General features: G+C 40.0%; 1 protein-coding gene across 1 annotated transcript; it reads right to left on the bottom strand.

The window, feature by feature from the left end:
• Positions 1 to 32,580: 32,580 nt before the first annotated feature.
• Positions 32,581 to 90,651, bottom strand: pth2ra (parathyroid hormone 2 receptor a). Its single transcript, XM_063499934.1, has 12 exons — positions 90,546 to 90,651; positions 86,525 to 86,635; positions 85,708 to 85,832; positions 82,066 to 82,163; positions 76,804 to 76,987; positions 70,848 to 71,001; positions 64,155 to 64,215; positions 62,416 to 62,482; positions 52,156 to 52,250; positions 43,904 to 44,042; positions 35,419 to 35,460; positions 32,581 to 33,127 (listed from the first exon to the last, which is right to left on the bottom strand). The coding sequence occupies exons 1-12, from the start codon at positions 90,649 to 90,651 to the stop codon at positions 32,741 to 32,743; spliced, it is 1,569 nt and encodes a 522-aa protein (XP_063356004.1). The 3' UTR covers positions 32,581 to 32,740.
• Positions 90,652 to 101,260: the final 10,609 nt, after the last annotated feature.

The raw sequence follows: 101,260 nt of genomic DNA, 5'->3' as shown, positions 1-101,260 counted from the left end.
AGGTCAGGTGACGCCCAGCGAAGTCCGCCTTTAGGGCTAACTTCGCTTAGCCAAGTTAGCACGCCGCTAACTAGGGATATTTCGAGGCAACAGTGCAAACCAGTCCGGGCCGCACCACCTCACAGTCACGCTCTGTTACTCAGCCATTGGCGTGGGATGATTTATCCTTGCCGTCCATTGGGAAAAGTCTCTGCAGACGCTGACCGCATCTCGCGCACGCTTTTCTCTCTCCTCTGCTCTCTCGTGGCTGTACTCCGCTCCTCCGTCTCTCCTTCCGCTCTCTTCCTTTCAAAGTAAAAGCACCTAAACACACTTCCTTACCACTACTACCAACACAGTAAAATAAACAACAGAACTATTCAGATATATCCAACTGGAAATAAAACTTAGCCCCATAAAATATACCCGGGCTACATCCTCCCCCTTCTAATCGTCTGGATGTCCTCATCAGACATCACCCAAGGCGGCTGAAAACAAATAAAACTCCACACATCTTGAATGTATAACAGACACTCTTGGAACTTCACCTTTATTTTTTCTTCGTTTACACATTCCCCAACTTTATCACAACCCCTCTGTGAACAATAGTAATAGGTTGGTCACTAGCCTTCCCTGGTTCATCGTAGGACAGTCTCAAAACTGTCTTTATTCTTCTCTTCCCAGTCGTCCCTGACCTAAGGCATTTGCTGACCTCTTCCCCAATACTCCGTCTTCTCCAAGACCTCCTTGAGAGAGGTCTTTCCTTCTCCACCTCTGACTCTGTATCGGTGTTCTCTACATCACCAATGTCATCTGCTTCCTCCTGAGACTCGTCGACATTTCCCTCAGATAGAAACATAGCTTGAGCATCATCCTCTGACGCCAATGGAGAATCATCACTAAATGACTCCTCCCTCAACACTTTCTCCACACAGTCTCTGTACCAGGCATGTGACCTCTCGTATTCTACATCTGACGATCCAGTCGATTCCCCAGTGTCTTGACTCGCGTCTCTCCTTTCTACCCTCTCTTTTCCTTTTCCCATCCTGCGAGTCTGTGGTCTCACTGGCACTTCATCTCTGGCCATGCCTTCTGCCAGTCTCACTTCTGTCCCAATCGGTAACAAATGATCTCTGTGTAGGGTTCTTACACTACCTTGACCCGTTTGTGGCTTCACCCTATACACCGGTAGGTTGGGCAGTTTTCCCACAATCACATGTGGTACAGTGTTCCATTTGCTTTCCAACTTATGTTTCCCCTTCAACCCCAGATTCTTAAGGAGTACCCTGTCTCCCACAAGTCTCGTCCTTGGTCAGAATGTATTCTGGCTGGCAACCCATAGTGCACAAAATATTTGTCCACCAACACTTTGGCAACCGTGGTGGCTTTTTGGTTTTTGGTGGGGAAAGCTTGTGCGTACCGGGTAAAATGGTCAGTTACCACCAAAACATTACCTATTTCCTTGGAGTCTGGCTCCATAGACAGAAAATCCATGCAAACCAAGTCCATGGGACCCTTGCTGCTGATCTGGTGCAAAAAGGCTGCTCTCTTGTAGGGTGTTTTATGAGTGACACATACCCCACAGTTTTTGACATACTGCTCCACGTCATTCGCCATTTCCGGCCAATAAAACCTATCTCTCAGAAGGTCAGTGGCTCTTTCTATTCCTAAATGTCCCATATCATCATGAGCAGACCGCAATACCTGCTCTCTGTATTGAGAAGGCAACACAAGCTGGTACAGCTCATCCCCGGACTGCTTCCGGGTTGTCCTGTAAAGTAACCCATCTGTCATGACAAGTTTGCTGGCCTCCCACCTCATTAACACAAGCTCTGGGTCAGAATGGGTACCTTTTGGCCAAGCACCAGTGTTCAGCGCATCAATCACTCTGCCTAGGGCATGGTCTGTTCTTTGACCTTGTCGCAACTCTGGCCTTGACACCTGCCTGACTGCTGGCAGACTTAACTGAGTAGCATACACAGCTGGAACACACTCGGGAGGTGCCCCCAACTGATCGATGTATCTCGCATTGGTCTCAGTTGCATCATCAAGGCATATTCTCTTACAAATAGACTTTATGCCACTTTGAGAGACCTGATCCCATTCAGTCTCCTTCAAGTCATCAACCATGTTTCTCGATAGCAAATCAGCATCTATATTAGTCTTGCCAGACCGATACTGAAGATCAAAGTCATAACTAGCTAGAGCTGCGAGCCATCGGTGCCCTGTTACATTTAGCTTTGCGGTGGTAAGGACATACGTCAGCGGGTTGTTATCAGTGCGCACTGTAAACTTTGCGCCATACAAATAGTCGTGGAATTTGTCCACGACGGCCCACTTCAAAGCCAGGAACTCTAACTGGTGCACTGGGTACCGCTGTTCGGAGCAGCTCAATTTCCGGCTGGCAAAAGCCACGGGCCGCAGCCCCTGGGGGTGCTCTTGGTACAACACGGCCCCAAGACCTTTCAAACTGGCATCCACATGCAGGGTGTATGGCTTGTTTACATCGGCAAAGGCTAGCACAGGGGCAGTGGTGAAAAGCATCAACACACGACTGATCCCATCTACTCCCAAAGGGCTCTGATTCCTTCAAGTAGGTCTTTCCCTGTCCTGCCTGGCCTTTCTTACTGCGCTGTGTAGGGGCATAGCCTTTGGTGAGTTCTGTGAGTGGCCTTACGATGGAAGCATAGTTAGCTATGAAGCGGCGATAGTAGCCGCAGAACCCCAGGAAAGATCGCAAGGATTTCAAATCTGTGGGCACCGGCCATTTAGTAACCGCTTCTACCTTACTTGGATCGGGGGCAACACCCTCCGCAGACACAATGTGTCCAACGTACTTCACCTTCGGCTGACAGAACTGGCACTTATCCAATGAGAGTTTTAAACCCACTTCTTCCAGTCTGTCTAGAACCTTCAAAAGTCGCTCCTCATGTTCCTCCAGTGACCTGCCAAAGACTATTAGGTCATCGAGGTACACTAGTACCTGCAGGAGGTTCATGTCCCCCACTGCCTTCTCCATCAATCTCTGGAAAGTGGCGGGTGCCCCTGTGATACCTTGGGGCATTCTCTCGAACTGATAGAAACCCAACGGACAAATGAATGCGGTCTTTTCTTTGTCCTCCTCTGCCATGAGTATCTGGTAATTGCCACTGCGAAGGTCCAGTTTAGTGGCGGTTTAGTGTCCGATAGTCAATGCACATCCTGATACTGCCATTTTTCTTTCTGGCAATGACAATGGGAGAGGCATAAGGACTGCGAGATTCCTTGATAATGCCAGCTTGTAATAGGTCTTGTATGTGTCTACGCACATCGTCAATGTCAGCTGGTGCAAGACGCCGTGACTGTTCGCGGAAAGGTCTGGAGTCTGACATCCGAATGTGATGCTCTACCCCCTTTGCCAGACCGACATCCCACTCACTGAGGGAAAACACATTAGCCCTCTTGGACAACTTCTGTCAGAGCCGCTCTTTCCAGTCATTTGGCAAAGGTGAGTCACCAAAATTTATGAGAAGGGGATCTAGCTCTCTCTGATCTTTCCCCTTTTGTGGACAAACTTCGACTGTTGCAGTTACAGTATCAACCGTACACAACTGACCCATAACGGTCCCTTCCGGGAGAACGATATCCCGGGAGGACTGGTTCTGCACTGCCACAACAAAATGGTCTACCTCCAAAGCAGAGCTAGGCAACACCATGGGCTGCAGCAGCACGCCAGCTGGCAACGGAATGGTTGGGGATGCTTCCACCATTAATATGCCTTTGCTGAGTGGTTCTTCTAGCTCCACTCGGCATATAGCATGGCAGCTTTGGCCGGCCGGGAGTGATAGGGAGCTGGGCCCAACCCACTTCACCCAGCCCACTCCACCCTCATCCTCTACAGGGATCTCCACAGGGGCTGGTGGGGTTAAAACTCCAGCTGTTTGGCTTACAGTCTGCATGCTACTCATGCCTACGGTGTCCTGGCACAAGGTGGCCAATCTCTGGAAAAGGGAGGCATTGGTGCCTATGATCATGGGGGTCTGATCAGGACCTCTGGAGTTGGGGCAGATCAAAGCTAAGACCGAAATGGTCTCGTGACCTCCTTTGACTTGCTCAGGAAATTCCACATCCACACCGACATAGCCGTCCATTGGGAAAAGTCTCTGCAGACGCTAACCGCATCTCGCGCACGCTTTTCTCTCTCCTCTGCTCTCTCGTGGCTGCACTCCGCTCCTCCGTCTCTCTTTCCGCTCTCTTCCTTTCAAAGTAAAAGCACCTAAACACACTTCCTTACCACTACTACCAACACAGTAAAATAAACAACAGAACTATTCAGATATATCCAACTGGAAATAAAACTTAGCCCCATAAAATATACCCAGGCTAGATAGATAGATAGATAGACAGATAGATAGATAGATAGCTTTGTCTGTCATTGTTTCACAGATTAGCATTATCAAGACCAGACAATATCAAAAGTGGCCTTTAGGTGTCACTGTGGAGAAGGGTGTCGCATTGATACAATTGTCACAAATGCTACAATATAATTCTAGCACAAATGCACTGGCCAGCCTGCACCTGGCTGCACTCAGCAATCAGCCACCAAATAGTATAAAGGCTGTAAGAGCTACTTGGTCAGTAAGAGTGAAAACTGGCCATGAGGGCAGAGACTTGTGGCAGTGTGCTTTGTTAGTTTGAGTCTAGTTTTGTTTTGGCACTACTAGTGAATAGCTTACCAGCAGCAGGATATAGCATGATCTATGATATAGCAGCATATGTCTCTTTTTTTTGTTGGGACCTTTGCAATAAAAGGATATTACTTATGTAAACTACTCTGTTTGGCTTCTTTCTTTTCCTGACTCTTACTATTGTTGTTCTCCTCATCCCCAGTCAGCTTGTTGTGGTTACATTTTCATCCTTGTGTGTTCTTTATTATTTTGAGTTTCAGTTTTTAGGATAGAATACGATAAGTATTCTTATCTTCACTTTTACTGTGATTTGCTTGCCTCCACTTAATGAAAACTGTTCTGAATTTCTTCTTCTTCTTTTTTTAACTCACCAGTGCAAAACCTGTTTTTTTGTTAAATAACACTTATACAGCTAAATTAGAATGTGTAGTGAAATCTACTAGACTGTAAAAGTTGGTCTAATGAACTAGTAGCTCAATCATAGTCTAGGGATGATTATTGAGTAGTGAGGGGGGGTCGGTGGTGGATAGTGGTCTTCTTTAGCCATCTGATGGCTTGAGGATAAAAGCTCTTGATCCTGTTTTTTGAATCTGCTGTTATTTTCCTCTCTGAAGTTTCTGAATCCTCCCGTAGATTTTTATTCAGAACTTCTGAAGTGCCATGTATCAACCTTAAATGTAGTTTATTCTCTGCTGCCAAAGTCATCTTCTTCTTCATAATCCTCATTTTTGGGTAGGATGTTAGAGCAGTGTAAAACAGGAATATCACATACATCATGAGCATGCGAGTACATATTTAGGCTCGGTTTTCACAGGAATCATGGGTGTGAACCAACCTAAGGCTGAATCCAGGGGGAGCTTCGTTCCTCTTAATAAGACACGGACTCCCTTGGACACATGATTTGTGAAAGTTTGAGGGAGGTGAGGACTCTAAAGTACTGACAAATGCTATTTTTACAATGTATTTCTTTTCTTTTCTCGGTATCTTCATCATTATCATGGATATATAAATTAGGCTGTTATTGGTATATTATCCATGCATAAGTGTGATTCATCACTAATTCATTTAATAAGGATACCAACATGCATGTTGTTTTTTTCAAAGAGGCTGATTTTCCTTCTTGCCTTTGTAAAAAAAAAAATAGAGATGTATGAAATGAACCTCCACATTAATATTTTAAAAGTGGTTTGAGGGTGCAGGGTTATTTATTTTACACAGGAGGATGTTTCATGTCTTCTCTTAATTATATTATTCACAATCCTAATACAAAAAAAGAATGGAAACATTAAAAGACAGTTTTTCAGAAAACAGATATTAAAGTATATTAAAAGTATATTAAAAGTAGTGACTCAGTTTTCATTTCAGCATCCACAAACAAAAAGACCCTTTTCTTATCATGGTCAGGATTTCATTTTCTTTCCTCTCTTTGTAAAATGATTTTTTTTTTTTTTTTACCAAAAATACTTATGGCCAGCATAAACAGTCTCTCCCGCCTCACTGCTCTCCATGCCTTCCTGATCCTGAAAGTAACAGTGTCTACTTTTCATCTGTTTTCTAATTTTTGTTATTCATATTCATTCCAGGCATGATGTCATTGTTATGAATTCAAACCTCAGAATGGGAAAAGGTACTTTAAGATAGAATAAAGTTGGTTTTCACTTAGGACAAGAGCCGCGGTTCAGAGTCAGCTGATCCGGCATTAACTATAAGCTTTTCGGAAAGGAAAGTCTGAAGCCTAATCTGAAAAGCAAAGAGGATTTCTGTCTCCTGATGCTCCCAATTCTTACTACCGTTTCTGAAGTCTGTTTAAATTTAATATTTACTGCACTGTGCATATGTTTCCTTGCATTTGTCACACATAACACATTCCCTTTCTTTCTCTCATTCTTTGTGTGCTCATGTACAATCTGGGAACGGGGCTTTAGTCCATATAAAGTGCACAAAAACATTCAGTCTAAGAAAAGAAGTTTGAAATGGCCATCTGAGAGAGAAAGGCCTCTCTCATCTTCACTGTGCCTTGCTTGCTGCTATCAGTGTTGCTCTGGATATAACCTTCTGTATTTGATGGTCTGTGTCAACTGCCAAGTTGCACAACCAGGCTGACCTACCACAGCCTCTGCTCCCATTTGTTATAGATTTATGACTATGAATGTACACTGTACAGTGCTTTTAGAGAATCTTTGTGAAAGACCTCAAGACACTTGAGTTCAAACATCTAGTTCAGTTTGATAAGTGCCTTGAACAATGCCTCTCAAACTGAAGATAATTCTCGGGGGCTAAAATCGCAGCTTTGTGCTTTCATATTTTTGTTAATGGGTTACATTTTGCTCTGGAAGGAGTGCTTTCCAGTTTCTGAAAGAGCAAACTATCTGCCTCCTAAACACAAACAGATTAGATCTCATCACACAGATATTAGAATGACTTTGATCTTTTCATCTAACTCTCTGGGAAATAAAAAAAAAAAAAAAAGTCTAGACCGCTTCCTTTGGGTTTATTCTGACACTTTGAATTGATGGGTTTTAAATTCAGTCCACTGTGACCCATGAGTGCATATCTTCTGTGCCCAAACTGATTTTCAGGCAGTTTCACATGTTCCTGTCCATCCAATAGAGATTTATGCAGCTCTTTCCCCGGCAATTCTCTCACAAATGTGTTTTTTCACCTGCTAAATGGCACTTTGGCTTATACAAGCAGTCGCTGACAAAAGGCGTGTTTCATTTTAAAGATGCAATCAGAAGCAATTTCTGTTCTCTTACCCTGCAGAGAAAATAGCATCTATGAGATCTTCCACAATTGCACAGCCATAAACGTCTTTAGTGTTTGGTACATTATAGCTGGTTGTTAAATGTAAAATCTGTTGTTGCCAAGTTTTACTTTGTTTTGTAATGGAGGGAGAAAAAGCAGGTTGGCTTTTTCACATTGCTCCTGCTGATATGTTTTTCAGTGGCTTTACATATGCTCATTATGCAAATCTGAGAGGATGTTTTAAAATGCAGTCGTATGGATAAATCCAACTTGCCTTGAAACCGTAAAGCAGTTCCACATGATTGGATTTTTCTTTTCAGTAATTTTTAGCTTGTAATTTCAAGAAATTGTCAGAGGATTGAGCCGGTGGGCTGAAATATTGACTAATCCAGATGACTACATTTCATCGAATGTAATTTTTATGAAAAAAGTAAAGCAAAGGGTGCGGAGAACGGTGAGACAACATATTTTTTATGTTTTCATATTTTGAGTTTTAATATATTTTGATATTCATTGTTTATGTTTAAGTCTCATTTAGTTATCTAAAGCTCATTCTGTTTTGACGTGTTTGTTCTTTGTTTATTAGATTTGCCTTGTGTCTTCACCCCTGTGTTTCATGTCTGCGAGTCTGCACTTGGGTCCACTTCACTCCACACAGTCAGCTTCAGCCAGACTGTGACAGAATGCCTGATATCTGAACTGAAATAAAAAATATTAGATTAGAAGTGCTAAACAACATATTTCTTGCAGGATACACAGTATAGATCTATTAAGGGCAGTGCGATGCTTCATCGAGCCCATAAAACAACCTGACACCTCCTGCATTAATTTCAAGGTAGAAGTGACACCAAAGCATGATCTAATTATTCAAAGAGAACAGAAATATATGTACTAGAACGTTGCTTCTTATGTCAGCATTCTGTGCCACTCGTGCTATTTCTCTTTCAGCTGTGGGAAGCATAATCAGCATACTCCTACAAAGTCAACAAATGGGATCTACTCTTGAGATATGTTCTAGGTAATTGTTGTTTATATTGTTGGGGCGTGAGCAGACAAAATGCCTGTCATGGGGCTCCCATGTTGCTGTTCTATAAATAGTTCCATTTAATCATGTTGTGGTAGAAAGGCAGAACATATTTCATTAGGAAAACCTGCTACTAGTCTTGGTCAAGATGGGAATTATTTATTCAGGATTGTTGGAATAAGAGCAGTGAAGCAAAAAACAAAAGGGCGGAAAGAACTAAATGCTCACATTTAATGATATTGAAAAAACAATTTACATACACTCACCACAGGCACAAATTTCATGGTAATGTGAGGATTTTAATGATTTCATTTTCAGGATCAAATGATTGTACATCGTCTTTAATGCTTTTTAAAGATTAAGAATTGCTATTAATTACATTTTTATTTTCTCTAAACTACACAGATAGATAAACTCACTTAAATCTTTTACTAAGTGGTGCTGAAGGTTCTCGGTGTGCTTTAACATGACATTGACTGCAACTAGTAGTTTCTCTTTGCCAGCATAAAAAAAATGTATTTGTCATGTATGTGTGACCACTTTGCCAAGAGGTGGAAGACGGCCCAAACTGTGACCATCAGATATGAGATAACTGGATAGGATTATCAGGAAGAACCCAGGAACCACTAAGGCTTAAGTCTGCCATGAACTGGAAACTGCTGGAACAGCAGGGTCACTGTCCACTGTAAGTCAGTTCATCTCCATGGACTGATATGGTGTGTAGTATGCTCCAAAACTGGAACATTCAAGGTCAACTGAAAGCTTGAAGCTTCCCACACACACAAACTTCTCCTTCCTGGAGAAAGGTTTTATGGTCAGATGATTGAAATATTTGGTCCTCCAAAGTGTGGAGGCCTATCTCCCCTCACCACACTCCCTGCCGGTAACTGATGCCCTCAGGGGTCGGTGCATTGGTGGTTCTTGGTGTCCGGGGCTGGGCGCTCAGGTATGCACCAGCTCACTTCCGGTGGCTACTTGGCGGGGCCTGGTGCCTGTCGCTCGGTCAGGCCTCTTCCGGGGCAAAGGGGGCCCCCGGGCCTCCGGCCTCGGGGCCTGCGGCTCGGTTCACTCTGGCACAGCTGGCTGCCGGCAGAGCCGGCGGGCACGCCAGTGCAGCCCCCTCTGGCTTCTGCTCCGTGGCTACTGGGTGACCCCTCGTCTGGGGATCTCCTCAGCCCTTCCCAGGAGGGTGGCACGGATGCCCCTCCGGCGGTACTCCTTGGGCTCTCGCACTCTGGGGCCTCTGGATGTCTGGAGCCTGGATCTCCTCCATGCCTGCTTCATGCCCTGGGGGACGGGGCTATGGCCCTCCACACCCTCTAGCAGACCGTTACATGGAGAAACCTTTTGTATACAAGCGCGCTGATCCACACAGGTGTGCACATGGGTGTTTACTGTTCGTAGACATAAACTACACCTTTCTTAGCTGCTACTTCAAAGCACATTGTGCGCTGTCGGTCCTGCGTGCTGCACAACAACATTCAATATTTAGTATTTACTGCTGTTTACACTTAGCTAGATTAACGTGATGGTGTTGTGTTTAGTATGTTGCTTTGGTTTTTTTTTTGCTTGTTTTCTCTTCTTTTTCTCTCAACAGGTGATCCAGGAGATTTTTTTTTTTCTTTCTCTCTTTGTCTTTGTAAGTGCCCTTTCTCACTGTCCCTCTTCCCTTCTGTTTTTCTTTTCCTTCCTCTCTTTCTTTCTCCCTTTTCTATCCCCCAGTCATGTCTGTCCCATCTGTAACAACTGAAAATAAAATAAATAACAACAACAAAGTTTGATCAAATGGACCAATACGGCAATGCCATGATGATCCATTTGGCAAAATAAATTCATTTGGTATCCTTGTTGGTCTTCAGACAACAATTCTGACGGCTAAAGAACCAAATGGGACAGACAAAAAAAAAAGAAGAAATATTTGGTCACAATGATAAGATGTATGTTTTTAGGAGTAAAGGTGAGGCTTTCAAATCTTTACTGTCACTACTGAAGCTGTCAAGCATGGTGGTGGTAGCATCACGCTATAGGCGGTTTAGCCACCAGTGGTACTGGTATATTGCAGAAAGTGATATAATACATAATGTAAGTATTGTATATTGAAGGACGAGGGCTGCCTCTAAATTCTTCAACTAGATGGTTGGAACTTGGACAGAACTTGGTTTCTAACAATGATCCCAAACACACATCAGAACTGGTTTTGGAGTGAATAATGCAGGGAACCATTAAGGAATGGCCATCTTAAAATCCAGAGCATAACACTTCTGAAAATGTGTTGAAAATCTGTGGACTACATTGGTACTGGTACAACCAATTTAAATAAAGTCTACTGATTCTACCAAGAAGACTGATCAAATATCCAACCAGAATTATACCAGAAACTAGTTGATGGCTACCAGTCTGGTCATCTTGTAAATAGAATATCTTGAATAATTCAGACATCAAAGGGATCCTGACTCAATGGATGAATCAGTGCTTGGTGTACAGATATCAGAAAACTTAGCAAAGTACTAATTTAAATTATATCTTTTATCACTTCGTTACTAGCAGCATCTCACAAAAATTATACTTTGTTGAATCTATGAACACTAAAGTCATGTCCTTAAGATATCAGGAAAAAAACCAGCAAAGACGTGGAAGATGCATCTGGTCCTTCAGTTGATCCATGCACTGTTCACTGAAGCCTCATTAGAAACAGTGTTAAGGCTGTGAAAAAGGAAGGAAATAAGGGAGAAAAGGCTGAGGTATGCCAAATTACTCAAGAACAGCACATGCAGTCTCTTTACCTGAAGGTCAGTACCTAGGGCAGCACGGTGGCACGGTGGTTAGCACTATTGCCGCACAGCAAGAAGGTCCTGAGTTCAATTCCAACATCAGGCCGGGGTCTTTCTGTGTGGAGTTTGCATGTTCTCCCCGTGTTTGCGTGGGTTCTCTCCGAGTACTCCGGCTTCCTCCCACTGTCCAAAGACATGCAGCTTGTGGGGATAGGTTAACTGGATAACCCAAATTGCCACTAGGTGTAAATGTGCGAGTGAATGTGAGTGCGAATGGTTGTCTGTCCCTGTATGTTAGCCCTGCGACAGACTGGCGACCTGTCCAGGGCGTACCCTGCCTCTCGCCCTATGATAGCTGGGATAGGCTCCAGTGCCCCCCGCGACCCTGAAAAGGATAAGCGGAAGCGAATGGATGGATGGATGGAAACTGCCAGTGCAGTGAAAGCATACCGAGCCGTGGATTGGTCTCCCCAGAGCTCAGACCTCAACATTATTGAAGCGATATGAGATTATCTGGACAGAAAAAAGGACCAAAACACAGCCAACATCCAAAGAACACCTCTGAATGTCCTTCAAAGAGCCTGGAGAACTGTTCTTCACTGTTCCTCAAGACTACTTTAAGAAATGAAAGAGAGCTGCCAAAGAGACCTCAGGCTGTGCTGAAAAACACCAAATATTGTCTTCAAAGCTCAATCCAAATGTGCAAACTCTGTGTTTGCCTTATATGCTATATTTCCCTATTTTTCACGCAAAATATATAGAAATGTATAATTAGTGAGAAATGTCCTCAGTCTATATAAATATGAGCAGTGGCACATTTCTCCCCAACAGTCTTATTAACTTTCACATTCTACATCACTTTCTTTTTTCTGTTTCTGACAACAGTGGATCTATGTGACATTGCTTTGGACCAGAAAAAAATAAATAAAGCAATCACATTCGGTATTTCAATCTTTTTGTATTTTTTATTTCTGTATATGCATGTTTCCACATCAGACTCTCTCTGTGAAGTTTCTAAAGTGCAGAGTACTTGTAACTAAAAGAAAATCAGCAACTGTTTGTAGTGTAGGACAATCATAAGGCTGTCGTTCAAGCCAATAACGAAAACGCTTTAAAGTTTCATCAGAAAAATCTTTGGGCAGTTTCTCGCCTCTGTCATTTGTCCAAAACATAAAAGAAAAAAAATTCAAACAAAATGGTGCCAGGTGAAAAGTGATGAGAGACAAATGATTATTTGTAGGAAACTGAGCCACAGGATAAAAACAGACACGTAGTCACAGCTTTATTGACTCAAAGTGAAACGGTGACGTTAAAGAGAGAATGTGTGAATATGTGCCATACTGCGTGTACACGCATGCCTGAATCTGAAAGTACTCCAATTGTCACAGCCTCGAAGCCGACTGAGACCAAAGTGCCCGATGATTATGCTGCATTGGAGCTTTCCTCGGCCGCTATTGTTATCAGAGTCGATGGCTGTCTATCTTTCAGTCAAGATATTTTCCTTCTTTAACTCGCTTCAGCTCGGCCTGTAGCGGCAATGACAACAGGCGTCCCTGCAGGTCAGGTAATGGCTTTTCATCTTTGCTTCCTTAAAGGCTTTATAGTGACACCATCCAAAGAAAAATCTATTTGTGCTCTCCTGTCGGTCATGTCCTTGTACACACCACTCTTCTTCTCACTTCCAAATAGTTACAGTGTTGTCAGAAAGACACAAAGATGACTATTACCTCATTGTAGCTTGTAAAAGAAACTTGTACAAGAAACTATCCCACTTGAGTGGAATTCAGTAATAAATCCCACAAAATTATATAGAGATATTATTTAGCAGTAATTTATTCATCTATGATCTCCACCCTGCTTTTGTTCCTATACAGAAGACCTAAACCTCTTAAAAACCACAAGACCACAGTGACGTCTCAGACACGGTGAGAGCAGCGTGTTCTCTGTGGACTGTCCCACTCCCACAGGTAAGCAAGAGACACCTGAAAGCTTTAGCTGTCGTTTATGTGCAAATCATCATCATTTTGACAAAATCAAAACTGCATAAAAATGTTTTCTTGCAGATGAGTTTTGCATTTCTTCTACTGACTCACTCACAACGTGAAGATATGACTTTCAGGGCACTGGAGCAGCCTTGAAACCACATCAGTGTTGTCGGGTTTGTTGACATTGCTGCCACTGCAGGGAAAGATAAGCATACTAATTTCTTATTGTCACTAAACCTTATTAAGCTACAAACTACCTCAGACACAATTCATCACTTTAATTGCTAAAATTGTGAGATTTTGGTAATGTTTGAGTCAACATAAGCCTTTCTGGATCATCATCCCTTCCCTGGGGATGGGGGATGAATTCTTCATCTACATGGTCATTGGGAAGGAGAAAAGGGGAAACGTGCTGCCCTTGCTCCTGTAATTAAGGTTTTGATTTATGATTTTAGCACCAGGGGATAAATGATATCGCACATGTGCCCTTTAATGAAGAAGAATGTGCTCTTTATTCATCTATTCTGAATCTGATTTAGACATGCATAACGCTGAGTGCTGCAGTCTTTCCAGCTGGGGGGAACCAGAGGCAATGCTTCACTATTCTGGTCAGATGTATTTAGTTTTGGGGGCTGGAAAAGTAGCAGAAACATAATGATGTTAAGGCATGAGTTTAGAACAGCATGTGTTGTGTTTTGCAACCACAGATAGTACAACAGAATTAGAACTAATTAATTAATTTTAGAAACTGCAATTGAACCATTGCCTTTCATTTCAAAGATTTCTTCCTAACGGCTGCGTAGAAAGGATTAAATATTAAACACCCTTAAATAAAAAGTGATAAAAAAAAAACTTGTTGTAAGCCGTATTAAATAATTATTGAATCTGATTTATTATTTCACTATTTTATGTTAATTTATTCTTTTAGCTCTGCAGCACTTTGGTCAACAGCTGTTGTGCTTACGTGCTTATAAAAATAATTTGACACTGACTTTTTGACTTAAAGCTCGAGGGACCCCAGATGCTAATTTTGCCCCGTCTAACGTCTGATTTCACCACTAAGGCAACAAAATATGCTGGTGTTAAAAGTCCATTATTCTACCACTGTATTCATCTAAATACTAATTTATCTCCCATGAAAGCAGCTTAAACAAAACTCTAGTTTGCATATGTGACAAACATTATCCTTAATCTGATTTTCTCACTTTGTGTATTTAAGCTACAATCATCCAGACTCGGCCTCCTTGTTGCCTGTATTCTGGTTTGCTTCACCTTTTCACGTTCTCCACGTGTTTCAGATCTGTGAGCTGAGCTTCCAAAAACTGATCTACATACAGTTTTATTGCACATTTGTTACCCTGACAGACTCTAGCTAACAACCTGATCAGCAATGTTACTGACACTATTTAACGCCTCTCACACTGACACCATTAATGATGTGAACAAAAGGAACACTGGTGGAATATCAAGTTGAATTTAATTGTCTTTCTTTTTTAATTTATTGATAAAACTCTTGTTACTGCCATATCCATTTTAATCTCGTTGCCCTTTGTTTTTTGTGTTATAACAATAATACCAAGTAGACGTACCCTTTTCTATAACTCTGCTCCAATTTTAAAGTTGAAGGTCATCTATTCATACTCACGCTGCCATAGTCTCACACTTTCTTGGTTTGTTGAGTTGGGGACTTCTCAAACCTTCAAGCCTGAACCATGAAATAACTGAAGAAAATTCTATTTTTTGAAAATGTGTTTATTGAAATTAAAAAACTAATTAATTTATTAACATATGAGTGTTAATTTGTGTCAAATTTGCTACATCCAGCAATATTTTTACAATCCATTACTTACAAATGTATTCTGGATTTTTTTTTTTTTTTTAGCTTTTTTTTCCAGCATCACACTGATGCCACAGAAGTGAAAGTGTTTGGGTTGTGTGTGGTTTCTGTTTGATCTTCAGCCTCTTGGTGTCTTCGTATCACCTCTTTGCCTCTATTGGGCGATTCCCTATTTGGTTACTTCCTGTTTTGTTTTGTTGTTACTCTTATCTGTCTCTTAGTTTTTCTCCATGTTGTTTTCTTAATTAGCTTCAGCTGTAACCTGTTCTTTTCCACTCTCCCTGATTACCTCCCGTGTTTATTAAAAGCCTCGGTTTGCATGTGTTCTTTGCTGAGTCATGCTGCTGCTTCTCCTTGTGCCCTTGTGTGTCATGTGACCTATGCAAAGGATGACGCCTTCACAACAGCTTTAACAAAAAAAAAAAATAAAAATCATCAAACTTCCCTGCTTCTTTTTTAGGAGCCCTGAAGTGCAGGGTTTGTTGTTACGCCGTCTTTGAGCATGTTCACCAGTTTTGGCTGTTTAATAAAAACTACTTTCAATTCTTTGTGTTTGCCATGTACACACAGTTCCACGTGCTACTGTGATTATAATTTAATTTTGATTTTTGTTGTTTTCAGTTCTGCTGCAGGGTTTAATTATTAAGACCACAAAAAAAAAAAAAAAAAAAAAAAAAAAGTGATTTTCTCAAATATTAATGAGTCAGCGATGGCCTATCAGACGTGGGCCAACTTCCAGAAAGTTTACTGAAACTCTGAGTTTGTTAACCTTGAAATGAAAGAAACTCCAGGTTTTCTATTCCAGAAAGAAAGCTAAATGTGCACACTCCTCCCTTTCCTGATACTGAAATATTTGGTGTACATTGCTGTAGCAATCACTGTTTGATTAAAGCTTCAGTGTCTTTATGAAGCTGTAGACACTCTGATCAATGATTGGAATCAGTCACAGTAATGGATATAAAATGTGTCACAGCTGGTTGAAGATGGTGTAAATATTTGAAGATGAGGCTGAAATGACGTTCAGTCATTCTTCACTCATTTAGCATCAATGACATTTTAGTTTTGGACTGACACACATTGGATAAAATAAACAGGTGAATAGAATAGAATAGAATAATCCTTTAATTGTCCCACAAGGGGAAATTTGGTTGTATCAGCAGCAAAAACACACATATACAAACAGAACAGGACACAGAACAGAAGCACAATTTTTACATATTTACATCATGGACAATAGCTACCAGAGCAAAGTACTGTACAGTTATTTAAATTAGCGTACACATAGTGTGAAAACGGAGCAGGATACTGAAAGATGTTTAAATAGTTAAGAATATTTAGAATAATTAGAAAAGTGCAGATTGTTTATTGTACCTGTGCATTAAAAAGTAGACATGTAACTTCCAATAAGTTAGTGTATATATAAGCTGAGAAAAGTAATGTGCAAGTTATAACAGTAGAAGTTGTTACAGCGCTGATGTAGACATCTGTGTTTGTTGGGAGCAGTTCTGATTGTACAGTCTGACAGCTGCAGGGAGGAAGGACCTGCGGAAACGCTCCTTCATGCATCTAGGATGCAGCAGTCTGTCACTGAAGCAGCTCTGCAGTTCAGCAACATTTACATGCATGGGGTGGGAGACTCTGTCCATCAGAGATGTTAGATGAAAGTTGTTTGGTTTCACAACGTCTGTTGCAGAAATAAATGAATGCAATGCTTTGCATATCTCATAAACAGAACATAGAAAAAAATACATGTTAAAAAGATTTGGGAGCAGGGTCATGTTCACCACCGTGTAGCCTCCCCTCTACTGAGGATAGCAGCTCCCGAACTTCTGTGGTAACGTTCTTCTCTGACAAAGGATTGAAGCTGCTCAGTGGTCCTGACACTTTGTTATCATAGTTTTCATTTCACGAAGATCAGTTTGTGAAAGGTTTGGACTACATGCAGCCCAGCTCAGGACCCAGGCCAGTATGTAGTGCCCATGTTTTTCAAAAAAAAGTTCTATTTCTCCTTGTCACAGAATACTTTGTCACTCTGCCCCAGTCCACTTTAAATCAGCTGTCAGAGAAGACAGCAGCATTTTTTGCTTTTGTTTACATTTGGCTTTTTCTGTGCATGAAATAGGCTGTAACCTGCAATTATGGATAGCATGGTGAACTGTGTTCAAAATTATTTCTGCAAGTGTTCCCGAGCCCATGCAGTGATTTGCATGAAATCATGCCTGGTTTTTAAAGCAGTGCTGCCTAAGGGCCAGCAGAAATTCCTCCATGCACTTACTTTCTATAATACGACAATAACATCATCATGTAGGTGGTTGGTACCACCTACAGTCTAAGTACAGGAATATTAGGTTGATGTCATGTTTCGGCTGTGTGCAGGCAGGAATTGGACCCAAACGCAAACTCACTAGAAACGGGATTGAACTCAAAATGGCAGCTTTTATTGCTGAACACAAAACTCTACAAAACCTAAACTGAGAAGAATCTAACAAAACACACAGGAAGAAACACACAGGGAGATCATGACACTGACACAGAAACACAGGGCTTAAATACACTGGGAAATAACCAGGGGAATGAGACACAGAAGGAGAGCACAGCTGGGGGAAATCAGAACTGACGAGACAAGGAAGCAAAGTAGGATACACTCACATGAGACACAGACCTTCAAAGTAAAACAGGAAGTAGCACAGACGCCGACTTGACTAGGGGAGACAGAGCAACTAAGAAACACAGAGAACAACAACAAAGAGACAAAGAGGGCAGCTACTAAATACTCAGAAAACTAAACAGAATACAAGAAAGCCAAACTAAGACGCTAGACTATAGAATAAACTGGGGCAACAAAGAACTAAGATCATAATACAAAAACTCAGAGACACAAGAAACTCAAAACACTGGGTCACTGACCCAGGACCGTGACAGTTGATTAGTGCATTTATTAAAGCACGTTATATTTATATATAAATTTACGGTTCGGTTTGGTTCGATACTTTGGTGTCACGGTTCGATATTTTTTCAATACAAAAAAATGTTCATGCCTTTTTAATTTGTCATTTATTAAAATTATAAATATATATTTTAACTCAAAAGTACAGTTTTTAAATTTAATGTTGCTAAAACAAAAAAATAAAAAAATAAATCTATCTGATCGAGAAATCACTCATCTTTGGAAAAGAGAGTTTATTACAGAGAAACGGCTCTTTCCAAAATAAAAGCTATACTATAGCTTCTTCTGGGCTATATTCTCAGCAGCATATTAAACATATCAGGTCCCCATAAGGAGAATCATGTGCTAACTGACTCAGGTAAAGTTTGTAGCATGCGTGCTTGTTGTTTTTGTCTGCTTCCACTTGTCTTTGCACTAGGATGATGTCGCCGTAAATGTGCAGTCATATTCGTTGTGTTCCCACTAGTGCTGTCAGCGTTAATCTCGTTAAAATGACATTAACGCCATAACGCGGCAAATCTCCGTTAACGAGTTACTGCAGATCGCCCCGTGCGTGGGGCTGGACAGCGTCAACACGTTAACAAGCTAACTGCGCTAACGCACTAGTTCCCACCAATTGAGCATTGCATGGCACATCCGACATACTGTTTTACTTTTGTCCATGACGCGCTTACCTTCAGGGTCATACTTCACATGAAAACCAAGATAGTTCCAAAGGCCAGATCTGAATGAGGGTGGGGGAGGTTCAATTTCGGCTAGCGTTGAGGCAGTTGCCATGTTGCAACGAGCTTAGCTTCTGTCTTGCTAGCTTGCGCTGTGCTCAGTGAATCTGCACTCGACAGTGCAGCCTAGGCGGAGTAATCCAACGCAGATCCACTGAGCGGTCAACACAGACAGCATCGTCAGAAGAAAAGTTGATAAAATAAATAAAAAATTTTGTATTGTTCGATACATATGCGTGCTGAACCGAAAGCACTGTATCAAACGGTTCAATATCGATACGAGTATCGTTGCACCCCTAATATATATATATCTATATATATAGATATATATATACACACGTGTGTCTTCCCTGCTATATATCCTCAAAGAAGTCAAATTCAGACATAATTTGATTAAAATATTTTGCCATTAGTTAATTAGAAACCTCCAGCTTGATAAGTTTTGTCTAACATCATGAGAATCTAATTTTGAGTACAGCATCGGACTCAGCTAAACAACTTTATTTTTATTAATTGTAATACTGAGCTGAACATGACACGAAATATTTATAATCAAGGTTTTCCTTAATTCCATCTTACCTTTAGTTTACATATGTAGCTAATATGGATACCTCATTCATTTTGGTGCTTAAATGAAGTCATGGAGGGACACAAAGATTCACTTGAGATTCAGCAGAATGTAATTAGGCCACGAGGTCAACACGACTCTGATCTCACTGCTGATTAACGGTCACATTTCTTTGTTACAAGTTTTCTGTGTTTTAGTGTTTATTTGCTTCCTTTGACTTTCTGCTTCTGTAATTGTCTGTTCCACCACAACTGTTTGTGTTATTGTTTATCATTTGTGTGCATAATTCTCTCTTGTTGTAGTCTTTCTCTTCCATTTCTGGAGTTTTAGAAGGAAAATCCATTTTTATGCATTTCAACTAGTGAAACGTATTAATTCCTTAATTAGCACTGTGGTTTTCATCTGTGCCAAGATAATTGGAAAAGAGTTTTATTGATAACCGGTAGCCTGTTAACAAGAACAACTTTCATTTGGCAACATAAGAGTGATGAATGCTGAAAATGTGTCTGTGCATGCAGTGATTTCATTAAAAATAATCAATAATTCATGAATGATTCTATCAGTTATCAAATGCCATTTGCAACATTTCTAATAAACAAAAAGCTAAAACAAATGTTATATGAGAGCATAAAGAGAAATGTGCTAATCCTTTCAACAACAAACTGACCCAAAACATTTATACTGTATGTTATAATATCCTATATGGATGAAAGTATACACATTACATCCACAGGAGTTTCTATAACATCCTATTTTAAATCCAGACATGATTAGCTGGGTTTGTTGGCAACAATAACAAACAATGCCGCTTACAGTTATCCCAAACGTTGATTGTGTTCATCTGGACGTTTTCAGTGGGAGAAACGTTTCGTCACTCATCCAAGTGACTTCTTCAGTCTCAGCTGACTGCAGGTTTCCCCAACATTATAAACAGTACATTTGCACAATGACTGAAACCAGCCCACTGAATGAACAACGGGCTGGGAGGTCACTTCCTTGATCATTAATATGCAAATTGTCATGACCACTAATCAAAGACCACTGATCAATGGCCATGAGTACCATTCACAGAGAGTTGGGGAATGGCTGCATTCACAGCATTGTAAGATGGTGACAGATGTACCCTTAGGCCCCCTCCTCGATTCAGAGATGGTCTTTCCCTTTTCACGTAAATGGCCTCCTTGACTCGGTGCTCGAACCAGCGTTCCTCCCTGTCCAGGATGTGTACATCCTCATCCTTGAAAGAGTGTCCACTGGCCTGTAGGTGTAAATAGACTGCAGAGTCCTGGCCTGACAAGGTGGTTCTTCTGTGTTGTGCCATCCGCTTCGCCAAAGGTTGTTTGGTTTCCCCAAAGTATAAATCCTGGCAATCCTCCTGGCACTTAACAGCGTACACTGTATTACTCTGTTGGTGTCGGGGGACCCCATCCTTGGTGCAGCGTGTTTTGGGGTTAAAAGCCACGGAGAAGCAGTATTTAGAAAAAATACCTCTTAACTAGAGTTATGTAAAAGGGAATGTGTGTATGAAAGGGAATCTGAGACAGGATGTTTCTAATGTTAGAGATATTGCACCAATGCACGAAAGCAGTCCTACATTCAATTGTTTGTGTGTTTATTTGAAACGAAGTTTTTATATTTTAACCTTATTATATTTGTCCAGTATAGATAACAAATCTGACTCCACTGTGCCTGTCACAGTTTAATGGGCCTGGCTGCATTACATTGTTCTGACAAACAGTAAAGGTAATTAGCTGCAGTGTTTTTGGAAGGCAACACTGATTGGAACACAGCAGTCTATTCTTGTTACCTGTTGTGTAAAGATGAACTATTCAAATAATGATTTGAATACAATTCCACAAATATATCCAAGCAAAGCAGCATTTGACATGATTATTCACTGATGTGTCTGAAACCTTGAGATCTGGTATTTATCTTCAGTTTTCCAATTACAACATGTATGAGTTTATAGTGCTGTGCAGACTTGAACCTTCAGATACTGTACTGAGGTTACACTGAGCTCAAGAAAACTATGCCTTCAGTTGTCAAAGTAATTGGTAGTGCTCCAGTGGCTGGTACTGTCACCTCCCAGCAAGAAGGGCTTTGTTTCATGTCTTTGGTCAGCTGAAGCCTCAGTGTGGATTTTGGAGGGTTCTCACTGTACCTGCGTGGGCTTCCTCCCACACTTTGTTATCTTGATTGGTGATTGTTAATTGGCCACAGGTGTACTTGTTTATCACTTTGTGTTGAGCCCAGTTTTATTTATATGGTACCAAATCACAACAAGAGTTGCCTTAAGCCACTTTTATTGCAAGGTACAGACCTGAAAATGTTCCCGTCTGTAGGTAACAATGGTGAGGTCACTCTTGACCTAAAAAGTAAAAAATTACATCAAATTACTCAAGCCTTTAAACTAAAGCCTTTTTACAGTTACTTTACTGGCATCCAGCTGCCAGAAGTTTCTGTAGAGTTTACAGTTATGTGTTTACAGTGTAGGATTTCTTGATGTCGGCCACTTCCTCTTTCTTTTGATGCTGGAGTCTGTGCAGGTGCTTGTTCGTCCATGATAGCTCCTCTTCCTGATGCTCATCACTGTCCGTCTTCAGCGGTCAGCTTCAGCTCCATCCTCCTGATCTGTGTCTCCATGTTTCATCCTGGATTGTGGCTCTGACGCTCTCTATTTCTATATCTGTTTCTCCTGACAGCATACGTTTTCTACTTTAAGCATTATAACACATTTCACTTATGTATAATTGGGGATGGGTACCGGTATCGTTCTGACATAAACGGTAGCAACCAGACCGAAAAGCAGCGCACATTTCGGTGCTTTATTTCGGTGCTTTTTTTTTTCTTGAGATGCCATACACTTTGGACTCTAGCCAATCATTTTACTGTTGCAAGGATAGTAGGCGGGCCCAGGTACGTACGTTCTTTTAGAGCAGAGCTACAGATTAAAAATGCCCAAGGCGAAGCGGTCAAAAGTCTGGCTGTACTTCACAGCAAAAGATGCAAACTCAGCAGCCTGCAACAAGTGCTTTAAGGTGATACTGTGCAAAGGAGGTAACACCTCGAATCTGACGACGAACCTGGCGACGCATAGCGTTTTTTAAAAGCCGAGAAATGCACCCTATTTGATAGCTTGCTGCGAGACATCACACTGATCTACTGCGGGTGTGGTGCCTGTTATCGGACCCGGAGTTTGCAACATCCCCCAAGAACCCGAAAAGTAGAGTCCTGGCTCCTAGCCCTGCCAGTGTAGCAGAAATGATGAGGATGATGATGGCAGCAGCAGCCGTTCTTCTCTGCGTGAGTAGCTTAATGTTGTTCATGTGTAATTTACGTTGAGTACGCTAACCACGTTATTACATTAATGCATGTAAGGTGAACTAGCAAACACCATCGTAGTTACATGCGGCTGTCTTCTTGTTTGATGGCAGATACTCCCTTCACCCTGGCCAAAAAGGCTAAAATGACCAAAAGTGGAAAACAGCTAAACATGAGAGGTTTTTGGACAAAGTTTGTGTTTTTTTCCGTTGTTTAAGCACTGCTTCCAGCCAAGAGTGATACCATATATGCCCCATAGCTGCAGAAAAGGCTAACATTGTTATCTTTTTACAAAAAAAACAGCTAAACATGAGAGTTTTTTGGACAAAGTTTGTGTTCTTGATTCTTTAAGCACCGGTTCGAGCACCGTTTAAGCACCGGCACCGTTTCAAAAGTACCGGTTTGGCACTGGTATAGGATAAAACCTAAACGATACCCATCCCTATTTATAATTATTAATAATGACACGTAAAGTAACTTCTCGACGTGTTATTGATTGACTGGTTTAAATACAGAGTTAAGTTTCAGTATAAAGCAGCTGATAAATGTCATATTTGCTGAATCGAGAGGTCACTGGCAGTGCACTGATGCAGTAGTTAGCACTGCCACCTCACAGCAAGAGGGCCGTGGGTGTGAATCCATTGTCTTTCTGTGCTTTTCTGTGTGGAGTTTGCATGTTCTCCCCATGTCCTTACAAGTTCTCTTCAGGTCCTCTGGCTTCCTCCCACAGTCCACAGGTTTGCAGCTGGTGGGGTCAGGTTAACCTTTAGTGACCTGTCCAGGGTGTACCCGCCGCTCGCCCTTTGGCACATGGGATAGGCTCCTACAAACTACCCCTCCAAACTGGATAGACAGTGTTGGGAAGGTTACTTTTAAAATGTATTCCATTACAGAATACCGAATTCATGCCCCAAAATGTATTCTGTAACGTATTCCGTTACGTTACTCAATGAGAGTAACGTATTCTGAATACTTTGGATTACTTAATATATTATCATGCTGTTTACAACTACGTGAATGTACTATTGCTGTGATTTATTACTGTTACTGAAGGTCCGCGGCTCCGAACCGTAGTAAAGGGACCTCTGGCTAATACGGTGGGTTCCGTGTCGGGCTGGTAGCCGAAAACTAGCTTTACTTTGTTGTCTGGGTCAACTTTGCTAGCGAGAGACAGAGAGAGGCGTTGAAAGGCTGCTCCAACGGAACTTATTTTTTCCGGAGGAAAACACGAACACAGTGTACAGTCGAGTCTTAATAGCTTACTTACAACTGGGCTCGTCAGGCACTCTTCTTGGCTGCAGTGGTTATTATTATATTTACATGCTTCCAGCTCCCGTTTTTGCTCCGTGACAGCTCGGACTTTTCCTTTCTCTCCCTCGCTCACAGACACATAATGTGTATGGCAGTCCATTCTCCCTGCAGCACGGACTACACTGCCCATCAGGCTACATTCTTTAGGGCCATGCCTGTAGCATTCTGCCTATTAGCTTAGCACAACAACAACAACAACAAAAAAGCGCTCTCTCACCCAGGAAACACACAGTCGCAGAGAGAGCGTCACCCTGTAACCATGGCAACCGTAACGCTGCCGCCTGGAACAACAGAGCGTAGCTGTCAAACAAACCCAAACAGTCCTGACCCGCGACAATATGAAACAGGAAAGTACCGCCGTGTAATCCATTTATTTCAACAAAGTAACTGTATTCTGAATACCACCTTTTTAAACGGTAACTGTAACGGAATACAGTTACTCATATTTTGTATTCTAAATACGTAACGGCGGTACATGTATTCCGTTACTCCCCAACACTGTGGATAGATGGATGAAAATGGATGGATGAACAGAGATCAGACAGATGTTCATGCTGAACTGAGTTTTTATTTTCAAAATAAGTTGTGTTTTTCTTTTAATACAAAGAAGTGGCTTGTTGCTGCAACATTTCTATCTGCGCTGGATTATGGAGATATTCTATATATGAATGCGTCTGCTAAATGTCTTCGAATGGTTGATACTGTGTATCATGCTTCTTTGAGGTTTAACACTAACCGAAAATTTCAGACTCACCACTGTGAGTTACACTCTCAGGTATCATGGGCTGCTTTGGCCAGTCGGAGGAACTCTCATTTATACAGTTTTATGTATAAGACAATACTGGGATTGCTTCCTTCCTATATATGTTCCCTGCTTGCAGTGAAACATGCTGGTCTCTTCATATTCTCTTCATCTGCGTGGTTACTTGTTGCTTTCTGTTCCATTTGCCTGAATTGAACTTGGCAAATGAGCTTTTGTCCATTTTGCACCCTCAGCTTGAAACTGCAGAACGACTGGAAAATGACTGAATTCATTTCAAGTGCTTTTAAATCTAAACTAAGAATCCTTGAGGCCAAGTTAGTTTTTAATTAATTGAATTTTATTTTTATTTTATTTTTTATTTATTTTTTATTTTTGCATGTGTGTTGTGTGTTTAATTGTGTAGTTTTTGTAACTGTGAGACACTTGCTGCTGCCTATGTTGGCCAGGTCTCCCTTGAAAAAGAGGTTTTTAATCTTAGTGGGATCTTCCTGGTTAAATAAAGGCTAATTTAAATAAATAAATAAATAAAATAGTGCTTTTCTGCTCTACCAGAGCTCTGAAAGTGCTTTAAACAATGAATGAATCAAATTAAATTCACTTTGATCTGGTGACAAAGTGGTTTTACAAGCCTTTTGCACTGGGTTGTGGAGTTAAAATTGTCACGCTCCCGGATACAAGCGGCGGAAATGAGCTTCCTCCGAAGGGTGGCTGGCCTCTCCCTTAGAGATAGGGTGAGCAGTTCAGCCATACGGGAGGGGCTCAGAGTAGAGCCGCTGCTCCTCCACATTGAAAGGAGCCAGCTGAGGTGGTTCGGGCATCTGACAAGGATGCCTCCTGGGCGCCTCCTGGGTGAGGTGTTCCGGGCATGTCCCACCGGGAGGAGGCCCCGGGGCAGACCCAGGACACGCTGGAGAGATTATATCTCTCGGCTGGCCTGGGAACGCCTTGGTGTTCCCCCGGATAAGCTGGAGGAGGTGGCTGGGGAGAGGGAGGTCTGGGCTTCTCTGCTTAGGCTGCTGCCCCTGCGACCCGGCCCCGGATGAAGCGGATGAAGATGGATGGATGGACGTTACAACTGAACATAAGGCAGCAAACAGCACGCTAACCAGTGAAATTAACTTGTGTTAATTTTATCATTCTGTGGAATTCTGATGACCAAATCACAACACGATGTCTGGGGTGCCGTCACAAAACTCTGAACTTGAACTAGACAATCTGAATTAATACGAGAGACTTTATTGACAAAGGTGAATTGTAGCAACCAGTAAACACACTAGAGGGGAAAAAAACAGTTATTTTCATTGATCTGGGGAGGAATGTTCCAGTGATTTGAACAAATGCAAGAGAAGCTGGACAAAGTGGTTGCTTGCAAACTGGAGTGAGTAATTCCTTAGACGAATTTGCTGGTTCAGACACGAACTGAGGAGAGGGAGTAACCAGCATAGAGAAACCAGGTGAGTCCAACAGGTGAGTAAACCTGAGCACCAGCATTTTATGTGTAATTTGTTATTTGTCTAAAATATATAAATAATATTGCTGTGGTTTTACGAGAACAAAGAATATGTGAAAGAAAGGAAATGGAAGCTTATTCTGAACAGCTCTGGTATGCAGCGTTGTCTCGATGCATACAGTGCCCACTAAATTAGCAGCAGGAAAAGATGCTGTGAATTCTACCAGAAAGGCCCACACTGTCACGATGACAGGTTTCAGCTGTTTAGTTTTAAAATGAAGCACATCTTTGCTAACAAGGTTCACATACTGCACCGCTGCTGGCTAATCACTGTGGCGGGTTGTTATTATTTTGTTTGATGCCTCTTTGTTTGAGTGTGGGTGCTCTCCATTTCTTTTTCTCTGGCTGTCGCTGCAGCTTAAGCACAGCTGTGTGACACACCAAAATATAAAAGCAGCATGGCTGAAATGAAGTGGAAAACAAAGTAGATGAAAAGGGATAATTGTACAAACAGAAGTGCACGTATGTTGGATCACACATGCACGCATACAGTCATTGTGTTGTGTCATAAAATGGTTACAATTTTCTATATTTTTGAGTGTCGGCACTTTCAAAATAATGTATTTGAGTGTATTTTTGGGGGGAAGTTATGATAAAAATGGATATTATTAGTTTTCTGACAAATAATGAAGTCTAAGGAGCGTGGAAAGAAAAGCATCTGGATTTCTTTAAGTTGCTTGAAGATGTTTCACCTCTAATCCGAGAAGCTTCTTCAAGTCCAGACGGTTTTCTTTCCAAGCTCCTTAGACTATGATGACCTGGATGACTGAGAACCTTCACAGACAGACAAACAATGAAAAGTCACATAATGTTAGAAGTGTTGCAAACTTCAAGCAGATACATTTACTTGACAATTGTAAATGTAGTTGTTGAGGTGACTAGGACACCTCCACGAGGCATCCTAGTGATGCCAGCTGAGGTTCCTGCCTAGATGAGGTAAAGTCTGCTCCCTCTGTGACCCAAAGGCTCAAACTTAGCAAAGATGAAAAAAGATGCACAAGCTAAAAAGTGAGCTGTGAAAAAAAGTGTCACTGGATGTTTTAAACGCCTTCACAAATAAACAGATGAATCCATTTGTGACACGATCACCAACCTGCTGTGACTGTGACACTTGGCTGTATTACCAGGCCACTTAAAAGTTTTGTTTCTTCAACCAGCATCCAATTATAGAGTAGCATCTCTATTACTGCTGAGTCCTAATTGTGGATACATGGTGAGAAGACAAAAACAAATAATTGTCCAAATGATGCATTTCACTTAATGAATTTTGAAGAGATTACTAAAAATCTCTCATACATACACAAACGGAGGCAGGTGCATTGTCCTTAAAGCATTCATCTCAGCATGTCATTTAAGAGGGGTGATGGTTCTGTTCCCCTTGCAAAATATGTCTGACTTGACTCTCGAAATGTGATGTCTGACGATAATTTGGTACATCTGAGCTAATGCATTAATATTTCATATTTTATAATGGTCCACTCACAGAGCATTGAGTGCAAAGCATAACCCATACACTGTACTCGAGTGACACAAGGCTAATTATAACCTTGTCCTCCAGATAATGACTATTTGAGTATATAATGCACTTGTAAAGCAAGGCAGAAGGTTGTTTAGGCCATGCTACTTCACAGTGTGATGGGTATTAAGCAGTGTTAGATAGTTTTATCTTTTTGCTTTTTTTTTTTTTTTCCTGTCCAAAACGAGTAATCTGAACTTCATTGCTCAGAACAGCTCCATTAAAAGTGGAGCACTAATGTGCTCGAGCACTAAAGCAAGTAGCAAGCCTGTGCTGACTGATGTAGAAGGACAGGGCAACATATCTTTTTGCCCAAATGACTCCATACAGCACTCGTAAGTCACTATCCACAGGCAAACTGCTAGCTTCACACATCCTCCCTTTGATTACCACTGGTTAACATTAGCTCTCTACCCAGAACAAGGGTGTCAAACACAAGGCCTGGGGGCCAGAATCCATTCAGTCCAGCACACTTGCTTTGGAAAATCTTAAGGCAAGTTGAGTAAAGTGGGAAAGGGGAGTAGAAAAGTTCTACCTCCCTCACGGCTATTCATGGTACAACAAAGTAATGAAATTAAAAAACTACTAGATGACAGAAAAGTTCCTGTTTTTTCATTTCTTCGGTCCAGCCTACTTAACATGTATGTGGCCCACGATGCAAAAATTAGTTTGACAACCCTGACCCTGAATGTCCAACTGAAGACTTTTGAAGCTATCTACCATGGCGTGAATTCACGACTTCCAATAACCTCTTAATCTCTTGCTAAAACCAACACGCTAACACCAACTAAACCAAAACAATCCTGTCTGATAATTTGCTAACACGGTAATATCAGCACTCCTACATGACCGAGCATACGAAACGTTTGTGATGTGCATGTGTAAGACTGCAGGAATATCAAGAACATAAAGATGTTGCTGCTGAAAACATTGAGCATTTATTAGCAGTTAACAGAGAGAAGGGAGTTCGGTTTGAAGTAGAGCAGAAGAGCAGGGAGACCCAAAAAATCACAGAGAAAAACAGTCAAATGCATTAAGCACATGTACAGACAAGAATTAAAAGAATCCTTTCAAGTAAATTTTTAAGACCTTCTGCAAGAGCAGGGGAGGCACAAGCACAACAAATATTCTAGTTTTTGTGTCCAATGACTGCATCTAATGCTGACAAACATGCAATGCATGCACAAAGAAGACACAAAACAGTTAAGCTGCCACCAAATTTAGCACATTGGTTGATTGTCCCAAAAAATATAACTTTTTAATGTTGCATCAATTTCTGATGTGCCCTAAAAATCTGTCTGTGCTACTGGCTTTGCTTTTACAAAATGGTAAACATATGCACAGAAATGTTCTATGCATGTGTAATCAATAGTGAAAATCTGAGTTCAACTTCAGTTTAAAGACACAAAAATAATTCTGGATACATTCAGTTTTGCTCCACGGTAAGTTTGTTTTCACAAAATACATCACTTTTCTTTTTTTTATAAGGGGGCAGACTGCACAAGAGCACACATTATAGTAATTCACCATGAGCAGCTCGTGCACATCACAATTCATCCTCCTCTTATATGATGTCATCTTCTGGAAGTAGAAATGAGCCAACAGCAGGTTAGAAACTCCTGTGAATGGTGACATTGGGCTCTATTGTCCTGAAACACAGTGAGAATGCAAATAGAAGCAAAATCTCTTTGTGCAAACATGACAGCGTGACGAGCAAATGTTTGCAGTTTTGAGACGACATTCACTACCCAAGCACAGCGAGGTACAGTCTAATGCAATGAGGAGAAAAGGCTGAGTATATTATTAGCATGAGGCATTCAGCCTCTCATTTTCCAGGTATCGCCGAGTCCCAGGATCCTTTTCTGTCAGCTGTCAGCTGTGTGTCAGTAATAAGTAAAGTAAGTAGGATTTAAGTTACGAGTCATCTTCCATCCTCCAAGATGCTTCTGAGTAGAAAGCATATGTCCATAATTCACCAATAGAGAGTACTTTTTATCATGTGCTACCTTCTCATGTGTGAAATTGTTTAAAAATATGTTTTAACAGCATGTATCATTTGTTCAGGGAACACTGGATAGATCGTTTTGTGTTGCTGCTCATTATACGCCTCTACTTGAATGCACATGAGCTACAACTGCAAGTATTTATAAAGATAATTGGAAGTGGCAAAATGAAAAATAGCTGTAATAATCATCCTGACATAATTCTGAGTTTGTCTGCTCAGATTTGGACATTACACAGAAACTATACTGCATTTCACAGACTGTCCAAGTCTTTCCACTCAGCAGCCACAGGGCCAACACACGTGTGGGCAGTTATTTTTAATCCCCTATCCAAATGAATATGGACAGAGCCATAACTTCACATTCTTCTTTTCCTGGCCACCGGGACAAAACCTGAATCACTTCCCAATCCCGATTTGAATCTTAATTTGGCCAAAGTTAGCAAGACTTTTTTTTTCACTATTTATGCTTTTATACAACTTGATACCACATGATCAGTCTCTCCAATCGTTTCAAGACCAAGTACATATGGCTGCAAGCAGATTTCTGCTCTGTCTGCAGGACAGACTGCTGGTGGCCACTGCTCTACAGCTGGGAGTGCTCTGACACTGCTGTTACTGTGCGGCACGCTGGCTGTACAGTAGCTGACAGGGAAAACTGCAGAGGTGATGAGGTCAGCTGAAAAGACCACAGGATGTCCTTTAACCTCTTTGGATGAGACTCAAAGCTCTTGATGTCTCTCCAGAGCAAAGAGAATCATCCTGGGCACCACTTGTTCAGCCAACTGCCCTCTGGAAGGAGGAACAGAGGCATTAAAAGCAGAACAACATTAGGAAAGAGCTTCTTTCCATGGGGCGGTAAAGACTTTAAATACACTTAAACTTAACACTGCCAACACTGAGCTTACATCTCAGGTGTAAAAGCTGGTTTGTGAGTGATTGTAGTAACATGTTTCCTCCTTCCTCTTTTCATGATGTCTGTTTTCATCTTGTCTTTATGCACCTTCAAATGTAGGGCTCTGAAATTTCATTGTTTATTATCTGTACAATGACAATAAAGATTAATCTTATCTACAGAAATGTAAGAAAAATGGAACTAGGCCCTGAGTTCTGTTAATGTTTCCTCATGAGCTAATCGACTCTATCACTCACATTCATAGTGGGTAAAAAATGATGCTGATTTTGTAAATTTTGGTGGTTTAAGGATTAGCCAATTGGCTAACAACGGGCCAATGAGCGTGCAGCCAGGCAGATCAACCCCTTCATCACATCACATCGTGTTTCAAAACAACAAGATGGTGAAAACACCGGATAACAAGACTTCACAAACCAGTGAGTGATGCCATAGCAGCTTTGTCCTTCCACCTTTTACACTGTCCATGGACACCTCACAGCTAAAACTGTGGCAGAGATGTGAGTTGGTAAAAAGCTCAGTCAAACTTACTGTATTTTGACACATCAGCATGAGGTAGATGAAAGAAAAAATGATTCAAGGTCATGTATAAGATGCATACAAGCTGACGTGCCCCGCTCCATTCACTGAAGCCACCTCCTGGTTAAATGGCAAACAAGCCGATCCTTTGAGGGGGTCAACTTTAGGGAAATGAGGACCGCCCCTCTATGGCATGGTATTGCCATCAACAAACCTCATTATTACAGGGTCCCTTAACCCCTTTACGGCTAGTGTATGATATTTGAATCATACAATTTTTGAGACTTCTACATCATCAGTGTGTTGTTGCCCCAAAAAACTCATATATGCAAATTAGTATTCAAGTTTTTAAAAATGTGTTGATATAGCAACAAACCCAAGCTCTAAACCCAAGTAGGGTAAAATATTTGTTTTCTCAAAAAAACAAACAAAAGCGAAATTATGCCATAGATGAAAAAAACGCTGTATTTTGTTATATACATTCTTTTTAAACATGCATCAGTTTGAGGTAGAGAAAAGACTAATGTTGAACTCAGACAAGTGATTCCAAGCATAGTTATAGCTTTAGCTGGCAGGTGTGCATGTCTGTGGCATCACACATTTCTGCAGCTGCTGTTTTTACACCTGCAGGAAAATAGAGCCCATTGTCTATTCGATGAAGCTTGTAGCTATTTAAAGAAACCATCTACTGTATGATCAAATTTAGAGAACATGTCTGCCAGAACAAAGATTCATCAATGCTCAGTTTGCTTTGAGATTATGGGTTTTTTATCCCTCGTTAGCTATCATGCTGCTCATGCTGTATTTTTACCTTACCATTCAATCCGTAACGTCTATTTTTGTGTTACTGTGCGAGTCTAGCTTGGATGTGGCACTCATGTGATATACTGTACAATCAAGGTGATGGCTGGAAAAGATGCTGAAATTTCCATAACGTCAGACGACCGCTGTTAAACATGCTACAGCGTATTTCCAAGCTAACCTCCAGTGGCTGTGAGGCAATAGAGGGCACTGTGGTGTTGCCCTCCCTGAGGAAAAAACCTGTTTTATTTTTTACTCAATTATTTTAGTCCTTTTTTAGACTAGGTGCTCAAAAGCTTTTCACCTCCTGTCATTTGGAAATGTCTGAAGGTAATAAGCCACTGTCAGATAAAGGGGCTGGAGCAGCAGCAGTGTTGCCAACTTGTACCACTTATCAGCCAGCCTGCTTACGCTCCAACAAATGATGTTCATAAGTAAACAGTCTGCCATCAACAGCTTTTGCTGCCAGTGTACTGTGATGTGTGGGGCTGTGACTCCAGCTCCGTCAAACTGATTCAATGTTTCTTCATTTTTCACCGTGACCTGTGTGCGCTGTTAAAGGCTCTGTGTGTAGAAGTTTAAAAGTCAGCATTTTGGTGATCGTTGGCAGCAAAAACAGTATAGCAATGACAACAGTTAACATTTCTTCACAATTTACAGTACTGTATAAAAAGTTCACATTAGTTCTTCTTCTTATGAATGTCCGGGACATTTTTTCCTCTTCTTGTCTGCAAAGTCACACTTTTGGTTTGTCTTTGCATCCCTCTTCAGAGTTTGAATAACACAAGAGTAAACGGTTTGGCCCGGTTACTACGGCCCACTCTGACATCAGATGTCTGCTACAGCGTTTCCTCCTCATCATCAGCCGTTCCACTCATATTTAGAACAGGCAAATTTTCCCTCAGTGAGATATCATCCACCCGCTTGGGACCGCTGTCCTCAGGCTCCTCGGGTATGGATGGATCCGAGTTACTGATTACGTATCCTGGCAGGGTGGCATGCATGCTGATCACGGGTGGACCTGTGCTCCGGTAAACGCGGCTGGAAACGAGCGTGGTGGAGCGTGTGGAAGGCCCAGCACCAGCCAGGTGGGACTGGCTGCTGGTGCTGTTGTTGTTCAGACCTACGACCACAGACCCATAACGGTAGCGGCCGCACACAACTGGACCCTCCCACTCAAAGGAAAGGTTCCACCGTGTCCATGTTTTCTTTATCTCTGTCTGGACCTGTGGGGGTGTGGGGGAAACAAAGCCCGTAAATACATAAAGCTGAGGTTTTTTTTCAAAGATCAGAGTGCAGAAGAAATATTTTGAGTTATTTTGAGTGGTTCCTTGTTCCTGTTTCATTTTGTTTAAAATATCAGAGCAGCCAGACTGCATGCAAATCCCTGTTTCAGATCTTATTGCTGCTTACATTCCCGTGTGGAAATTACATGTTTTACCACAGTTTTCTGCAGGTAGTCCTCCAAAGACATGCTTTTTAGTTTAACTGGTGATTGTAAATAAGGTGCAGGTGTGAGCGTCAATGTGGCAAGCTGCCTCGGTACTTGACGGTCACGTCAAGCAAACTGTCGAGGAGGCAAGAGGCATCTCACTCAGTGCCAGCTGGGATAATCTGTGCAACCCTAACCTGAACAAGCAGTTCATCCATCAAACAAACAGCTAATTGAATCATTTAATTGTGTCACTTTCTCCTATATACACCATTTGCAAACACAGAAACCGCCTTTTCCCACTCATGAAGGTATTTTGAAAGGAATGATGTCCAGTAAAACTGTGTGACCCTCGCACAGGTAGCACAGGGACACACTTTGTAAAGAAAGCAAAGCCTGAAAAGACAACATTATTTTTATCTCTGATGAGGAAGTTATGTTTTCGCGAGCGCTGGCAGACATGTTTTCTGTCTGTAATGATAACGTTTTGAACAAATTCTGATAAAACTTTGTGAGGGTGTAGACAAGTGTGGAGTATTGTCAACATATAAAAAGCACTGTAAAAAGTTTTAAAACGTCGTGTCATATTTGACCTTTGACCTTTCCTTCAAGGCCAATAGTCTATCTAAAGATCAAAGTGATAATGATGATATGAAGAGCTATTTTAAACTGTTTCTGACTGCCATTGTTTGCATTATCAGTATACAGGGAATGATATATGTTGATTCTATAACAAACAAAAAATTTTCTCCACTCCTAACTAGAAGGAAAATAAACTTCTTCCTTGATGCATTCCTAATCGCCATGTCTAATAACTTATAGTACGAATGCTATGCACCAAATACAGCAGTGATGAAACAGGCGAGTGTCTGCACCCGGGCATGGCTGAGAATCGTAGTGGAAATGAAGCCCGAGCACATGTATAAAATTTCATGATGACTGAAATCTCAAAAAGAGGACCCGGCTTACACATGAATTCATAAATCTGATGACTAGAGTGTGTATGCAGATCTCTGCCTTTGTGCGTATGCACAGTCCTACATGTGAATTTACTGTTTTATGGTATCAAACACTTGAGATTGTTTGCTGGACACGGCAGCCTACACTTTCCTATATGCAGGCGGATGAAAAAGATTCAACTGTGCACGCAGCGCGTGGGCTGAATGACTAAAACAGAGCATTAGGAGCAGCTTAAAGCTCCACGGAGCAGCAGAGTAGGGTGTTAATTCCAAGTGTTGGCTGAGACCCTTTTACGTTACATGAGTCATTTGGCTCACTGTTAATAACAAAATAACAAATTGCTTTATGGCGCTTTTATTCAACAGAATATAAAAACCTTCAGTTTAATTTGGCGTTGTTTGGTTTTTGGTGACTCTGAAAGGCTCCGGAGAATAAAAAGGAGAGCTCCGCAGGATAATGAGGATCACGAAGGGAAAGTGAACGACAGCATAAAAAAGCGAGAGAAGTTTTTTGTAAAGATCAAAGTGTCAGAAATGGGAACTTTAATTCTGCACTGAGAGTGCTGAGCGCTGCACTCTCAGTGCAGAATGAGATAATAAAGAGTCAGATAATATGGCGGCACAGATGAACGGAGAAAAACACGCTTCATCAGCCTGACCACAGATTACATGTACCACCGGAGTAATTAAACCCTTTGTAGGAGATATCAGCAGCTGCATCAGCGGGGCTGGAATTGTTTTCATGTTGTCAGTCTGTTTGCGTGTCTCTGAGTGTGTCATCACGGCAAAATGTGATCCCGACACCAGCTGTGGGAGGAACTACCACAAAGGCAGCTTTGAGCACTTAGACAGGCGTACAAAAACCTGACAGTCTGTCTGTGGACACAACAGTGTGTTGTGAAAGACGCAGACACACAACTCTGCAGCTGTGTACTTGTGATCAAAATAAAATCTAACTTCAAGTCAGACCCATTAGCACTGAGTTCCCATGTAATTATACAATGATGTAGTAAAAACTGAGTATATCTGAAGCATCAACAACATGTTGACAGGGACAGCAGCCGTGCTCTCTAGTTATACTGTCAAAGTACTTCTATCAAGTGTGATTAAATCACTGCCTACTCACCTCTCCATTGCAGTAGCAATAGATAATTGACACAAAGAAGCCCTGAAAAGAAAAATTGAAATACAAGTTATGAACTGTTTCAGACATTTAGTGTGATCATCACATTCTATACCACTTTGATCTACATGCAATACAAAGAACGGCTATTAAGATGATAGTGATGCTGCAGGTAACCAGTTTACAGCGCTTTGATTTAAATACATTTAAAAAATGGAAACTTTCCATGTAATTTTGTTAAATACCTACAGTGTAAACTGTTTAATTTAATGAAATTGTCGCGATAGTGGGTCTGCGAACCAGTGTTTTGCATGTTTTAGTTTTATTCTTTGATTTTTGTTATTTTCTCAGTGTTTCCTGGTTTATTTTGAAAGACTCTTGTGTGTCCTTGTCGCTGTGTTTAGTTTGACTTCCCCTGTGACGTCATTATGTTCATTCTAGTCAGCTGTTTCCTCATGCGTTTCCACTTCCCCTGATCACCTCCTGTGTGTATTTAAGTCCTCTGTTGTTCATTGTCAGGTCGTTTGTTTTCCTTCCACGTCTCATCATAGTCATTTCATTATACAGTTTAGGTTTCTGTTTAGTTGTCGCTCCTACATGTTTACCAGCCTCAATAAAGGCTCGCTTTGGTTTAAAAATGCAGTTCCTCGCTCCAGTGTCGGCTTTTGGGTGCGTTTATAAAAGTCACTGGCATACCCCGCCATGACAGGAATCTGGTCACATTAAATGTACTTGATTCGGATAGATCCAGTTTACACCCAGCACATTTTCCTCAACGATTAAATACTTGAATAAACGGACGTTTGATTTTATATATTTCAGCTCAAAATTATGGCTTCATGTTTACTGAGGATGTAGAAGATTTTTCTTATTGTAGTGTTTATCTAATTAAAATAAAGAAAGTGTGTCTCTGGCTCCGTCTGTTCTTCTGTTCACTGAACCAGAAAGTTTTTAACACAGTTATGAATTATCAGGTGTCTACAGACAATCTGTGTTTGCATGCTCAAGTGTGCGTTTGTGTGCAAGGTGTGACGCACAACTAGTGAGAGACATCTTGGCAGTAAATCTCTGAAAAGCCAAAACAAACCAAAGTTCTCTGGAGAGATTTTTAGTTTCTGATTTTACTAAACATTTCATCGTGACAGTAACTGAAGAAGAATATACTCTGCCAAGCTGTTGAAAAACAGAAAAACGTTAATAATGTACAGACACCAACGTCTCTAATTTTGATTTTGGCAACTTGGATCTGTTCTATAAGAAAACCAGCAGCTCAGCTCAGCATTGTTTCCTGAACATCAGGTTGACAACCTCTCATTTAAGAAATATTCCCTTAAGGCTCATACTGTAGCAAATTCTCTTAATATGAAAAATTACTCATTTTAATCTCTTTACACAATCATTGCCCCTGAAATCAGTATACAAGGTTACCTATTTCACAGTCTTTGTTCATAAAAATGTTACCAAAGAGTAAATAAATATATATTCTACAGCTTCAGGTCCTGCATTTCAAAAATAGGAGAGAAAATAATAACTTGAGTTAAAAAAAAAAAAAAGGATTCAGAGAATCAGAGACATTTATCCAATATCAAAAGAAGCACGTACTTATAACAGAAGTAGAAATATTAAGCCAGAAAATAATATAGTGCAGCTAATAGTGTTACTACACTGCACTGCAAGACCCTGACACAGCAACGAGTGAGAGCATCTATTTCAGTGTAAAATCTGCTGTGCTGACATACAAATGTAGGAATAACTTGGAGGAATGGGAATAAAGTTTCCATAGGTGCCCAGTTTGAATTGACTGACTAGCTGAGGCTTTCTCTGTGGAGTAGTTTCCTCCCACACTCCAGAAACATGCATGTTAGGTTAATTGGTGATTGTAAATCAGGCTTAGGTGTGAATGGTCATCTGTCTGTCTGACAGACTGTCCATGATGTTCCCTATGACAGCTGGATGTTCATCTACTGGTTTTTTTTTGTTTGTTTTTTTGTTTTTTTGCAGGTGTGTACTGCCCATAAGTTTTACATGTACTTAACATAATATTAAGGAAATGTGACGCTACAGGAGATCTGTTGATGTCGTCTCAAAATGAAACTGGGGGTAATATCGATAATGTCAAGGAGGATGAGTGAAGATACGTGCCTGCAGGTGTGGTTGTCCAATTAGGACGTTCTATCACGTAGTTTCATAAATGCTCTTCTACCTTCCTGACAGACTGCATGGACTAAAGTAGCGCGCCACCTATGCAATGCACTGCTGCTCGGCCATAGAAGCCGATACCATGAAGCTCCTGGTGGACAGTTTTTGTGCTGATGTTAATGCCAGAGAAGGTTTGGAGCATTGATATTTGCTGTGTTTCCTAAATGCACCAAGTTTACAATTTCTGCAATATCTAATATAAATAATGTAAGAGTTGTTGAAACAGTGAATGGAATGGTAAATGGACTGGTTCTTATATAGCGCTTTTCTACTCTCACTGAGCACTCACTTGTGCATTCACCCAATCACACAAGCACTTTATGTAAGCTTTTTTAGTGCTTCTATCTAATATTCACTCGCATTCATGCGCCGATGGATGCATCGGAGCGTGGGGATAATAAAGATATATGGCATGCAGACTAGAACAGACTGGGATCAAACCACCAACCTTCCGGTGAGTAGGTGACCCACTCTACCACCTGAGCTACAGCCAACAGCGGCATCCCATTACAGCACAGCTGTAATTTAATGAGCTCTTTAGAACAATGTTTGCAAAGGCAGACAGCATGGCTAGGTGCTTGATTTTATACACCTGTAGGAATGAGACTGAAAACACCTGAAATCAAAGATTAAGAGCTTTACTTTTATCCATATTGTAATTAAATATTGAAAAAGCAGCTGGGGTGTCCTTGTTACCTTTCGTAAAGCCAGAAAGCTCAGCACTATCAGCAAACAGAGGTCATCATACTCTCCTCACTGTGACTAAACTTTTCCCGGGCCTTCTGATCCAGTGACACCTCACAAGGGCAATGGGTTAACTCCAAAAAATCCATTACACTTCAGGCCTTTATCACTACACTAATGTGCTTGAGTGCATCTTTGTAAATGCATTTTTTAACTTAATTGTCACTTGCAAAACCAATCATACCAAACCTGGAGTCTGGGAGCACTCATCCATGCAAACGAGAATTGGAGGAACTGAGGTGAGTAAGAGCCTGGCAGATAACTTCCGCCCCAGGGCCTCCCAGCAGGTTAATCTAGCCCTGTGGGTTGCTTAGCACCTGTCCAGACATCACTTCCATACAAATGATACTTAGCATCTGTCTTTACATCTGCATGTAGCTTAACTTCATTTTTTTATCTAAGGGTTTACTTTTATTTAGAGTATTTGGATAAATGCAATAACAAGTAATGTTTGCCAGTGAATGTGTTTAATTTACACATTCAGAGCAATTTTTGTCTCCATGATAATATTGTGGCTTCAAATAAATGCGCTCATGCTGCGGTGGATGCTGAGGTGGATGCTGAGGTGGATGGAGTGATGCAGCTGAGGGTTATTTGGCTCATCGGGGGGCAGTACGTAATTTTTGTGCTCATTTTGGCAGAAAATTGTGTTTTTGTTGCATCTCTGGATCCCATCACAAATTCAAGCATGGTGTTTTGTTTTGGCTTCAGCTGGCATAGGTGCACACATCAGCCTAATTTAAAAAAAAAAAAATCATAAAATGTCTTGTATGTACTGGTTGGTTGAATATGGCCCCCTACTAGCTTAATTTAAGGATGTAGCTGCACATTATCAGACATGGATCAGAGCTTTTGGGGTCCATTTATTAGTAAGGTAGAACAATCTTCCCACAGGCAGCTTTTGTGGATTTTGAAGCTGATACAATGTTCCACACGCTTCCTGTCTCTTTACCCTTTAAAACCTGCTGTACACACATATCCTTTATTCTGTAAATTAGAAATGCCGCATTGCGGTTGTATGACTCTGCCAACCACTGAAGTTGCAGTCAAATTAAATTTTAATCATGTCATCCTGGAGGCCAAGTCAAAGTTTGTGCCAAATACTAAGAAATTCCCTGAAGGCATTCCTGAGATATTGTATCCACAAGCCTGGGATGGCCAAACAGACGACCTGAAAGCCTAATGCGTCTAATCGTAGCCACCGCCAGCCATGAAAAGGTTACGAAACTACAAAGTAAACAAAGTTAAAGAGTCATGCTTCCTGTTTGTGAAGCCTCTGTGCTCTGAAGTTACTGTCACAGTTTTGTGAACTTGATATATATTCCTATTTTTGAATAATGACTCTGAAACCACGACTGTTAAACAGACTCCTTGCACATTCACGTCTACCTAAGCTTGACTTTGGCACTGAGACTGGCTCCATTTTGTTTACCCTGCACCTACACTGACTATGCACCTTTAAAAGACATACAGAATTATTCATGAGTGTCTTCTGGATTTATTTTTTTTATAAATATAATGCAATGTGGTGTTATGTGAAGGAAAGTACTTATTATAGGAATGACAGTCTATTTTGTTCTGCTGGTAAATCAGAGTAACGTTAAAGCTGACATTTACATCTATTTAGGTTTTTTGCTTACAAATTTATTTAATTTTCCCTCTCAAGTTGTGTAAAATGTTAATAAAAACAAAATGATTCACGTATCTTGAATCTCGATATTTAACTGTCAGTTTTTTTAAACTACAGGGTCATTTTTAATCTGACGCCAGCAACATTTTACATTAAGACGGCATCATGTTTACCACTCTGTCAGCTGTTATTTTATTTATTTATTTATTTATTTTTAAGATGAGAACCCCGACAGTTAGATTACACAGGATTAATTTCCAAATAAATGCAAAAATCACTCATGTTGGAACAAATATGTCAGATTAGTTTCACCTTTTTTTTTTTTTTTTTACTAAAGTTATAAATGTCTTTTTTTCCCCTTTTTTCATTTTTAAGTTCTTGTTAATTGCACATTGTGTCTGCTATATAATTTCCTGTGACACTGCTCAGCAATCAGTGGCCTCAGAGAGAAGACCAAGCACCTTTACCACAAAGACCTTTTATTACACGACTTTCAGAAGTTCTCGAGTGTTGAATGTTCATCGTAATAAATGGTTGACTAGTTAATAATAAAACTTAAGTAAATGTGCCTGAAGGCTTGGTCAGTTATTATAAAATACTTAAAAGACAGTGGATAATTTGCAAAACACTTAAGTGTAAACTTAATTGAAACTAGTTAAAAGAAACTACGAATTATGAAAACGACATCATCTCAGCGCAGGCGACCAGCGAAAACCAACTGTAGGAAAATATCGTAAATTTTGTATAGTGACCTTTAAAAACCATGTTTTCCTTTCTATAATTACTTTTAGAGTACATATGACTAAAAATTACACAAAGTTTCGTGCATTTAAAATTTTTCCCATGAAAGGCCTCTTTTATTCATTATTATTCATTTATTTATTTATTTATTTATTTATTTATTTATTTATTATGCTGAAGCATAAAGTTTCAGCTGTTTCAAACAGTAGCTTACACATGTATGGAATAAACATTTTAGTAACATGCTTGCTGATTATTCATGCCAAGCTGAAAATAAACTCTGTTCATGTATGTTAGTTAATCTAGTTCACACCAGTAAAGGGCTCAACCCCACTTACATATAATTATAAACTGCTCATTTAAATTTAGGCAGCACTCAGAGTCATTATGAAGGCGCTTCACTGAATAATGAATTATGTTCATGTCACTGACAGTCATCCAGTGTCATTTAGAGAAGATAATTGTGGGCCATCCCGATCCATGACATGAAAAATGTAATAAGTGAGCAGACTAGTTGACGTGTAAGTGATAAAATATCCACGACTCAGTCACTTTCAGAAAAATAACTGAAGGATGCAAGAATGCATCTAAAAGCTGCAGGACGGTAGCTCTCGAGGACTGGGATTGGGCACCCCTGATCTAGAAGATTCTCAGTAAGTTATTGTTACTCAGATTACATCCAAAACATGAACACAGCAGTTCGATTACACTTTATTTACACTACCAGAGGCAAATAAGATGAATTCCCTTTCGAATTTTCTTTGGGCGTGTCAGAGAGCTTAAAGAAATCTACTCTTCTGTGTGTGTAACAGTGCTTATTTTTATTTGGCCGGAGAAAAATCTATAATGATCTGCTTTTAAATGCTACTGCAGTGCAACAGCAGTAATTAAAGGCTTTTCTAAATGCTAAATCTTTAGAGCCGCTGTGGCAGTACAAGCCTCTTGATTCAGGGAGCACCGTAAATCTCTACAATCCCTGTCACTCACATCGTTACTGCCGAGACAGGTCTAACAGTACTGTAATTAAAAATGCAGGAGCACTGGTGATACTGTTAATTGATTGGTTTCTAGTGGATTTGTGGCGAGTCGTTTGAAATGTGTCAGTACCCAAGACACCTGCTGATTTGGCTTGGAAAGAGTGGAATCATTATTAAAAACTGCCAAACTGGATATGCTCATGAGTAAAGTCGCTTTACCACCGTTCTCTGTTGCCTGTTGGAGCGGGGGGGCTGGGAGGAGGAGTTGGCCGTCCGATTGGGGTCTGGAATGTGGGGCCTCCCTGCTGCTGCGGAGTCGGGGCAGTCTGCTTCTCCCCACTGCAGGGAAAAGGGTAACACTACCTGGGTCTGGGTGCAGTTTCCCCCTCCAGGGGCAAGGGTACCTAGACCTGGGGTATAGAGTATGCTTGGGGAGTGTGATTGTGTGTACAGTGTCTCTTTATGTCTGTCTCCACGTTGGTTGAGTGTTGAGTAATTGCAAATGAGAGCATGAGGGTGGGAATGGATGTTTGTATTTGAGTGTGCCTGTTTGTTTGTGTCTATATGTCAGGTCGGGTATCAGACGCCACCTCTCTGGGGACATCTCAGGCCCTCCAAGGTATGGAGGCCTATCTCCCCCCACCACTTCCCCTGCCAGTGGCAGACGCCCTCAGACATCGGTGCGTTGGTGGTTCTTTGTGTCCGGGGATGGGCGTCCAGGTACCCACCGGCTCACTCCTGGCTGCTTGTCGGGGCCTGGAGCCTGGGGCTCGCTCGGGCCACTTCGGGGGTGGGGTGCCCTCGGCCTCTCGGCCTGGGGCTCGGTCACTCAGGCACAGCTGGCTGCCGGCGGAGCTCACGGGCACATCACTGCAACCCCCCCTGGCTTCTGCTCCGCGGCTGCTGAGTGACCCCTCATCTGGGGCTCTCCTCAGCTCTTTCTGGGACAGTGGCGCGGCTGCCCCTCTGTTGGTCTTCCTTGGTCTCTTGTGTTCTGGGGGCCTCTGGATGTCTGGAGTTTTGATCTCCTCCATACCTGCTTCATGCCCTGGAGGATGGGACTGTGGCCCCCCACACCCTCTAGCAGATCATTACATGAAGGAACCTTTTAAATACAAGCGCACTCATGCTCACAGGTGTACACACGGGTGATCACACACACAAACTACACCCTTTTTGGCTCCTACCTCAAAGCACACTGTGCGCTGTCGATCTTACATGCTGCACAATAATGTTTAATATTAAGTATTTACTGTCATATTCACATGGATCATCGCGATAATGTTGTTTATTATATTGCTCTTTTTTTTTCTTCTGCTTGTTTTCTCTTTTTTCTTTCTCAACAGGTGATCCAGGTGATTGATATATGTATTTTTTGTCTGCTTATTTTGTCGGTTTTTGTTTTTTTGCCCCTCATCCCCGTCCCTCTTCCCCGCTGTTTTTCTTTCCCTCTTTCTTTCTCCCCTTTCTTTCCCCCGTCAAGTCTGTCCCGTATTTAGCAAGTGAAAATAAAATGAAATAAACAATAAAAGGTGAATCAAATAGACCATTACAGCAAGGCTGGGATGGTCTATTTGGTAAAGTAAATCCGTTGGGCATCTTTCTTCGCCTTTAGACAATAATTCTGATGGCAAAAGAGCCAAACGGGACAGGCAAAAAAAAAAAAAAAGAGTTAAGTTGCTTGCTTGATGCTTTCACTACTCGCTGTGCAGGGTGCAATTGTGGTTTTACACGTGTTTATTTAGACAGCAGATGGAACAGATGCCTGTGACCTTGGAATAGATATAAAGAGCTTGTGTGTACCAGTGTAAATAAACAATGTTCATTGTAGACCCCCTCTAGCTGTTGGGGACTGCACAGTTGTAAATTGTCTCTCATTAACTTGCCAAATAATGCTTGGACTGACCGGCTGAAAGTTTCCACAAACAAAAAAAAAAATTGCAAAATTAGGAAAACAAAATGTTTTTGTTTTTTAGTTAAAAGTGGCCAAAATATTATGGAGCAGGTCCAACGCTAAGCAAGTCCAAGTGGCCATGAAAAATGCACTTGCTCTGTGCACCAAAATTGCATTCCCTTCGTGGATCACCAAAAGTCTGAGCAACTAACCTGGTGCAGGTGTGTTTGCTGCTCGGTGCATTTTTCACAGGAAGAAGCGGCTGTGAAGCGCTCATTACATGTTGTGTAACACAGAAAGTACCTGAAATGAGTTGAAAAACAGCTCACAGTACATTCGGATTTCCCAGCTTGGCCCCTGATATGTATGAGGCATCCCAACGAAGATGATGTAGTGGATGCCGAACACCAGCACGAGCACAAGAGTGGACTTTGCCAGTTTCCTGCGGGGACACACAAGACAGAAGTTCTAGTTTAGTTTTCATATCGAAGTGACTGAAAGCAGCCATCGTTACAGTGTACAGCTTAACTAGCTGCAAATTAATTTAATGTTTGCCAGGTTAATACTTTCTCTGGATGCAGAATTGGTAGTGATTTTTTTTATTGCCAAGCATCTGTTCTTCACACAAGCTAAGCTAATTCTCCTGGCTCGAATACAAAAGTACAGGACAGGTTTTCAAACTTGTTGCTCGGGGAATGTTAATTAAGCAAGGTAACTAGACTGCAGAACTAAAGTATACTTTTTCAGTTTATCATTTAGGCTCAGTCTTGGGAGAACATGCATAATAAATGATTTTAAACAAACTCTGGGTCTCCGTTTCCCAGAGCATATAACAAGCTTCAGTCTCCACTTCTGGTTTCAGTGAGAATCCCGTTAGTTACCGTTCGTTTAAATCAAAAAGAGACAGATGTTTGAATGCATCAGATAAAATTACTTCTGTTCTGTTGGGACTATTTCCTGGTGGGGATGGATTCAACCTGTTGTTTTTTAGCTCACTGACTAGAAATCAAACTGACAGCTTTATGAATGCTTTATAAAAGTGGGAAGTATCTCACAGCCTTAACAATATGAACAAATACACGTTCCAGTCACTGCAGACGGCTAACTGCAGTCCATCATCAGCTCATCAACAACGGCACTGAAGGAAGTGTGCACAGTTTCACTTTCAAGCATTTAATAAAGTAGATGAGCATTAAAACACATACTGTGTTAAAGTTGACTTATGCCAGCTAGCTGAAACATGCACCAGAATACATGTGCACACACAAATGCAGTGCCAGTGCACACGCTCATTACACAGTACAGGCCTCCAAGGAATATACTGCTCAGGGATCAGTTCCATGCTTTTAATTTATGAGACCATCTGGGTTGTTTTGGATTGTACTGCCTTTGGTCTGAAAAACACACTGAAATGTCTAAACTGCCTTTAAGCTTAGATGAGAACTTCATGTAATGACTCATCCTGGAAAGTGAGGAGCAAGTTTGCAGCCTATTAAATTTCTGCTGTCCCTTGTACACCCCCGGGGGGAAATGGGAACAACAACTCCAGCAAAAGATTGCTACAGTCTGCAACAGAGGAGCAGTTTGAAAGTCACAGTAAATTAGATCATGCGATGAATTTAAAACTTTCTGACAAGATGCATAAAAGGTTGGAAATGCAGGAGAAATCCTTAAGCTTTGAGGATTTCTCCTAATGTGCTGTAGTGTGTGGCTCATGCCAGGATCACAGTTATAACTTCGCTTTTCATCTGTGACAGAAATATTATGCAGTACTCTAAGTTGTCACATGCACATCATTTTGAATTTCCTGTACAAAAAAAACAACAACAAAACAAAAATCAGAAAAGCTAGCAAGCTAACATTCCTGCAGAACTAAAGTGGGTGTTCCTATATTATCCTGTAATTAATGAGATCTTTCTTTGCCCATCTGCTAGATGTGGTTGACTCAGGGTTAAGAGGGGGAAGCACATGACTCCAAGAAACCAAATCTAACAGTTGAGAAACAGCCATACTGATACTGTACATGCTGAATATTCATACAGATTTATGCAAATGTGCCCTAAGAATGTGAATACCTGTTATAAGTTTAAAATATTTCAACTTTGGAGAGACATTCAGTTGACACTTCTTTCATAAACTCTTTCTTAACACCACCAAGGACACGCTTATGGTTTCCAGTTGTGGGCAGCCAAAGCTTGTATGATTCAACTTTTCTTATACTGAGTGTCAGGGAGAAAAAAAAGGAAAGGGCTTAGAGGTGGTTTTTAAAATAGGTTCCTGTTACTTAATTCCAAGCATAAGGTTGTGTTTTCAGGATAACATTGGCTGTTAAAAGCCAGAGTTCAAAAGCACTCCAACGACTGTTTTCACATGACTTACACAGTGAAAGTTTTGCTTTGCATTTCATGTGTATACATCATAACAGCAGACAGTCGTTTCCTTTAATGTGACCAAAGAATAGAACTGGTTGGACCAAATGTAATTACTAAGGAGCTGAATGAGTACTGATGCTCTGTCTCTGAAGAACATTTTACTGTGAATGTTTTAAAATTACCCTTTAAAAATCAACTTGTCGGTGTTTGTCTCTTAAATTTCCAATTTCGCTGCATAAATTGAAATCAAAACTTTAATTTGACTAAGGCACAAGGCTAAACATGTGTATGCATTTAAATCACGCAAATGAAAAACAAATCTCATAATATTCTGCATGAAAACATCGATGCACCGGACATGTGAAAACAAAGAATGAACCTTCATTCATGGAGGTAAAAAGGCAGATTTGGCGTGATCAAACACATAATCTGCAGCCAGTTTAATTTTTTTTAATAACGACTGCGTGACCTTAGAGAAAAACAATGAAACAGATTTGTTTTTCATGTTTCATCTAATTAGTCCACCCACAGCATTCACAAGAAGACATTTCAGGCTTTTGTTCAAAATTCATCAGCACATATTTGGCATGGTTTGTTCCAATCAAATAAACTGATAAATTCCACGTGCAGCCTCATAGCCATCCTTTGAAGTTCTGCAATTATGCTCACTAAATGTATTTACTCAACTTTATAATCTACAGTTAGACTGCACTAACACTTATTTAAATACACAGATACAGACATGTTAATGTAACTGTTTCACTCGCCTTGTCAGTTCCTCAGGTCTCGACTATATGAATAACTGAAGGGACTGTGCATTACCATGGGGCGCATACAGCTGACGACCCTGGCTGTGATATGTGTTCACTGACTGATGTAAAGTGCCTTTCAGAGCCATCAGTTACATCAGAGTTGTACCAACCTAAACAACCTCTGTGGCAGTATCACTAAAGACTGGCTCAGCAGACCAGAAACATGATCTGATCATCAGAGTTTGGAAATAAAGAAAAAAAAAACTTGATTTTCCACAGATTATGTTGCTGTGACGAGAGCGCTGAGCCTGAACGCAAAGGTGTCAATTTACTGGTTGATATAGATTCTGTTCCTGTTCTCAACTGTGGTCACGAGATCACATCGCGGATACAAGCACTGGAAAAGGGCTTCCTCTGAAGGGTGCCTCATTTAAACTTTGGAGTGAGCGTTGCTGCTCCTCCACAATGAAAGGAGCCATTTGAGGCGGTCTGGGCATCTGACTTGAATTCCTCCTGGACCCCTCCTACGTGTTTCAGGCACTTTCTACTGAGAGGAGGCGTCATGATGGATCCAGGACCTGCTGGAGAGATTATATCTCTCAGTTGGATTGGGAATACCTCGCTGTCCTGGACAAGCAGAGGGAGGCATGGAAAAATTAGCTCACTTAATTTAAAGCAGAGGAAACCAGTGCACAGCTTGGTTCTAATTAGTTATAATGTTACTGTTGATCTCAGTATGTGAATCTCTCATCAGATCCCTTTTACATTTCCATTTTCGTAACTGCTGGAACAGATGAGCAGAAAGATGACTCAGACAAAGTTTAATGGACGTGTTTTTGTCAAATTCTAAGAATCAAATCAAGTTTTTACTTGATTCTTCAATTTTGGCCGTGTGGGTTCTCATCTCCTCTTTTTTGGAGCTGGAAAAATAAGGTGTAAACAATTTTTCCTGCTGAAAGATGAACTCCTTGTGGTCCATTAGCTTTTTTATCTCAATGATTTTGTCTGTGTGTGTGAATGGTCTGATTCCGAGAAATAAGCTAATTGAAAGAAATCTACTAAAAGGATTAAAAAGGGAAAATTAATGGGCAACAGGAAGAAACGGGGAAAACTAAGAGAAAAAAAGAAAGGTTAAGTGAGTAAAAAGGAAACAAAGAAAGAGGTGAGGAGGATGAGAGAAAATGGAAACCGGAAGATGGAAGCATCATTTGTTTGCTTTATAGCACGGAAAGTAAGGAAAACATTTCTTTAGTTGAAAGTAATTTACTTTTTGATGAGTTTTTTTTTTGTTGTCAAAACTCAAGAAGTGGTACATTTTAGCTATAAATTGATTTTGTTTTGCTTGTGTTCTCTTTCACAACATTAGAAGTGATTTTAATTTTTTTAATGCAGGGGGGTTTTTTTTGTTTTTTTTACCTTTTTTGGTGACTGGGATACAATGATAAGTAAAACATAAAATACAAAAGGAAAACTACAAACATAAACTGAGTGGAACCTAAAGTGGCAATAATACTAAGGCTGGAAAACACTGAGAAACACGAAGGGAATATAACTTCAGGTTCCAACAAGGGACAAAGGGAGACTGAGACAATATGGGAAGGTGATTAGGACAAGTGGAGACAGCTGGAGACACAGCAGAGACAAATCAGGAGTAACGAGACAGGGGAAGCAAAAAATAAATAAATAAATAAACACTGAGACAAAGACACACAAACTTCAATAAGACAAAAGGTAAACAAACAGAGACATGGCTGACTTCACAAGGAGGCAAAAAGACAAAACCTGGGGAAGAGACAAAGGAAACAGGATAGGCAATAACTAAATGGAAAGATAACAAACAAACACATGAATAGACTAAATACAAGGGAACTGACAGAGGAGGAAGGAGACACAGTGAGACTAAATACAGGACATGCAGAAAGTGCAGACTCGACACACAGAAAGGCAAACAACAACACAAAGACAAAACTGACTTCACACGGGGGACGCTAGGAAGGACACACAGAGACAGAGTGGACATGAAAGGGAATCAAATTAAACAAAGAACTGAGAAATATGAATAAACCAGCAAACAGTGAAAATCCTAAACTAGGAGACTAAACATTAAAAAGTAGACCGTAACTATGATAATGACTCAGATCTGGATAAACTAGATAAGAAACTCTGAATGGAGGAAAAACACTTGACCACAGGATGTGTGACTTGTTTTAATGTCACATCTAATGTTTAATGTATTGATTTGTGTTCTCGTGTTTGTATTTTTCAGTTTAAAAGTTTTAAAAATTCAAATAAAACGAGTGTGTATGACGTGTATTCAGCTTCCAGTTTACTGGATCATCTTTTCTGACAAATCATCTACACAGAACGACCTCGCCAGCGGCATTCAGAACTACAGTCCTGTGAGATAATACACTGTAATTATGTTTTTATCTGACACACTGATGCCAGCACCAGCAGGGGGGAAAATGGTGATAATTGCAAATGTGGAAGAGTGTGTGTGTGTGTGTGTGTGTGTGGATACACTCCAGCTCTCACAACTCGAATAATTATATTCCAGTGTCACGTCTTTGTTAAGGTGAGGGTCTGCATTGGGCATATAGTGCTATGTTAGTGTGTTTACTCATCTGCATGAACTCTGCATGTGTGTGGTAAAAGTGACAAGTTGCGTACTCTTTCAAGCCTCACTCAGTATCTCACATTATGTCTGCCTGAGACAGCCCAATCCCTTTGTGGACACCGGGGCACCCCAACCCCCTCTATAACAGCCCCTGGCCCCACATTAAGCATTATCGCCTTCTTTAAGATGAGCAGCCAAGGTAGCCCACACATGTTTTTATGGTTTCTGGATCAATTTTTATTGCACTGTAATTATATCTTCATTGCAAGAATAGTTTTTTCTGGTAAGCAGTTGCTGCGTTATTGCAGACTCACCCTTATCAAGCTAAGTGAGCTTGTGTTTGTTTAGCTCTTTGCTAGTGGTTGAAACTGAGCATTGGTGGTTATCAGAGGAACACTGGCAACAGTAAGCTTAGGAACGCCATGTGTATGTCTTTCCCAGCTGCTAATGGATTGACCATGTTGGAGAAAAGTGGTCAAACTTTGTCAAACACGGGTGTTGGAATCGCTATAAATATTTTCCCCTGACAGCCACCAGGATAAGGAGTACCGCTAGAATCAAGCTGCTGTTACATATTTTGCACAGAAATTTTATAATTTCTGTCACTTTTCTCCACATTTCCTCCTCTATTTATACAAATTAATTTGACCCAAACAGCTCTAGCTGTCTTCACAGCAGCGTCAATAAGCTTGCTGGTGACTTTAGGAGAAAAGCACCTGATGTGTTATTGTGTTGCAGTGTGAAACAAATATTTTACCAACAATATTTTAACTTGCATAAACACATTTGTCTTTATTTACATCACATGGTGTGAATTTCTGTGAGTTCACCTCATTTCATAGACTTTGTATATAATTCAGATGATAGAGCATTAAAGTGAGTACTAAATCTAAATGATTTTGGTTAACACAATTTTTTTTAATTTTGCAGTGTTTTTTAGATGAAAGAAATAAAACTGGGTGAGCTTAAGGATGCGAGGTTCAAAGGTCAAACGCTATTCAAAAGTAATACAAAGATTTTTAGCAGATGACTTGATATTCTCAGGGAGAGACCAGTTTGACGTCTTTAGTCAAACTTTTTACCAGAACTGAGAGGCAGGACATTCAGGGTAATAGTAATGAAACATTCACTGACGTAGGGGAGATTTTTGAAGTTATTAGGTCTAAACAGAAAAGCACAGCTGCCTGTTTACACGTATAATAATATCATTAGTCATTTTCACTACTGCTCTGGTTTTGATGGAAACCAAACTGGAACTTGTCAGATATTCTTGTCAACTGGCTGGCGAGCCTGATGAGCAATGGTTTCCTCAAGAATTTCAGAAATGAAGGAAAGTTTGAACATGCACTGTAATTATGTAAAACAGCTGTATCTGAGCGGGAAGACACTAGCTGACTTGAAGCAATCATTTAATGCACCCGGTAAAAAGAGACAGATCGCTAACTGAGAGCAGCATGGGGGGAAAGTGACAGGCAGAACTTTTATATGAAATTTGTCAGGATTCATTTTAGTTAGAGAGAGAAAGGAGACAGGTGAGAAACTATGAACAGGAGATCTGTCATGAAGGTCAGAGAAAACTCAGATGCCAGAACAAAGTGAATAATGTGGTCAGGTTGATATGATAAAGACTTGAATTTTGATCTGAAAGAATTGAGCTTGCCAGCAAAGATATTTAGAACTTTTTTTTACAGCCGTCAGTAGAAAAGATTCTATATGTTGGTCGGCTGTGGGTCAAAACATAGACTAGAACTTCTTCTAAATAGATGGTTTGTGGTTCGAACCACCCTTCCTTCAGTCTCAGGTCTGTTAAAAAGCTACTAAACAATGCATTTCCCCTAATGTAGATAAAGCATCATATTCATTCATTCACACATTCACAGAGCGCTCTATACAACCCATCTGTCTCATACCTGTGGCCAATCATCCTAAACTAATGTGCCCATCTTTGGTCTGTGGCAGTCTGTAGTATTTTGGCTCACTGAGAATGAAACTCAGTAAATATCTGATGCTGCATCAGTGGATCCTTCACTTGTTGCTCTGTTGAGCTGGGGTTAAGAGTTGTACTCAGATTCACATCATTATAAGAGAATCTATAAATCAGTAAATATTGTCTGTCTGCAAAATTTTCAAAGCTTTCATCCTCACTTCCTAAGAGCCGCAATCAGAAGGCTATCAAAAAAGCAAAAAGGCATTGATGTTTTTCATTTAATTTCATGTCATACACTGTAGTCTTACACTAGAGTAGTCCAGTCCTTGTATCTGACCATTTTCTAACTCTGGGGATGAACCAGTGTCGACACACAGCAGGCAACTTGGAGCCACTTGTAAATTGTATATTTAGGCTCTTTGTCACTAGCAGCCTGTTGCAAAAATGCATAAATTGTTCGCATTTCTTTAGCTGAATCCATGAGAAATAAAGAAGATAACACAGTTTGACAGCCGTAAAATTATATCTTTGACCAATTAAGTGATTCCCAAAGAGCTATTAACTGAAAACTCAGTTATATCTATATCTCACCATGGTGTGCAGTTTCCTTAAAAGAAATGAGAAAACTGGACAAATGGAGGACAAAGGAAAAAGTGTCAGGCCTAAAATAATATGATCTAAAGCAAATTGACAGTATCTGAAACTTATGTCCTTAAGAAAGAAGACAGAAGCCTGACACAGCACCTGACTGATGCATCTGGGGAGTGAAACAGTGAGTTATCAGCACATCAGCATTCACGAGTAGTGACATACAGAGGCATTTAGAGCAAACTCCAACCCTGAGCACAGGATGAATGAGTGGCGTTACAGAAAAAGTCATTTCAAACCTGTACTGTTTCCTGGTGTCGTATCTCCCTGCGTTCGTCTCTCGTATTTTAGTGGCCAGAACTCGCACGATGTTCACAAACAAAATAAAGTTGAGCTGGAACAGAAGAAAAGCAAAGACTCTTCATATATTGACATGCTGAAACTGTATCATATACATAAAATAAATGAAACCTTTTACAGTGGTGATTAATTCTAATCAGGACACAAAGACTTGACGGCAGGGTGGGCTGGACGTGCAGAACGTCAGCCAGAATCATGATTTGATTCACTGCCTTTCGGTACACTGCAGAAGTGTGTTTCTAATAATCCTTTGTCACCTGTTCACTTGTTACAGAATTTGATTTTGTATATCATAAGGTAAGTACGGTGTGGAAGCAGGTCTATTAATCATAGCAAAATACCTTTAGAGGCTTACTAAAACTCTCCTTTGGAACTTTTGTCATTTCCTCTACGAGACTTTAATGAGACTTGAGCAAAGTAATTTAAAACATGCAAATTGAGGCTTATGTTTTATGCCACCAATGACTTAGTAATACTTTCAGTCTCACACTATGGACCACCTGAATGAGCCTGAATAAGCTTTAGAATCCATATAAAACACTTTGAGACCAGCAGCGCTGCACATGTAGACATAATCCAGACATTAAACAGTGAGTCAAAGCACTTTACTTAAATCCACACCTCCTGTGAGTTCATACATTTTACACAGTGTTTGTGTTCATTCCTTATCTTCTGCATATTTCCCTTTTAGTGACATAAACACATTACACAGACAAAAACTGATACAAATGTGACTATGCTAATTGTAATTGGTGTACATGTGCCAAAGTTTAACCCACAAAATGAGACCATGTGATGAATTTCAGCTCTAAAACAACAAACAGCCATATTATCACATTTCCAGAAATACTGCTTATTGACTGTGCTAACTATGAATGCTATCATCTGTGCACTATAAGCAATGAAAAACACAGAGATGAGATGTTTATTCTCTTTGTGCTGGGTGTCTTTTTACACCAACTGTATGCAATCTACTATAATTGCCTGTGTGTGTCTGTAAGCATACTCATTTACTAATAAACTTACCAAGAAACATAAAAAATAATGTTGTATATCAATTATGTGTCCAACATTTTCAGTAAATAATTAGCTGACTGTATCATTACAAGCTGTGTAAATATGAGGCTGCAATTTTAACAGCACAGTCCTGCAGACACTAGACTCATTTTCTGTTCCACCAGTTCAGATATGAACGTTTGTGTTTAGCAGCTCATTAAACAGAAGAATTAAGGAATTAAATGTTTTTGCTGTAACCAGAAAAAAAGCATAGTCGAAATTAGAGACTATTTTGTTGTGCAGTTGTAGTGTTCAAAAGTAATCCAGTGTCAAAAAAGCCCTTATTTGAATACATACACAGATCTGTAAAATTCTGTAACTATAGTTTCCACTGACATAACCAGCAGGTATTATAATAATAAAATCTGTGTGCAGACAGAAAGACAATACTCAAAATCCCCAAAATACCAAACAATGTTGGCTGAGCTGTTTGTAAAAATCAGACTTTTACCATTTTACCATTAATCACTTAACAATGTTGTTGGGTCTGTGTTTCCACAGGCCCCGCTAGTTTAGAGATTTATTCCTCATGAAGAACGTAAGACATAACAGAACATCTTCAACTGTGTTTTTAACTCGCTAACGAGGGAAGTTTTGGTCAAGAACCAGGCGGTGGAGCAATGCTCCTCACCTGTCCCTTAGCCCAAATCCTTCAAAGAGCAGCTGTCCTCGTAGCCTTTTTATTGACAAACACAGTTGCAACACACAACACAGCAAAAGCACCTCCCTCCGTAAAACCCCCCAATGGTTCTGAGACAAGGCACTATGTGTGTGCACGTGTATGCATGTGCAAGAATGTGTGTGTGTGTGTGTGTGTGTGTGTGTGTGTGTGTGTGTGTGTGTGTGTGTGTGTGTGTGTGTGACCTCCTGCTCACCAAAAGGATCATAAAAGCAGGAAGCAACATCATAACAAACAGATCTTTCAGATAGGATGTGTCTGTGATAAAACCTCCCCCAGCACAGAGTGGCTGGACAGGTGGTCAGAGACAAAGGAATGTCTTGATCCTATAGATTGAACTAAGACTTTACAAATTTAAGAAACACAATGACACATTCAACAATTAGACTTAACAAATGTAGCAACATGGCCTCAACTCTGTAAACACTCAATGGACATTTCATTAGGTACACCTGTGCAACCAACTGCTAACACAAACATCCAATCACATGGAAGGTGGCAACAGTGATTCAAAAAAACAATCATTACAACCAGTTTGCAGAAGAGCATCTCTGAACCTTGAAGCAGATGGTCTACAGCAGCAAAGATCACCCTAAGTGGACAACAGAAGATTGGACAAACACTTCCAGGTCTGATGAGTTTCAGTTTCTGCTGTGTCATTCAGAAGGCAGTGTCAGAATGTGAAAGCATAGATCTATCCTGCTCTGTATCAGCCATTCAGGCTGCAGGTGGCACAGTGGTGTAGCGGATATTTTCTTGGCACACCTCAAGCTCCTTGGTACCAACTGAGCATCATTTAAATGACTACCTCAGTATTACAGCTGACTTTGTCCATCCTGTTATGACCAACCACAGTGTACACTGCACTCAAATGGCCTCCACAGACACCAGACTCAATAGCGCACCTTTGGGAAAGAGATTTGCGTCGCGGATGTGCGGCCGAAAAATCTGCAGCAGCTGTGTTATGCTGTCGTGTCAATATGGACCTGAATTTCTGAGGAATGTTTCCAGCACTTTGCTGAATCTGTGCCACAAAGATTTAGGGAAAGAAAAGTTGGTCCAATCTGGTATTAGAGTCCAATAAATGTACACACATTAAGTCTTCATTCAGTAATTTTCTATAACCAGCAGTGCACTTGTCCTGATGAAACAACGCTGCCTCTGATTAGAGTCTGTAGGTGATTTTACCAGTGGGAACCTGGTGTAAACTCACAGCACGCACACACAGACACACAACTCGGAAGATATCTTTGAAGAAACGTGCAGTTTTAAGTAGCTCGTTCATTAATTCAGAGGTTTTGCATAAGTGCCACTCACAGAAAAACACTGCATGAATAGACTCACTCTTCTTTTTCTTAAATTATGATGTTAAAGCAAGTTTGACATTAAAAGCTCTCAGTCCATAGAGGAGTGATATTCCATGAAATGACCATGACCGTGATATTCAATCAGTTTTCTGTTGGAGAACTATAATCCAAAAATAATTCCAAGTATTTTACGACTAAATATTGAATACAGGGTACGTGTATTACCTGTACATGTAGTTTATGTGAAACATGGAGCACTACATCGTTACCAGTGTGAGACAGGGAAAGTTAAAGCCTTTTTAATGATTTGTAGACCTTGGCCTTCTCAGTGCCTTTATAAAAGTATCACAGCTCTGATTATCTATGCAGGTTTTTCTTTTTAGAAACACAGAGTTCATTAAAACCGTCCTGAGGTCATTTTCTCTTAGGGTTAATTGTGCTCAGATGTTTCTGCCTGAGACTCTTATGCCCTGGTAAATTCATGCACACACACACACACCTACGTGCGCGTGTGCGGCATAATTTTATCTCCTGTGGAATCTATTATTTGTACATCAGCGGTATCATCTTTGAAAGAAGTTTCCTATTCGGTGATCTAAATTTGTAAGGATGGTCAGCCCGTTCTCTTCAGTGCATCAGTTATAAAAATGACCCAACATTGCTTTTTCTCTCTACAGCATTTTAAAGGACACAAGGAACCAGAGGATACCAAGACCACCTGTTCTTCATCTGAACAAACAAACAGTCTGTACAGCAGTCAAGCACAACCTGATTTCACTGGATTGTAGGATGAGCATGTAACAAATGTGGGGCTGTTCTCATCCAGTGATTTATTTTCAGTGACCAAAATATTTCCCAGCCTTATTTTAATTTAGCATTTTACCCTCTAGTAAGGGCTTTAGTGTACAGTGTAAACTAGCTCGCTACACGCTGGCCTTACATGTAACCCCAGAAAACTTTCTCACTGCAGTGTCTGGAGCTTTTCATAGTCTTACATCACAATCATAACCCACCACATGTCAAAGTAATGAAAAGGGGATTGTGTCACTTTGATGTCCAAATATAGAAACTATTTGTGACAGTCGTGGGTCTGTGACCCAGTGTGTTGAGTAGTTTATTATTTATTTGTTGCATTATTGTTGTCTGTGTTTTGGTTTTGTATTTCCAGATGCTCGGTTTTGGTCCCCTTGCCCCTCATGTTACTCTGTGCTCCCTCTGTTTCTGTGTCTAGTTATCCCTGCCTGTGCGTTCCCTCTGTTCTAGGTTAGTGAGGTGTCTGAATCTGTGCCTTTGCATGTGTGTTGAGTTTCCTGTCTTATTGTGAAGGTCCGTGTCTTATGTCAGTGTATTCAGTTTGCGTCCTCTCTGTCTCGTCATGTCGATTAGCTTCAGCCATGTCTCCCTCCTGTGTGCAGTTTCCTCATTTCCCTATGTGCATTTATAGTGTGTGTTCTCTTGTGCTCGTCACTGGTCCGTCTGTGTTACCTCCCTGTGTTATTCTGTGTCTCGCATTATCCTGAACATCATCCCGCGAGTCATGCTTTCAGGTTTGTTTAGTTAGTTCTTCCCAGTTTGGTTATTTCTCAGTTCCTGTCCTCGCCACCTCTGTGTCACTCTGTATTTTCACCCCATGTCAATAAAGATCACTCTTCTCATCTAAGTCATTGCCTGCATCTTTGGGTCCTTCTCTTACTCCACACGGTTTGTCTCGCTAGCCGTGATACTATTACAGAAGTTCAGAATTACACAAAAGGATCTAATCATATCAATTTATATACATGAAAAAAGATTAATGTAGTTACCAATCATAGTTATGACATTTTGTCTGTGCTACAAGGGGATTGATGCAAGGAACATCTAAAACCTTAGTTAAGCTTTGTAGTTAACCTTTATTCAGGAAACAGATGTGGCTGTCCATTTGTTCTGACTTCTTTTAAAATTGCTCAGTAGATGCACATTTACACAGGCTGGTTATGGGGTGCTGGCACAGATGCGCTCAGTCAGACGGAACAACTTTCACATTTGTTCCCGGCTGTGTTTGTTTCAGTTTAACTCATATCTTTCCACAGTTTCATTACTGGTAATGTGCTGAGTGGGGCTCAGCTGAAACACAAGAGCCAGCTTACTGTAATCTACTAGAAAACAAAGAAATTTGCTTTTGGAATGACGTACAGCATAGAGACAGTGTGGAATAACAACTTTAAACTCCTTCACCTCTATCCATTACATCCAAACAGTACCCACTGTTAGGGTAATCACATGAGACACGCTATTCCTCTTACAGATAATTCTTTTGGGAGAGAGAGAAGAAATAATAATTGCTATTTCTTACCAAGGAGGACAAAGACGACTCAACCTATTGACCAGAAGCACAGTGAGCCAGCTCTGAAGTCTTTTTTTAGCACCCTCGACTTTTCCTTTGAGATAATGGGACTACACCGAGGTCTTGTACTGTCTCCCAAATTAGATAATAAGCTTCCACGGTGGCCTTGAGGCCCTGAGGAAACACCAGGTAGGAGGCAAAGGAGCAAAGATTTAAGATCACCCACAGAGTCAGAAAGGTTTGTGTATGACCTCTGGAGACCTGTCCATATGAAGAAATGCTTCATGCCCGCATGGAAGAGAACGGAGAATCCTTTCCTATTTCCTTCAGTAGTGCATTTTTTATAAATAAGACCAGAATTATTTTTATGTGTCATGATCATTTATGTTTAATATTTTTATCAGTCACTAAATGTGTGTGTGTGTGTGTGTGTGTGTGTGTGTGTGTGTGTGTGTGTGTGTGTGTGTGTGTGTGTGTGTGTGTGTCCCACGTAATTCTTATAATTATGCCACGAGTAAATATTACAAAAGTGGAAACTTTCATGACTCAATTATAGTTTGAGACAGTTTATTAGCAACATCAAAAATTTCCTGTTTTTTTGTTTGTTTGTTTGTTTTGCTTCCTCTCGTGGGTACGGCTGAGCTGAAGCAGTTCAGAGGAAAATAAATAAATAAATCAAACTTCCTGCTGAGCACTGCGCTGCTCTGCGTTGCAGCTACCAGGTGCACCTGTTTGAGGTTACTGCTGCCAGGCACCACTTACTAAAACCAAGGATTTACTTATTTTCCCCCCAGCACACGTTTTCTTTTACACATTCAACAAAAACTGAAAATATTCTATTTACACGTTGCTAATTTAATTCTACACATTCTGACCATTATTATCTTAACTGGCTCATTACGCTTAACCAGGCTTTTACCTGCTGTAACAATTTGCCATGCTGATAATTCATAATGACTCCAAATTATATAAAGTGTCTCTGCTGGGATAATAACAATAACAATTGCTTAATAATTAGAATTACATGGAAGATATTTTATTTATTATTCTATTTAAAATAAATAAATAAATACTGGAATTACAAAAACAGCCCACATACTCTATTCTTTTTTGTTTTACAGAGAACAGCCCACCAGCCCACGGATACTTCACCACCTCCAACCCATCGACTTACACCAGCCCTCAGGACCACCACTTGTAAGTATAATGGATCGATACTCAGCTGCTGTACAACTAATGCTGAGCTATTTTAAAAGCAAGTGAAAGATTTGTCACCAGCGAGCCCCCACTGTGAGGATACCCCGACAGATTCAGACCACAATGGAGTGCTGTCAGTGCTTCATGATGGATTTCTAACTCAATCTGACTGTATGAGCAGATTCAGCCTGCTTTAATTACAGTAAACCCTTGTTTTTCTTCTAGTTGAGGTTAATAAATACCTGGCTGCAATTTAAGGAAATATGGCACACACGAGCCAGGCATTGGTGCTTGGATGTCTCTCCTGGCTGCAGCCCATTAAGTGTAACCTGGCACATATTTGTGAGAAAAATGTAGACTAAGCATCTGATCTCACTGGCAGTGTTTTAACTTTGTGCTGGCAGAGTCTGCTTTCTATACAGATCCTACGGCACTCACCACTGACAACCTGACAAGTCGCTGAGCACAAAAACGCCCCGAGCACGCACAGAGTGAGGTCACAGGTGCCGACCAGGCAAAAAATAGCTGTCTGTGGACACAGATAAGAAGAAGCTTCTTCCGGCTGCTCCCTCATTCATCAGAGGTTACCTTCGCTCGTGGTTCTGCATACTCGATTCAGCAGATTCTGGCGCCGGATGACCTTCCTGTTGCAATCCCAGAGGAATTTATGTCTCCTCCTGGTCTCAAACCTTCAAGTGTTCAGCGATTGTGCAAACCACTACATCATGGAGCCACACTGTCTGTGGACACAGGTCCTCAACCTTTTCCCACACAGTGACTCATTCTTCTCTGTGCCTCACTGAAACTCACTAGCTCTGCAAGTAACTAATATGATAAACAGACTGCCTGATATAGTGTTTTTGTAGTCTGAGGACTCAAAGCTTTTTGCACTACAAGCCACATTCACACATTCATTTATACAAATTTCATTCGATTATTTTTAAAAGTTTCTGACCTATCAGAAACAATCCTGTGTTTGTATGGGGGCAATTTGGGATTCAGGATCTTTGACATGCAGAGTGGACCAGTCAGGGACCGAAAATGAGTGTTGGTTTTGGATATTTGAATAATGCTCTGATCAGACTAAGACTAAAGAGCCACCCTCACTATCCGTCACATTTATCCGTCACAGTACCTGCTGTTACAGGTGCATCGCTTAAAGCAATTATTTAAAATGCACAAGTCACCCTTTGTTTATTTTTACACCTAGTTATTTGCTTCCTGTTCCAGTTTCGATGTGTCGATGAGCTTATTGTGTGACAACTTTAATCAAAGGAGAACGACAGGATTGCAACAACTCAGTATGCAGCGTGATCTGGATAATTGCTGCTCTTCCTTTGTGTTATTTTGCCTCTTCGTGCTCCTCGTTGTTTTGGTTAGCCTTGTGGTTTAGCTGCTTGACTTGTCGTCTTTGTGCCTGCATTGTTAAGTCAACCGAGTTGTTTGTTTGTTTGGTGTACAATTCCCAGGAGGCTTTGGTATCTTTTCCTAATTCTTCCTTTAACTTCTTCATTCCTGCTGTATCATAATTGATATGTAAGTTTTTCAGACTTGTGCATATTTTTTTTTACCCCTGAATAAACCTAAATAGATCACCAAACATTTTAAGTGATATAATAAAAATTAAAGTTCATAAATTCAGAAAAGATATTTAATATTTAATTGATGATCAGAAGGTTCAGTAAACATTTTCAAAAATTTGAATATTTTGGTAATTATTTCATGGTTCAGGCATTAAAGGGTTAAAAGCAGGACATGTGTCATGATCCTGGGTTCCAGCGTTTTCTGTCTGGGACTCGGTTTTCTGTTTGATATTTTCCGTTTAACTTTGTTGTACTTTTCAGTTTAGTTCTAACCTTTGCTTTGGTTAAGTTTGTATTCTGATTTTGTGTTCATCATTTTCTTTGTTATTCTCAGGTTTTTCCGGCTCTCCTATGTTCCCCGCGTCTAGTATCTGTTTCCATCATATTTTCTGTTGTTAGTCAGTTTTGTCTTTGTTTACATCGTTCTGTCAGTTTCATGTGTCTCAGTCTTAGTTTTAGGGGTTTTTGTGATAGTCTCTTGTCCTGTGTGTGTTGTGTTCAGTTTGCTTCCCTCGTGCTCGTTAACTGATTCGGTTCACCTGAGCCTTGTTGTCTCTTTCCCTGATTACCTCATGTCTATTTAAGTCCTCAGTTTCTCTCTGTTCTTTATCATGTCGTTGTCCCTCCCTCCTCAATTGTGCCCAGTTTGTTCTGTTATGAAATAAGTTCTAGCTTTCGGTTTAGGCCGCGTTTCTTGTTGTTTTATATTTTGTTTCCCGGGCTGCAGCAATAAAGCTGTTTAAGTTCTGTTAAACACGTTCGCCAAGTCCTCTCTCTGCCTACCACACAGCCAGCACACAATATTGCATCCACTTTATACCATATGAATGCGATGTAGTACAGGTAGTAAATAGCTTTTTCAGCCTGAGACCAATTTTCTGTGAACAACTGGTAAAAGAACAAATCCTTCTGAGTGAACTCTATTTAAATTCCATAGGTGGTGTTTGGCTTCCCGACACTCGAGGGGAATAAGTGTGGAAATTGTAAGCGAAAACAAGTTAGCATGGTCAAAATGAAAGAGGATTGCTGTACACCTTCAGTCTGTTTTCCAGCTGTGGGTGGTGAGCGTGCCTGCGCATGTGTGCTCCTTCAGATTTATTCTTTAGATTCAACATGTTTCAGATCCAACATATCTCCCATCAGCCACCACCACCTCCGTCTATCTAATAACAAACACGCACCACTAAAAGTTGTTAAGTGCAAGTGTGAAACCACAACATAAACAGTCAGAGCTGCACGATTGTTAAATATGAAGCACAGAGAAGGTGGTAGAGTGAAGGACACGTGGTGGATCCACCAATCAGAAGGTCAAAGGTTGAGTTCTTGATGTGCCAGAACGGTGTGTTTGATGTTATTCATGTGTGAATGGTGAAACTGGCTCGTGAAAGCACTTCACAGTGGTCGATAAAACTGAACTTTAAAAAAAATATATCATGCAGTCTATTTACTATTTTTCATACTCCTGCACACTGTTGCCTCTAGAGAGAGAGAGAAACGCTGCTTGCAGTATGTATTTTTCGATTGCTCCCTGCCAAATTTTCAATCAAATCTTTATTCATTTCTGATCTGTTAAGGATACTGAGTGGCGCACTGCTGGTGAGCTAGTTACGAGCAAGATCTTAACTTGAATAGGAAACAGAGATTTTGAAAGATTTAATTAATATTTATAATGTTATTTCTCTTATGTTACAAAACTGCTAATTTTATTGGCTTTAACTGGAGAATGGCATCTTGTAGTAACAGCATCCAAAGCATTATAAAATCATAACTCGTGTTTAATAACTTTAAATAAGCAAATATTAGAAATTCAGAGGTTATGAGAGAAAACTCTGCATTTTTAGAAGACAGTCATATAGAATGAGCCATCGATGCTTCATCCTGCTCAGCAACAAGTTGTTTGTGTTCATGGAAGGAAACTTCAAACCTTTCAGGTTACAAGCAAGAAATTCAAAAGCCTGAAGTGAAATTAGAGAGGACTGCCCCTTTTTACAAAAGTGTATTCTTGTGGATTTTCAAGCTGCATTTATAGGCAGTAACAAATGCAGCACTCTTACCCCAATCGCTGTCAAGATGGGAACCTGGTAGATCCATTTGATGTTTCCAGCGCTCAACTCCCAGCACCTGCAGGTGACACAGATGCAGAGGAAGGAAGACGATTCTCAGTGAGAGAGGCAGAAGCAAAAGGTGATATTATTCAGAAAAGAGTAGAGAAGTGGAACTCTGAGATACTCTAATCCTCGAGATTAGGGTGTGATGATCCTAGTGTTTCTATTATTTTGGATCTGAATGTCCTGTGACAATAACTGAATTTGAGCTTCTTTTGGAAATTTAATTATAATTCCATGTGGTTTTAAGTTATATTTTCTGGATTTCAGATGGCATTGATTTATTTTCTGTGCCATCTTTGAGTTTTTGTTTCCTTTTAGTTAATGTAGGGATGAATTTCAATTATTCTTTATGTCTTTGTTTCATATAACAGTAGCCTGAGGTCCCTGAGTGCTACTGCATCTGTTCCTCTCTTTAAGTATTCGCGTCCTCTATTGTTCCTTGTTTTCATGTTTCGTGCGTCCTTCAGGTTACTTTTGGTTTTACTTCCTGTCTCTGTCTTCCCCTGGCTGTTCTAACCTGTTCCGACCTGTCTCTTGTTGTCTAATCAGCCCTTTGTATATAAATAGTCCTGTCTCCCCTTTGTGCTTTGTCGAAGCATCTGTTTCCCTGTGTGGTGCTCTCAGTGGTCTCCTGTGAGTTCTCTTGGTTTCTAGACTTTATTTATGGCCTAAATGCAGGTTTTTGTTATTTAACTCTGCCTCTGGCTTCCTACATTTGGTTCCAAAGCTCTACACTCAATGCTTTTAGACACACAGAGCAAATAAAAAGGTGTACGAATAAAGTCTGAAACAGGCAGAGGTGTGACCTACTTTAGATAATGCTAAAGAAGAACAGCAAAGGAAAATTAGATATTTTCCATTTAACTTGTTAATACATTTTAAATTCAAAGGAACATGTTAGTTTTTTCATTTTTGATTATAAATGTTTGCATTTACTCTTCTTTTTTTTTTTTTTTTTAACTGCGGGTGTTTTTATTATTTTGGGTTTAATTTAATTTCCCAATTCTAGTTTAGGTCATATCACATTATTTAAATATTTTGATTAAGGATTTTAAAATGACTGTGTGGGTCCTTGCCAAAACGTCAGCTTGTATTTGTTGCCGACTGCCTGCATTCGTTGTTCCCTTTTTGACTTATAATTCCTGTGGTCTCTCATGTTTAACTCTCTAACAACTCTTTTCATTATCCAGATTTTGCCTTGTGTACTTCAAACATTGGCAACATCTGAAGGTGCTTGATTTGGTATCAAGCTTACCAAATCAAGCATTCTTTGTATATCAAATCCTGTATTTCACTGATTCAAATGTCACCACAATTAAGCAGCGATTACAACGCCCCGCCTCTCTTCTTATTCATTTTGAAGTTTATTTTTTCCAAACTTTTTTTGGCAGATGTTTTTATAACCCTGTGAGGTCTTAGTTATCAGTGGAGATGGGCCCAATGCTTACACGGTCCCTATGGTATCACAGTATGTCATTATAGTTTTTATATCATTTTCTCAAAGACTTGGAAATCAGAAGACAAAGACGGTTATCTTTCTGACTTGCTATTATCTACATTTTGTCCACAGAAGACAGTTTTTGCACTTCTCCAAAACACAGGGTTAGGTTTTGGAGAGAGGGCTGGAGGACGTCTTACACCTCACAGGGATAATCTCGTTAGAGTCTGAGTCCTCTCTCTCTTACCTTGCGTCTGCTACTGTTGCCCTGACGATCGCCCACACTGCCACAAAAACAGCTGGAACACCTGAAATTAGACATAATGCAAAATGAGCTGTTTTGCAGGTGATGTCATATGTGCTGTTTACCTGATTTATTTCCCAGACTGCACTTGACATTGTTTCTCACCGTATCTCTGACACATCACAATACAGAAGGAGAACCAAGCTGAGGTGATCGTTACAATTTAAAAGCAGCCTCTTTGCTTTATTGACAAAAGTGTAAAACGGTTATTTTAAAATAATATTCAGTCACGACAGAGTGGATCCTGGTGAAAGGTGTTGTATTGGTGTTGTAAAGGTCACAAAGTAAGAGAAATAAAACCCGACACGGGCATGTTAGCTAATGCAGGCATCACACAGAACATGACATGAATGTAAACATCAGAGTAATCCCACATGCTGATGACATACTCACTTACTTACTTACACATTCATACTTCATGATATAGCGCCCTCCTACCCAGCAGCTTTGATGCATGTTGAGTCTCACGTTCGCTCCTCAGAGCAGCACATTCAGCCTCTCCTGTTTGGAGTAATTATTCTGTCTCTTCTTAGGGCCATTATGTGTTGCACTTAACTGTACACAATCAAACATACAGTGACTTCCTAAAGAAACTTCCAACTGCACCGTTACTTTGTTCAAACTGTGTGGGTTGTTATTGATTTCCCTTCCACTCCACAGTTTCTAAACCATTTAAAAACACTTCGGTTAAATGTAACCGTGTAAAAACAAGAGTAAATGCATTAACTATTCGACTAAGATTTGGTACCTTTGGGGAGTAATATGCTTTAAACCTAAACTTTAGAGTGGTTTTATAGATTAAGTTACACTCCACATTCTAATTTCCAGAGTGTTAAAGTCAGTTGTTTAGTCATAAGTCCACAAGGGCCCCTTTGACTTCAGTGACTACAAGGTTTAAAATTTCAGAAAACTTTGAATTTTCTCATCTATTCATGGTCATCCTCCCGTGAATTTCTGGAGCGGTTTAAGCTCAGATGTTACTTCAAGATCGCTACTTAAAATGCTTGCAGAGGGCAATTTTACCACGGTCTTCGACTTGGACAGAGTGAACATCAGCTTCTCCCAAACCTTCAGATGAAGTATCGTGGTGGTTATTGTGCAGCTGGTGCTGGGAACTGGGTTTCCATCTATGGCTTAGTAGTTTTAAACTGAAAGTATGCTTGTTGTTCTTTCTTAACATTCCCAGGGCAGTGCACCATTTATTTGTCAACTGGAGTCAAACCGTACCATGGCGAGGTGCCTGACAGGGAATATTCAGCTACATAATCGGAACCATGGCCCCTCTTCACGGTAGCGTTCTTGTGCGCCTGAATGAGTGCTACTTCAAAATCACTCCCTTTACATGTGTTTGCAGTCTGCAGTTTCACTACTGTCCTCAAACTTGTTTCAGTCCTGCATGTTGACTATCATAGTTAGAGCCCGAGCACTAAAAGTCCAAATGCTCTTTTGTATCTGCTCTGTTTACTAATTCGTCAAATGAATTAGCTTTTTGGAGGCCTTAACATGCAACAGCTAAATCACAGAATTTAGCACACACATCAGGTCTGGTAAACATAATTTCCTTAGGGATTAATCAAGTATTCTGATTCCAATTCTGGAAAAAAGAAATTACATGTTTATCGGTTTGGGGTTTTCAAAATGCTTCTAGAGCGCCACATTTGCAGACTATAAATAAGTATTATGGACACACAGTTTGAGGTACATCAATGAAATTTGGTACATATGTGTAACATGCAAAGACGGACAACAAAGTCTATGGCCTCCCTGACCCACACCCAACAGGAAGTCTGCCATATTGAACTGAAAATGGCTTTTTCGAACTCCTCGTAGAGATTTTATCGGATAAAGCTCATATTCAGTCAGTTTAAACTACAGACTTGGGCGATATTAAATTGCTGAACTTACATTACACGCACATTGTCTAATCTCGACCCAACTTTTCAGGTATGATAAGGATTTACCCCTGAACATATTCTAATTGTAATACTTAATAGCGGTCACAGCGCCAGGAACAGGACATGCAATGATTTATACTTTTATGTACTTCAACTCCCAGGTTTACCGGATTTATCTCAAAAGTGGTCAGAATCAATATCAGATAGTGATGATGCTTCAGTGTGAAACTGTAAGCAAAAAAATGGTGAGCTTGATATACGAGTCTGAAATTTGGCAGCCTTATGTAATATCTCAAGATGTAGCAAAAAAATATCTTGGAGCCACATCCTAAAGCCAACAGGAAGTCAGCCATACTGAATTTAAGAATTTATTGCTTTGTACTTTAACAAACCCCTCCAAATCATTTCGTCAGATCAACATGAACAATGGTGATCTGACAAAGTGCAAACTGAACTCCTTGGTGATATTAAATTGCGAAGATTTTGAGTTTTCATGAAAGGTCGTGGTGGCATGACAAATTCATCACAGGACACACCTTGTCCAGTCTGTCCCTAACTTCACATGCTGGATGGGAGACGCCTACGTGCTAATATTAGGTCACACAGTAGGTAATAATCATCATTTAATCTACATGAAATTTAAATTGTTTGTTCCACACATGATATACATCAGTCTGATATACGGTTAGACAACAGACAAACAGTGGGCACAGAAGATGTTCGGTAAGTAAGTGACGCAGCACCCAATTAGCTTCCTAAACTGAAAACAGCCACATGGCCGTGTGAGTCTAGTCACCCGCAGCATGCCCGAGACGCAGATCAGCTCGACCTCAGCACGGGTCGGCTGAAGCTGGCCTGGACGTGTGGCAGGGTGCGAGGGCCCTCTCGTTGCTGTTTGCAGCTTTAATTGGTCATTAAAACTGAGTCTCCATGTATGTCTGATTCTGAATTTTTAGCAAGTTTCAAATAAAGAGTCCAGTTTCCAACCCAGAAAGCAATGAACTGTGTCAGAAATGCAATCAGCAGCATACTTGTCCTGTTTATTCCCACATTCAGAGTTTTCCACTGTGAATTAACCCAAACGCTATCCCCGATGCCTGAGAAAGCACATGTGGTGTAAAAGATTTGAACTGTGGCTTCTGCCATCAACCCACAGTGCTGTCATTCTGCACACAGAAAACATGGATTTTATTTTTTCTGATGGTCTGCAACTTTATGCACTTTCACAAAGTGAAGAAGGTGTTGAATGATTGCTGTGCTGACACACTGGCAGAGATCCAGTGAACATCACAGAGGCACCTGTGCAATTTGACAAAATGGGACTTCCAGTGAGCGACTAAAAAAACAGCCAGACTGGAAGCCATTTGAACATGACCTTAAAGGACCCCTCTGATTCATTAGATAAGCATCAGGGTTCCCAACCCTACCCATAATTCTGGTGCCTAAGCTAACCAGAGTGAATGCAAATGTAAAAAGCCAATGTTCCTTTGCTTCTCAACACTTTGCCACTGCGTCAAGGCACCAACGTCAAACATGTGACAGAATTGCACTTTTTGATGCTGTGGGATGATAATATTTTAAATTGCTCCACCAGAGACCAGAACTATCTGAGAGACACAGATACTAGCAAATATACTCTGAGGCAGGAAAGGAAACGACCCACACTGTCACTGTGTGAGAAGCTAAGATGACAATGTGAGATCCACTTTTACAAAAAGAGAAATTAAATGTGACAGAACAATTTTTTCTTCCTCTGACATCATTAGCAGCAGCATTTATAATGCACATATTCTATTGCCATTGCCAGTTAATTCATTAAGCAACTCCTCAAATCTGTCAAACACTCTAAATTGTATTTGGATGCATGTGGAATTACTGATGGTGTCTCCTGTTCATGCGGCTTCACAAACAGACACGATAAGATTGTGACTGTCATTGGCCGAGATCAGCTCCTCATAAAGGAAATACCTCTTCCCTCTATCATCACTATAAACTCCTTCTCTAAATGCGGCAGCTTCAATATTGTTAGCATAATTAATCACTGGAACTTAAATTGGGTGATAAGTGGTCCCCGTCCTTCAGTATGTATATTCTGCGGACTACACATTTGAAATGAATTCTGTATCTTATCTGCAGCTCCAAAGAGAAAATGAAGTAAGAGAGAGAGGCTGGCGGAGCTTAAAGGGAGTGTGAGAGCAGAGAAAAGAGCAGGGATGTAATCATGATCTTGTGTTAGTCACCGAGTTTCTTCACTGGGAAAGCTAATGGCTTATAGATATTTTGCAGCGAGCGCTTGATGGTAACTGCAGATTGAAACACTGGGTTGTGACAGGAAACGCTGGGCTTTCATCTAAAACATGACAAATTAAAAATGTGCTAAAAGTCTGTGTTTAAGGCAACTTTACCAATAAGACGACTCTAACAGATATATCTGCAAAGTGTTTTTCCCTGCTGGGAAATGCTTCCCCCTCTTATCTCTGGCTGGCGTCATGCTGTCAAGCCAAAGCAGCTCAAAAATGTGTGCTGAAAAAATAATTAGTTTAAAAGAAGGCAGGGAGTGGCTGCATCATTATGTGGAGAAACGGTTTGAATCATCAATGTGTCACATGCGAGGTAAAGCTGGTTATGGACAAAACGGTGCTAGTGCTCATGTTTATGTCCATCCCCTCCTGTGAATGAACACATGGATTCATAAAAGACAAACCACAAGCCAAAGAATGGCCGTAAATTATGCAAATATACAAATCAGCTTAAGAAAATGCATCGCATGCCCTTTATATTCCTCAGTCATAATTTTAAAGCTATTATTTGGTATATAGGGGAATTTTGCAGTAACTTTTTGAGAAGGTTTTAACGTGTCTGTAAAGAAAATTTCAGTTAATGAATCAGGTGACCCCAAAGACTTGAGCAGAAAGGTTATTTATTTTACAGAAATGGTGCATTAATGATTTAAAAAGCAAATAAAATATTTTTTTAAATGTCTGATTTAAAATATGTTTAAAATAATAAAGTTTGTACATTTTTGCTTGAACTGTTAATCCATTATTTTCCAGATGTTTGTTAAAGCTCCTACTCAAACAACCAGAAGTTCAAATTTATAAAGATTTAGCTACATGATTATAGTGAGATTATATAATAATTCACAAAAGCTTTAATAGTTCATGGATAAACAGCTGAAAAAGCAAACAGATGTAAACATACAGACATGAAAATGAAAGCCCATATTAATCTTTTTAGGAGCACAGTGTTCTGTAAAGAGATCCGTAGACTCCATGCTGATAAATGATAGAAGCGCCTTTAGCAGCAGTAACAGAAGAATTAATTTTCTGTATGATTGTATTGTTCTCTCACATTGTTGGAGGAATTCTGGCCTGCTCTACTTTGCATCCCTGCTTCAGTTCATTGAGGTTTATATCTCTGTGGTGCTTTCACAGCATTTCAAACAGGTTTAGGTCTGAACTTTTGACTGAACCGCTGCAGCGCCTTCTTTCTTTTCTATTTCAGCTGGGCCAAACCGTGTTTTAGAATATGTTTTTATATAGAGGAGTTTATGGTTGACCCAGTGCTGGAACATCAGTACAAACACCTCTTTGGTCTCTTTGGTCTGGTGGCCATTGTTTCAGAAATCCTGTGGTTTGCTCAGATGTTGTTTTGCAAACCTAAGATGTGCTGCGATGTTCTTTTTAGAAAGAAAATATTTTTCTCCTGGTAATCCTTCCAAACAAGCCATGCTTGCCACACTTTGTTTTCTAATTATACTGACACGAACTTTGACATTTCATATGCTAACTGATGCCTGCGGAGCCTGAGATGTAGATCTTTGCATACAGTTTGCTGCGATGCCCACTCCCGGGTAGACTGCTGGTCTGAAGCATTCTGCATTCTGAAGCTGCGTATAAACACAAACTGCCAAAACTTCTACTTATGCAGAGGCGCACACACTTGCAAGTAATCAATTAAGTGCATCTGATTAGCAGCACCTGGCTGCTGCACAACCTCTTAATTCCTATAGAAGCAGTAATGGTGCACATAGTTTTCACAGGACTGCATTTGATCACATTTGAACTTTCAACGCAATTTGATGGAGGAGTCAATAAAAGGTTTATTATTATTATTATTTTATATTTTAGTATTTTATTACAGCTGATGTAGTCCAACATTAGTGACTTAAAGTAACTACAAGTAAAGAAAACCAGAGGAGACGGAGAAGTAATGTGAATGCTCTTTGCTCTTTGCTTACGTGTTCATGCAGCTTCAAAGAAAGAAATGAAAAATCTGTTGTGGGGAAAAAAACCCTTTCATCTACTTTTCTTAACAATGTGACACACTCCTTTGCAAGGACAGAACAAAAACTTGAACAAAAACACAAAACAAATCTGTTCTGTTTCAGAAGAAACAACATAATTTTATTCCAAAAGCCTTTTTTGCTGCTTTTGATGTGATGAATTACACAACTGCCATCAAAACAAGAATAAACTGCAGATATAAAATTTACTTCTATTAATCACTAACTTAACTCTGCTCGAAAGGTCTGGAAATTCCCCTACACAGCAAACATAAACTATATTAATGAGTCTCTTCTCTGAAGCATGTTGGAAAACATTAAGCGCTGTTTTACATATTGTGTCATATTGTAGTTGCAATGAAGCCATAAACTTGTTTTATAAAAGTCTGACTCCATTACCTAAATCAGAACTGATGCTTTCGTCACGTTTTGTCCTTGTAATCTTTTAGTGCTTACCCCATCCGATGAGTATCAAACCCCAGAGGTATTTGGAATCTGATCGGAAGGCCATGAAGATGAGACTGTGGAGGTAAAGGCCTTCTACCAAAATCCAGTAGTAATTGGTAGCCAGAAAGTAGATGAAGAGCAGCACAGTCACCTTGCAGCCAATCTGAAAGCATTAACAGTTTTATCAGATCCTATTTGAAACTAGTATTATGCAGCTTATTATGCATGTCTGTGTGTTGACACACACAATGATCACAGTACTTCAAAGTATTCAAACACCACAGGTGATCATAAGAGAGGAAATGATCTCATTACAATCAGAAGCAGCTTGCTGTATAAATTTGCACAAAGATGGGCAAATATGTTATTAACTAGAACAAACACAGAGTAAAGCAGCAATAGGCTTCTGCTAACTACGTCATTGTTTGTGTATGATTCCAAAATTAATGGCATGTACAGGCTATGCCCACAAAATTTTATACTGTAAAGGTTTTCAGACGTGAACTGGATTGTTTTCTTTGTCATTTTTCATCTCTGAAAATTAAAATCGTGTGATAAAAGTCTGCTAAACTCACTACTCAGTTGTTACAATCGAACTGACACTATATAGATAAAAGTAGTGGGACTGAAAGCACCTGAATTTAAAGATTAAGAAATGTGGCCACAAACTTTTTATAACAGGACTATTTAAATGCAAAAAGTTTAACTTACAAGGTTTTTTAAGTTAACGAAAGTGTGGGGAAAAATAGATTAATGACATCTCAAAAAAAGAGACAAAAATAACCAAAATAATCAAAATAACTCGTATTATTGTATTCTAGACACCCAGTTTAACTCTAAGTATTAAAACATTTTTAAACTGTGGAAAATCGATATCAACGTGTGCAAACCCAGTCCTAAAACTGAAAAAAATAATTTCCTTAAAAACAAATCTTTAAAATGAAAAATTAATGCAACACATATAACAACCCTGGAAATTTGTGCACAACAAATTAAATATCCAAAAGTTGATTCTGCTCATCTGGACGTTTTCAGTGGGAGAAACGTTTCGTCGCTCATCCAAGTGACTTCTTCAGTCTCAGCTGACTGCAGGTTTCCCCAATCTTATAAACAGTGCATTTGCAAAATGACTGAAACCAGCCCACTGAAGGAACAATGGGCTGGGAGGTCAGTTCTTTCATCATTAATATGCAAATTTTCCTGACCATTGATCAACAACCACTGATCAAAGCCCACTGATCAATGGCCATGAGTACCAATCCCATTAGACTTTCATACTCAGTCCTGCTACAGTCCAGCCTGTGCATTCACTCGGGGACCAAACAACTCCTAAGTGTGCCACATATATGATTTGTTTACCTCCACTGTGTGGAGAATAGTTTGACACTAGAAGTTTGCTCTCACATTCAGTGGGGAAACCTTCTCACAGGGAAGAGTCACACACTGAATTAATGTTTAAAGGAAAAAGCAGGAAAGGACTGCATTGCAGGAGAAGTCGCACTTAAAGCGTTACTGCCTCTTATTTTCAGTTTGGGATGTGAAAATAGGACATTTTCTGTGGAAGTGTCCTGCCAAAGGTGAGAATGATGTGTTTCCACCCATTTCCATATATATACACAATCTCGCAGAACTCATGCCAGTAGATGCTTCGTTATACATCGCAGGCAGTATGTGATGGTATAGGTTGTGGCTCTGACTGTCTCAGACTCAAAGGCTGAGTCATTCAAGTATTCAAGCTATTATCCCAGTTTCCTGGAGCAAATATGCTACAGCTACAGGTAAGTGGACTCCAAACTAAAGGTTTCACCTTGAAACATGTTGCTCATCAATGAATATTCATTGTATTTCCTTCTGGAACTTTAAATAAGTCTGTTTTCTTACCAGAGCACCCTATTTAATCATTTAAATTAACAAGCTTGTGAGGGTGGAATTGCACCTCTGAATAATATGAATACATTTAAATAACCATATCAGCTGGTACAGTAAGTGCAAACAGAATAATTAATACTAACAATGCTGCTTACAAGACTCTAAGCTTTATTTTAAACAGGAAAAACAAGCTCTACTCTTGTTTGCTACTGCAAGACAAATGAAATTTAAATACCAAATACAAGGGGTCTGTAACTGGGATAATAATGTAGTCTAAAACTGGTGACTTACACAGATTAAATACACACAAATGGAAGAAAACCCAGAATAAACAAACAAATCTAAAGTGAAAGCCATTTCTCGTTGCTTACGTGTTCATGTGGCTTCAAAGAAAGGAAGAAAAAAAATTGGGACAAAAACCTTTCATCTGCTCACTTTAACAATGTCTCATCCTTCTTTTCAAGGACAGAGAAAAACCTGTAACACAGCCAGCAGTTCTGTTTCACATCATCATGTTATCGGTGCACATAAACACCCAAGTCACCTGTTATTAACATCATAATTAGGACTAATAGAGCTGTTTACAACATTCAAATTAACCGACGAGGGATCAAGCAAAAAAAAATAAATGGATAAATAAATAGAATTTAAGTGCAGTGCAGTGTAAAATTGTTAACCCATCCTCTGAATGTCACACAGGTTAAATGCATCTGCAGTACCGTCAAACCATTAGAAGTTTTGGCGTCACTGTCTACGTCAAACTGCTCGGGGTTATAACTGAATCAGACTCAATCCATTTTATTTCTCTCTCTGTTTTTGTTTCATAGAAAATTCTCTAAAAACATCCAATCGTTGTGTTCACTGTGTACTGTTCCGCTTCTTCATATCCTGCGACATACAGTTCATGCTTATTTTGTGGGGATTTTTCATTAACCTTTTTGTTGTCATGGTGTCTGCCTGTGCGCTATCATGTTTTATTTTGAAAGTGTCTTTTTCTGCTTCCTTTGTCTCGTTGGTTCAGTCTCAAACATCAACCCAGTGATCAAAAAACAGGAAACCCTCGCTGACTTCAGTGACGTCACCTGATTGGTTAGCAGCAGAGCGTCGATGTCAACGCGTTTAAAGACTTCCTGTCTGATGTTAAGGACCTCACTTTGGATCGTGGGACTTTTGCTCAATGTTTTGGGTTTTTTGGTCTCGAGTTCTGTTTGTTTCTTTGTTTCATTTTTGTGTTTTTCTGCTTAGTTTGTTCTTATTTTATTCTCAGTTGTGATTCGGTCCAGAATTTGTAACTGTAGTGAGTAAGCTGGGTTTTTTTTGTTTTTTTTTTTAGCTTAATCTTGTCTTGGGTCTAAATCCTGGCTGCTGCACAGCCGTGACATTGACACTGTCAAATAACCTGTTACTCATTTTTTAATTCTTCTGATTTTATTTAAAGTTTGGGGTGGTTGCTTTGCCCAAAGATTTTCTGTTCTTAACTTTTTTTTCCCTGTAATGGATTTCTTCTGAGGCAACCCATGTTTAATGTCCCAGCACTGTGTTGTGTGAGTAATTCCCTCAGGCCACTCTGCAGACGTTTGGACTTGGAGAAAGTTTGCATGAAGGCTCAAAATATCCACCAAAGAGTCCTCACACACTTGACAAATTGACCGTGGGACGCCCCTAAGCCCTTACAGACTTAGCTGGATGATGCTTCAAGCATGTGAGGGTGGACACTGAGATTAGGTCATTTTCTTTGTGATTTCATGATTGTTTCCACCTGATCCTCATCAGCCAATCAGCCCTGTGTGCATATTTATTCATCTGTTGCCGTCTGTTTTTGTTAGCTTGTTTGTTTACGAGCACCTCAGCAGTTCTCACTGCTTTCCTTCCTTTGGCACGATTTCTGGTGTTTGAGTTTGTCATTTCTCTTGGATTCATTTTACCCTACTGTGCTTTTTTGAGGATTTTTATAATTCAATCAATACTTTTTTTTTATTCGCATCTGAAAAATCAGGCTCAATTCAAAAAATAAATGCTGCAAATTCATCCTGTGAAATTATATGGTTGGTGTGAACGGCTGCATTAAGATCTGAAATATATTAATGTGCCAAATATTTGCATGAATTTTATATGTCCAGTGAGTAAAATCTATTATTCTTAGAAATACACAGAAACTAAATCTGGCTTTGTTGTGTAATGACCAGTGTTGGGACTAACGCGTTATTAAGTAACGCGTTACAGTAACTACGTTATTATTGTGGTAACGAGCACGGTAACTAGTTATTATGCCAAAACCAGGAACGCGTTACTCGTTACTGGGATTTAGATAGGCTCGTTATTCGTTACTTCGTGTGGTGGATATCGCGGAGCTTCCACAGATTCAGTAACATTAGCAAGTGGTGGAGGCCAGCAGGTGGATGAAGGAAAAGGGAGGCAAGAGCAGAGACCCGAAGCGGCCGCCGGTCCGAGTGTCAGGTGAACTGAACTTCAGGTAAGAAGTTATGACCTGCAGTCTATCGGAGTCAGATATAAACCAAGTTTAGGTGGAGTTTATTTTCGTTATGCTGACATTTTCGTACTGCGTGCTAGCTAGCATGACGGAGTTTCTATACAGCTGGGTGGGTGCTATGTTACTGATGTTGAACTTTATTTTGTTCATACGGTTAATTATTAGAGTTGCCAACAATCCCCTAAAAAACAGAATCGTCTGGTATTCAGAGAAAATATTACGCGTTTCGTACTGAGGTGAAAAGGAACACAGTTTGTCCCGGACTTCAGCTACAATGAAAAAGACACAAAGCTGGAGCTGCACAGCTGCCTCTTCTTCTCTCATTCTCTCCCGTTTCTACTTCAATCATGAAACTGATCAATGATCAGCTGATCGGCTTTTCTCTCTTGTTTGTTTATCGCCCACTTTGCGCCAGAAAGAGGAAACCAGCGGATGTCGCGCTAAACAACAGCAGCACGTTTAAGCTTGATCAGCTGTTGTTAGAATTTATTTAATATTAATTTCTAGTATCAGCTGATGTTTGCTGGAGCCACAGCTGTAAAGCTGCTGGTCATGATGTCAGTTTGGTTATCTGGTGAGAGGGAAACATGAAGATGAAACCAGGAGATGTCCTTACTGAATCATCAGAGCTGAACAGGTGATGGAGAAACAGGTTTACCTTTTAGGTGACATGAATGAGTTGAAGGGAAGTTATGAACTGTTTCTGAGAGACAAATAACACCAGGATCCTTTTCTAAGTAGCTGACAGCTGGTAACTGTGCAGGGGCGGGTCTAGCAAAGTTTTGCCAGGGGGCCAGGTAGGGCATTAACAGGGAAAGGGGGGGACAAGGAAATACTTTTCTTTATTATTCTCATTTAAAATGTCTCGCTTTTAAAAAAATAATTATCTGAGTCTTACAACAAACAATTGATAGATTGATACATATATACCATCAGAACAGTGTACATCACTGTCACAACAGTGTTTGTTTTCATTCAAAGGCTTTATGATTTTTCCTATAATGGCGGGCCGGTCTCTAGTCAAAATGCCCGGGACGATTTTTTTGTCCCAGTCCAGCCCTGTATGCAGCTCATCTGCAGTCTGGTGTTACCTACATCTTCCTATTCAGAAGGCAGAATTTCCAAGTTCTGAGTACAATCAAAAGCACCACGACTGCAGTTTTTGTGTTGGATGTAAAAAGCAGGCTAGAATCATAATGGCGGTCAACGACGGTCCAGGCGTGGGATTTCTCTCGTGGAAATCTGCACATTATCTTTTCCTTTCTGTTGGTAGGTGGCACACTGCACTTGTGGCAAGTAAGCAAGCTAGAAGACTGGCAGTCTGGCTGGGTATCCAGTTACGGAAGCAACACATTAACAAGAGAATTCTGAGTAAAACCAAAGTTACTTTCCCTAGTAACTAGTTACTTTGAAAGTAACGAGTAACTTGAAGTAACTGAGTTACTTTTTTAGAGAAGTAACTAGTAATGTAACTAAGTTACTAATTTAAAGTAACTTACCCAACACTGGTAATGACACCTGATGAGCCTGATTAAAGTCACTCATTCTAACAAACACTGTACCACATCTCTAATTTGGATCTTATTTAATGTGCATGGTACTTACATACTGCGACTTGTCCAGTGATGCTATGCTAACAGTTTTTAAGCTGTCGAGCAGAGCAGAGTCAAAGTCCTGCAATCCCGCCCTGGAATACACAACTTTGTCCTTCACGAAGATGCTGACTGCTCGTAGCATGAAGGAGACAAAGAGGTGCATGTGGATGTAGTTTCTGGTGCAGTGAAGACGCCTGTCACACAAGCAAAGACAAAGTTATAAAAACTGCAAAGCATTTCTCATAAATGATGAAATGAGTCCAAGGCTACCCTTGTTGCACTGTTGAGTAGAAATGCAAAAAAGTATAAAAACATGATCTCATGATCACAAACACCAGTAAAGCCGGAGAGTTTAAATGATCTGCTGTCTTCTTCCCTCCTGTGTCATCTCTGTAACGTCAGCTATAAGGGTTGAAATGTGTTTCTGTAGATATGTATGTGTGTGTGTGTGTGTGTGTGTGTGTGTGTGTGTGTGTGTGTGTGTGTTCCATTTAACAGAAAATAATCCACCAGTTTTATGCAACATTCAGCCTCAACAGGAAGAGGAGCTGGTGAATAGTAGATAAACAGACAGGATCACTGAGGATTCGTCCCCTCTGTCAGCTCTATTTCTGTCAGAAGAGTGAAACTGTCGATGCAGCACATGCCTGCCCTGTAAATCATCGACGTACAGAGCACCGTGACACACAGGTGTACTGAGTTTTTCCACCGTATGGCCGGTAAAGAAATTGTCAAGGATTTTCAAACTATCTCATTGTAAGCACGGGTCTCTGGCTATAAAACTGTGCAAGGATAAGAGTACGCCTCTGTTAAAGCCAGCGCAGCACTTCTGTATCTCTGTTCTGTTTTGCTGCAGTAAACACAGAGAGCATTAAAAACTGTAAAGCCTTACAAACAAATATTCACTATTTAAGTATTAGTGTTGCTGTCACTGCTCCTGTTGTTCCTGCATATAATTACCATGAGCAGTACAGGAACATGAGGCAGAGAGAGGGGGGGGAGTCAATTTAAGAACAAATCCTTGCAAACTCCTGTTAAACGAGTGGCCAAGTCATTGTCTTCAGGGTTGAAGATGATGTAACTGTTTTGTGTATTTTACTCAACAGTTGGGGTTTGTTCAAACGTGTGACTGAAGCTCAGCTTATGTGTTTTATTCTTCCTTAATTGGATTTTAAGAAGTGGTAAATTGTCGTAGAGAACACCGAGGCAGCTGCGCTTCGACGGACCTTTCAAACATGGTAGTGTAGAGAGCAGGGGGGGTGTTGCTGGGTTTTTTTGTTTGTTTGTTTGGGGGGGGGGGGGGGGGGGGTGTTAAGGTATTAAGACACTTTTTGATGAACATTATCCTGTCCTGTTTTACCCAAGATATGAAAACACAACAGCCATACAAACATTATTTATTTATTTATTTATTTCTTTTAATGAAAGTGTAAATGACAATATATTATATAACCATGTTTAACCCTTACATCAGTTAAACACTGTCCTCACTCCTATATACTACCATCTATAATTGGCAATATTATTTTATCATCATCACTCAGACCACAAAACGTTAAAAATAATGACTGCAGACTCGTCTCTGCATTCAAAGCAGTGCTGGGAAACCTTCCATGTGTGTTTTTTACTGCTGTCAAACATCAAAACTGACCAGAACAGCATGTAAAGGCCATGACTTGAAGTTTCTGATACTTCAAAACAATTAATCCCTGTGTGTTTTTGTTTTTTCCTACTCTGGAAAACACTGCACTGCTCAGCACTGCTGACTGTGGCTTGCATAGGTTAATGTACTGCAGCTTTTTAAAGGGCGCTTTACATTTTCTAACGCACATTGTTTACATTATCTCTAGAGACAAAAACAGAGGCAGACAGCAGCGGGAGCTTTGAGGGCTGATAAAGAATCAGAATCAGAGATTTGTCGGCACTTTAAGAAGTCAGAAACAGTGGATTTAAGTCCTGTATTTGTCAAACAGTGCCTTGATGGCTCTTTGAAATTTCAGCTGCAAATGATCCAGAAAATGTGCTCTGTTTGAAGTTTCCCTTTTTAAACATGCATCTCTGATCACCTCGGGCACTTTAGCATCTGAAGAGTAAGATGATGTTGACTCAACTTTCAGCTTCCATCTCTTGCAATCAAATCCAGCAACCCAGTCAAAACTTGGTGGTGTTAAAATCAGGAGGAAGTTTACCTACACACAGGATACCCATCAGTGGTGGCACAGAGCTCATTGTTCTGGATTATTTTTATGCAGAAGGCAGGAGAGCTGCTTCTAAATGGGAACGTGTAACACTGGTATTGCATAAATGACCAGTTCTTACACTCAGGTTTTAAATTTTAAGAAAGGCTGTCTTCAGTTAAGTGGGTTTTTGTGTGATATACAATTTCAGGTGGGCAGGGATTTCCAAAAGGTTTTTGAAGTGTTGATGGGATTATTACACCTACCGTAACACGCCATAATAAATCTGGAGAGCCCTGCCAGCGGAACTGCAAAATTAAAGGCAGTTTGAAATGATAGCCTCCTGTTTACTTGCATCTCTCTCAGGTCCATGTGAAACGAGGCTTTCATCTACATCAAAGCTTTTATTTTCATAATTTAAAATATTTCTTTACACTTGTTTGAATCCTCTTATGTAAGGAAGCAAGCGGTTACAGTAAGTCACATAATTTGCAGAGACATAAAAAAGGAGAGTGCAGAGTCTTTTTCAGATGAATGTGGTTGGCCGCTCCGTCTCCAGTTACCGGATCATTAGAGGTACCTTCCTGTTGCTTGGATGTAACCTGCCTTCAAAAATACTAAAAATAACTGAGCCCATGATTCTGCAGTTTCCTTTTCAAGGTTACTTAAAATAATATCATTCAGTAGCTGTTATTTGTTAGAACTAATCAATTTAAATCGAACCAGTTAAAAAATTAATTTACCCTAATCAGGGATGGATATTGATAACTTTGATGGCCATTGTGATTTTGAAGATCAGATTCTGTATCCATTCCTTTACTGGTTTCCACAGATTTTCAGCAAACCCCTTTTATTCCCCGAGTGCAGAAGCACAGCAGGAAAAAGTCCTTCATGTGGTCCAGGTGAGGGAAAGCTCCACTGGCACCACTTTCAACATTTCAATATTAATTTAATTTATTAATTAAAAAAAAGAAGAAGCTTGGAAACATATCCAAATAAAAACTACTACAAAACCACCATTTACAATTTCTTTTGGATGACATCTTTCTTATTTATTTGTGTTTTATCTACAAGGCCGTTTATTTTTCTTTATTTGGATCAGAAATGTAAAAAACTGTAGCACATATTTTGTTAAACCTAGCCATCGGTCCGATCCCTTTTTCAAGAAGAAGGCACAAGGTTTTTAAAAGTCGATGTTTACAGGGTATTTACAACTTCAACAGTACACCGTATCAACAGAGAGATTGCCCCTTTCACACTCAGTCCCACCAAAATCTAATTCTCAGTCTTTCCAGCCAGGCTGTATGCAACAGTTGGCACGGTATTGACTGCTTACCAGGATCCAAGCTCTGTGCAGATGGCGATGCAGGGAATGACGAACTGGAGGGGAAGTGTGCACTACTTCGTTTTGAAGCCTTGGATCTGGTAATTAGGGATGTGTTTGCATGACACTACACAGGATGTGACTTGTATGTTAACCTGATAGCCAGATAAGAATGGCTCCCTGTGTCCTTGTGTATATTGTTTAGTATGTTCTCATAGTTCTGGTATTTTCTGATTGATATCTTCATGTTCTTAGTTGGTTTGTGTTTGTCCAGTTTTTTATTCCTGGTTTATAATAAGTGTCAGTTCCTATTTTGAGTTTTTCTTGCACCGTTCCTGTTGAGGAAATCGAGGTGCACACAACCAGGATGTCTTTGTGAGTTTTATTTACCTTTGCAAAGGGGTCAAACAACATGCCAGTAGCCTGCCTTTTGACCAAGAGGGACTGCAAGCCTAGAATATTTATATAGACAAGCTATCTTTCTGCCATGGTCCGAGCGCTGTGTAATAAAAGATAACTCGTACATCAACACGTGGTATTTCTGAAAGATTACATGGAGACAGAATATGACAGCATGTCAGAGCCTTTCATTCGGCACGGTCAGCTTGACACGGTCTTAAAATTTTCCATTATGTTCCTTCAGTCTTTCGTTCTTGGTCCTTCGTCTGTCTCATTTCCCTACGGTTATACATTTGCCCTCTCTGTTCGCCCGTGCCTCTTAATGTTTCAGTGTCTGTTTTTAGTAGTTTTCTATTTCCTGTTTTATTTTGCAGCCTGATTTCCCTTCATGGCATTGATTAGTTTTACTTCCACTTTGTGTTTATCACCTGTGTAATGCCCCTCACATGTTCCTTGTGTGTATTTATAGTATTTGTCTTCTTGTGCCCGTCAGCCTCCCTGCATGTTTCCCTCTCTGCTCTTCTTGGCTTTAGTTACTTTGTATTTTACTCTGTTTTCTTTTGGATTTGTTATTTTTGGGCTTTGATCAGACACGGCTCACATTTTTGTTCTGTCCATTCTGTCTCTGAAAACTGCGTTCTGGGTACTCATCTCTGCGCTCCAATACGACAGGACAAAGTAAAAGTTTTACATCAACTGTCGAAACTTTCAAAAATGTGGCTGTGGTTCTAAAATAATTGCTAAGGGAAAATCTTGGCTCCTGAAGGTCAATTTTGCTACATCTACTGCTGCACTGCCGCTGAATGTCAACACTGGACATAAAATGATCTCTACTTGTCTGATGTGGACATACAGATGAGTCATTATTTATTCTGCTAATCTCTAACATGTCCAGTAGAGTGGATGTGTTTTGGTTTCGATCTGTAATGAGCACATCTTACATTTCCATATGCAGATGTGTGAGACGGCAGCGTCCCCGAACACCAACCACACTCTAAATTTGACTAATTAGCATACTGCCATTTGAAGTATACTCAACTCTGCATCCTCTAGATGTGGTTCGAAACGGTACATGAGGCAACAGGACACAAATATTCCAGCTGACGAGGGAGCTGACAGAGGCACCGCAAGAATATAAATATCCCCGGCTGCTGGGGAATTTTCATAACCCGTAAAGTTCAAGTCAGTAAGGCATTAAATGTTGCTGTTATTTTTAAGTTCCTGCCACTGCTGATTTTCAGAATCCAAAGTAGGATGTGCAGAAGCAGCAGGAGTCCGGCTCCCTCTGTCATTTCACTGATGTGTTTTCTATTTGCAGAAGCTCAGATTTAAACAAAAATGATTTAAGCAAAAACAAAAACTGCTCTCTTACCGGAAGTATCCAATGATCATGATGGCCACTAGCAGAGAGCTGAAGGACACGGCATAGCCAATGGTATACATGATGTACAGCCGCTCAAAGAAGTCTTGCTGTGACAAGAAAGAGAGACATTTCCTATTTAGTCAACTCCTCCTGAACAAGACTGGTACAATTTACACAATCATGACTCACAATGGTATGGTGGAAAAAACGGTGCTTGAATGAGAACATGAAAGCCCATCACGAATGGAGTTTAATTAAAACAAAAAAATGAGTCAGCATTACATCCCTAATCTTTGATAGAGTAGAAATTACTTCAAGAGTTTTAGCGACAAATCCATTCCCCGGAAATCTAAGATAATGTAATCTCTACGAGGAGTGGTTAGGCTCAAAGCAGCCAGAAGATCCATCTGATACCAAAAACAAAAGATGGCCATAAGTCTCTCTTCCTGGTAATGTTTTATTTTCAGAGCAGATGACATCCCCAGGGCAGTATGGTTGCTTAGATGAATAGGTTGAATATGAAAAGCTGTGTGGAATGAAATTAAAATGGTAATTTTATAAGAGAATTATTAATTTTCTTGACAAGATTTTAATTCTTTGTAAAGAAAAATGATGATGGAGGGAAATTTAAGGCTGGGCTGATCCATAATTTTTAAAGCGACAGACCCGGAAGTCTTTTTGTTAAACATGCCTCAAACTAAATTTCAGATATTAAGCACATGTTAGGCTTATCGTTAAAAAGCTGTACCAGTCGCTCAAAGTCAACTGTGATTTCACAAAAGCTGCAATCGAGCCAAGTTGGATGAAGGACTCGGAGGCTTGTGGATTTGATTCTTCTATCTAAAGCAAGTTTGTGCAGAGCATTTAGCAGGTTAGAGAGAGAAACTTTTTATTTATAAAGTCACTATTTTTTTTGTTTTCATGGAAACAGCCCAACTTTATGTAATTCAACACTGAATGGAAGCTTGTTATCTGTTATCACTCGGGCTGCAAATGAAGCTCACTCTTCACATTTGTCACTCCTCCAAACTCGAGTGTCTCAGTAAAGCAAAGTCTCTGCAGCAGCACGTCGACTACTTTCTGTTTCCTACTACAGTACACCCACTCCAGACATGAGGCATCCAAAGTTGGCAATTAGCCGGTGAACACAGCAGCAGTTAGCAGCTAAAAAGTCAAACATTTCCCCCTGGAGCTGTTAGAGACGCACACAAAGACCAAAAAAACACATGGTACCAAGTCCAAATACTAATGATGCTCCATTTCTCTGTCTGCTGTGTGAATACACTTACAAAAGCTGCTTTAAAAGGTGACGTGAAGGCATATTAATGTCACTAATGTAGTGTCAGGTTGGATAATCCATTTATTATTCATCTCTGTCTCTCTTCCACAGCATGTCTTTAGGAAGGAAGACAGGAGTCGCCAAAGTGCTCATAGGGGGTCATATGATTGTTGGGTTTTTCTCTGTATGTATTATTGTAGGCTCTACCTTACAATATAAAGTGCCTTGAGGCGACTGTCGCTGTGATTTCGCGCTGTATAAATAAAATTGAATTGAATAATATCTTATATGTGTAGCAGGCAAAACAAGGAAAGGGGAAAAGTAACTGAAAGTAACTTTTAGATGAAATATGAGAATTTAAATGGCTGTAAACAGACGAGAGATGAAAATTTCTCCAATTATTACGATTTTGTATCCTTTTCTGCCTTCAAATGGCTAAAATATCAAAATCTGCAGTTAAAATTGATATTTTCATAATGAATCATACCAAACAGCACACTAATCACTATGGCTGATGCTAGGCTTTATTGATTAATATGTTTGATCTTCAAGAGATGCAGACTGTCTGCATGATTACATGTTTTTAAATTTTATTTATTTTTTGGTTGCTTGGAGCACAGTGTCCTTATTTGTCCTGAAATAATTCTGCTATATGATTAGTCACCAGCTTCTGAGAACACTTTGTTTGGTTTCTTTATCAAATGTCTGCTTTGTATTTTATTAGGAGGGGGGGAGCATATCTGGGCGGACGGTACCGTAGAGGATGTAAGAAATGCTTTTTGGAGCTGATTACTGAGTAGAAAGACTGTCATAATCCTGCTGTACAAAAGTTAGCAGTATTTCAGATTTCCTTTAATCATTTTTCTTCTACAACCTGAGAAGGAACACATAATGAACAGCTAACAACTCATAGATATGCAGCCTGTGCTGAGAGCCTGAAAGCTGACATTGCCTTGCGTTAAAGGATAACAAGTAAAAAGGTGGGAACGTGAGCTTCAGAGGAAGAGGAGCTGTTTGGTTGTTAGACACTCGAGGTACGAATATGAAGCTCTGTACCACAAAACAGATGTTTGGGTAAGATGGAGCAGACGGGGCAGCAGATGTTTCAGAGAACATCCAGGCTTATTCACAGAGGTCTGCTCTATGTATGTTTATTGACCTGTGTGCAACACTGCACGAGGCTTGATTCACCCCTCGTTTATTTACATTTAGATAGGAAAATGGAAGATATGGCAGCAATTTATTGAAACATGTATGTATGTGAGGTGAAAGCACAGTTTGTACATTTTGAAAGAGCTTAAAAGTCAAAGAAATTGTATGGCTGCTTTTTTCTTCAGCACAGCCTGAATGCTGAAATCAGATGCTTTCCAGATAGGATTACACTGTAGATCTAAATCTAATGGTACCTTTCTGCGTTTATAATTTTAGTCGTTTTAACAAGCTCTCCAGCAACACTGGCTGAAATCCAGCTCCTACCCATCACAGAGTGTTTTACAGACAAGTGTAGATACTCAGTGTACCTCCCCAGACCTCCTACAGACATACCGATGAAGATCTGAACCAAAAATTTCACATAGATTCATCACTCCACCCTGCCACTGACTTCCAGCCCAGTTGTCTCTTGTCTAATCTAGCACACATCAGCCGTTTCTCCCGCTTCCCTTCTTTAAAAATGACTTCTTGACAGCCACCCGTCCATTTCTGATGAGGCTTCGGTGAACAGCGGGTGGATCAGCTGAAGGTTCAGGTGCATCTCTCAGCTCCTGCGTCGGGTCTTTGTGGCTCTCAGACACTGTTCATCTGCAGTGGATCATTTTTAGGCCTGTCACTTCTTCTTTTGTTCTCCACTTGTCTAGTGTCCTTAAAATTTTTAAGAGGCAACAATGCCAAGTTTTCAGCTTATAGCAGCTTGTTGGTGTAAAAATACTATTTCATGCCTGTCAAACTGTGTTATCTTTGGCATTTTTCATGGTTTCAGCTAAAGAAACAGGAAGAAATGTGTCTTTGCAACAGGCTGCTTGTAATAAAGTGCCAAAAGATACAATTTAAATTTGGTTCTTTGTTGTCTCTTGTCTGTTTTAGACACATCTAGTTGCTTCATCTCTTGATTTAGGACCCTTTTTTTGTTTTGTTTGAATGATTCAAAGCCAGTGTTAACTTCCTTAATAATAGAAAAAAAGGTGGTGCAGTGGTGTGATCGTGCAGTATGCACCCTGGAAAGGTCATCAGGCTTAAGTTAAGAGAAAGTCTGGCTGCTTGGAAGCAAAATGTACAGAAATGAGGGGTAGCTGAAGACTTTTACTGTATACTCACAATGGAAAACATATTTAACAAATACAGCTGCAACTTTAATATTTTATAGCGATACTTACTCTCCCATCTTCGTCACTGAAGGGCTGGAGAAAGCGTAAACACTCTGAGTAATTGGTCCATGTTTTGTTCCAGTGCTCCACAAAGACCCAGGAACCGTTGATGTCACACTTCCTGTAAGCATGTCCTACAAAATGCCCATTTTAAAAATAAAAAATAATCTCACTCAAACAAAAACACCTTTAAAAAGGTTTAAGTAACTAATGCATAAATGGCCCAAACACATCTATTCTTACACAGGTGATCTGAAATTATTAATCACAATGAATAATAAAAACTACACCTTAGTTCTGTGTCGTGTATAAAAGGGGAAAAAATCATTTTTAATGCCTTAAAAAACCTTTTTACCTTCAATTCATTGTGACTTTCACATCAGGGAAAGAACAGATGTAAATCAAACTATTAATGACTGAATTTAAAACAGTAATGTTGACGCTCGATGTGATGGACAGAGTTTGTTCCACTTTAATTCTTTAATTTAATTTTGTTTTCTTTGTGGCCTGAATATGAAGCTGAAATTATTCAAGAATCCTGCTGTAAGGGCCACACAGTTTCACTAATTATCCACCAAGTATGACGTTCCACTTTTCTGTGGTTCGGTTTTTGTGAAGAACACATCAGAGCAAAATTTCTCAAAAAGCAAACTTTCATCTTGTCCAAGACCTTCAAAATTCTCAAAAGTCTTTTTTGGATTGTACGTGCTACCTGAGAATATAACGAGTCGTGCTGAAAATGCTTGTATTAGATGTTCGCTGAACAGTTTGAGTTTTTCTTTGCATGTTAAGTTCTAATTCAGTGCTGGAAAAGAAATGTGTTAACCTTGGTGATTGAAGTCATAGATGTACGATGGGCAGGGAACCTTGGTGATGAGCCCGGGGGAGCCGTGGGGCCAACAAATCAGACCGTCCCAGTCTGGAGGGCACACCTCATCTGCAGTGAGAAGATGAAGAAGTCAACACGCCACCGATATGATACCCGGCTGTTTTTCCTATGTGTGCTTGTTTGTTTTACATGCCAAGAATATGGACTTCTATCGTATATATCCATTCACATTGTGATGCGAATAGGCTTGTACGCTCACAGGCCACTTTGTTAGGAGCACCTGTTCAACTGCTCATTAATGTCTGCTCAGCACATCATTTAGCCATGTAGACATGGTCACAACAACCTGCTGTTCAAAGCGAACATGAAAGTAGCAAAGAAAGGGGATTTAAGTTACTTTGAATGTGGCATTATTGTTGGTTTAAGAGAGGCTGGTTGGAGTATTTCACAAACTGTTGGTCTGCTGGCATTTTCTGAGAAAACATCTCAAGGATTTACACAAAGGTCTGTCATCCAGTGAGCGGCAGTTCCCTTGCACAAATGTCTCACAGATGTCAGAATGGCCAGACTGATTCAAGCTGACAGGAAGGCAACAGGAACTCAAATAGCCCCTATTCACACCTGAGGTATGCAGAAAAGCGTCTCTGAATATAACACACTGAACCTTGAAGCAGAAAACCACACTGGGGCCGCTCCAGCTAAGAACAGGAAACAGGTTATAATTTGGCGTCGCCACAACAAGACAATAAAAGATTGGAAAACTGTCTCGATTTCTGCTGCGATATTCAGATTCAGAATTTAATTTAAAAACAAACAAGTGTGGCTCCATCCCAGGTCACCGGCTCAGGCTGGTGGTGTAACAATGTGGCGGATGTTTATTTGGACCCACTGTTTGAATCCCACAGCCTACCTGAGCGTTGTTGCTGAGCATGTCCGTCCATTTACATCCACAGCGTTTCCATCACCTGATGGCTGGATAACTCTCCGTGTCACAAAGATGAAATCATCTCAAACTGGTTTATGAAACATGAAAATTAGTTCTCCCCAGTAGATCTCAGAGCTTTTATTACTGATCTCCTCTTCCCACCGGTCCTTTTTAGTTTTCAGAGCAGAGATTACTGCTGTGCCTTTAACCTCCTAAGACCCGAACTCTTTCATGGCGTGCACTTTTAATTTCTCTTTGTTATTTGGGCTGATTGGGACCTGATGAATGTAAAAACAAAGAATTACCAGATTTTTTTTTTTTTTACCTGATTTTTGTTTGATATGAGGACATTCGTTTTAAATTTCAATAGAACAGTGGCAGTATAATGTCCTCGTAAGTGCATATCAGGCCGTTGTAGAGCAAAATTTAGTATTTTGGTGTAGACAACCTAAAATGTGATGTCCACATATGTGGACGCAGGTCCTAGGAGGTTAAAACAGCAGTTTTAAAGACCCGACACCACAAAGAGTCGGGCCTTTGCGGTGGTGATGACTTGGACACTCCGGAATGAGTTTCCTCATTGCCCTAAGCTTTTTGTTATGAATTCAGAGAAGGCTTTAAAAACAGATAAAGACCTTCCTATCCAAACAGACATTTGGGTAATTATGTGTCTGACCTTGTTTTGTGGGGTTTGTGCATCTGTTTTATCATTTTATTTGTTTTGTTTTCTCTTTGTCTGTGAAAGGTGCTTAATAAATAAGTCAAAAGAGTTCACTGTAGTAAATCAATCCAACAGAGCCACATTGGACTGTGCAGCCAGGAAATCATCTTAATATGGACGAGAATCTCTGATGAATATGTCCAGCAGCTTGTTGAATCTGAGCCATGAAGGTTCTGAAGGCAAAAGTGGGTCCAGCCTGGTACTAACAAGGTGTACCTAATGAAATGACTGCTGATTGTAACCATAAGGCTCAAAAGAAAACCATTAAATGATCATCTAAACTTTTAACGTTGGTGTGATTTTTTAATCCACACCTCAAAGGGTTGATGATTTCAGCTTCCACTGACTGCTGTTGTGTCATTTTGTTCTAATCAAATTACAGACACGAGTCGAGGTTTTCAGTCGTCATCACCCGATGTGTGATTTAAGTGTTCCTGTAATATTTTTGAGCTGTATAATTTCAATTACAGTGACTGAGCCTGGATTCAACTCAAGCTATTCACTCTTGCTTCCTTTTTTAATGACATCTAATTACTGTCTCAGCAGGCAAAATGTGAACACTAAGTTTTTCCACCCTTTCAACAGGAAACAAAATCTGTGACTTGTTTATTCAGCGAGTAGCCAAAAAAACAGAACACCGCATTCACTGACCATCCTTCATTAAAAGCCACTTACATGTTTAATTGCTATTTTGATCTGAAAGGAAATAGATGGAACAACACTTTCTGAATGTGTTAGAAGGCAAAGGGTTTAATGGCAGCTCCTGACATCACAGGGAGGCGTGAGACGAAATCATTTAGATATGGGGATAATGGTGCATATTATAAACGACATCAATTAAAGCCAAAGGGAAGAATTTGACACAAAGCCAGATGCGGGAATCAACCAGGACATCAGAAAGTCTGCTGATGTTTCTGTTAGAGCCTAAATCACACTGGCTGAAATAACATTGCAGGAGTCAGGCATTAATCTAACACCTTTCAGATCTGCCTCATCTGCATTGAAAACTATATTTTCACTCATATCTCAAGATGTCACATAATACGGGTGATGTGAGCTATAAAAGCAAAACTATATGAAAGTTGATTTGGGATGTTGAAGAGCTCTGTGTGCGTGCACCTCAACACAATCTGAGACTGTTGTGCCCTCTGATTTTCTTTCTGGATCAATGTTCGTGCAAAAGGGTGAAGACGAGCTTGAAATACTGAAAAAGGCTCCCTACACAGCAGCTTTACTTCCTCTGTATGTGTCTTGTAATGTGCAATATTAAAAGACACAGTCATACTCTTCTGTTTCATTAAAATAGCAGCTCTGTGGAACAGAAATAGTCTGAGCCCAGTGCTAAACATCTGGGGCAATAAATCAATGTCAGCCCACAGGACCTATAGGAGAGATACCTATAGGACAGACTCGGGGCACACTCACAGCTGCTGTTGGTGACATTAACAAAAAGAAAAGAGTTCTTTCAAGAAACTATTTAAAATCAGCTGTTTAATATTTTATGTATTCTGGAAGACAAGACCAACTGTCCATCAGTGATTATGCATCTGCCACCTGGAAAATAAAGAGATAAAAAAGCACAAAAGCATCCAGAGAGAGAAATTTACACCCTGCACTCTGCCCAGGTCTGGTGCTGAAGGCTGTGGGATAAGCTGCGCCCACTTCTGATGGAGCATGCTGGCTCATTTGTTGCTGCAGCTCTGATTTCAAATTGATTCCAAACATGTGGTCTTTTAATTGAAATTACTCGTTAAAGAGCACAGAAATGTTAGCCTCTATTATTCTGTTAAATACTCGCATAATCACTGGTTATGAAAGTTGAACAGATGAGATTTTCAAGTTTAAAACAAAAGATTATATAAATAATTGGTCTATATATAATAAAGGACAAATGTCCTTGAAACATCCTTTGATTTTTCCAATTTTATTTCTTATCAGCTCTGCAAAGTTGAATTAAATGCAAACAGATTTTACAACAGATTATCACATATGTAGCACAAATGTTATGTTATTGACTGTTTGAGCACATCCCCGGTTACAGAAGCCAGAGGGTGTGCTTTAAAGCCTGGGTTTAGGTTGTAAGAATCACTTTTAGATACTCGTCAATTTTTTGCTAGCAAAAGTGGAAGCTCCATATACAAATACGACTCCCTCCTTTCTGCTCTCTGAGCACTGAGCATCCTTAATTGAGATAAGGAGTGCAGAAGAGTTTGTGGTCACATCAAATATTGATTTCCTTTTGTTTTAGTTTTCCCTGTTTACTGACAGTTGGAAAAAGATGTTTAAAGTGTTGATGTTTCAGCTAAGCTCAAATGTGCAGAGTTGTGTGTTGTTTTGCAGCGACTGTGTGTATCTGCGTGTATGGTTTGTACCTGTGGTTCCTGGTTCAGTGCTGGAGAGATTCTGGTAGCACTGCATTTTGATTTCATACAGGATGTACATCTGCTCCTGTGCAGAGAGCGGCCCATCAAACCCCATCTGTGGAGCACAGCAAACACGATCAGATCTTTGACCCTGTGCATACATGACTGTAAGTCACCATTTCCTGAAAATTCAACAACACTGGGAACATCTTCCTGCGTGCTCTGGGCCAGACCTGCTCTGGCCCAGGTCTTTGATTTTAAGATAATCTTGATTTGAATATATGTAAAATTATGTGAATTTTAACATTAAGAACATATTGATGCATGTAAAGCGACTTCCTTATAGCGATTATACTTACATACTGAGTGTAGTTGCCGACCTTTTTCATTACAGATCAACTACAGGAATACAAATGAATTATTATTATTATGTGGGTGATGTACAGGGTGCTGTTTATAAGAGTTTTTTTTATTTGTTTGTCAGGTTTTTGTTGTTGTTGTTGTTGTTCTCCATGAAAATAAGTGAACCAGAGTGGCTCCAAATACTCGTTAGAGTATTGATTGTATTTTACTGCTTTTTAGTTCAAGTTCATAATTACTCTCTAAACAAAGTCAGAACCTAGACGTATAACGAAAACCTTTCGGAGAATATTTTAATCTCCTTTTCTAAATAAAAATGAATATGTCCAATGTTCTCAATCTCATGTTTTCCCCTGGTTTACATTGTTTTGTTTGACTGGATATGCAGTCAAAGGCAACAAACAGCTTAACATGCAAGAACTTCAGTTATTGTTATTTGGCCAGCTGTAACCATTTAACTTCAATATTTAAAAAAAATACGTCAATTTTAAGAAATTATAAATATTCTGCTACAGTAGATTTCTATTTATCAGAAGAAGAAAACAATCTACTTTGGCTTTCCTGTAGAGCTGGGCGATAAAACGATAACGATATGTATTGCGAAATAACTTTTTCTCGATAGAAAAATTAAACTATTGCGATAGGCCTCATCTCTCTCTTGCTCTCTTAAAAAAAAGAAAGAAAAGAAGAACAGCCAATCCAAATTAAGTAGCGCAGAGCCGAACCAATCACAGCCGCAGCGTCACGTCACGTGACTTGTTACGTACAGCACAAGTGCCAAGCCGCGCATGTGTGGTTTTGGAAGCAGCCAGCCGCTGGTAATGGAGGAAATGAGTGTGTTTCGTAGTGATGTGTCGGTCGCGAACGAACTTATGTTCTTATGAACTTATGAACTTATTATGGGAAATAAATATTTAAATCAAAACAAGCTGCTGATTATTTCACATTTTACTTGTGAGCAACGGCACATTTAAATCTTACAAATATAGTTATTTGGCTTATATCGTGATATATATCGTTATCGCCTGAAATGAAAAAAACATATCGTGATATGAAAAAATCTTATATCGCCCAGCTCTACTTTCCTGTCATCTGCATTGCGTCACCAATATTTTAACCAGATCTGCAAATCTCCGGTCAAGGACGAAGGCGGCTGTTACATTTACCAAGTGAAGCTCTAGCATAATGGGCCACATGTTCTAACTTGGGAATGGTGCCGAAAATAATGGGCAGATTAGTCTATATGGACTTCTTTAAGTTTCCTTGAAGACGTTTCACCTCTCATCCAAGAAGCTTCTTTAGTTCTAAGAGCCCCAGATTGTAAACCCTATGGGAGTGTCTCCCAAGAGGCACATGGACCCCCTATTGGTCCTCTGCCTAATCCCACGAGTCAATGTGTGAAAACGGGTGTAGGTCACAATCAGCCATTGTGAAGCCTAGCCCCACCCTATCATGTGATTTGCTGAGGTCAAATGGCCCAGGATGTGAGTGTTCGTTAAGGCGTCTGGGAAGGATCTCAGATTATGGCTTTCAGGCCATCCAGCTCTTAATGTTCTTAATTAATAGTTAATGAATAACTAATAGTTTTAAACCGCAACAATTTTATGGCAAAAAAATAAATTATATTTTTATTATTATTAAGATAAAGAAAATTATGAGTAAACCAAACTTTAATTTTAACTAAACAATCAGGAAGAGACGTGGTGGGAGAATAGCAGTGGGTTTGGAAGATAAATAGAACTGAGTGTCATCTGCATAACAGTGAAACTGAACATTATAGTACCTGAAAATATTGCAGAGAGATAGGAGACAAATAATGAAGAGCAAAGCCCCCGGGACAGAGCCTCGAGGCACACCACAATAATTTGAATTATACTGATATATATATATGTATATTTATTTGCACAACCTGAACAGCTGGAGAGGTACGAGGTAAACCATGCGAGTGCTATACTGTTTATGCCATTAGACTAATCTATAGTGGACAGTGTGGTGGGAGAATGTATCAAAAGCTGCAATAAGACCAAGAAAAATTAGATTAGTGATGAGAGCAAAATCATCTGCAAGCAAAAGATCATTTGTCATTTTCACAAGAGCTGTTTCTTTACTGTGGAACAAAGAGAAACTAGACTGAAACTGTTCGTATAAATTAGTTCCAGTAAGGTGTTTATGAACCCGTAAAGCAACTGTTTTTTAAAGAATTGTGGAATAAAAAAAGACAAATTCAAAACCGGTCTGAAATGATTTAGATTGCTAGATTCTAAAACTGTTTTGTTTTGTTTTGGAAATTGGAGATATTATTTTAGTTTTAAGAGCAGAGCAAACAATTAGGAAAGAATATACAATATTACTGATACTGTGAGAGAGCCAAAAGAGGTCAGGGACAGTTTAACAAGATTAGTGAGTAGTGTGGGGACACTTCTGGGTGACATCTCCTCTTCTCATGGAGAGTCCTCGATTCAATTTTAGCCTCACTTTCATCAATTAATGCAGAATTTAAAGCAGATTTTTTGTGGTGCATAAATTCTCAGAGACGAGCAATAATATAGATTCACTCTTCAGCTACTCACACTCTTGCATATTTATACATTTAACACTTGGCATGAATGAAAATGAAAAATATATAAAGAATGTGCTGGTGAGATTATTACACTGAGAGAATGACTTATGATAAGATGATTCAGTCAAACACTTCAGTCGCCCTTTTTTAACACTGCTTTTCCTCATTTATTTAAATGATTTCTTTCTGTATAAGTGAAAATGACTAAGATAACAAATGCATTAGTGTTTTTTAATGTAAAACATTTGCATTCCTTCTTCTTTTCTTTTGCTCTGTCTTTCTGCCACAGCCTTTTTCTTTATGCAAATCCAACACGCTTTCCATTTTGAGGCTGATACAGAAAATATACATGTGACCTGGTAAGATTGCTGTCACGATTCTTCCCCAAACGTGACCAGGATTGTTATTCAGACATCACACTCACATGTCAAACTGCTATCAGATTTGCATAACAGGGTGCATGTCTGGAAGTGGCTTAATATTTATCCCTGGTGTGCGTAACTGTCCTTATAAATTTTACTTCAGTCGATCCAGTCGAGGCTGTGGTATATAGTATGGACCAAAGTGAAGAAGTGACCAAAGAGAGAGAGAGCTGTCTCTGAAGTGATGCTTCTGACATGACTAAAACAGGCATATCACTCACATATATTTCCTAAAAGCTTCTTTTAAAACCCTGACATGAGTTTTGATTGACTTCTTATACGAGTCTGAGCAAAAAGAAAAATCGATTTTTGCCTTTATTTACATTTATATTAACAGTATGCTTGCTTTATTCCTCAGAACGTAAGAAATGGTCCTGTATCAGTGGGTTCCAGTCATTCTTTCAGTGATTTTCTTTCTTTTTTGTTTGTTTCTGTTGGCTTCTTTTCACATTGATTTCCATATATTTCACTTCCAGTTAATGTCTCATTTCCACTCCCATAATTTGCTTCACTTCTTACAGAAATCTAAGACCTCTCAGATGTACTCCTCAAACTTTTAACATCCTTTTATGTGATTATTCCAGTTTTCCAAACCCAAGCCTGACATTCACTGAAAATCTGAAAAAAGGCGTCATTACAGCTTTAAACCATCTCACAGCCTCTCCAGGAAAATAACAGTGTGGTTATTGTCCCATGTCAAGCTTACAGACCCATGTACGATCATATATCCAACAGACCATTAAGCAGAAGAATCAAACAGAGTTAATATTCTTTGCAGATCATGTTTAAGATGTCTGTGTTTCAGGTTTGGAGCCTTAACATTTCCCAGTAGAGTTAATTATAGTTAACATACTTTCAGAAATATGTTAAAGCTCCATCTGGAGTGTGGTAGGAAACTTGGACTTACTCTTGATTTATGCATGTATAAATTAAAGATACTGAAGGAGCCAACTGATCGACTCTCAGCAGCGTTATAATGTTGAGCTAACACAAAGCATTTGGTAGAAGCGTAAGAAGGATTCCCACCATGTTTGTTTACTAAATTTTAACAACTTGTACATTAAGTACAAATTGGGGCAGGTTAAAAATTATAAGCTAGAATATTTAAAACCTAAACAACGGTCTTGACTTTGCAGCCATTGTTCCCAGACCATTATTGTAAATCAAATCAAAAACCCCTGGAGTTCTCTGCTGTAACTGGTCATCTAAAGCATCTGGAGAATTTGGAGCCCACATAATTGATCACGTAATTGATCATTTGCATTTATATTTGTCTACTGGTGCAACTAAAACTGAGCCAATCATGTCGAACTATATCCAGCCGCAGTTACTTTTACTTAAAGGCTGGAAAAGGAAGAAATTACAAGCAACTACATGGGGAGGTCAGTACAGCATAGTATTGCAATATTTTGTGTGCTAATATTGCATCGATACAGGAACATGAAATATTCAAATTTAATTAAAAAAACTGAAATACTTGAACCATGAATACAATGAACAAGAGAGCTCATGTTGCCTGAACTGAAACAGGTCTCTCTTATAAATAACACATTAAGTCATAATGGGAGGTAAATTTATACAAATAAAGGTTGAATTAAAAAACATTCTGCAGGTTTGGACTGAATGCAGTCCCTCTAAGAGAGGTTGGTGAAGGTTTGCAAATAATTGCTATCTAATTTATAAATGCAGAAAGATTCAGAATGAGTCTTTCTCAATGAGCACAACTGGAGGGGATTCAACACAACTGGCTGCCAGTAAAACAGGAAGGTTGCTGCAGACAGAAACATGTGATTTACAATAATTTATCACAGTTAACTGCTGTATTTTCAGAAAAATATTGCATTTAATTGCTAACTTGACCCCATTCAGATGCAGACAGACTCCATCTTACAGCAGCATTTGTGGCATTTTCACCACATTTCTTCATTTTGCAGCAAAAAAAATAACTGAAGAGACAAAACTTACAGATTTTACTGGATAAAACAGATACTGAAAAAGTTTAACTTTGAGTTCATAATTTGGTGATAAGTCACTATATATATATATATATATATAATTTTTTTTATTATTGCAACACTCGGCACATCACAAAATGCTAAATATTTGCAATAATATGATATCGTGCGGTGTCTGGTAAAGCCCACCTCTGGTATCTACACACGGATGACCAAATGGCACATGTCTGCTGAAACCTGACCAGTTTATCAGCAGGCTGACATTATCAGCTGATATTAGCTGTTTTGCTGTTGCACATGCTGTCCACCAGAGGGCACACCTATTTTGAACCGCAAAATGATAACGAAATGTGTGTTGCATCTGTTGGAAAGGAAAAAAGTGTTTTTAACATCGCCAGATATCAGTATCGCTCTTAAAAATCTTATGTCATCAGACTCTACGGTCAGGGTGGGTGTTTAGCTTTCCCTTCTGGGTGCGGCCCTCCACAGCAGTCCCAGTTTCTAATGCAGCACCTTGGGGAAAATTAATTGCCTGCTCTGCTGGATATAAACAGCGCTACAAATAAAGCTTGAGTCATAGGTGTAGATAACCACAGTATTGGTGGAGAAAGTGAATCCCTACAATGAATAACTGGTTGAAACTCTTCTAGCAGTGATAACCTCAAAAAAGAACTTCCTGTTGTAGCAGCTTTTACCTTCAAAACATTTTAGAGCCATCTTGGACCATAACTGCTTCAGCAAAGCTCAGGTGGGGATTTTTCTCTTGACGTCATTTCACAGTATCTCTACATCTATTCTATTTCTTGTACAAGCAGCTCTCCTGATACTTAAAGCCCTTACCCAACCCTTCTTTTTTCACCTTGGAGAATAATATGTCCTGTGTTACAGTTGAATCATCTTAACTGGGCCCCGGTTTTGTCAAAGGCAGTCACAGTACTAAATCAGCTCCCATTTATAGACAGATTTTCTAAATAGAAGGTGTCTGTATCCCACACCTGAAGGCTTGTTCCATTAATTGGACTCCAGATTTACTCCTTCCTGAGCCAAACAACCCAGCCTAAGCCCAGCCATCTCACTGAGGGTGGTTGGTTGGTACACAGCAGATGTTTGACTTTCAGTCATGGGATAAATAATTATAGTGCCAGGCATCAGAATCAGTTCATTAAGTACATTTAAACCCCTGAAAGTTCCTTCGTGGATCCTTTGTTAGATGCAGAAAGAAGCTCTCTTCTTTATTGCATACCCTAAAACTTCCCAGCGTGTCAGTGTGTTATTTTTAAAACTAAAGTAAACTAAAGCTGCTGTTTAATATGTGCACGCTTTATTTGATGTTGCAAATCAGGCTGACGTGTTCATCACTGACTCAGAGTTCAGCCAGTGAGCCTTGGTGGGCTTTACCTAATCTGACTCCAGACTCTGAATTAATCCCCACAATTTGTCCAACAATACAAACAGATCTGACGTTGAACCCACTGATGAAACAGTTGAAGTAAAGGTTAATCTGTGGGATTAAGAGTGAAAGGTGTTATCTTCACACATCTTTGTCTTAGCCAGCTAAATATCTCTCTTCATGGAAAAAATGCATGTAAACCTGAAGGCAGACATGGATGAAATTAAAGCAGCTGTGCAGGAAGGAGATTGCACTTCACTTGCAAACTGAAGCAAACACTTGAGTCTGATTAGCAGGCAACAGGCTTTACCTGGAAAATGTATTTAAAAAAACACCTTTTTTTAAATACAATACTGACAAATTAAAGGAGTAGTAGCATCTGTCAGTGACCATACAATCCCAACTTTCAATGATTCATATTTCAGGTTCAGAAAACAAACAACATTTGAATCTACCATATGGCCGGCACTATTCATTATTCCATTATTCTATTAGATATTCTTATTATGAAATGATGCCTTGGCATCAGAAATGTTATTTTCTGGTTTTTATGTACACTCAGATCCTTCATCATCACAGAGGATCCAGTGCTGAAGCCGCTGTCCGTGGTGCTGTTAATGCAGGAACGCTCTCCTGCCCTCGACATGCTGCAGCTTATGCTTCACTATAAACAACTGGGACTCATCAGTGACTAATAGTACATCAAGTCTGGTGATTCATGTGTCAGTTTTTTACTCAGCCCAGCTTCGAGTTACTCTATTCACATACATCATCTTATTAAAAAAAAAAACAACAACAACAATTTAAGACAATCTAAACTCCAACATACTGCTCTTGTTCTTGGAAGCATTCGGTTTGGTTTTGCTTCATTACTTAAAAAAGTGATGCTTAACAAACCCACCACAATGTGATCTGAAAGGCAACTGATGTGGGCAAGCTGATGGTTATTTTAGAACACAAAACTTATCAGATGTGGAACAAACTGCTCCTGGCAAGTTAAGCTCATAACAAATGCATAGTCTCTATCTGCTGTGCTGATATTGATATTGATTTTATGATGAAATGTGGAGTGTGCGTGCGTATGTGTGTGTGGTCACAAAAGTCTACAGCACAAAATAACAAAATATATGACTTATACACTTATACTGTTATATCTATCTATCGCTCGTTGTTGACTCCTATCGTTAGTTACTATACACACACACACAGACATTCATATATATATATATATATATATATATATATGAACAGAAAAATGCGCACATGCACTATACTTGCATGCATGGCTGGTGTTCTTTAGATTGCCTGCTGTGTCTGTACACAGGGGAAATGATGCATGGTGTGCTGGTCTAACATTATATAATGACAGTTTATATTCTCATGTTTCTGTTGAGCCTCTTTGGGCTCAATGGGGGAAACAATTGCTCAAAAATATGACTTCAGCAGCACAAAGATGCCGCGTGCTGTGGCGCGTGCCCAGCATAACGTTTCTTACCTGTGCGTCAACCGCAAGCCAACACAGGAAAAAGTTTGGGACTAATATCCATAAGAAAAAAATCATATTTCGTCGATCTGCCTTCATCCCCGGCAGTGTGAAGAGAACACCAGGTTAAATAGTTAATTGTAAATCCTGCTTTCTTTCTTCACACCGGAGCATTTCGGGAAAGTTTAACCCAAGTTGTGGTCAAAACCTGAGCCGTCCGCGCAGTGGAAACGACAGCGGTAGTGGACAAAATCCCACGTTTCCCCACTCGGGAAATCCTCTCGTGCACCCATGAATGTTTCCAAAAAAGACTCAGAAATCACCACGGAGTCATCCCGGGCATAATCCCGGAGGAGCGGTGCAGACACCCGAGATTCCCGTTAAGTCTGTGATGTGACGCTCAAGCACAACACGCAGCGCCCGACATGTGAGCCGGGGGGGAGAGGTGGGGTTCATGTACAAGTGGTTACATTCTGAAACATCCTCTGTCGTAAACACGCGCAGCAAGGAGATGTTTTCCCTCTCCTCGCGTACTGATTCAGTGCCCTGGGTAGGAGCAGTGCCGCTGATTGCTTACAAGGGCGTGGGTTTGGTGTCAACACTGGAGGGCATTCATTAGGCGGGCAAACTTGAGATCCTCCCCAGGAAACACCGAGCATTAAACAGGGAATGCTCTGCGTCACTTTGTGCCAGATTTTGGTGAAAAAGCTTCAATTCTGTAAAAATGCAGAAATATGGAAAACTGTTAAAATGACATTAGGTTTAAAACAAGTACTCATGTGTATTATGTAAATACTACTGATGTATGGTTCACTCCATGTAAAATCCATAAATTCAGTATAACTTACTGCTATCATACAATAATATAAATATAAAAATAATATAATATAATAATAATAATATAATATACTGTTAAGATATTCATTGTGTGTACTCATGTTGTACAGTGTGTTTAACAGTATTATGGTTACTGTGGTTTAACAGAGAGACAGTATTTTAGTTGTCACCACAAGGAGGCACTGTTTCATTGTAAGGGCACGTATGCTGCGTCATCACGCCTCTAAGAAGAAAAAGTATACCACCACAAAAATGGCACCCATGAGGAAAAGTTTTGCTGCGTGTTAATGTGGAATAAAGTTCCCAAAATATTAAGGACATTTTTGCCTCCGTCGTCATTTTCCTTTGAGTTGATCGCTGTAAATGCTGCAATACTCAACATATAATAATAATAATATAATATAAAAATAATGTTCACGGTGTAAAAATGTTAAAAATGTATGTAATATCAGAAAATCTGGAGAAATCTCTGTGCGCAAAGCCACGATTGATGATTCTGTCATCAGCCTGAACCCTGACCTTAAAATACCACATTTATTTGATGTGTCTTCCATTTTCCACTGTGAATAAAACACGCGTTTATGAGCTTTGCAGATCATTATTTAAATTTTACACATCATGCCAACTTTTTTGGAATTGGTACTGACCCTCAACGATAACTGCAGGGGTTCGGTGTGACAGGCCTTGTGTGTTCAACATAAATCATGGCTGTGGGGAGGAAACAAACTAAAAACTTAATTGTATTGTTTTGCATTTATAATTAGATCACATCATATTTACAGTGATAAATGATAAATCAGGTGCTGGGATAACCTTAAACATACTTTGTTCTAACTCTGCAGTCATATTACTACATTTATCATCAATTTATGTGTTCTGCACATTCATGCATATATTAGTATTTATATGTATTTAGAAATTATCAATATTTCAAATCTGTAATGCAAGTTTACTGAAAACAGGAACAGGCAACATTAGGTGATCTTAATGATATTTAACTGGCAGCAACACTTCTTAAAGAAACTCAAAACAATGTCTTGAGGCTAAGAACTTATTTGGATTTGAAGGGGGGAAAGAAATGCCTTTATATCTGGTGTGTGTGTGTGTGTGTGTGTGTGTGTGTGCGTGCGTGCGTGTGTGCGTGCGTGCGTGCGTGCGTGTGTGCGTGCGTGTGCGTGCGTGTGCGTGTGTGTGTTCGCACGCACGCACATTTGCCATAAAAAAATCAGTGATTGTATAAGCTCACACTTTTTATTCATATTTTGGGAGTTAAAAAAGTAAGAAAAAAAAAACAGAACTGAAGAACAGAAGACCCACCCCTGTCAAACGCATCATTTCCTTTGTGAGTCACTTTAGAGATGTTTCATCATCAAACAAATAAACAAAAAACAAACATCTAAACAAAAGTCGTCTGTCTGAATTTGAAACGTCTGAAAATCTGGCACATCTCAGTTTTAGTTTCATCACAAACTAAAGTAGCTTTTGTGTTTTACAGTGTGAGGAAAAGTAACACATCACACCCATCAGTCTTTATTACTCGTCTTTGTCCTGTCTCCCTCCCCTCACCCAACCGGTCGTAGCAGATGGCCCCGCCCCTCCCTGAGCCTCGTTCTGCTGGAGGTTTCTTCCTGTAAAAAGGGAGTTTTTCCTTCCCACTGTCGCCAAAGCATTTGCTCAAACAGGGTCATCTAATTGTTGGGTTTTATCTGTTTTCTCT

This window comes from Pelmatolapia mariae, linkage group LG16_19 (genome assembly GCF_036321145.2).
Source record: "Pelmatolapia mariae isolate MD_Pm_ZW linkage group LG16_19, Pm_UMD_F_2, whole genome shotgun sequence".
Taxonomy (NCBI): Eukaryota; Metazoa; Chordata; class Actinopteri; order Cichliformes; family Cichlidae; genus Pelmatolapia; species Pelmatolapia mariae.
The sequence above is the reverse complement of the archived record's forward strand: the minus strand, read 5'-3'. Positions and strand labels throughout refer to the sequence as shown.

Coding starts and splice junctions, on each gene's coding strand:
- pth2ra (XM_063499934.1), bottom strand. CDS start 90,651: ATGGGGTTTGATGGGCCGCTCTCTGCACAGGAGCAGATGTACATCCTG. Junction 76,988..82,065: donor ATGATCATTGGATACTTCCG/GTAAGAGAGCAG, acceptor CTTGTGTGACAG/GCGTCTTCACTGCACCAGAA. Junction 44,043..52,155: donor GACACCAGGAAACAGTACAG/GTTTGAAATGAC, acceptor GTGTCCCCGCAG/GAAACTGGCAAAGTCCACTC.